At 33.8% G+C, this 142264-nt stretch overlaps 14 protein-coding genes, 3 long non-coding RNA genes and 2 pseudogenes across 23 annotated transcripts in view; 10 read left to right on the forward strand and 9 right to left on the reverse strand.

Annotated features, from left to right (window-relative positions):
* Window positions 1-9580: 9580 nt before the first annotated feature.
* Window positions 9581-13632, reverse strand: LOC130499233 (uncharacterized). Its single transcript, XM_056993289.1, has 11 exons — window positions 13271-13632; window positions 12450-12733; window positions 12162-12356; window positions 11646-11992; window positions 11139-11430; window positions 10891-11049; window positions 10436-10801; window positions 10281-10346; window positions 10146-10194; window positions 9896-10019; window positions 9581-9783 (listed from the first exon to the last, which is right to left on the reverse strand). The coding sequence occupies exons 1-11, from the start codon at window positions 13440-13442 to the stop codon at window positions 9705-9707; spliced, it is 2133 nt and encodes a 710-aa protein (XP_056849269.1). The 5' UTR covers window positions 13443-13632; the 3' UTR covers window positions 9581-9704.
* Window positions 13633-21498: 7866 nt separating this feature from the next.
* LOC130499120 (uncharacterized) lies at window positions 21499-25158 on the reverse strand. Its single transcript, XM_056993027.1, has 13 exons — window positions 24955-25158; window positions 24796-24876; window positions 24588-24702; window positions 24413-24497; window positions 24210-24336; window positions 23948-24144; window positions 23743-23794; window positions 23411-23629; window positions 23245-23326; window positions 22204-22254; window positions 21956-22072; window positions 21817-21885; window positions 21499-21557 (listed from the first exon to the last, which is right to left on the reverse strand). The coding sequence occupies exons 1-13, from the start codon at window positions 25156-25158 to the stop codon at window positions 21499-21501; spliced, it is 1458 nt and encodes a 485-aa protein (XP_056849007.1).
* Window positions 25159-33093: 7935 nt separating this feature from the next.
* Window positions 33094-35241, forward strand: LOC130499131 (putative E3 ubiquitin-protein ligase XBAT34). Its single transcript, XM_056993047.1, is given in 8 exon segments — window positions 33094-33277; window positions 33366-33491; window positions 33584-33675; window positions 33763-33844; window positions 34156-34165; window positions 34168-34323; window positions 34473-34558; window positions 34655-35241. Coding segments are annotated over 8 exon segments (987 nt in total). The 5' UTR covers window positions 33094-33175; the 3' UTR covers window positions 34988-35241.
* Window positions 35242-35527: 286 nt separating this feature from the next.
* LOC108848415 (phytochrome-associated serine/threonine-protein phosphatase 3) lies at window positions 35528-38619 on the reverse strand. Its single transcript, XM_018621777.2, has 10 exons — window positions 38394-38619; window positions 38032-38178; window positions 37874-37941; window positions 37684-37741; window positions 36973-37083; window positions 36808-36858; window positions 36546-36689; window positions 36362-36457; window positions 36207-36278; window positions 35528-35887 (listed from the first exon to the last, which is right to left on the reverse strand). Exons 1-10 carry the CDS (start codon window positions 38472-38474, stop codon window positions 35804-35806), a joined length of 912 nt encoding a protein of 303 aa, XP_018477279.1. The 5' UTR covers window positions 38475-38619; the 3' UTR covers window positions 35528-35803.
* Window positions 38620-44581: 5962 nt separating this feature from the next.
* Window positions 44582-45740, reverse strand: LOC130498540 (F-box protein DOR-like). The gene has a single exon (XM_056991986.1). It carries the CDS (start codon window positions 45536-45538, stop codon window positions 44696-44698), a length of 843 nt encoding a protein of 280 aa, XP_056847966.1. The 5' UTR covers window positions 45539-45740; the 3' UTR covers window positions 44582-44695.
* Window positions 45688-46821, forward strand: LOC130499121 (uncharacterized). The gene is made up of 5 exons (XM_056993028.1): window positions 45688-45711; window positions 45813-45943; window positions 46013-46113; window positions 46297-46363; window positions 46455-46821. Exons 1-5 carry the CDS (start codon window positions 45688-45690, stop codon window positions 46570-46572), a joined length of 441 nt encoding a protein of 146 aa, XP_056849008.1. The 3' UTR covers window positions 46573-46821.
* Window positions 46822-46834: 13 nt separating this feature from the next.
* LOC108807573 (uncharacterized) lies at window positions 46835-48082 on the forward strand. Its single transcript, XR_008937366.1, has 4 exons — window positions 46835-47040; window positions 47175-47233; window positions 47615-47759; window positions 47862-48082. It is a non-coding gene; the product is annotated as an uncharacterized LOC108807573 (long non-coding RNA).
* Window positions 48083-52246: 4164 nt separating this feature from the next.
* Window positions 52247-55816, forward strand: LOC108819174 (transcription initiation factor TFIID subunit 15). Of its 2 annotated transcripts, XM_018592169.2 has the most exons (8): window positions 52247-52379; window positions 52877-53029; window positions 53142-53482; window positions 53590-53781; window positions 54249-54332; window positions 54746-54827; window positions 54920-55043; window positions 55426-55816. In XM_018592169.2, the coding sequence occupies exons 2-8, from the start codon at window positions 52910-52912 to the stop codon at window positions 55629-55631; spliced, it is 1149 nt and encodes a 382-aa protein (XP_018447671.2). In that variant the 5' UTR covers window positions 52247-52379; window positions 52877-52909; the 3' UTR covers window positions 55632-55816. The 2 variants fall into 2 exon arrangements, with proteins under 2 accessions (XP_018447671.2, XP_018447672.2); XM_018592170.2 differs by lacking the exon at window positions 52247-52379 and having other exon boundaries at window positions 52887-53046.
* A 1226-nt stretch (window positions 55817-57042) lies between these two features.
* Window positions 57043-59673, forward strand: LOC130499256 (BTB/POZ domain-containing protein At1g50280-like). Its single transcript, XM_056993330.1, has 3 exons — window positions 57043-57201; window positions 57266-58441; window positions 59236-59673. The coding sequence occupies exons 1-3, from the start codon at window positions 57139-57141 to the stop codon at window positions 59584-59586; spliced, it is 1590 nt and encodes a 529-aa protein (XP_056849310.1). The 5' UTR covers window positions 57043-57138; the 3' UTR covers window positions 59587-59673.
* Window positions 59674-63402: 3729 nt separating this feature from the next.
* Window positions 63403-70552, reverse strand: LOC108822741 (serine/threonine-protein kinase TIO). Its single transcript, XM_018595898.2, has 23 exons — window positions 70367-70552; window positions 70017-70130; window positions 69857-69931; window positions 69685-69777; window positions 69531-69605; window positions 69343-69435; window positions 68974-69037; window positions 68810-68894; window positions 68584-68656; window positions 68449-68517; window positions 68265-68345; window positions 68037-68106; window positions 67801-67953; window positions 67463-67601; window positions 67135-67306; window positions 66932-67033; window positions 66358-66855; window positions 65099-66247; window positions 64629-64862; window positions 64354-64497; window positions 64188-64268; window positions 63911-64099; window positions 63403-63739 (listed from the first exon to the last, which is right to left on the reverse strand). Exons 2-23 carry the CDS (start codon window positions 70104-70106, stop codon window positions 63485-63487), a joined length of 3984 nt encoding a protein of 1327 aa, XP_018451400.2. The 5' UTR covers window positions 70107-70130; window positions 70367-70552; the 3' UTR covers window positions 63403-63484.
* Window positions 70553-73328: 2776 nt separating this feature from the next.
* On the forward strand, window positions 73329-74583 carry LOC130498409 (uncharacterized). The gene is made up of 4 exons (XR_008937304.1): window positions 73329-73611; window positions 73730-73783; window positions 73915-74020; window positions 74341-74583. It is a non-coding gene; the product is annotated as an uncharacterized LOC130498409 (long non-coding RNA).
* Window positions 74584-74738: 155 nt separating this feature from the next.
* Window positions 74739-76386, forward strand: LOC130499122 (GCN5-related N-acetyltransferase 4, chloroplastic-like; annotated as a pseudogene).
* A 218-nt stretch (window positions 76387-76604) lies between these two features.
* Window positions 76605-83339, forward strand: LOC108834052 (alanine--tRNA ligase-like; annotated as a pseudogene).
* Window positions 83340-84046: 707 nt separating this feature from the next.
* On the forward strand, window positions 84047-85250 carry LOC108834056 (defensin-like protein 182). Its single transcript, XM_018607422.2, has 3 exons — window positions 84047-84121; window positions 84360-84653; window positions 84775-85250. Exons 1-3 carry the CDS (start codon window positions 84064-84066, stop codon window positions 84822-84824), a joined length of 402 nt encoding a protein of 133 aa, XP_018462924.2. The 5' UTR covers window positions 84047-84063; the 3' UTR covers window positions 84825-85250.
* A 998-nt stretch (window positions 85251-86248) lies between these two features.
* Window positions 86249-90779, reverse strand: LOC130498401 (putative disease resistance protein At1g50180). Its single transcript, XM_056991735.1, is given in 4 exon segments — window positions 86249-88081; window positions 88158-88304; window positions 88384-88551; window positions 89718-90779. Coding segments are annotated over 4 exon segments (2763 nt in total). The 5' UTR covers window positions 90436-90779; the 3' UTR covers window positions 86249-86351.
* Window positions 90780-90911: 132 nt separating this feature from the next.
* Window positions 90912-92415, reverse strand: LOC130498400 (sirohydrochlorin ferrochelatase, chloroplastic-like). Its single transcript, XM_056991734.1, has 6 exons — window positions 92286-92415; window positions 91945-92195; window positions 91811-91872; window positions 91431-91541; window positions 91268-91360; window positions 90912-91144 (listed from the first exon to the last, which is right to left on the reverse strand). The coding sequence occupies exons 1-6, from the start codon at window positions 92348-92350 to the stop codon at window positions 91034-91036; spliced, it is 693 nt and encodes a 230-aa protein (XP_056847714.1). The 5' UTR covers window positions 92351-92415; the 3' UTR covers window positions 90912-91033.
* An 8957-nt stretch (window positions 92416-101372) lies between these two features.
* Window positions 101373-104621, reverse strand: LOC108831801 (receptor-like serine/threonine-protein kinase SD1-8). 5 transcript variants are annotated; one of them, XM_056991648.1, is made up of 7 exons: window positions 103254-104621; window positions 103007-103141; window positions 102726-102907; window positions 102436-102646; window positions 102113-102350; window positions 101868-102018; window positions 101373-101786 (listed from the first exon to the last, which is right to left on the reverse strand). In XM_056991648.1, exons 1-7 carry the CDS (start codon window positions 104554-104556, stop codon window positions 101466-101468), a joined length of 2541 nt encoding a protein of 846 aa, XP_056847628.1. In that variant the 5' UTR covers window positions 104557-104621; the 3' UTR covers window positions 101373-101465. The 5 variants fall into 5 exon arrangements, with proteins under 5 accessions (XP_056847628.1, XP_056847632.1, XP_056847629.1 ...); XM_056991649.1 differs by having other exon boundaries at window positions 101555-101786; window positions 101873-102018; XM_056991650.1 differs by lacking the exon at window positions 101373-101786 and having other exon boundaries at window positions 101878-102018; window positions 102113-102166; window positions 102229-102350.
* Window positions 104622-105101: 480 nt separating this feature from the next.
* LOC130498350 (uncharacterized) lies at window positions 105102-106353 on the reverse strand. The gene is made up of 3 exons (XR_008937245.1): window positions 106098-106353; window positions 105482-105979; window positions 105102-105386 (listed from the first exon to the last, which is right to left on the reverse strand). It is a non-coding gene; the product is annotated as an uncharacterized LOC130498350 (long non-coding RNA).
* Window positions 106354-141072: 34719 nt separating this feature from the next.
* The window catches only part of LOC108818667 (uncharacterized), an 8002-nt gene continuing 6810 nt past the window's right edge, over window positions 141073-142264 (forward strand). For both annotated transcript variants that reach the window (XM_056992646.1, XM_056992647.1), the window contains exons 1-4: window positions 141073-141251; window positions 141409-141948; window positions 142034-142158; window positions 142231-142264. The exon at window positions 142231-142264 is cut by the window's right edge and continues 61 nt beyond it. In XM_056992646.1, the coding sequence (XP_056848626.1) occupies window positions 141440-141948; window positions 142034-142158; window positions 142231-142264 (668 nt within the window). In that variant the 5' untranslated portion in view covers window positions 141073-141251; window positions 141409-141439. The remainder of the gene's footprint in view (window positions 141252-141408; window positions 141949-142033; window positions 142159-142230) is intronic.

Genomic DNA, 142264 nt, shown 5'->3' on the forward strand with positions numbered 1-142264 from the left:
ATTATTTTTCAAGGACCTTTTTGCAATTGTTGTGCACGTTTTTGCACTTGGAAAACCTAATGTTTAAGTACTATGTAGCCACCATTTTGGCAGATTATCTTATATACATTGGAATACACAAAACTCTCTCAAGAAAAGTTCTCTTTTGGATTTGATTGTTCTTGTGTTCTTGTGAGTTTCTCTTCTATTTCTCTATATGATTCATCTGAAATCCACCATGGGTTTAAGAGGAATCATGGAGATTAGTGAGTAATCCACTTTTGGATTCATGAATTAGGGAGATTTAGGGTGATTAGGTTAGTTTTAGGATGTGTTAGGTGTAAATCATACTTGTTCCTTGCATAGTAGAGTGATCTTAATGCATCATTTGAGTAGGCCACTCAAAGAGTGATCTCTAGGCATTTCCCACCCAAAAGGTGTTTGATGAAATGCATGAGTCAACTCTCCTAGGCTCTTAGTGTACTTTGCCAAAGATATTTGTTGTTAAAGATGCTAAGATAGCTAATAGACTTACCAAGACATTTGATGTTTGAGACATGTTAGCCAATGAGCATTCATCTAGACATAGAGCTTGCTTAGAATTGTGTATAGGCTTAAAGTTAATAGTTTGATTGATTCATTTGTCGTCCTTAGTTCGAAACTTGATCACCCAAGGTCTAAATCCCTATACCCATGAGTTCTCCTTTCCAATAGCTTAAGAGTATCATTTTACTGTTTTGCATTAGCTTTAATCATTAGTTTAGAATTCATCAAATCACTGGTTGCACTTAGATTAGGCAAATACTTGCATTCTCTCTGATTTTAAATCCCTCAGAACTGGTTCGACAACACACTTCCCTATACTCTCTCTCTCTCTCTCTCTCTCTCTCTCTCTCTCTCTCTCTCTCTCTCTCTCTCTCTCTCTCTCTCTCTCTCTCTCTCTCTCTCTCTCTCTCTCTCTCTCTCTCTCTCTCTCTCTCTCCTCTCTCTCTCTCTCATCGTAAATCTTTTTTTTTTTTGAAAATTATAAAAATGTAAACATTTTTTTAATTGACCGATTATCTTTTAATTACCACAATTTTGATTTATATGAGAATGTTTCCTAGTTTAATATTTTATTATGAATTTTTCTTGGGTGAATTACCAACTAATCATAGTTTACCAATTATTATACAGCTTTTTTAATGATAATAAATAAAATAATAATAATTTGTGTTAAGTTTTTAAAATGAATGAAAATATTAGTAGCTGGCAAAAGATGAATTTTTTTAACAATTTTAAAACCGTCACAAAAGATTAAATCATAAACACTAAACACTATACCCTAAACCCTTGACAAAGCTTAAACCCTTGGGTAAAAATCCAAACACTAAACCCTAAATTCTTGGATATACCCTAAACCCTTGGATAAATCCTAAACATTAAACTGTAAATCCTCGGGTATACCCAAAACACTAAATCTCTCTCTTTCTCTCTCCCTCTCATCGTAAACCTTTTTTTGAAAAATACAAAAATGTAAACATTCCTTTAACAGTAATTTGAATCCCAAGAGTATTTACTTCATGATTTTAAATGTAATTTACCATGTTTGTAAATTGTTAATTTGTTTATTAATAACTTACCTTATTTTCAATGCGGATTACTTGCGCAACTTGGTATCATATTTATTGTTGTGTTTAAATATGATTGCACGACAAGTTAGTATCAAATAATATATTCATACAATTTATTACATTCTTTTTAATGCTATATAGATGTTCTGAATTTAATGCGTTAACATAAATCATTCTTACTTATTACCAATCAATCTTGTGAATTAAATATGACAAATATATGTTACGTGATGTTGTAATCATCATTAATTGGTAATCATTAATGTGATAAATATGGACATATTTTTCATTCAAGGCAAATTGTGACAACTAAATAATAAACAAGTAATAATATAATTGTTAAATGATGATAATAATAATTATAAAGATGACCTTATTATATATTGAGATCTGAAAACAAAAAATAATCCAATAAAAAGATATAACTTAAAAAAACAATAACGAATACATTGACTAAATAATAACATGTCATTAGAACGAAAATTAGATAATTTCATCTCTTCCAACAGATTATTACTAAAACATGGACGTTATTACAATGCAATTGTGCTAAAAATTGTCATGAGCACAAGAAAAGAAAAAACTAAATGTGTTTTTTTTAAATAAATAATAATGAATAACGCGGATAGTGACAAAAACCATTGCAACATAAGTAAGTTTTCAATAATCAAAAAAAATCCCAAGCTAGATATGATAAGACAAATCCATTTTTATCATAGTAAGAATGCGGAAGTAAGACAAAGCCATAACAATAGGAAATAAATCTTTTTAAAAATCTTCGAGAGCACCCCCCCCCTTGATTTTCTTGTGGGAATGTCTCTTGTTGAGAGAGTGTTAATCCTCAAGGCTATTGTCATGATCTTTTTAGCTTTTTCTTTTAGACAAGGGAGTTCCTGAAAAATCTAGAACCAGAGAAAATATCACGTGAGCACTGTAACATCAGGATCTGCAAAAGAAAGAGTTCATCTCATTAGTATGCTATTGTAACTATAAAATGTAAGCAAACACTAATGTGTAATACATGTTTAGGAGGCAAAGCAGAAAATATTAATTTTTCATAATAAACATTTAAATTGAATAAAGAAAGTAAATAAATCTACAATATCATAAGCTGATTTGAATTAAATATGATACCCCATTGTGCAAAAATAACAGATTCTCAATAAATATCAATAAATGTGATTAAAACTTTCGCAAGAATTATTCAAATAAATAAGGTAAATTACATTTATAATAGATTCATAAGAGATCATATTAATTACACAAGAAAAGAATTAATAATCGATGCATGTTCTATCAAAAATGTGCAGATATGTGTTCCCGACTTTCCCTTACTCCGTTTAGTTTTGTTTAATTATAAAGTGAAATCGAGAAGAAGAAAGAGAAGGAGATGAGAAAAAGAGATGGCGTAGGATAGATTTTTAGAAAAAGAAAAAATTTAAAAAATAAATCAGCCAATCAAATTATAATATAGTTGATATAGAACTATATAGTTTATGATGACAAAAAAAGATGACAAAAAGAACTATATAGTTTATATATATGATTTATAAGATATACATTTTATAATATGATAAATTGTATAAAATCATATTTGAGTACAAAGTTGATAATATGTATAAAAAATTATACTAACTTTTATAATAAAATATTGATTAAAGATTTTGTTCTTTAATGTATAAGCAAATAATTATTTGAAAAACATAGAGAAAGTAACAAAGCATGAAACTTACATTGTAGTTTACGTGTTTTGACTAAATAATAACATGTCATTAGAACGAAAATTAGATAATTTCATCTCTCCCAACAGATTATTACTAAACATGGACGTTATTACAATGCAATTGTTTTTTAAATTAATTCTGATAAACTTTTTCTTTGGTTGCATAATATATCTTGTGATAGTTTTTCCCAAGTAGCATTCCAAACGTTTTCTGGATTTGTGATACTATGTGTTAGCAATAGGACACAAAACAACTTGCGTAGATCCTTTGCTGATGCCCAATAACATGCTTCTTTAATAGTTTCAATATTTTCTTCATCATCGTCCTTCCGGATAACAGAAGAAGTTATCTTTTTCTAAAAAACGTCATTAGATTAAGTTTTGATGAAAATAAGCAACCTAAAATGTAGACCATAAGAAAATGTAAGATATATATATAACAGTGTTGATATGATTGCACGACAAGTTAGTATCAAAAAAAAAATATTCATACAATTTATTACATTCTTTTTATTGCTATGTAGATGTTCTGAATTTAATGCGTTAACATAAATCATTATTACTTATTACCAATCAATTTTGTGAATTAAATATGACGAATATATGTTACGTGATGTTGTAATCGTCATTAATTGGTAATCATTAATGTGATAAATATGGACATTTTTTCATTCAAGACAAATTGTGACAACTAAATAATAAACAAGTAATAATATAATTGTTAAATGATGATAATAATAATTATAAAATGACCTTATTATATATTGAGATCTGAAAACAAAAAATAATCCAATAAAAAAATATAACTAAAAAAAACAATAAAGAATACATTGACTAAATAATAACATGTCATTAGAACGAAAATTAGATAATTTCATCTCTCCCAACAGATTATTACTAAAACATGGGCGTTATTACAATGCAAATGTTTTAAAAATTGTCATGAACACAAGAAAAGAAAAGACTAAATGTGTTTTTCTTTGAAATAAATAATAATGAATAACGCGGATAACGACAAAAACCATTGCAACATAAGTAAGTTTTCAATTAATGTGATTCCACATTGCGCAAGAATAAATAGAGTTATTAAATCTACAATATCATAAACTGATTTGAATTAAATATTAGTCTTCTTGCGTAAGTTAAATTTATTTAAAATAAGGCAACAAGATTAAAAACGACTTTGAAAATTTAAAAGTCAAATTACTGTGATACCCCATTATTCAAAAATAATAGATTCTCAATAAATATAAATAAATGTGATTAAAACTTTCGCAAGAATTATTCAAATAAATAAAAAAACTTACATTTATAATAGATTCATAAGAGATCATATTAATTGCGCAAGAAAAGAATTAATAATCGATGCATGTTCTATCAAAAATGTGCAGATATGTGAATATATATGAATTTATAAGATATACATTTTTAATATGATAAATTGTATTTAATCATATTTGAATACAAAGTTGATAATATGTATAAAAAGTTATACTAACTTTTATAATAAAATATTGATTAAAGATTTTGTTCTTTAATGTATAAGCAAATAATTATTTGAAAAACATAGAGAAAGTAACAAAGCATGAAACTTACATTGTAGTTTACGTGTTTTGGATGATATGATCATTTAAGTACATATGGATCCTCATGAGGAAACATCATAATCGTTGGTCTGCGCATATATAAACTAAAATTGTAAATTAAAAAACCAATAGAAAAATACATATGAAAGCATTTTTCTCCTTCTAAGCTCTAACAAACAATCATTAAATAGAAAGACAATAACTATGAACATATTTAAAAAAGTAAGAATTAAAATTAAAATAAATCTACGATTAATCAAATCATATAGAGAGATAAAAAAATTTACCTGCATCGTGGTGAAATCGTTATAATAGGGTATCTGCATATAAACCAAAAGAAAAGTCAGCTCTAATGAAATATGTATTTATAAAAGCTTAATGATGTAAAATAACAAAAACAATATCAACATAAAAAAGTTCAGAATAAAAAGTCAGTGGCTTCGTTTCTTCTACTGTGAATGTATTATATATAGTAAATTGGTGGACGTTTCTCAATGATTTAACTTGCATGATAAGCTAAAATATCATAATATTTTAATTCTAAATTTGTAAAAAGGAAACTTATTAATACACGTATGTATTGTAATTCTTGCGCAAGTTATGATTAATGAGAGCAATTAATGTAACTTTCAAATTAAGTATTTATATATCATTAAGAATATAAATTTCTAATATTCTTGCGCACGTTTTGATTTATGAGATTAGAAATTAATGTAAATGGTCGACATTTATTAAAATTCTTGCGCAAGTTATGATTAATGAGATTAACAATTAACGCAAAGAATATTACTTGCACAAGTAATTGGTTAGACTAAAGTATGTAAATTAAATTACGTTTGATTAAAGGAAACATATTAAATTTGTAATGTTAAAAACGATTATGCATATTATATGATGCGAGACTTGCGCAAGTAATCAATGTAAATAAGGTATGTTGATAATAATAAGTTTCCTAATTAGATATAAAACGTATTATGCCATTAAGACATTTAATGATTAGTCAACATTTATTAAAATTGTTCTGCAATTTGTGATTAATGGTGAACATTTATTAAGATTCTAGCGTAAGAAATGATTAGTACGATTAACAATTAATGTGACTTTCCAATTAGAAGCTCGAGTAGAAAAATAAATCAAAAAGAAAAATACAAAAATTCGACCAATAGAATCGCTAGATTTTTCGTGAGAACCTCTGTGTGAGCGCCACGTGTCCAATGTACTTCTATTTTAATATATAGGAGGATTTTTTCTATAACAAGAGTATAATATGTGTTATATTTATAATAGATGAAATTAATTTAACAGCAACATATAGATGAAATTTAGTTCATTAGTATTATTTTTTTGAGAATTATGAAGATCTTAAATTTGGTTCAATACAGTAAGATCGAAAATCTCCTGCTCGTTCTCGGTAACATGGATCTGTTCTCTTAGCTCGACGGTTGTCATCGGAGATTAGTATTAATATACAGACCCGATCGATCTATTACAAAACGAAACACGAGGCCTGGCGAAGGGGTTAGGGTTTACGGAAGCGTCCTATAAGAATATGGAACCACTGGAACGTGATGGATCCAAACTTCCTTATATTTCTGTCTTCTTTTCTTTTTATTTTTCTTGTTTCCTTAATTCCACTTTTCGGCAAATTATAGTTCAATAAAATAATTCTCTCTTTTTATAACTTCTTTTTTCTATGATAATCTAGATTAATTACATCTCCGCAAAAGCTCTGTCCTTATTGGATGGATATAAACTCCCTCAAAACCACTGGTCCTCAAAAAACTTGTTTTACCTAAATCCAAAAAACTTGTTTTAGCTAAAAGTACAAAATAAGCAAATTATTTACTTTCAAAAAGAATCTTTAAATATTACTCAACTAATGATAAAAACTTTCCAATTTTAATTAGTCAAATACATTAAAATCTGACAATAACTAATATTATGAAACAAAAAAAAATCAGCTTAATTCTATTATGAAAAGCGAGAGTTCAAAATAAAATAAAATTACATAAACAAAATAAGTAATGTCTACAATTTTGCAGATATAAATATATTATGAAACTTTTTTTGTTAAACTACAATGTATTTTATTATAAAATTTGAATGTGATTTTAATTTTTCAAATATTACCTAAAATAGACTTTACATATTCAATCGTTTTAATTATATTATTACTTTTGAAAAACATAGATATAAATAATTAAAATATGCTATAAAACTTTGTTCAATAATAATAATGAAATTAGTTATATATGTTTTCAGTTTAAAAATAATAATTAAATTGATAAGGTTTAAAGTTTTTTGGGGGATGTTTAATTCAGAAATGAAGGTTTTCTAACATTTTTCTGTTTAAATGACTACGAGCCTCTTGATCATATTTTTCTCTTATATCTGGGTAAAATGGTAATTTTCACTAAATAAAATTCTAATTTAGATAGTACTAGGTGATTTTTTCGTGGTCATGCACAGATACAAATATTTATAAATTAAATATGTTGCAGTAGTTGATTATTATTTAATTTTAATTTTGAATTAATTTCTAATTTGTATGCATATTTAAACTAATAATATTATATTACTTTAATCAGACATATGATTTTAAATAAGTTATCATTTGGGTATATTGGATTAATTGCATCAATTTCTCTAAATTCAACTAATATTTTTTATTTTAATTATATGAAAATTATATGAAAATTATGATTAAATTTCTTATTTGCATTTATGTTGGTTGTTATTTTAGATTTCTAAATATATCTGAGGAAGATTATGTATAAATTAAAATATATTGTGCTTAGAATGAATTAAAAATAAACTAAAGTATTTGATTCTAAATTACAAAAACTAATTATATGTTGATTTTTAAAATAAAATATTAGAAAGTAAAACGATAATCAATAGGAAGTTATTTACATAAGTAACTAAAACAATTTTGGAAGCTCATGAGCACATATCAATATTTACAATAATTAAAATATTTATAAATTATAAATAATTTTATACCTTATATTTATTAAATGGTAAACTGAAATTTATTTTAAATAATCTAATAATTAAGAATTTAGATTTGCTTTGGTATTTTGATTATAGTTCTATTAACTTTGACAAAGATAAAACATAAAATTTAATATATATTTTTAATAATGATAATATATAATATATCTACTTTGTTAAATTATAGTGTTATGTTAATTTAAAATATTTTAATTATTTGATCAAAATTTAATTTTACTTTATTTTTAATATCTCTTTAAAATAAACAGTTTAATTTTTTGTGATTAGATTTTAGAAATCATATTATATAAGTAAAATATAATTTATAGATTACAAAATCACATTATATACAAATATATAATTTCATCTAAGAAAATATAGATATAAAGAAATATTTTATTACTTTTAAAATATATTTTATGTTATTTAAAATAGTTTTAAATGGAATATTTATATTTTGTGAAATTTCCTTTTTTTACTGAAAATCATATTATATAAACATATATTTTCTTTTTAAATTTGGTTTTTGAACTTTATAAATGTTTTTTTTTATTATATATGTTATTTGAAAAAATTTAAAAGGAAACTAAATAAAAATTTCAATAATAGTATTTAAATGTAAATTTTTTAATTCATTAAGAGTATCAGCGTAATCAACCATCATGAAAGTTAACGTGAACGCGACACATATGAAACTGACTTCTCAAATAATATTATAGAGATTGCCGAGGACAACCAATATGAAGATTACTATTTTACCAATAAGTAGATTTCGCTCTTTTGGATTTTGTAGGAACTCCATGGACAGAGAAAGAAACATTATCAAAACATCTCACTTTAGTTTCAGGTTGCAAGAGGTAAGTAAACTCTTCTTTTACTACGTGTTATTAGGTCGGCTGTCAAATAAACTTTAGTATCATCTACTTGTTTAAATTTCATGTAATCCAATAATTTGTAAGTTTTATAAAATTTAAATTTAATAGTTTAACTTCTAAAATTAAAAAAAAAATCAAGAACTTCAAAAAGGTTCTGCCATTGGACCATGACAATTTTAATTACATTACAAGGAGTTCTAAACTTCACAAATTACAAAATTTACAATTAAACTGATCATTTCATGGGTTCTGATCATTGGAGATCGCCTGAAAACCCAAAAAAAAACTATTAAACATTAGAAGAAGGGGATTGAATTTTTTTTTGGAACAAATATATTAATTACCACAAACAAAGTTAGGTAGCAGCCATAAAATCTTCAACCTCCAACAAACAGAGTTTTGCTAGACAGCTCGAGAATATCAGCCACAAGAAGAAGGGGATTGAATATTATTCATTTTTAACTATAGAAATAGGCAGTTAAAACTAGAATTTACAAACCAATACATAATAAAAATGGATAACCAAAGGGAAATGTTAAGAATTATGATTATCCAATTGTCCATTAACAGGACACTGTTTAGTCAACAATGTTATCATCATCTTAACACTTGTCTATAATTACTTAACCTTCTCTGGACTATAAATAGACGTGAGATTAAGCAGAAAAGGTGTACTGTAAATAACAAGAAAAGTCATTACCAGAGTTTCCTTCTCTTACCTTTTTGCTTCGTTAGTTAATTTTCATATAAAGAAAAACACTATAGCATAAATATTTATACTACTCCTCGCCTTATAGTTACAACAGGGAATATTTTTAACATGGTCTTTCTCTTTATTAGCAAACGCATAAAATGTGTCTAGAAGGGATCAGGGCATAAACAAAACACCAAATAAAAGAAGATAAACTATTAAAGGCTTTCTTGCGAGTACTACTCACACAGAAACAGGAATCATGTCCAAAACTTTCATCATGAAAGTAAACGTAAATGCATCTTCCTGAAGCTTCTCAAATCTGCACCTCAGTATCAAAAACATGGGTTAATCACATACCAAAAACCAACTTTCGTCCAGTACAAAAGGTTACGTGTTTGTAATGTTGAGAGACAAATTGGCCACGTTCATACCTCCCAGATTTGGAGAAATGTCCAGCGCCAAGGTCACATTTGAACAAAAGCAAGTTGTTGTCAGTCTTCATTTCTCTCAGTTTCGCCACGAACTTGGCAGGTTCAGAGTACATCACCCTTGGATCTGTTTGTCACAAAACAGTTTAAAAACCATATCAACAAGTCATAATAAACTATCGACCAAGCCTGTTTTAACCGTACTCAGAAGCAAGTTTGAGTCCAAACTGTATAAAGACAAATTAGTGCGTACCATTTAACCCAGCGGTTACAAGAACATTTGGATAATTCTGCGCTGTAACCTGTTATATTGGAATAAATGCATCATCACAGAGACCTTCTTGTCATGTATTGCAGATAATACCAAAAAGAGACAATATATACTCACATTGTCAACAGGGGAATACGATTTCATATAGAAGTAATATTCTTCCTTCCTAGGGTCACCCCACTCCTACAATGATAGAAACCAACCATAACACATGCAAGTAAGAAACTATGTTAATCCATGTTATAAGGCACTGAAGAAACATCAAACCCCACCTCCCATTCTGATGTCGTAAGCGGAATAGTTGGGTCCAGAATTGTTGTCAAAGCGTCTACAAAAGGAACACCAGCGACAACCACCTTGAACAAGTCAGGCCTCATGTTAAGAACCGCACCCATCAGCAAACCACCAGCACTTCTTCCTTCCACACACAGTTTTTCCTTTGAACAGTACTTAAGTTCTATTAAAGACTCAGCACAAGCGATAAAATCAGTGAACGTGTTTTTCTTTTTCAGCAGCTTCCCGTTCTCGTACCACTGTCTCCCCATTTCACCACCTCCACGAACATGTGCAATTACGTAGACAAAACCACGGTCTAACAAGGATAACCTTGATGTCTTGAAATACGGATCCACAGAATTCTGTAACGATAAAGAGTAATTTATAGATTAGCAAAATAAAAATAAATAAAAAAAGTGAAAGGACTATCAAAGCCTCAGCTAAAAAGTACCTCATATGAACCATATCCATACAGCAGACAAGGATCAGACCCATCTAGCTTTGCAAGCTTTTTGTTATACACAATAGACATTGGAATTTGAGTTCCGTCAGCTGCACTGACCCATTTCCTTTCTGTAACATAGTTTGACGCATCAAAACCTCCCAATACCTGCAAATAATAATAAATATAAGGCAGCTTATATACGAAAAAACAGAAATTGTAAGTAAAAGCCAAAAATAAAAAAGTGGTTTACTTACTGTATCAATCTTCTTGATAACAGAAGTGCCACTATCCATGTCATAGTCATACACAGAAGGAGGTGTCTTCAACGAGCTGTAGCAGAACCTCAAAACACTGGAGGAAAATTCAGACTCTGTTGAGTTCACTTTATAGACCGGATCAACAAAGCTAACACTACGACCAGCTTGGAGACCGTTCAGAGGATGTTCTTCAGCGGGAAGCCTATAAACCGTTATCTTCTGTAGTCCCTGTTCACGCTCGAATACTGCTAGATGATCTCTAAAGAGCTGAATTTCCTGAATCTTTACACTGTTTATATCGAAAATAGAGTATAATTATTATTACCTATATGAAACAAAGGAGACCTTAAATTTAAGTGAATAATGGAATAGTAAACCACAATTAGCAATTGGAAAAAAAAATCCAACCATGCATGCATATAAGCCAAAGAATATAAATGAGACTAATAATTAATTGCACTGGACACTGAGGGAGGTAAACAGATTCTAACAAGAAGTTTTTACCTTTCTCTATGTGGAATCAGAACTGTTGTCTTAGATGGGTCATCAACTGAGCAGGAGACCAGTTCTGAGTTGTAGTATTCAGTGCTCCTTCTCTGTATGAAAAAGTGGTTCCCTCGATGACTTACAGATGAATCAATGCCGTCCACACGAGGTGTCAGCACCCTGAGTCCATCCTGAGGCTTGGAGACGTCAAGCGAGAAGACAAATCTTGTGGTTTTGCTTTCGGATGCAACAAATATATACTTATGGCTCTCAGAGGCGTGAAGATCAAGGGAAAACATATCATCCTTCTCGTGGTAAAGACATACATCACTGCTTTGTTCTGTCCCCAACTTATGTAACCAAACCTGTCACAAAGAAAATACGAAAATGACAAATCCACAGAGATTGACTGCTGAACATAGTAAATGAAACAATTGCGTCATAATTATGATAAAACAGGTCTTAAACTAATAAAAATAGTTGATTAATCGAAATTTAATTGCTACCTATGGTAAAAAGAAAAAAGAAAAAAACCTTGTCAGGTCGCAGGATTTCATCCATAGTTACGTAGACCAAAGCATCATTACCAGCCCACTGAAGATAACAAGTTACTCCTTTTAGAGGTTGCCCTAATGGTGTCAGAGCCTCAGAGTGGATGACATGAACTGTATATATCTCATCACCTTTTGTGTCCTCTGCATACGCCACCAACTTATGATCAGGACTAACCTGTATACAGAATCAAGAAATGAAAACATCAAGTTAAACAAAAAAAGCAGGATTGAAACAGAACTTCTGAGAGGGATAGCTAAAAGTTCAAACCTTGAAGGTACCAATTCTGTAGTAGCCATGCTCTTGGGCCTTGACATTCTCATCCAATATGATATGCTCAGGAGGAGCATCAGGACCAGTAGGCATAGTATCATACACAGAAGGCTCAGCTTTGTTGTCAGTGATCAAACGCCTACAGTGCTGAACATATTCCTTTCCTTGAAGATTCTTCTTGTAATAGTAGTAAGGACCCTTACGTAGAGGTGCAGATATGTCATCTTCTTTGATCCTTCCTCTTATTTCAGCAAACAGCTGGTTCTCAAATTGCTTAGTCCCTGAAAAACAGATATTCCACAGTCAACACTAGGCATGAACATTAACCTAACCAAAAAAAAATGAAACCAGACTAAAATATTCTCAAATACCCGAACGGTTTCTTTATAAACAGAAACGAATAGATACCAAAAATACAATATAAAATTTGTTTATATGATTTAACTATATCAAATTGAAAAATTACCATTTTCTATGAAAGTAAATACCAAATCTATAGAAAGTAGAGAATAATTACTTGGAGGCAGTCCATGGATAAACTAGTATGCAAATACACCGAATGCTAATGTTATAATGTTCAAGATACATAGACGTTCGAAGTTTGTCTACTTACCACATAACCACAAAATCCAGGAGAAAATAATGTTAATATTATATAAAAAAAAAAGCAAATTACGAGATATTTTGATCCGGATTATATGACTATTTGATATTTTAATCAATAATCTGATTCTCAAATTGCTTAGTTCCTGAAACAGCTTCCACAGTGATTACATGAACAGAGAGATTAAACCCTAATGACTAAGAAGCTCACTCACCAGACATGACGGTATCAGTGTATTCGTTTTCTTCACGTAGGTAAGAAAGCATGTCGGGGTTGCAACGAGAGTCGTCACGGAGCCAGTAGTAATTATCAACCCTAACGTCACCGAACATCTGCATCACATGCTCCACCTTTTTTGCCACTGGAGGTGATCTCACTTCCGCCATGTCTCACGCTACGAGGATGAAGCTCGGATTTTCAGGGAGTGTGACGTGGGAGGAAGAGAGAGGAGCGGAGAAAGTGGGGTGGAGTCAAAAGGAAACGTGGTGAGTTATATAGTGAGCGCAAAGACGCGCGGCGAGTTATTGGTAGATATGCTCCAAATACGGTTAGACTAGATTCTAGAATTCTAATCCTTTCATTATTTTGAACAAAAACAAAAGACGACTTGTTAGTAGATATACCCAAATACGGTTACACTAGATTCTAGAATGTGAATCAATCCTTTCTTTATTTTGAACAAAACCAAACAATTCGAAAACAATGGCTGTTAGTTAGGATTTCGAACTTGATCCTATCTGAATCTAATTTGTCTTCTAATCGGAAAATATTTTGTCGTTAAGATATGGTTTTAGAATTTGGTTGTAGAGATTTTAGGTGTGGATTGTTTTCTTATTTCTAGATTTTCTGGTTTTTATTTTTTTGATTTTGCAGTATATTAAGTTTTTTCTTTTGAAAAAAACATAATTGGTGATTTTAGAATTTAGTTTCTAAATGTTGCATTTTGATTATAAAATTAATATAAAGAAAGATGTTATTAATAATAAAAATATTTATCCTGAAAAAATAATAAAAGATACTATCATTGAAACATACAAAAACTTATTTAATAAAATTATTTTAAATAAAAACTACAATAAAAATAATTTATCTCGAATTAAAAATGCAGAAATTTGATGTTAAATTTATTTTATATAATGTGTATGAGTTTTCATCTGAATCTGAGTCTTCAGTTGATACATTATCATTGTATATTTCAAATCAAAATCAACATCTCCTAAAATTGATAACCTTATAAAATTATGTAGTGTTATTGTTAATGCAACAGTCCTTTATTTAATATGTATACTAGATTTTGATCCGCCCTTCAAGGGTGAGTTTACTTTTTTGTTTTAAGTCTTTGAACAATTTTAATTTTATGTTTGTGTGATTTCAATCATATGTGTGTTTAATGTGAATTTAGTTTAATATAATTTGTGCTAATTACATTACATATGTCAAATTGCATAACTATGCATATGTGAGATATACACATCTAATGTTTTGCACATGTATATACAACATAATTAGTAAATTTGCTAAGTAAAAAATATATTGTCGACAAAAAAAAAGATAAGTAAAGAATATACACGTTATAAAATAGTTTTGAATTTACCAATACGTAAGCATGAATAAAATCGAAGTAGGAGATACATAAGGAGTTTAATAACAAAGAAATTGAAAAACCCCTAAAGATAAAACAGTAGTACAAATAAAAAGAGCATTATAAGCATCTTCAAAGGTAGGATACAAAACTCCATTAACAGTTCGTAAATCTGTATAGCTGGTCGATGTTTTGTTCTTGTTTGAAAGAAAATGCAGATAAAACAATTCACTTGTATTGGAGTTATTTTCATGCTTACTAATTGTTTTCTCTTTGTTCATACTATTAATTTCCATCCAATCTTGATATTGCGAAGTTTGATTTGCCATATTTGTTGAGACATACCCAAAATCATCATCTTCATATGTAGCTTCTTTGTCACTTTTTCATATTTTTTTCTCTCCATCTATAGCAAATATGATTAAAGAAAATTTGAAAACCTGACATTTGAATACCAATATTTATTGAAGAAAAAAATTATAACTTTCTCATTAACAATTAGAAAATCTGACATTTGAATACTAGTAGTTATTGATGACTGAAGACAAATGAATATAATAGATTTTAAATGTTAAAGTATTATGTGGTTTTAGAATACTCGGAAGAGAGTAGATTAATTTATAGAAGATGAAGAAAATAGGTAAAAATTTAGAAAAAGGTAGCTTAAAACTTGAATGAGAAAAATTAGGAAATTATTAGTTTATATTTAGACTCCAGAAAAAACGAGATAGCAAAAGAAAAATTTAAAACCAACTATTTTCTATAATAATCTGTCGATAAATATTTATACATGTAATTATATGTTTTCTGTTAAGTTATAATGATTTGATTTTATATTAAGATGATTTATAATGGGTTTGTAAATTTTGGTTCAATATTTTCTGTAAAAACCCAGATTAAACCCATGTAAATATAACATACCCAAGGTCCAATTTGAAACATATTCCGACCACAAACACGTTACATAGAAAATCAATCTTTTACAAAGATTCAGCTGAAAAAAAATTGTCGTTCTCTCTCCCTCTCTCTATTACCACCTACGATCTTGTCTCTTTATTCATCAATCTGTAATAAGTAAAAAATTTAAACATATTCCGACCACCGACAATCTTGTCTCTTTATTCTCAGATCTCGTTTCAGGTACATGTAATTTTTTATAATAGATTCATCATCAGAATTATATTTTGTTGCATGTAATCTTATTATGTGATGAATCCTCTGTTTCTTCCGATGATCTTAGTGAAGCTGATTTTAATCGACAAAACCAAAGTGTTGATCTTTCCTCCATTGAAAACGAAGATGTACTCACTGAACTCGTATTTGTGTGTATATCATCACCAAGCGATTTAACTCCTACATCTGAAAAGCCTCTCTTCTGATATGTAAGAAATAAATTAAAGAATAAATTAAAGATTAATTTTTTATATACTCTGATTCGAAAAAGCTATTTATGGAATCTTAAGGATGAGTATATTTTTATGTGATAAAAAAGCTGTCAAAAACTGATATTTTTTTCACAGAAACGCGTTGAAGACTGTGGTAGCAGACATGAGTGGCTCTATTCGATTGAAACCAGAGAAGTTGAAATCTACTTGGCTCCTGTCAAAATCCCAGGTAATCTGTTCCTTGCTAAATATACAACTTGTTAATTTTTTTTTAATTATTGAAATCTAATGATATTAGTCTTCCACTAAATGAATCTGACAACATGTTTTTTAAATACATGAAGTATTTTCTCAGGTTCTGACAGTAATCAGCTAGAATCCATTCTTATCTGGAGACCAGATGCTACAAATCTACAGCATCTGGTAAGAATCCGAACATGGCTTTTTCTTAAATGTGAACCAATAACCATTCTCTTGATGTCGCATGCATTTTTCGTTTTGAGATTAAATTTTGTATTACTTGTAGGATTTCATTATAATTAATATCATGCTAGAGTAGCCAATGACTGAAACAATTAAGAAGGATAAAATCATCTAAATAGTCTCTGTTGCAATGTTGTAATCTAATTGAACTCTTGTATTTGTTCTGTAGAACTTAATGACAAAAAGGAGCAACTGGAGAGAAATAAAAAAGATCTGCATTAGAAAGATAAGTAATATAAATGATAGTACTGAATACAGTTCATAAACAACTTTGACAAATTCTTATTGAATGATTGTTTTGTTCTGTATGCACTTGTTATTATATGATAAGAAGAAAGATGAAAACAGAAACCAAACAAAGGATAACAGACCCACTTCGAAGTACAATCAGAAACAACATCAATCATTGGAATAACATGTAAGTCACTAAACAAAAATTATAGAGTTTAGCAATTAGGAATGAAACAGAAGCTTAGTTGCCAGGACTGGAATATCACATGATTAGTTAGGAATGGAAGTGGAATATTGTTTGCTGGTTTGTTATCTTCTTTGCTGTATGTTGAATGTTGTTCACTTGATTGTCTAATATGTGCTTGTATTTAGGTTAATAAAGACAATGTCGTTTGCTTGCACGTTTGTGTAATTCATTTGCTTGTATGAATTAATTAGAGAGACAAAGTAGAACTTCCAACAATTGCAAATTAACTACATTGTTTGAAAATAAGTGAAATAAGTTCAAATCTCTAAAAAACACAGCAAATTAAACAATTAAATTAGAGATTCTGAAAGATCTCTTTGAAAACAACATTCTTTGTCTCACGCTTAGGTTTTCCTTGATCATCAACAACCAAAATCTTCAATCCCTTCTTTGATGTAACACTGGAAACAGCCACATATAGTTGCCCATGAGAAAAGACAACTCTTGGTAGATACAAACCAACATGAGATAGTGATTGATCTTGACTCTAGTTAATGGTAATTGCAAAAGCCACTGCAATAGGCAGTTGCCTCCTCCTCATCTTGAAAGGCAATTTCTTATCAGAAGGTGTAATAGAAAGTCTAGGAATGTCCACAGTTTTTCCCACCTTTTCTCATGTGATGACTTTCGCCTTTACCATTAAATCATCCATCTCTGTAATCTGAAGTCTGGTGCCATTCATTAAGCCGTTTGTATGGTCGATATTTCGTAGCAACATCACCGGACATCCGACTTTCAAGCGAATACTTTGATTAGGCAGACCAGAAATCTTGATGTGTTTAAGAAATCGGGAGTTAGAGCCTGGTCATTACGCAAAAATCTATCAGAAGCATCAATTGAGTCAGAGCTTAAGTAAATTATTTCTTCTCCTGCATGTTACAAACCCCAAAAATTAAATAATATTCAAAACGATTTCAATAGCCAAAAAATAACTTGTCCAAATTAATAGTATAACCTGGTAGTTTATCCAACATATGCTGGTTAATCCTATTGACATCTTCATTGGTGGGACATAGAATTGTTCTTTTTTGGAAAAACTTAGGCTCTCTATTCTGTTGTAAGGAAACAACATCCCCATACACTGCTTTGCTAATTGATTCAATTGGATCATCTGCATCATTAATAAGAAACTCCTCTGAGATACTGATTACAACTTTTCCATCATTATATCCTCCTAGCTTTCCATCTCCAACATCTAGAATCCACTCTGAAAATTCCTTTAATTCCTTAGCTTCCTCAACAGACAGATTTTCAGAAAGTAGCCTCATATTCTTGGTTAGCTTCATGACCTTGACATGCTTCCATAAATATGATGCATTAAGAGACTCCATTACAATTTTTGGTCGTCCACCACGATGTATAACATGCAATATCTGTCTGAAATCGCCTCCAAACACAACAACCTTTCCACCAAAAGGCCTGCTGTCCTTGTTCCCCAAAATGTATTTCATACTCCTGTCCAAAGACTCAAAACAGTGTATGCTCATCATTGGTGCTTCATCCCATATGATTAGAGAAGGATCTTTCACCAAATTAGTGTGATCACTTCCTGGAATAAGTGTGCAAGTAGAAAACTCATCTGGGTTTATTGGTATTCCAAACCTTGAATGAGCTGTCCTTCCTCCTTGTAGCAACAGAAAAGCTATCCCACTTGATGCAGTGTTCAAGCAAAATTTCTCCCCTGCATCGAATAGCTGCAAACAACAATCGCCATAGGAAGGTCTTACCAGTTCCTCCAAATCCATAAACAAAGAAGACACCTCCATTTTCATTTACGACAGCATCAACAATCTCTCCATATATATTCCTTTGCTCCTCTGTTAGTTTACCAACGTCTCGGTCATGCTCCGCTTGCAGCTTCTCCCTATCGTAACTCAACTCATCTACAATCAACACATTCTCATTCCCAACAATATATGGAGCTGGCTTGGGCATAGATTCCCACTGCTCTAAAGTAAATCCATTGCTCTTTAAAATCTTTTCAATCTCAAGAAGAGCAAACTGTTTTTTTCTTCATCACTTAAGCAAAGATCTACAAAAAAATATATGGATGAATTATAAAATATTTTCTCAGTGTGATATCGTAGTTCCAAAAAGAATTATATTATACCTGGTCTGTTTAGTTGCTTTCTCCGTTTATACTTAATATTATCACATAGAACCTCCCATGTATTGTTCCAAACAACCTCTGGCGCAGATAAAGTACCAAACATCAGAATGATAACAAATGTGTGACGCAAATGTGCAGCTGTTTCAGTGAAACTCGTCCGCGAAATGTTATCAATAAACTATTTATCGTCCATTAAGCCTCTTGCAAAACACGCCGTCTTAAATGAAGTATACTCAACATTGTTACAGGTTCGAACCTCCTCAAAATTCCTTGGACTTCTAACAATGTTTAGTAGAACACGCAAATAGAAAGCTTCTTCAATCTTTCTTGGGGCATAATTGATCCTACCAATACTGAATCCCCTCTGTCTGTCATGAACTTCCTTTCCTTCTTATTCCAAGTGAACATTGTTGGAATTTCTGCTAAAGTTAGTTTTCTGGCAACAGCACTAACCTTGTCCAATTCAAACGAACCAGTGAACATAGTATTTTCAATAAGCTTGCGGTTGGTGATTGTTTCATAAGTGTCATCATCTTTGAAAATAATAATCTGCTTCCCTGGTAGGTGAAACTGCATTCGCTCAACGGGTACTGATCGATAGTGAATAGGGAAATTTAAAGTCCCCCATGCCTCTTCATAAGTAGAAACATATTTAAGAAAATAATAATCAAAATTAGTGAAATAAAACTGATCTTGTTGAGGTTATAAAATAAAGCTGAAAAAGATGATAATGAATTTTACCTGCAGTTGAAAAAAAATTTATCTCATTTTTTTTTCAACTTTAGTTCCATCTTTCACGCCCTTTTGTTTTACTCTTCCTTTTTCTGATGGCTCAACAGCAACAGTGCAACGATCCTGACCTTTGTTTATATACTTGAATAAGTATTTAATAGAACCAGTCTGATTACACCATTCCACATTAATATGAGCTCGATAACGAACATATAATTTCTTGTTATACGGTATCACATATCTGTTGTCGCATTTGAAGCAATTTTTCTCAACAAAGCAACCAGGCTGTTCACACCTTCTATAAACAGGAAATCCTTCTCTGTTCACAGAAGTTTCCTCCACAAAATCTTTAGAATAAAGCTTTGAACATTTACCATTTTCCATGCATGGCGAGTTCATGTTAACTGCCCCACAAGGACCATGAATCATCATATCCTTTACCACTTCAAACAACTCTGGTTCATTGTCTTTATCTGGTATTTCTGCTGAGATGATCCTGTCAATGTCCTCCGGTTTAGGAAGTTTAGATTTGGGATGCATGAACAGCAGAATATGAGCATGTGGCAGACCACGTTTCTGAAATTCAACCTTGTACATTGCTGCATTATAAACAGAGAACGACATTAGTAACCACAGTTTATACCATAATATATCAGACAAAAATTAAAACAAAAAACTCACATGCGACAACCCTTTCAAGTAGCCTATCAAGTTTAATCTTAAAAACTCTGCATAGGATGTCTGGTCTGTCATCAGGACTGAGCTTGCGTGGTTGAACATACTTCGTGATTTCAGTCCATTTAGGGTTGCATGTGAAAGTTATAAACAGATCGGGAAATCCATAATATTTGCATATCGCCATTGCATCCAGATATAAATTCTTCATGTATCTTGGCCCTCCAACGAACGTGGCTGGTAGCAAAAAGCAGCTCCCTTGCTCAGACATATCTGTATTCCCATTGATTTCAGACTACTGAATAGAATCAAAGTTGTCTGATCTAAGTTTTTTCTGGTTCATCCTCAAATAGCTCAACCGATTTTCTTCAATGGTTGTATAAGCATCGACCAAAAATTGTTGGAATAGCCTTTTAGAGTGCAGATGTGTATGAGATTCCCCATCCATTTCCTGAATTCGATATGCATACCACTGTCTCAAAGAGATATTTTTCCTCTTCAGTTTAGCTGAAGCATCTGTAACTCCTTTTTGTATTTCCTGCATCACAAAATAGAAGTTCAACAGTTTTAGAATCATTAGATCAATAAAAATAAATCCTTAGTAAATCAGAAAATACTCTATAATAGAAGTTCGTTTTTCAATTTCGGTTTCTGTGTCAACAATATAGAGTTGAGAAAACTTGGGTTCTTCTCCAGCCGGTGGCTTTAAACTACCCATTAAATGATAGTTTTATCCTTGAAGTTGAAACATCTTTGGTCCACGTCCTTGAGGGACACATCTATCCACTTTACCCCCAAGAGATGTAAAAGAAAAGACCATATTAAACTGCCTTATATTTTCTCGAAAATAGTTGCTGAACTCATCATCACCATGTAGCAATCTTTTCAAAATCTCTGGTGATTCCTTAAGTAATGGCAACTGAACTTGACCTTGTCCACAACACAAAGAAAGTTTTGGTTTCTTGGACTTCTTTTTCTTTTCAATATGTTCACCAAATCACATTTTCCCACCACAGTAGTCACATTTGTGAGTAGGATCACCCTCATCTATGTACTCTGTAACAAATTCGTAAACTCAGATGATCAGAAACTTTAAAAGGTTTTATTATTTTATAAATTTCGGCAAAAAATTCAAATATACATGTAGTCTTTAGTGTAGGCATTGAAGGTGTAGTAGATGAGGATGGACCGCCTTGGAACATGTTTCTAAATATATCAGCCATTGTCAAAATCATCTCTTTTTGTTCATCTGGTATAGGACTTGGAATCGGTGGTAATCCTTCAATGTTATCATATGTTTGTTCATATGAATCACCATCTTCACTACTAACATCATAGCTCTGATCACTGTAGTAACTCTGATTACTATAATCTTCACCTTCCTCTGAAAAAGGTTAATTAAATTTAGACACATGAATTAATAGAATATATAAGGATAATATAATTATACATACCAGAGAAATTGTGGATAACAGATGATTGAAAGTCATCTTCTTCTTCTGACTCGTTGTGTTGAGGCGTGTACCACTCCATTGCATTAGGTTGCTTGACGTTGTCTGACTTGGAGAAGGCTGGTAAAAGATCCATAGGTTGAATGTTATAATCACCACCTCACCATCGCAAAAATATATAAAACAATGTTAGTTGTTAAATCTACAATTTTACATAGTTCACAAATATTTTTAAAAATCCAGCCAGTTACCAGTAGCTCGAAATCCCTTAGAACACTGAGGCTGATTTCCTTTAACATTGTCTGTAGGTGAAAAAGCATAATATACAGATTATATTAATAATTTCGATTCACTGACTAATCAATCACGAAAACAGTATTATATTGATCATAATAATGGGTAAAGAAAAAGAACCATAGTATGGATTCGCTGAACTGAAAGCAGTCGATGGATGAGTAAAATCCTGGGTAATCCAGAACTTGGTAGTGTTGAATTTAGATTCGTAACATCTCTCAACACTGATGTAAAGCCAATATCAGTTATTGTTTGATCAGACGATTTTAGAATTCGATGGAGAAAGAAATATAGGTTGATGATTTGTTTTTCTCTTCCTTGCATTCTCATCATGTTATTCATGTTTGATTGTGTAGGTAACTGTGTGTAGAGAAGTTAGTTTTTCATGGGTTGGATATTGGAAACCATCGTTGTTCTGTGTGTGTAGAGAAGTTAGTTTTCCATGTGTGTAGAGAAGTTAGTTTTAATGATGTCGTTTATGATTGGATAATAAATAAACTATAAATTGTTTTAGTTTTCTACATATCAGTTGATAATTAATATGAAAGTATGTGGATATTAATAATTATATGACAATTTCGTGTAGATTGAAACAATTCAATGTTTAAAAAAATATCTTCCTAAAACCATTTATATAAGTTAAGTGCCTATTATAAATCAACAATTTAAATTCAGGTAGATTGAAACAAAGTATGATTAATGTAATGTGAGCAGGTTTCTTTGAGTAATAATCATAAATCTTAAGCACTTAATTGAAAGTAAAACTAACATTAGGGAACAACATTAGTCTTAATTACAAATCAAAGTTGAAATAACATAAACAATTGTGCAAATAAGCACTTAACTGAAAGAAAAACTAACATAAAGAAAACAACAAAACCAACATGGAACACGTAGTTAGCCACTTTTTTCGTGTTTGACTCCTTTTTGCTGGTCTTTTCTTTCTTCACAAATACTGGTGCACAGCTTCTTTATTGTAGAACTTATGTCAGACTCACTTTTATTGGATTCTTTGCGTTTAGATGATGGAGTTACCACAGTGTCGTCCACTGCTTGACTTTCCATTAGTAAAATCAAACCCTGTAGAAAACATTTGATCATCAATTTGCTGCAGTCATATAGATTAAGCTAATCATTTACAAATATAAAAATACTAAACCATACCTGTGAAGAACTTAAATTATTAGTTTCTACGTCAGACAAGGTCAATGATTGACTGGTGCTACCAGCAGTGAGTAGCATACTCAGATCTTTCCACATCTTACCAACTCTATACATCCCACCCTTGCTACTAACATTGGCACTCTCAATGTAAACTCCAAACATGAAAGTCTTTCCAATCAAAGAAGTAATAGCCTCAAGAAAAGACTCAGCATCTTTTAGCTGTAATATTCAATATATGTTAAAGATACAAATATATTATATTACTATAATAATGAATCCACGTTTTTGCAGGCATAGTGTTCATCAACGAAGTTAAGGAAAAAAAGAAGCACCTCTTCTAAGGAACCGTTGAGCAAGTGGGAAGCAGATTCAGGAACAACTCCGCTTGCAATCCAATCAAGTAGCATTAGGTAAGCTTATCTAGAACCATCTTTCACCATGACATGAATCCTGAACCTGTTATACATATTTAAAATTAGTATCTTAGGAAATTTTCATTGTCTGATAACAACATAAATCAACTAATAAATAACTTACTTAGGTAAGACTTGTGTGACCTTATCATCGCACTTTTCACACCACCACATATGAGTTACAACCTCATTCTCTGCCACAATTTTAATTGTTCTTGAAATCTTGGAGGCCTTTTTGTGGTAAACTTTGCATCCAAAATAGTACCAACCCCAATCCTTGTCAATAGCATAGATTGTAGCAATGATTCTGCATTTCTCAATCTAGATTGAAAATCAAAAACGTTAGTCTTTTAACAATGGATACTGTAAGAATATATAACTCAAACCTCAGTTGATTGACGTAGCTCTGCTATGTCTCTAGTTGGGTATTGCATCCAAGGGTCGCGTCTAATCTCCCTCTCAAGTTTATCTTGATCGGATTCAACCAATGTCAAAGCATTGGATTCAACATCCCTCTTAAATGTGAACCAACTTAGTTTTTTTTAATTAATAGAACAATCCTATATAAATTATATAAAAATCAGAATACCTTTTGAAAAAAGCTTCAGTCTCCATTATTGGCGGGTTGAAAAAGACTTGAGAAGCATCATATGAGTTTGAAATTTGAATCTCATCTGATATTAAAAATTGTAACATAAATGTGAGTAATAACAAAATTGTATAAATATAGAATGTTATGCTATGATAATGGATAATATGATTACTTCTATAGGTGCCAATTTTCACAAAACGTAAGAGGCATATAACAGAATCTTCACCAGCTGCGTCACAGTTAGCTTTACTGTTTTCAACAACTTTCCCCACAGGCAGCAAGTAATCCTACGGCCACTATAAAAAATATATGTCAAACTATTAATGATAGTGATAAAATAAAAAATATCAACGGTTTAACTTACACAAGATCTATCAAACTGAACTCAATTTTCTTTCTTGGTTATCCCAAGCACTGAATTGTCTGTAGAGCTCCCAAATCAGACACTTCTCCAATAACATCTGCAAGTTGAAAAAATAAAGATAAAACCATAAAGTTCAGGTTGAAAATAAAAATATAACATGAAAATTTAACGCTACAGGTATACCAGTTAAGATGTTTGTATCTTCCACTCCATTCTCAATAGTTTGGAAATCCACCAAACTCAAAAAGATGCTGTCTTTTTGGATTGCTAATGGAGTGATATCAGTGGCATAAATGAAATTGATCTTGTATTGGTGATTAGTAGGTCTGAAGGAAACACCAAGGTTAGTGATGAAGAAATTTTCGATGTTTTTCCACATTCCAACAGAAAGCACATTTGGAAGTTTCCTTGTCAACTTATCAAGGTAAGTCTTCTTACAGGAGGCATTAATTTTTGTTCCCTTAAAAATAAGCAAAGCCATACAATTTCAGATAGTAATTTAGTATAATATCAAGAGAAAAAAAATAGTAGATAGGTTTGATAAGATGTGAGACTTACATGTGCATCAGACAAAACGATTTTTAATGATTCTCCTGAAAGTTTTGTGTATTGCTTCTAGGTATGGAGAACCTTAACTTGTACACGACAATCTGTCATGAATGGTTTGAGGTCGGCCAAAGCAGTGAATTCCATGATCAGAGGTATTTGTGTAGCGATAAAGTTTGTGACTTTTTGATTTTAGGAAGTGTGATGGAAACAAGGCTGTATAAAATATTTATATAACCACAGGCTGTTGATGGAAACGACAAAATTTAGTTAAGATAAAATCCAAAAAAAAATTGTAACCATATAGGAGTTGTGCATGTATTTCGGGATAGTGGGTTATGGAAAATCGAAATGCAAATCAGAAATAGATTATTTGATTACTCGAATTTGAAATAAAAATTAGTAGGATAAATTTGGTGTTGTGAAAATAGTAGTTATTATATTCGTGGTGCTTAAAAATAGGAGATTAGTGGTTATGGTAGTGCTTTGTTATTTAAATATGACTTATTTAAAATAATTGCCATCTTCATAGTCCTTAAAAGTAGGTTATTTAAATTGCTTTGTTATTTAAACTGATGAAACTGTTTTGTTTTTTAAATGTCATGTAAATTGGTTATATAAGCAGTTTTCGAATATAATTGGTTCCTTTTGGTTAGTCCTAAAAAATAGAAATTTAGTGGTTACATAATGCTCATATAGCTTCCGTTTTAGTTATTTTAATTTTCTGATCAATGTAATATAATAACAACATTAGTTATATAAATTACAAAAAAGTTCTGACCCGAGTGGATGCCTCCCCACACCAGTCCCCTAAATTTGGGTTCGAGTAGCTCCCAGCGGTTTTTCATTTTATTTTGTTTTATTTTTCATTAATGGCATAAACGTGAATTTTGGTATCTTCTTCCTCAGTTTAATAAGGTTTCAACGAAAAGAGTTCTACCAGTCTCCATTGCTTTTCTTATAAAATCCATTGATTGTTATGTGTTTTTGTTGATTTCTGTGCTTAAATCTTGCGGATTTGACTCATAGTACCGGATTTTAACTTCTAAAACCCAATAAAAACAAAAATTGATGAGTTCGATTTAGAGAAACAGCCATGGTTGATTTTCTGGGTTTTATTTGTTACATCTTTTTTGGTTGTAAGTAATTTTGAATCTCTTACATGGTTTATACATCTATATTTGCAGTTGATTGATAAACGTTTAAAAACTAAAAAAGGTTGTTGCAAAAGCCATTTAGAGTCTGAGAAATTATATGTTTTTGACGTAAATAAAGATAGAGAAGTAACAGCTTGTATGAACTGATATGCAGAAAGAAAGAAAAACTAAATATATTATTGAAATATTGAACTGCTTTGTTGTTTAGATGTCGTAATATATAAATTTAGATTATAGGTTAAGTAGTTATATTAATATGCTGTATATAAGCAGTTAAACATTGCTTCCGTGTTTTTTTTTAAATTAGACCCAACTAATATCAGTTGGTCATACTTCAACTTTAATAGTATTGATTGTATCTCGGCTTTTTTACTAAAACTCGCTATTTTCCATTTCACACACTAAAATTCTTTTTAATAATCAAATCGTTTTCAAACTTTTTATCTTGGCTTGTTCATAATTTTTTGTTAGTTCATGTAGGTTTCATTTGTTACGAAGTCTTATGAAATCTTTGTTGTTCCTTGTTTACATGCTGAAGATGAACTACATGAAGTTTTTCCATAGACATGTTTGGAACTATGATTGTAGGAAGTGTTTTTTCTTTGTTGCTCGCAGACCCATCGGAATTATTTTCTAGATTCATAGTTGTATTCATTTTTGGTAACCGTCTCAAAATCGGTATTCTTATCCACTCTGGAACTTGGATAATAACCATCATCGGTCTAAACTTGTTTGTTTCAGAAAATTAGATCTAATTCGTCGATATCAGTGAAGGATGTGCCAGGAGCTAGGGGTGGGGATTTTACCCGATACCTGAACCCGTATTCAAACTCGATCCGAAAAACCCAAACCAAAATTCGAACTGAAATAGCAAAATACCCGAACAGGTATTGATTTAGGAGAGATTGGATATCTAAACCCGAACGGGTAATATCCGAACCCGAATAAATGTCCAAAGGTAACTGAACATATGTATACCGACCCTTAAATTTCTAGTTTACATCTTTCATTTTATTTAAAATATTTATATTGATGTTACACATACTTAGAGATCATATAAAATACATATAATTACGGAGAAAATGATTTGACATTCACTTACAATGTATGTCAATCTTTTATTTCATGTATTAACGAAAGTTACATCCAAATTCTTAAAACAATAGCCAAATTTCTATATATTTTTGAAATGTTACCTCATAATCTATTCATCATTCAAGCTATTAAAAATAAAAAAAATCAGTTAATCGAAAGCTAAGCTTTTAAATATTAAAAACTTAAAAAATAAATAATTTTTTTTCAAAATATAAATATCCGAACTCGACCCGAAATAATCGAACCCGAACCATAAATAACCGAACCCGACCCGGAGTACTGAGATACCTGTACGGGTTCTATGCCCATATACCGAAATACCCAAAAATCCAAAATATCCGATCCGAACCGAACGGGTAACCAAACGCCCACCCCTAGCTGTATCTTTCATTTCAAACCACGGGTCACTGCTCTCAACTACGGAAAGTAAGATTTCTCTCGATTTTAGGAAATTTGGTGATGATGATCAATAGGGCTGGGTGCAAGGCGAGTACTTGTTATTTTGCGTGTACTTGAGACTTGACTTGCCTTGTACGAGTAATAAAATTTTTGACTTGTACTTGACTTGTTAAAAATGAGTACTTGTTATTCCGAGTACTTGATCAAAAATGAATTACTTGCAAGTTACTTGCTTTGCTCTATTACTTACTATTTATGAGTGTTTATGAACTATTTACGAGTTTTCGGAATATTTAAGAACTACTTACTAAATAATACTCTACTAGAAATAGACATGAAAGTTTGTTTTGCCTATTCTACTTAAAATAACATGTGAATTACTTTAAATGAAATATTTGTTTATATTATAGAGAAGTAAATAAAAATGTCTTCTTTAAACAAGTAACTAGTAAAAACAAGTCATATAACTAAATTTTTACTTACTTGACTAGATGACGTCGAGTAGGGGTGGGCATTTTACCCGATATCTGAAGCCGCACCCGAACCCGATCCGAAAAACCCGAACAGAAATCCGAACCGAAATAACAAAATACCCGAACGGGTATTGATTTAGGAGAGATTGGATATCCGAACCCGAACGGGTAATATCCAAACCCGAATGGATATCCGAAGATAACCGAACATATATATACTTACCCTTATATTTCTAGTTTTCATCTTTCATTTTATTTAAAATATTTATATTGATGTAACACATATTTTAAAATTATATAATATACAATATATTGATGTCACACATACTTTAAAATTATATAATATACATATAATTACGAAGAAAAATGATTTGATATTCACTTAAAATGAATATCAAGCTTTTTGTTTCATGTATTAACAAAAGTTACATCCAAATTCTAAAAATAGTCAAATGAATGTCTATTTATTTTTGAAATTTACCTCCAAATCTATTAATAATTCAATCTATTAAAAAAAAGTCAGTTAATCGAAAACTAAATTTTTAAAAATAAGAACCTTAAAACATGAAAAATTTATTTTTTCCTTCAAAATCTAAATATCTGAACCCGACCCAAAATAACCGAACCCGAACTAAAAATACCCGAACCCGACCCGAAGTTCAGAAATACCCAAACAGGTATCATACTCCTATACAAAATACCCGAAAATCCGAAATACCCGACCCGAACCCGAACGGGTATCCGAACGCCCACCCCATTGTCGAGTATTTAAAACTCAATACGGATAAGAAATAAGTAACAAGTATAAGAAGAGTAATAAGTATTTATGTCCAATCCTAAATGAAAGTAAATGAAAAGACAAATATGAACAAGTTATTAATAGATCATGTAACAAATAGCAAGTAATGGAGCAAGTAACGGGGCATAACGAATCAAGTACTAAAAATAATAATGATACTTGATACTTAACTTGGACAAGTAATGAAAATTGTCGACTTGCTACTTGCCTGACAACACCGAGTACTTGATTTTAAGGCAGGTACGAATCAAGCAACGAGTTAAGACGAGTAATGATGCCCAGCCCTCGATCAATGGATTAATACTAATCTTTTTATAGGTGAAATTCACTGATTAGAAGATGGATAAGATTCATTGAATTCGAGATTGTGGTCATAGTGGAGCGTAAGAGTTAAGCTTGGGTTAATGATGTCGAATTAATGTGACTTGTAACGTTTCAGAGGTAGGTGAAGCATTGCGACTAATACTTCATGAATAGTCCGACAGGAAGGTTACTGACCCATAGACAATCTCAGAACCGCCATTGATGGTAGATAGAAACGGAGGTAGATTCGATGAACCCTAAAATTGTTAGACAGGGAGATTTGGGCCGAGAAATCAGCAACTATCTGTATCAGTATTTTAATCGAAGCCAATAGAAGCCCACACCAGAGAAAATGAAATTCATGCCTTGAACACATGTAGAGCTGTCAAATGGTCCGTCCATAGCCCAATTGGATTGTCCAATTGAACCATTTCAGTTATGGGCAATATTGGGTGATTTATATTGGACAATGGTCCAAAAAATGCCCAAGACCAATAGAGACCATGTTCAATGGGCATGCCCATGGCCACCCATTATTATTTATCAACTTTTTTTTTTATTTTGAAAATACATTTTTTCTTCAAAATTACAAAATTATGTTTTTCTGCCAAAACAGAAAATTACGTTTTCCCGCTAAAACAAAAAAAATAACATTTTTGGCAAAACCGAGAAATCATGTTCTCCCCACCCCCACCCCCCAAACCAAAAAATAACATTTTCTACCAAAACCGAGAAATCAAGTTTTTCCGTCAAAACCAAAAATGACATTTTCTGCCAAAACCAGGAAATCACGTTTTCCGCCGAAACCGAGAATTCATGTTTTCCCGCTAAAATCGAGAAATCGCATTTTTCCACTAAAACCAAAAAAATCATGTTGTCCCGCCAAAAAACGAGAAATCGCGTTTTCCCGCCAAAACGGAGAAATTGCGTTTTTCCACCAAAACGGAGAAATCATGTTTTTCCAAAATTGAAAGATCACATTTTTCCGCCAAAACCGAGAAATCATGTTTTTCCGCCAAAACTGAAAAAATCATATTTTCCGCCAAAATTGAGTTATTGTGTTTCCCGCCAAAAATAAAAATATGATGTTTTAGTGCCAAAATCAAGAAATCATATTTTCTCGTCAAAACTAAGAAATTATTTTTTATGCCAAAACCGAATATTATGTTTTTCATGTCAAAACCGTAAAATGACAGTTTCCCTTAAAAACTGTAAAATTGCGTTTTCTCGTCAAACCATAAATTTACGTTTTCCGCTAGAACCGTAAATTATGTTTTTCTATTAAATTGCAAAGTTTTGATTTTTCGTTAAAATTATGTTTTTTCAATAAATTGTAAAACTATATCTTTAGAAGGTCTATCGACATCCATTGTCCATTTGGTCTTTGCCCAGTTAGATCATAGACCAATTGGTTTTTTTTCCAATTGTACTATTTATTAATTGGGTGCGTCCATTGCCTACCCAAACTAAATTGGACTGGTCTAACATATTGGCGGTCTGCCTAATTGACACCTCTAAACACGCGTCAGCACGGCATCTCTCAACTTTACGTGCTGGTATCCGATGTGACAGCCTAGAAGTGAATAATATATATATATATATATATATATATATATATATATATATTACTGATGATGAAGAAAGGTTTACTAGAGTTGACAGTAGTGATAGTGATTCGAGTGATAAAGAAGCGAATGATAAAGAAGTAATATAATTATTTTCTATTAATGCTAATTATTTGGATTCAAATGGATCAAAAAATATAAGTATATAACTATTGAACTTAAAGGACATTTCAGCATTTAATCCATTTTTTTTTTGTTTAACACTGTTTTTATTAGGATAAAAAAGGACTACAACTCAAAGTAAATGCGCATATGGCACACAGTACTAAAATTAGAGAAGAAGAACTGAAGACGAAACATAAATAATGAAAAACGCCAGTAGGCATTCATACAACCATCCTCAATAGAAGGGTAGAAAAATATCCAGAGTCTCACAAACCATCCTCATAGAGGGGTAGAAGAGATCCCAGAGTCTCACAAACCTAAGAGTCGAGACAGAACAGAGAATGCTCGATAGACCCGTTAGATAACCAAGCTGTGACATCTTAAATGAAGATGATTCCTGATATGAGAGGGCCAACGCAGAACTCCCACAGCTACATATGATTGAAATCAATGACCTTTAGTAGCAAAAGATTAGCTGCATTATTCCTTACTTCCAAGACATGACTAATCACCACTCTTAGAAAGAACTAAAACTAAACAAACCGACAACAACACATCATGATGAATGTCGAGCAAGGAGAACGAGAACTGAAGCAGATATACGCTCCAGACGGAGCATTCTCCAAAAACAAGCGGATAGAAGAGAAGCTACTCCAATACCGAGAAAACCAACACACTTTCCACATCAGAACCACCACGAATGGACCCAAAACTTACAGAAACAGGATCGAAACAGAACCATCTGCTCGAATAGAGACACATACGGAAGCCGGAGAAGAACACAATTCTTAAACTCCATAAACATCCGTTGCTCTACACCGCCAGATCTGTATGAGGGCCACCGGGTCTGAATACCGTCAAGCTTCACCCAGAGAACGACATTCATGGCAGAGAAACAACCAAAACACATAAAAATCAACATAAGCCACACCATAAACCCAACCGGAGAAATAGAAAAGCTTCTTCCTCTAAAGCAGGAGAACAGCAAAAAGGATTAAAGCAGGCGAACAAGGATAACTGAGATTGAGAGAAGCCTCTCCAGACGACGGCGAGGAGCGCCGAACGCCGGAGAAGCAAGGATCTGTCAAGAAAGTTCGACGGCGGCTGATAGATTTGGGAGAGAAAAAATTAGGTTTTTGTCGACCAACAATATATTTTATTGAAAGCATATGGGATTTAATCCATTTTTATTTGCTAGAAACAAGTTTTCACCAAATTTGTGAATTATAAAGGCTTAGTTACTCTGACCATTCAACTCCAAGTGGTTTGGACTTCTCAGCACTTCTTTGCTAAGAAGTCCTAATATTTTGGCTTTACTTATCTGTGGCCCAAGTCAACTTTAGAAATTGTCGGACACTTCTTTGCTAAGTAGTCATGATATTTCCACCAACCTTCTTAGCTATCTTCTTTTTTTACTTAAAAAAACATATATGTTTTTGACTACTTATGTTTCTTTCTTTTGATACTTTTATACATACAAAGTGCAAAGAAATATAAACAATGAATTTTAGTAAAAGTACCGAATTTTAGTATCAGAACTAAAAAAATATTTGCCTATACAGACTTAAACATCGATATTTGACTAAATTAAAAGTCAAATTCGTTACTTTCTCGGACACTTCATCGTTTAGATTAAAAAAAATCAGCAATGATAAGAGAAAATCATTTAATTTTAGTGAGGAAAGTCCTTTTTATTTTCTTAGTAGTTTCCTTGTATATATATTTTTAGTGAGGAAAGTCCTTTTTATTTTCTTAGTAGTTTCCTTCTATATATATCTTTCTCTTTCTTAAAGAATTTCTATATATATCCCTATTTTCTTTGTTTAATCATCTTTGATTTAATTGTTTCCAAAAAAAAGAAATCATCTTTGATTTAACCAAATTCTTTAGTAAAATGGGGCAACAACAGCTTAACGACGAGGTGCTATTTCAGCAAGTGAATCACAACGATGTCAAATGTATCGAATCCCTTTGCCATGAAGAAGCAGGACTCGAGGTTTTTCTTCTTTCTAGTCCCATCTTCTCATCTTTTATAATTGTAAGATTTCGTTTTCATCAGTTGTAACAGTGCGTTTTGGATGTAGTGGGCTGATAAAGAAGGAAGAACGCCATTAATCTTAGCTTGTGCAGAAGCAGAGCTATATGATGTAGCAGAAACTCTTAAGGTTGCTAGGGCTAAAGGTTACAGCGATACTGTACGCGCAATCGAGGTATGCTATTAACACCTATTTCTATAATAAACGAATAAACAGCATTAAACGTTTTCATGATTTAATAAGCTTTAAACTGTTTGATTGTGCAGAGTCGCATCTGCTTGTTCTGTGGCTGGATGCGTGAACTTCATGGCCCCAGCTTTCTGGAATTATGTTCTCCTCATCTTCTTTCAAGAAAAGTGTGAGTATCCTTCTTTTTATTTTGTTTCTTGTCTTTCTTACTGTTGCACATGAATATGAATATGCTTTAGGACTTGTGTTTTTGCAGATGGGTAGTTATCTTACCAACTGGTTCTCGAAACCTTTCAGAGCCTTCGAAGTTGGAGTTAGTTGTGTATGCTAGTCTTCAGGTACTAAATATAATCCTTACTCTTAAGAAAATAGGATTTGTTTCCAAATTTTGATATTACTATACTTATGAAACTGTTTTTTTAGTAAAGGCTTTCAAATTAAAAACATAAACGATTACATGATAGACTAAAAAGTCTTATAATGAGATAAAGTTTGCATGAAACATACTTCGCGATAGGTTAAATCTCGAACCTAAGAGGCCGCTTAGGCCAAGATTAGAAAAACCAATAGTAAAATGTAAGAAAGTAGCTAATGAGAAGATCCACAACCCATTATACTCATGAAACCGTTATGATGTGTATATAACTAGGATGCACAACCATGATGGTGATGCCTTTGTGGAAAGCAAACTTGGAGGAGCCGAAATCAGATCAGTCTGATGCTTCAGTGATGATTGTTTGTAACTCCTCAAGGCTCAAAAAGCAGAGAAGAAGGGGATACATTTCTCACGCTAGGCGTTGGGCTCAAGTCGATAGGCGTAAGCGTTTATAGTTATTATTCTCTATTCTTGCTTTAAAAAATATTTAGTAACCATAGAAAGCTATTCTTCTTTTACTTGATGCTTCAACCATTAATTGAAAACATTATTTATATTTTTTTTTTGTTTTAACCTCAACTTTTTTTTAGAAATGCAACTTAAGCTGGCAGCAGCAACCAAGGGCGACATAAAACAGCTCAACTGGTTTTGTGAGGCATGTAAAGGAAGTCCACAGGTATGTTTTGCCATAATCATACAATTTAGGAAGTCAAGATATTTCCTACTTGTGTGTCTCTCTGACTCATTTGATAATAATTGGAAATTCATACAGCCAATGGATCCTCCAATGTTTCTGAAAACAGCTGAAAATATCATTTCCAATGAGCTTACGCCATCAGTTCCTCTACCGAGAGCCGTAACAGTGCAAACAGAAGACGGTTCTGTTCACTATCCATCATTCTCGTGTGCAGACTATGAGAGTAAAGGAAGTAGTGGTGGAGGATCTGGAGTGTGTGTGATTTGTGTGGATGCGTCATCGGAAGCAGCATGTGTGCCATGCGGACATGTCGCTGGATGCGTTTCTTGCTTGAAAGAGATCAAAAACAAGAAATGTCCTATATGTCGTGCCAGCATTGATCAGGTCATTAAGTTATATCATGTTTGAACAGAAAAAAAAAAAGAAGACAAAATGGATCATTATCTCCTTTATGCCTCGAAGATCCTCACCATTTATGTCCGCACCGGCTTTGTTCACGACTCAGTTATCAATTGTCTGTCTTTTTTTTTTTTGTTTCTTCCAATTTTGTCTTTGGTTTTGTTAGTCTTGGGCTTTTATTATGTCTGCGTTTATTATGTCTGAACGACTTGTTTTTGTTTTAATTTTATTTAAGAAATATAATTTTTATATTTGTGTGTTTGTATAATCCTATTTCTGCATGATATGAATTTAATAGAATATATAATTTTATGTAACTATAAGTTATATTTGGAGTTATAATCATATTTCGTCTTTTTTTAGTTAACTTTGACATTCAAAAAAAAACATACCCGACCCAAATCCAGCACTATTACTAGTTTATACATTTCGTTGGTGAATTTTTTTTTTTTTTTTTTTCGTTGGTGAATATTTATTACTGAACTTTGACTGCTTCATGATTTAATCAATCCAGTAATAACCGAAACTTAACCGAACAAAACAAAGAAGAGATGAAAAGAATGGTCTTACATACAGAACACATGTATAACAACGTCTAGAGTCAGAGATCAAAGTTTAAAAAAAACTGCATAAAAACCACTAGAATTGCTAAAGTGACGATCAATCCCACAAGAAAATGTGTCTGTTTCCAAAAGAAGGCGTAAAAACAATGGAAGTGTAAGCACAACATCAGAAGATATACCTTGCAAGAACATAAGCCAACGGTAATGGCGCTAACTTCGTCAGAACAATATGAGACTAATAACGTAGGACCATCACTATCCATTACAGGAAGTAAGGAACACCTGTTCTTGGCCCTCTCATTTGATTGTTCTCTTCTGTCTCCGTGAAGAACTTCACATCCCTTTCCTGGTAACAAATCATAACCGTCCTCAGATCATAAACACTTTCTACAAACAAGTCTACAGAAGAACACAAGGAGAACTTTCCATATATAAATGACTAAAACATAGTTCTAAGTCTATCTTACAAGAGCTATTTGTCTAACTTCCCATAAACAAGAAGTCTGTTCATGTTTGGGTTAGAGAGACGAGTACCAAAAGGAGCAGCTTAATAGATACAAAAGGATTAAGTAAACTGAAACCCCTCTTGTTTAGAAGATAAGTGTAAGAACACGAAACACGAGATAATGGGAAATCAGTAGGAAAAGAGGAAACGAATGACTTGCCATGTTGTCATTGAAGCTCAACATAGAAGCCACATTCCCACAGCGGTAGCAGTAGTTAGGAGCAGACCACACCTTTACACACAAAAAAAATAAAGAGCAGAAACATCACAGACCAGATTATTATACTTCGAATCATAAGAAGGCACCATACTTACGGTTACAAGGCCTTTGTCTTGGAACATGTACTTGAGACCTTCTTGTACAAGCTGATGTGCGCGACACACTAGTTCAAGATTGTTTATATGGTTAAACTGCACAAGATGCAAAACCAAAGGTAAAGAAGTCTTTCATAAACAGATTTATTCAATTTTTCAAACAGCAACAAAAAAACAACCATACCTCAGTGGTAACCCTGGACCCGAAAAGCCAACCAGCCCCACGTGGACTTACAGCCCATGTTTCAATGTCTTCAGGATCACTCCACATAAGATCACAGAATGGTCCTTCATGCGGGATTTCGCAATTTCGATCAATCAATCTTATCTACAGGACACAATAAGATCTGAAGTGAGTGAATGAGATTTAATAAAATCATTAATAAAGCTATCAGGTGAGTGAAAACAAGAATACAATTAATTAAAAAAAGAAGGCACTTTTTAACCTGGTCGATTGTCCGCACATCAGGTGAAAGGCCACCATGAACACATAGAACCTACATGGAGGAAGCAATATTTTTAAATATAAATATACAACTTAAGCATTCATACAACTCTAAGAGAAAATACATGATCATAAAAATGTCAAAGATCATGAGGAAAACACTTACGGTGCCATCGATAATAGCTGAGAGAGTGAGATAGTCAAACACATCCGTGCAGTATCTCCAAGCATTAGCATTACCATACTTCCTTTGGCATTCGTCATAGAAACCGTACACCTAACAGATACAATTTAAGACAACAACTTTATCAAAAGAAAGTGTAGCAAGAAAATTAAACAAGAACAATTTAGAACAGCGAGCAGAAAGAAAGCATACAAAACACCATCATTTCATATTTACAGACTGGTTGTCTTGGATTATATGATTACAAACTTCCTTGTTCACTAATGTAAGAATATTTTGTATCATACGGATACTAGAATGCACATTTAATTTGTAACAGGAGGTAACACTCCTCAGCTTAATCATATTGAAGATTTATCAGGAGTGTGTTCAAAATAAAAAAATATCATACAATCTTTTTCCTTTACAGTGGATGATAAAAAAAAATTATATGATATTGCGTAGGGAGAGAGATACATCAAGAACTTCCAAGAAGAAAACTCATGAGTGCCAAGGATAGATCATGTCACCAAGTAAAGAACGAACTCTATGTACTCAGAGTCACAGAAAGGCATCTTAGTTAACATACATGTCTACGTCTGGCACGGTATAGCACTTTGCGGAAGAAAACTAAAACTACGTTTCTACTATGAACAGTGTGAAGAGGAGCATTGCAACAATATACATCAATCAAAGAGAAAAAAAAAAGCATACCTGAGTAAGCTGTCTGCTTTCATGATTTCCACGCAAAAGTGTGATATGGGCTGGATATCTACATAACGAAATACAAGAGAAAGATCGGTTTCACAGCTTAAAGAACATTCTCAAGAGAAGTATGATATACAAAGCGAAACAGACGAAACGCATATGGAAATCAATTTTTTTTTTTTTTAAAAGAGCAAACCTTGCTTTGAGAAGCAAAAGAATAGTGAAAACTTCAAGACTGTTGTAACCTCTGTCAACGAAATCTCCCTGAGAAAAAGCAAACAGAAACCTAAGCTCACAACATCATATTAATAGATAGTGTCCAAAAGACAAGAAGAAGAACAAGTAGTCCATTACCATAAAAATGTAATTAGTGTCTGGAACATGGCCTCCGGTCTGGAAAAGCTTCATGAGGTCATGAAACTGGCCATGGATATCACCACAGACGGTGACAGGACTGTTGACAGGTTGCACATTAGACTCCTCAATCAGAATCTCTTTCACCTGTAATAAACGTTACTTAATGTATCTCAGCAAATCATTGACATGAAAAATCAACCGTTGAGAAGTCTATAACAGAAGACCTATAATGTTATTATCCCTATTGGAGTCAATAAAGCCTATCTTGAAAATAATAATCCCTAAGAATCTATAGACAAGACCAGAAGATTCGAAGTAAAGTTCCACAAAGATAGACTCAATCGAAGAAGAAGGCGTACGTATTCGCAGAGAAGGTGAAGCTCGTCTTCGGAGAGATGTTGGGCGTCTTTGACCTTGGATATCCATTGATCTAAATCCATTGATTTTAGCGCGTCTTGGTCTCTTCGGATTTAGATCTCTCTATCTATTATTCTACCACACCATTGCTCTCTCCGCTTCGTTTAGGGTTGCGACTAAAGGAAGGAACCAAAAGAAACAAACAAATGTCTGACCCAAACCCAATTTGGTATTCAAACTCGGATCCGTCTCTTAATCTTATTAACCAACCTTTTTTTTTTTGGCAACTCACCAAACATCACTTATTTGGCATCACATTAATTATCATTTTTAATTTCTCACCCTTATACTCATTATTGTTAGTTTAATTACTAGGAAAATTTGTTGAAGAATTTCTTTTTTTTGTTTAACAAAAATGGCATGTGTGCCATTCACATATTTGCTAACTGATTTATGTTTCGCGATGATAATATTATACGAAAAGTACTCCCTCTCTTTCAAATTGTATGTAATTTTGGCTAAAATTACCAATATTAAGAAAGTAATTATTTGTTAAAAAGTATCATTTACTTTATAGCATCAGCCAATTATAAAACAGTCTACATAATTTAATTGGTCATACACTATCCCAATCCTACAAATACATGAAAACAAATGGAAAATCAGAATGAAATGAAAAGTTTGAAAACAATGGTGACAAAGAAAGAAAGGAAAAAGTTTGATCCTTTCTTGCTCTCAAAGACAGATCTTTTCGTCTTCTTTGAAGAGAGAGTGTGGGTTGTTTTCTGCCACCACCAACTTGTTAGGCTCCATGATCTTGAATGAATGACTTCAAAGGTCTAATGTGTATGCTTCATTTTCCACCATCGATATGTCGGTAAACTCGGGGTTATCACTTGCTTGTGTAAACGATGTCTGACCTACAAACTGTGGAACATTTACGCCAACATCACTGAAATACAACAACACTAAAAGTTTTAGTTCAAAGTTATAACACATCTCCAAGAAAACATTGAAACTTGAAAGGAAAGCACTTACATTTGAACATTTGATCTCAACTGTCTTCCTCTTTCCAGCTTTGATAGATATTGATCTTCATTTGAGATATCCTCAGCATCGAAACTCAATCCACCAAACATAATAGGAATTTGGTTCGGCTAACATACCTGATTAAAATGGAATTAGAAATTTTGCTTGGAAACTAAACTAAACAACATTATCACAACAAAATTATCAGAATCAGACTTACTTTATCAACGTTTCCACTGATTCTGATGTTCGAGCCAACACAACTTCCCTCTTGGATCTAAGAAACATATGAATTCCGCTCATTTGGTAGTGTACATACTCCATCCAAGAACAATTAATGAACAGCTGAAACCACAAAATTGTATTAAATTCCTTGCACAAAATGATATAACCTGAGATGAACAGAATATTCTAAAGAGTTTTACATGTGTTGTTGTGAAGTTGAGATAGCTTTTCTGAGACAGCTTCAGCTCTTCTTTAGTGAGCTCTGTCACAAAATTCAAATCTTTTGTCATTAATCCATGCTCATTATGGACGTTAAAGATGTAAAGGAAACTAGAATCTCCACCTAGTCTCCTCAAGGTCATCTCCATGAAATAAATCTTGCTCTTGAGGAAACCAGACACCTTACTCTCCAACTCAGCCATATCATCAGAAATGTTCTTGGGAAAGTCATTGTAGACATTATCATACACGACTGCATGCTTCTCCATCTTGTTTCCCAGTCAACCATTAGAATCCAAAAGATTATGCACCAAAGGCATCAATGCTACATGATACTTCCTCTCTGAGACCGTTGGTTTTTTTATAACTTTCGTCTCAAGTGCCTGAGGCTGTGCCGTTTGAGGCTGAGACTGATGTGCAGGAAGCTGTTGAAGCACTGGCGTCTGAACAATTTGTATATCTAAGCATAATGATGGCACCTAGGCAATAATGTAATCAAAACGTAATCAAATACAACAAATACTATTTGAGTGGGAATGTGGGATATATACATGTTTCTGAACTCTAAGTATTTCTAAAAGAAACAACTATATATGTGTAATAACAAGAAAAAAATAATCCAAACATTTTTAGTGCGTTTATGTGGTTTTCACCCTCTTCCTCTACTGTTATATATATCTACATCTACTCCTATTCTCCCTTTAATGGTTTTCTTTTATCATAAAATATGAATTTTGTTTCAAGGTCTTAAAGTCCATCTCGGTTTTGGATATCTTTCTCCAGATCCTAGATATCATTGAGTCTATGCTTAAGTTTCTAGGATCTAAAATTACAAAATGTTTCTACTTTCATTGAGGTGTTTTATGTGTCCAAGAATTTCTTTTATGCATTGATTTTCCATATATAGAAAATAAACGAACACTTCTAAACTTATTTTTCATTTGGTAAAAGAACAAATTTCATAATAGTAATAATTTTTAAGCTATCCCCAGTACCAAATGCATCTTCCTTACCATAAAGGTTTACTAAAGTTGTGGAGAAACACGATAACCCAACCATTTAGTTTTTCATGTTTCTCCACAACTTTAGTAAAACTACATGGTAGGCAAAATGCATTTGGTACTCGCGATAGCTTAACTGTTATTGCTATTATAAAATTTGTTCTTTTACCAAATGAGAAAATCAAATTTAGAAGTTTTTTAGATTATTCTATATGGTATTGCTTTTCTTTAAATAGTTTCCAAAGGGTCTCTCTCACATTCCCTTGAAAGAAAATGTCTGTGGGAAACCTGCTGAAAAAGATAATATTGAATCACAAAATTGATCTCGATCTATACTAATTGAGAGCGGATTCCATGGAGAATTATGGAGATTGTCTTTGAATGCTAGTTAATTTTACATATGAATTAGGTATTAAATAGTATTTAAATCTAAAGTTCACTGATAATTGATTATTAAACAAAAGTTTTGGATATTACTAAAATATCTTATTTTTATATATGAATTAGGTATTAAATAGTATTTATATCTAAAGCAGATAATTGATTATAGACCTAATATTAATTTTAAATAAATATATTTGATAAAATTGTCATAAGTGATTTAGAAACTCTAATAAAATGATTTTGTAGGCCAGAATAAAAAATGTTTTAAATAGTTTCAAAATATTTATAAATGATATATAAATCTCGTGTGATTTAAAAACATAAAATTTCTAATAATGCCTTATATACAAATCTAATATTTATATATAAGAATATACAACCATTATATTTATTTCTATAAAATATATTAAAAATTAATAATTATACATAAATAATTTATAAAAGAAAGTTGATGAAACATTATATATTATTTCTATAATTATGCAATTAGTTACCATAAATTATTAATTGGTTCTAGAGTTTCTTTTTATTTTTAGATTTGATTAAAATAAAAATTTAAAAAAGTAACAACCAATCAAATTATAACAACCAATCAAATTAGTTAAAAAAACAACCAATCAAATTATAACAATTTCTTAAAACTTCATCTATCAGCGATATGTCAGCAAAAATCAGTAAAGTGACTTTTCAATTAATATATAGGATGATAGTATAAAAGATAAAAAAAATTTGTTTAAATATCTTAACCTACATTGACATATTTTTTTGAACGACCTTTCATTTACATATTGATTGATATTTGGTCATGTTACTTCTGAGTCTTGACGATTATAATTTATAGACGTCAAGAAAATAAAAATCATGGTAGAAAACATTTTTAGTCCACAAAGAATGAGAAAATAAAAATAATATTTCATATAAAATATTGAGGTTGAATGGTAATAGCAGATTAAGCAGTACATGAGAACCGAATTAAGAGGGATAAAAATTACATATTGCAGTACGGTTTAACTACCGTTTGTTGTATGAAATGAACACATAACGCAGAGATACATATAGTATATTTATATTTTACTAACAAAAAAATCAATGACACCAATATAAATAAAAAAAAACTATGAAATCTAATATGCCATTACTGAGATTTTACAACCAATATCTTATTTAATTCTTTTAAAATTATAATTGCCTAATTGTTTTAAACAAAACTAATTTAAGTTTTGTTATTTAAAATAAAAATACAAAAATCAATATCAAATTTGTACTATTAGATCATTATTATATAATTTTATAAATAATATAACAATCAATATTTAAAAAAAAATACAAAATAAACAAAAAAAATTAGTAGTCTTGAGAGAGTTTTTTTTATATGAATTATGTAAAGTAATGAATTAATAAGCTATATGTGAATGGTAACATGTATAATAGGTGATATAGGTGTGGAAATCATATAATATATTTATATTTTACAAATTAAAAATATGTGATACTAAAATAAATTACAAGATTAAATTTACAATTATTTAATGAATATTTTATTATAATCATTTAAATTTATACTAATTAAATATTAGTATAACTAATCTTGTTGATTAAATAATAAACATTTAAATTTAAATTTCTGTATATTATTATTATATGAACAAAATATTAGTGGTTACATATGGGTTTAATGTATCTTTAATAATTAAACTTTGTTTTCAATAATTTTGTTTGCAGCAGTATCTAAACCACACTTTATTTCTTGGAAATACTCACAGGTAAACAACAACCTTTCTTCGTTTCAAAATCGCCCATTTCTCGGTTTCTATGTAGTTCTAATGAACTTTTCATTAACTTTGCGTCTCTGTTCCTTGCAACCTTGAGCAGGCTAAGATGTGTGGATGGTTTAGGAAGCTGCAGCCTGCATGTTTGGGATGGATTTTGATAAGAACTACTAGCAAGAGTAGCCGGAGAGTAAATAATTTGAAAGGTGAGAGGTCAACATAGAAAAAAGCTCTTACCTTTCTTAATGGATTAAGCGAATGAAGTTGACACAGAGTGCTTGCTTATTTTTAACATTGTGTATATCATGTTAGATTTTGCATAAGACTGAGTACATGTTCTATATCATAGTATAAATATCTTCCTTCTCTTCTGTTCCTTTTTGTGTGTGATTTTAATAAAGCAAATCAGACTAATATCTCTGAATCAGACATCTACTAGATTATTCTTGAGATGCCTATCAATCCAATTCATTTGTAAAACACAGAAAAAATCAGAGATGTCATTTCTATCATCCAATTAATTTAGCCTTTTGCTAGTTCTTTCGTTTCTCCAAGATGATTTGCCATATTATATTTCACAGTATGATCCAGGTGTGACATACCGCTTATGAAAATACGATTCAGAGTGGATTTTACTTGGAAGATATATAACAGTTTATAAAGCAAAAAGCTTAACTTAGAACCCATATTGATGTCTGCAAAAAGTTTTTAAAAAGTAATGGAAAATATCCACAAAAGTGAAATCACCATCACAACAAAGGAAGACATCTAATAATATAAAAACAGTAATAACATGATGGAGCTAACCGAGAAACTAGAGGCAGGCTCTGTTACAAAAACCTCAATCTCTAAAGTCCCAGTTAAACATATCACATAAGCTTCACGTCCTCTACATGGTTGTATAATAACATAAACATCACTGAACTTTAACATAGAACTGAAATCAAACTCAACTTAAAACCATATCCATAAGAAAGAGTAGAAAAGGTAAAACCTAAAGCCAAACTAGCTATATTACAAAACTCTAAGCTTTAAAATCCTAGTTAAAACACTTCCAGAAACTTCACGTCCTCAACCATTGACCAAAGTAAAGACTTAGAAAGGCAACAGATTATTTTCAAAGATGAAAACACCATCACAAGAAAACAAACAGAAAAAAAGAAACGGAAATTTGTCATACAATAAGATATGGACGGTGTTAAGAGCCCATGTTCCCGTGATGATGACGATTTGACAGCAACTTAGAGGCAGACTAGCTTTACACAAGTCGAAACTCTTAGTTAAACACTTGCATAAGTGTCACGTCCTCTACATGGTCTAGAAAAATGTAAATTTTTTCACTGCCCTTCAATCCTTGGATTTCAACTCTTGTGAACGTACTCCTTTCAATATTGTAGTAGAACAAGCAGAAGGATAAGTATCTATCTCCTGGCCTTTAGACAATTTCATTAGAGCGAGTCACTCCAACAAACCGTAAATAGGTACGATCAAACGTTCTTCCACAGAGGAGGCAATATATATATATATATATATATATATATATATATATATATATATGCTCACACCATTCTTCTCTTTCGATATCTTCAAGAACCCACAACTCCAAACTTGTACTTCCTTCAGAAACAGATCCATGCCCTTGAGAGGAAAGGAAACCTAACTTACCATTGTAGTTTGTCAGAGTTCCAAACCCCCGCTCGGTTTTTGCATGCGTGTAATCAGGCGGAACTTCTCAGACCGAACATCAAAGCAAGCTAGCATAGTCTCTGCAGTGCTATTCCTAGCTGGATAATACAAGACACCATTGATGCATATGTCTTGTTCCGGCGCAGGAGCGTGTGGTATGCAACATTTGATTTTTCTCCACAGCAAGTTTCCAGTTCCTAATGTCAGAACCTGATGCTCTCGATACAACACTCCATCTCCAGTACAACCCGCCGAGGTCATGCACAGTACCTTAAACTGTTTATCAATAGGATCATACCCGAACAAATTCCTTACACCAACCCTTTGCGTCGTTACTTTGGGTAAAGTCAAAGATTCTCCAGTGCTGGGATTGCATATCACATGCACCGTTTCTTTCCTTCTTTTCACGACCCGCTTAGTTATAACACATACAAGGCCATGGACGGGAAGGCCAGGAATTTCGAAGGAAACGTCGTAGGGATATGTCATGTGATAGTTTGCAGTTACAGGAGAAGAGCTTACGTCTGGGTTTTGGAGCTGAGGTGATGAAAAGAACGACAACCCGTCATTGTGATCCTGGCAGGCGAGCAATACCTGCGGGCGAGCCCAAGATCGGGTCAAGAATAGCTCTGTGAAACATGGACGGAGAATCATGGACGCCCATAGCTTTGATACGCAGCGAGATATGGCTATGGACTTGGCTGGTAATCTCGAGAGTACTTCGAAGATGAGATCAATTGGGAGAGGTTCCTCCATTGAGTGGTTGGATCGGGTAATGCTTCGTGTGATGATGATGCGCCAATCCTCCCGTACATTTCTCCGCCGTGCTTTCATGGTGGTCTAAAACCCTAGTTTCCTTTGATTAACTACCACCTCCAACGGGGATTCATGAGGGATCCTTGGCACAAAAACTTAGATAAATGATATTAAAATAAAAATATACAATTTGCCTCTGTCAAGGATTGATCCTTAGACCACCTGCAATGGGGTATGATAACGAGTCCTTGGCGTTCAATCATATGTCAAAATGAATTGAATAATATTAAAAGAGTTACTGTAGGTAAGGATTGGTCCGTAAATAAGGCATTTAAGGACTCAATCCTTATAGACGTGGCATGTTGTCATTGGCTCTCTATCTCTCTCTCGTCTTCTCCGCTATCTCTCTCTTGTCTTCTCCGCTCTGTTAATTTTCTCAGGAAAGTGTAGATTGAAATTCTGGTATCTGAATCATGAAGTTCGGTGAGTCTTCTTCTCCATCATCCTGATTTGCAATCTGATAAATCCGTCGTAACAACGTTTCTTTCCTAGAGCTGGCGTCACCGTTGAAGAAGTCCGTTCCGCTTCCCCTGTTTCTGATCCTCCTCCTCTCTATCCTCCCGTGTTAACCACCCCCATCTCGTTACCCACTCGTAAGTCTCGTCTCCGTTCTATATATCCTGATTCTTAAAGTGATCGACTACACACGCTACTTCCTCTAGCCGTTGACTTTGATCCTTTAAAATGTGAAAGTTTCATCCTTTTTGATGATCCTTTGCTCTGTTTATCGTTCTATATATTCCAAGACTCTGACTTTCTTGTTTGGCGTTTCACAGCGGAAGCTATTGGCTACCCGAGTGCACAGCAGGTCATGAGCTTCAAAGGTAAGCCCACTGACAAAAGGTTCGTACTTTCAATATCATTGCTCTTGTTAGGATGCAAAGATTTCTACTTTCAATCATATATATGTTGAAATTATCTGCACTTCTTTCAGGCAGTTGCTTGATGAGATTGAGATAAGAGAGCTGCGCATTGATCACATCGACCACCGTTGCTGTTGGGGAAGCCGTCCTGCTCGCACATGGAAGATCCGTGCTGTCGTCTGCTCGTAACAACGTTTCTTTCCCCGGATAATATGGTTGCTACGAAGCTCTTTGCGGAGAAGTCATGGCTGGATCAAGGAGTTGAATGAGAGCAATGATGATTGCATCACAAAATGATTGGTAGACTTGAATGGTGTTTTGGTTGTCGTGTTGAGGCTTTTGTTGATGATTTAGATTGTTGTAGTATGGTAGTTGAAAGCATGAATACGTCAGTGGTCCATATGTAAGTAGACTTACTCTTGTGCTCTGTATATTACGTTGGAGTTGTTTAGATATCCTTGTTCATGTATCTTTTTAATCCTTGAGCTTCATCATTTCCTCTATTAACATTTACAGTACTTGTGTTGAACAGGAAGGTAATTTGAAGTACACTCTATATGGTGTGTTAGTTCATTATGGTAGAGTATTGATTCTGGTCACTACTACTGCTTTGTTCGCACTTCAAGTGGCATATGGTATTCCCTTGATGATAACAAGGTAAGCAGCAGTGTTCTACGGATTTTCCGTTGCTTAATTTTGTTTGATAACTGTTCTTAGTTTATTTCTATACATAGTCCCTTCTTTGTTTAACTTGGCTAGTAGTAAATTTCTCTTTGGCTTTGTTACTGTAGGTTATCCAAGCTAGTGAGAAGACTGTGTTCAACCGGAAAGCGTATAAGTTGATTCGAGAGTAATGCACTTTTTTTCTCAGATCAATTTTAATGTATTTGAGATGTGAATTTTAACCAAAAAAAAAAAATTTCCTAAAGACTCCTAAAATGAATCCACCATTGGACTGCTTATTTTGCTAAGAATTCTTACCTATTCAAAAAAAAAAAAAAAACTAAATTAGCCTCTAAGGACTCCACAATGGAATCCACCATTGTGGATGCTCTTATATAAGTGGTTTAAGGATTAAATCCTTAAGAACGTGGCAAGGTGTGATTGGTTCCCGTGTGGGTGGTGTGGGTTGTTTTTTGCCTCTCTTCTTCCTTTCTTTTCTCCGATAAAAAAATTATGCGTTTTGTTCTGATTGCTTCATGATTAATGGGATTGATAAATTGATTGCCAGACTAGTCTCGGAGCTTCGTTGGTGGTTGCTCGGTCTAGACGAATTCCGACGACCCTAAAGTGCTTCGCTTCCACCGCCAATTCCGAACTTCTCCGTTCCCAGCTCGATCGTCTTCACGCGGAGGCAGAGTCCACTCGTGCCAAAGGTCTCACCTTTATTTCCTTCTTAATTGGAATGAGCAACTGTGTGATTGATTGATGTCAAAGTTTGTTACTTTTCTTTTCTTTCTTTTGTTGTTTGTGTCCAGCAAATAGTAATAGGTTGAGACTTTTGAGATTATCCGAGGCTGCTGAGAATCTACGGAGACAAGCATATGTTCATGTTCAGACAGAGAAAGAGAACGATGCAAGAGAGTTGCTTCTCCAGAGAGCTTGAGAAGGTGGTGGATTTTTTAGTTTCTCGTTTGTAATTGGCCATGAATGCTTGAGAAGGTGGTAGATTGGGAAGATCAATCGCGCTAATTTTGAATTGTTCATTTCATTGGGAGTTATCTGGAGTTTATGGATTTGAAATCAATTTGGTACCGAAACGAGGATCTTGAGGTTTATGGTGTTATGTGGCGTAGAAATTATCAGAAAAAAATCAAGTAATCTGGAACTTCTCAACTTGTTTGTGTAACAATGGCTGGTCTCTGAGAGTTGTTAGGAGTTTGAATTTGAGATCACCTGTCCTGAGTATAGAGTGGAGGTTTCTCACTGTCTAGAAATCCATCTTTAAATTTTATAAAACCCCCTTTGTTCCCATAAGATTATGTCTGTGGAAGCAGCAGCTTTTGATGCCTACTTTAAGGCTGTTTTACAGTGTTTAGAAATAGCAGATAGTGCATCGTACTTCATGATTGTTCAGGGTACTTTTGTATTGCAAGACAACAAGTTCAGATGGCTATCTCGTGTCTCAATTGACCCTTCGTCTGAGATGGTAACCGAAGATCCGTCTACTCCAGGGGAAAGCAAAGCAGCACAAGCGGTGGGCATGTACAGGACGATTCACTTTCTTTATTGAGTAACTAGGTGATCCGCGTAGTTAAATTATTGAGAATTCGGCAAAAAAAAAAATCGTAAATAAAATCAAGTAGACACTGGGTTCGAACCCACACCCACGTTGTTTAGATCAAATGGCAAAGTACTTTACCACTGGGCTAGTGGCTCAATCAGATAAGTTACTATCACATTTAATATTATTTGGTATTAATTAAATATAAAAAATTATCTAAAAACTTAAAAAAATCTTTAAAATTTCTAAAAATTGAAAAAATAATTCCAAAAAGAGAAAATTGTTTTTTCGGATTATAAAAAAGTTGAAAAAAAAAATTCGAAAAAATATTCCAAAAAATTATAAAATATTTCGAATCTGAAAACATATAATCAGAAAATATATAAAAAAAATTAGTTTTTATATACTAATTTTGGATTATACTAAATTTTTTTTATATATTTTCTGATTATATGTTTTCAGATTCGAAATTTTTTATCCTTTTTTGAATTTTTTTTTGGAGCTATTTTTTCAATTTTTCTTTTTATAATTTGAAAAATGAAAAATTTCTTTTTGGCATTTTTTATAAAAAAATAAAGAAAATTATTTTTAATAGATTCTGATTATTTTCATTTTTATAACTTTTTTCATATTTTTGGATTATTTTTATTTTTCGATTTTTTAATCTGAAAAATGAAATTTGTTTTTTGGATTTTTTTTAAAATAAAAATTTTGGAAGATTTTTAAAATTTCTTTATTTTTATATTTTTGGAATTTTAAAGACTTTTTAAATTTTTAGAGAATTTTTTTATATTCAAAATTAGTACCAAATAAAAGTAAATGTGTTAGTACATAAATTGAATGTACCACTAGCCTAGTTGTAAAATACTTTGCATTTGATCCGAACAACTTGAGTTCGAAACCTGGTCAACGCTGTGCTAATTATTTGATATTTTTTATTTTTTATTTAGTATTTATATACTAAATTCTGACCTGTACTCCATGTTCAAAAACGCGGAGAACGCGGCCGAGTTCTCGGCGTGGAGGCGCTTGGCGGTTACTTGCCGTTTCGTTTAGGCTCTGTGCGCTCAAAAACTCGGAGCCGACAAAAAAAGAGATTTTTTTTTTCACTTCTCGGGATTAAAATCAATGGTTATGCTATATATCCATCAGATTTTGATATAAACACTAGTTAGAACAAGAAATTTGATGAAAAAAGGGAAGAAAACTGAAAGACGGCAGGTTAGGGTACGCAGAGATTTTAATTTCAGGGGAAGAAGACATGGGTAATTAAGTCATTATGCTTGATTATTAAATAAAAAAAAGTGACTTTTGCCCACGCTGTAAATCGAACCCATTAACTTAGGGAAGTCAAACAGACTTATACCACTAGGCCATGAGGCTAACTGATGTTATTTGTACATAATAATATGTATAATTACTTAAATATATTAAATTTATTAAAAACTAATCCCCGATTAATCCACGATTAATCTTCGATTTTTTGGCTACTCGCTAGGCGGACACCGAGCGCCCGACTCGCGCCTAGCGCAATTTCGAACATGGCCTGTACTCAAAAGAGCGGGTATATTTTTTTGTTTAAATTTAGTTTTCATATTTGTGTTTTCTTTGTGATTATATTCGTATGTTTCTTTGTAATCATATTTGTGTGTAAATCTTAATCGAAATATATTTTATTAAATAATGGCAATTTAAAATTTGATCCGATATACGTTCGGTTAGGGATATATTGCAGGTCGAATCCGGCCCACCGACCCGCCAACCCGCTGGTTCCACATACTGTGGTTTGAGTTAACAATTCAAAATTTGGATAACAAAATGGGTCTTTCTTAGAATCAAAGTTCAAATATAAAAAAAAAACTGAATGAATAATGTATGTGATAATAGTTAATTTTTATTCAAAATATCCAATAGTCTAATTTCTCCCACAAAATGGGTATGGTATAAATGAAAGAGAAATTTCTTTAGATAGTCTTTTAGTTTATTTTTACAAAAATAGCATCTCAAAGAAAAAAAGACTAAAATTTTTGTATTGAAGGATAAATATACATTTATAATCATTGGGTTAACTAATCTAAGAGTTAGGGTATAGAATAAAGAGATGTGGTTTTAAGAATGTATTCAATTTCTTAAAAATTAAAATAATTATTAAATTTTCAAAATGAAAAGAAATTATTTTAATCATTTTATATTTTGAAAACTATTTTTGTGATAAAAGTTTAAAATGTGGTATCTGAGAGAATTACTCCAAGTGAAACGTAAGAAAACTGAAGTTTATATATAAAAAATGGGAAAATCGCATAAAAAACCCTCAAAGTGTCACTTACTAGCACTTTAAACCTTGAAGTTTTTTCACTAACACTTTTAACCTTCAAAGTGACATTTGTATCATAAAAACCTCCAAAGCAATAAGTTGACCGGTTCAACAGGTAATTTTTCAAGAAATAATTATTTAATTAATAAAATAAACAAAAAAATAAATAAAAACTCCAAAATAAATAAAAATCGAATTTTTAATAAGATATAAGAAAATGAAAAAAAAATAAAAAATATATTTTTTAGAAAATTAAATAAATATTTTTAAAAATAATTAATTTTCTTAAAATATTAATAAAATAAAAATAACTAAAAAATTAATAATAAATAAGATTAAATTTAAATAGAGAATAACTAAATAAAAAGTTCACAAATTTTTAAAAATATGGAAAATATAAAATTCAAAATTCATTAGTGACGATGATGATTTCTCACATAACCATTAACAATGAAGATAATTGTCATATCTCCAATGATAGTTTCCAACATCATCATTGAAAATGATAAAAAAAAAAACTTTTTCAAACTTTTGAATTTTAATTTTTTTTTTAAATCTATGATTTTTTTAGTTTTCTGTTTTTTTTTTTAATTTGATCTCATTTATTTTTGAATTTTAATTTTCTAAATATTAATTAATTTTATAAATTATATTTAGATTTCTAAATTATATTTAGAAAATAAAAATTCAAAAATAAATGAGATCAAATTAAAAAACAGAAAAATAAAATTCATATATTTCAGAAAAATGAAAATTCAAAAGTTTAAAAAAGTTTTTTTTTGTTATTTTCAACGATGATGTTGGAAACTATCATTGGATTTATGACAATTATCGTCATTGTTAATTGTTATGTGAGAAACCATCATCGTCACTAATGAATTTTGAATTTTCTATTTTCCATATTTTAAAAAATTTGTGAACTTTTTATTTAGTTATTATCTATTTAAATTTAATCTTATTTATTATTAATTTTTAGTTATTTTATTTTATTAATATTTTAGAAAATTATTTATTTAATTTTCTAAAAAAAATTATTTTTATTTTATTTTTTTCATTTTCTTAAATTTTATTAAAAGTTTCGATTTTTATTTATTTTGGAGTTTTTATTTATTTATTTTGTTTATTTTATTAATTAAATAATTATTTTTGAAAAAATTACCTGCTGAACTGGTCACCTTATTGTTTTGGAGGTTTTTTTATGATACAAATGTTAGTGGAAAAACTTCAAGGTTTAAAATGTTAGCAAGTGACACTTTGAGGATTTTTTATTCGATTTTCTCTATAAAAAGTAAATAAATTGAATGTTTTTTCTCGGCGAAAGTATATGTAAATATATATATTTGTAAATTTATTTAAAAATAAATTGCAAATAACCACCAAACAATCTAGGTCACCACCCCCTCCAAAGAGTTTATTCGCGAGATCTCTGACTAGACTGCAAACCCTAATCCGTCGCCGGTAAGATTCCCTCTCCGTTCTTCTCTTTTTTTTTTTTAATTTCCCTCGTCTTCTTTAGTCCTTCTCTCGTTGTCTCGTGTTTCGTTATTTCTGAATCCAAAAATCGGTCTCTCCTCTTTTTGATCTCAGATGTTTTTTTTTTTCCTTCGTTCTTCACTGTTAATCTATTCCCACGGCTCATCGTTGACTGCTTAGGTATCGAAATTAGCTTCACGCGTTTTACAAGTTTCGTATCGTATCGATCTCCGTCTTGACTGCCTGCCTGTTAATATGATTATAACGCTTCTCAGTGTTGATTAGGTCTATATCTGTGTATTCTATATGTACGCTCTTGTATTTGGTTTAATCATCTACAGATTCGTTTAGATGAAATTGGATTAAGATGGCTGCGTCTGTTACTATAATTATGATTATAACGCTTCTCAGTGTTGATTAGGTCTATATCTGTGTTTCTGTATAGTACGCTTGTGATGAACAAATGGTTTTATCATCTACAGATTCGTGACGGCGTCTCGTTATTGGATTTAAAGATGGCTGGATATTCAACGAAAGGAGCTCCTACGAATGGATCAGTCTACGTTTCTAACCTTCCACTAGGCACTGACGAGAATATGTTGGCTGAATATTTTGGGACCATTGGGTTACTAAAGGTATGGTATTAAGCCAGGTACTCTAATGGTTTTGCTTCTATTTCTTTTTGACGTTATTGAATTCTTTTTATCCACAAGATGTCTAACTTTTTTACCGTTTTGTTTTATATAGAGAGACAAACGAACTGGTACTCCCAAGGTGTGGCTGTACCGAGACAAAGAGACTGATGAGCCCAAAGGAGATGCTACTGTTACCTATGAAGACCCGCACGCTGCTTTGGCTGCTGTTGATTGGTTCAATAACAAAGACTTCCATGGAAGCGTCATTGGAGTTTTTATGGCGGAGTCGAAGAGCAAAAGTGGAGGAGACCATCCGAGTGAGTCTTTCGGGTTCGATGGAGGTGCTGCTAACAAGGAAACAGATGGAGGAGGTGCTGGAAGGGGGAGAGGTCAGGGTGATTCTTCCGCCAAGCCATGGCAGCAAGACGGGGACTGGATGTGCCCAAATACAAGGTCTGTGACATCGGTGAGGAGCTTCATCTATCTATCCAATTGGTTTTGCAGCTTTGTATATTGGGAGTTTTTAGCTGTAGTGTTCTTATGTTCTTCTATTGTGGCAGTTGCACAAATGTGAATTTTGCGTTCCGTGGGGTTTGTAACCGTTGCGGAACTGCCAGACCAGCTGGTGCATCTGGTGGCAGCATGGGGGCTGGTGGTCGTGGAAGGGGCCGAGGTGGAGGTGCTGATGGTGGCCCACCGGGGAAGGGTGCTTCTACTGGTCTTTTTGGTCCAAATGATTGGTCTTGTCCAATGTAAGTAATCTGATTAGGTCTGAAATAGTAGTTGGTTCACTTTCACATGATAACGAGCTACTAATACTTGTTAAAAATACGGTAGCAATAGAAAGTTTACATTATAATGAGCGTATGGAAAGATTTGTATGTGGATGTTTTTGATTAACCCTTCACTTAGAAATGATGTGGCACTGAAACTGGCCCTAAGAATGTGTGAAGCCACCATGTTGATTCTAATCTCGCAAATTGTCTTCAGAGAGTTGTCAAACTGAAAAATTGGGTTGTAGACTTGTAGTTTTGATCCAGTATCCCGAGTTTTTCTTAGATTCTTATAAATTAGAGATTGTAAGTTAAATGGAATTTTATTTTTCTACTAGTTTAACTAAGAGGCTGCTCTTATTGGTGGCTATATATCCTCTAGTTCCGGTCTTTATTGTTTATTACTTTGGTCTGTAATCCTTTTGTTCTGATATTTTAATAATCAGGTGCGGTAATGTCAACTGGGCTAAGCGTTTAAAATGTAACGTCTGCAACACCAATAAACCTGGTCAGAATGAAGGTGGTGTGAGGTATGACTCAGTGTCAATGATAAGCTTTCCTTTTTATTGTTCTTTTGCAATGTTGAACTGAGGATTGATATTTTAAATGATTATTTTTTTTCCGGTGAATTTAGGATACATTTATAGATTTTGTGTTCGATACTAGTAGTTTTGTTGTCACTTGTCAGCAGGGAATTTTTATTCTTCTTTAGAGATGGCCTAATAGATAATTGTAAAAAATAGGACAAGATATTCTCTTCTGCAATTTGACTGAGTGCTTCCTTTGCCACTGTGTTCAGTATGAAGAATGCTGCAGACGCATCAACATATGTTTTGGCAATTGATGTATCTCACTTGAAATATTTATAGTAGCAAAATAGAGTTACTAAAGGGTTTTAGCTTGACGGGCCTGTTGTGCTTATTCATTTATTCTTACTATATAGGGGAGGCCGTGGTGGTGGTTACAAGGAATTGGATGAACAAGAATTAGAGGAAACAAAGAGACGCAGGCGTGAGGCCGAACAAGTAAAATATTCTTTCACTGAAGCGTTCTCTGTGTTTGTGAGGTTTTTTTTTTGTTTGGTATACCGTTTAACTTTATGTCATAAAAATTTCAGGATGATGGTGAAATGTATGATGAGTTTGGAAATCTAAAGAAGAAGTACCGCGTTAAAACACACCAAGCTGACGCCAGACCTGCTGTTGCTGCTGGTCGTGCTGGGTGGGAAGTCGAGGAACTAGGTAATTTCTGTTTTAACTTCAACTCAGAGAACTCCTCTGTCAGAATAGAACCTTTCCGATATGATAAAAACTAGTTGTCCCGATAGATACCTACTTCTGTAGTAAAAATAGACACTTCGTTTGATTTTGCACATTAAGCTCAAGGCTATATGCTCATACTGCCAAATCCTTGAGGAGCTCCAATGATATGATTCTTGTATTACTTGGTGTTTCTCTTAAGAGCTTTCTTCTTTTAACTGAATGCATTAAAAAAGAAGGCGACAAAGATGAAAGGTTATACTAAGTTCGCCCAACAGTGTAAAAAAATGTTTGATTGCTGCTTTCCACAAAAAAAATGTCATGATCCAATGTGTTTATTCGGTGTATATCTATTGTGTGACAGGTGTTGATAGAGATGGAAGAGAGAGAAGCAGAGACAGGCAAAGAGACCGTGGGGATAAGCATAGAGATCATCATCATCACTACGATAAGGATAGACGCAGGAGCAGAAGCAGAAGCCGAGAGAGGGAAAGAGGCAAGGAGCGTGACTATGACCGTGACAGGGACAGAGACAGAGACTATGGTCGTGGAAGCAGGTACCGTAACTGAGAGATTGCTCACAAACTGTTAGAGTTTATTTATCTTTTCCAATGTTTCATCCACTTTCTTTCTACAATATTTGGCAACACACAAGTTCTTTGGCCTTTTTCTTTTAATTGTGTGAAGTAAAAGTCTCGTGGAACTTTAACGGTCTACTTATATGTTCAGAGAATTATCCTTTGTCTTTTGTGTTATTTTGGTTGTGCCTTTGGTATTTTCTTTTTTGTTTCTTTTTTATTTTTGAAACTTTTTGATTCTTCTTGTTTTATTGCCAATGATTTTCATCGCTGTATAATTGTGTAGCGAAACGAGCTAAAAAAGATAGAATATGGAGATTTTTGTGGATAATACTTTCTCACATATCTCAAAATAGGATAAGAATAAAATTGGGATTTTGGTAATACATGGTCGCATTTGGAAATACGATGAAAAATGCTCGCAGTGGACTCGCACATATACTAGGAGAAAGAAAAACACCATTTTAGTAAGGACCACTCACATTCACATGCATTTTTGACAAAAGGAAATTTCAACAAAGAAAATGCCATAATAATTGTTAAAAAGTAAACGACGAAAATCAAATGTTGTCCAATCTTTAGTGAAGTTATCTGCACAATTTCAAAAAGTAATTAATAATAGTCCGCAAAGCGAGAAAATTTGTAGCAGACCTCTCCAAAACCATGTCGCATTTGTATTATGATACTTTGATCTGTTCTCAGCACAAAATATAAAGTTAGATCTTGACTCCCAACCATTGTTTGATCGATCTCACAATAAGTCTTGACTGACGTTTCCACTGTACAAATGGCATTTTCAGTTGTATCTGGTCCCATCTCTTAGATAGGTAACTAGATATCCTAATCTGGACAATTATTTTACAATTATGAGATATAATGTATCTAATTTGTTTTTTCCCCTAAAATTATAATATATAATTAGTGCAATTTCGAAAGTCCACGCGCGATGTTGTGGACTTTGAATTTGAATTTCTGTAAAATTTTGAACTGAACACAAACTTATAAGAATACCGCAATATTTAGACAATAGCTTAGTACCATGAAAATTTGTGCAATTGGATAAAGTTATATTAGTTTTTTAGAAAGTCAATCATTCTCAAAGAAATGAGAATCAAATTCAATAGCATTCTTTTAAAAACAACAAAACAATACAAACAAAAACAATCAATTTTATTGAAATTTGAGATAATTTGAAAATTTTATGTGGTTTTCTATAATATTTTGTATAAAACTATACTAGTTCAACATAAACTTTTGTCTTACTTCCGTCTAATTTCTATTTAAATTATTTTGTTAGTAAGTATTTTATTTTATTGTTGTAAATAAAGACAAATAAAACACTATGCATATCTCATTTCCATGTGGCCACTATAATTATTGCTCTATAAATTCCAAAAACACACACAAAAATAAAACAGCGGAAGAATCAGAAAACAGCTTACAAACTAGTCACAAGACTCATTAGGCTTTCATACTCTGATGCAAAAAAATCCCGAGAAATGTCTCTCTTCTACGATCTTCAAATCTGTATCAATGGAGATCACACATTCTTCCTCAATCAGGTAAAACCTAAACCGAATCTTGATTATGCTCTGTTTCTTATTTCTACTGTATGCTCTGTTTTAGGATGTGATCTCAAAGTACTCTGGAAGCTTAAGGAAGCTGATAAAACAGAGCAAGAAGAAGAGAAACAAGAAGAGTAAATCTTCAGAGATCATCGCTATCGAGATCGATGGGTTTCCAGGTGGACCAGATGGGTTTGAGCTGGTTTCAAGGTTCTGTTACAGCAACGGAGGAATCTCGATCGATGTCTCAAACGTCTCGACTCTGTACTGCTGCTCTGTTTTTCTAGGCATGACGGAAAAGCTCTGTTTCTCTAACCTCTTGCTCCAAACAGAGTCTTTTCTCGAAGAAGTGTTCTACGGTTCTTGGAACGACATCGTTTCAAGCCTCAAGAGCTGCGAGCAAGTGTTCCTCCACGCAGATTCGTACGGTCTCGTCGATAAACTCATTTTCGCAGCTTTGACCAGAATCTCTCGGAGTTCAGAAGCGTTCTCTTCTTCTTCACTGTCTTCTTCTTCGCCTTCTTCGGCTAAGAACACGCCTGAATCAGACAAAAGGTTAACTTCTCAGACTGTTTCTTGCGGAAGAAGCAACGAGTGGTGGTTCAATGATATGTCAAGTCTCTCCCCAATGATCATCTTGAAGTTAAAAAGGATCATTGGAGCTTACAAAACCAATGTGAAAAGCTTGGTCATGACTAAGTTTCTTCTCCATTATCTCAAGACAAGACTCCAAACCAAATCAAGAAATATAGAGCTTATGAGGAACAAGCTTGAGTACTCTGATTTAGCTGATACAGCGGTTACAGGAGTGGTTTTGGCTGGTAAAACCGTGTTTTCTTGCAGGAAACTCTTCTGGGTTCTTCGGGTTTTATCCAGTTTTAGTCTAAGTAGAGAGTCAAAAACCGGTTTAGAAACCCTAATTGGAGAAATGTTGGATCAAGCAACACTTGATGATCTTCTGATACCTGCAGCTGGAGGAAGCAGAGAGAGTGGGTTCTACAATGTTGTTCTTGTGATAAGATTGCTAAAAGTGTTTGTGAGGAACAGAGAAGAAGGAGAAGAAGAAGAAGAATCAAAGATGAAAGAAGTTGGGAGATTGATTGATAAGTATTTAAGAGAGATATCTCCAGATCAGAATTTGAAAGTATCCAAGTTCCTTGGTGTTGCAGAGAGTTTGCCAGATTCTGCTAGAGGTTGCTTTGATGGAGTTTACAGAGCCATTGACATCTATCTACAGGTCAGTACTTATTTTCTTGAATTTTCTTTTTACCTGATCAACATTTTTCTTGCATCTCTTCACCAACTAATTGATGGTGCAAAAAATTAAAAAGTTTTTAATACAAGTGAGACAAATAAAGAGGGAATAAGTTGTTTTTCTTTAAAATTTGTATTGGACATACAGAAGATGACAAGTGACAGATAGATTTTGAATACATTTTTCTATTAAACAGATTTTTGGTTTCTTGTATTCATCAAGAGATTCAAACAGAGCTAAACTATTCTTTTAATCATCATAAAGATTTGAAGGTTGTGATGATGTGTATACCATTTATACACTGAGAGTATATTTTATATTTAAGACTTGGAGTCATCTTCAGTTTCTTCACTGTCTTGTTGCTGCCGTGGGGTTCCTGTCAGATTACCTCACAAGGATACAAGTTTCTTCTGTATTCTTGTCTGTCTGGTCCTTTTACTATTTTTTAAAACAATACTATTAATAACACTATACTAAAAACTCAAAACTATAGTTCTTTTTGGGTATAGTACTATCAAATATCAAATATTGCCACTGGAAACACTAACAAGCATTCATATTTATTTTATATTAGTAACTGATAATTTCCATTTTATTAAACCAAATATGAAATTTAAAGAAACAAATGATATTTCAGTTTTATATTTGATCATTTTTCCTAGAGACTTTCAATATTATTTACATCAAAATAAAATCCTTTTTAAAAAAGAAATACATTTGTGGTGACATTATATAATAAGTCCTTTCTAATGTTTTGTTACTTTGTTGTTGTACAGTCTCATCCTAATCTAACACCAGAAGATCGAACAAAGATATGTCGATGTCTCAATTACAAGAAACTGACACTGGAGACCTGCAGACAGCTCGCCAGAAACCCTAAGATCCCTCCAGATGTTGCCATTCAAGCACTCAAGTCCAGATGTGACGATCAAAAACAGAGAACTCCAATTCCAGAGGTGAAACTTGTAAACAAGAGTACGTGTCGTAGTCGTAGACACTCACAAGACAAGAAGCCTGTAATGTTGCACCATAAAGGCTTTGCGATATCAGAGAAATTAGCCGAGGAGCTGAAGACTAAAGAAGTATATAACTGGAAGGTTATAGATAGTTTCAGAGAACAGCTATGAGGTGAAATTGTAATCTCATTTTGCGTCCCAGTGTTGTACAGAGTCTTGTACAAATAATCGGTTTCAGCAATATTTTTTAGTACCAAATTGACTAGCTCTCAGGCTGCATTTGCAGGTCAGGATAGTCACTTCAACTACGAGTTGGGCATTTGGCTCAGACCAAAATAAACCGAACCGATCAAACTGAGAATTTTTAGTTTCCAATTTCACATTTGGTTTAGATAAAATTCAATAGATTCTGTTCAGGTCGTCAAATATCAACCAAACAAAACTGAATAAATAAACTGAAATTAAGGCCGAACTATACCAAATTTTATCAGAACAATTTGTGTTCCGCCGAATAAACCGAGATATAAAACGATTTTGGTTTAATTAGGAACACAAAACATAACTAAAAACCAAACCAAATAATCTGAATTTCAAACCAAACCACAATATATTTAGTGATACCCTCTCGAAAATGAGAAAACCCTAAAAAACCGAATGTTCAATTCTACTCGGTGCTTTTAAAATTGGAACGAAAAATAAATCATAAAATTTTTGGATCACAGTTCAATATAGTTTCACCAGACGAAACCTAATTCGATAATATGGTTTAATATATTTTTAATATATAAATTTAAAAGTAACTAGATTCTGACCCGCCTTTCAGAGGGCAGGTATATTTTTTGTTGAAAAAATTAATTTTATGTCATGAATATTTTTATCCTTGATAAATTATATTTTGTTAAGAATTTATGAAATTATCTAAAATTATTGTATGAATTATTTTTGTTATTTTAAATATGACCAAAATTTTGAAGACTCCAAATAATTCTGATCCGTATTATGATTTTTGTTTATTAACCTGCTGTTAAACTTGTGAATTATTTCACAGTGATTTTATTTTTAGTATTTTAATTTAAATAAAAAGTTTAATATTTTTAAACTATTGTTTTTTGTCATAGACCCGTTATGTATTGATAAAATCTGTTTTGTGTATTTTAAAAAGTTTATATGATTTTTTAATTTAAATGAAACTATTTTTTTAAATATTTGAGAACATTCGGGTCTTCAGAATCTAGATTCTGACCCATCCTTTCAAAAAGACATGCATATTTTTTTGTTTAATTTTTTCTAGATATTTAACAGCAATCATATACGACCTACAAAATATATCCTAAGAAAGATTGTAAACAGTAATTAACTAAATCTTAATCAAAATCTATTTGATTTACTGTAGAAATAATAGTAATTTAAAGTTGGCCGGCATACACTCGTTTCTTTATAATTATAAATCCATTTTTTGTAATCATATTTATCTATTCAGAATAGGTCTAGGCATCCGGTCCTCGGATCAGGTTTTATTGGGTCTGCATCCTTCGGTTCCTGAAAATTTAGATCCATATAGATATCTATAGTTTTTCAGGTCTGCTCGGCCTGGATCTTGTCGAACTCTTGTCGGTTCAGGTATATAATTCTAATATCCGTAAAACACTCGTAATTTCAGTTTTATTTCGGATTCGGGTTGATTTGGGTATATAGGACCCGAAAAAGACCTGACATATCCAAATTGAATTTGAAAACTCAAAAAGTACCTGTAAATCCTAAAAATACCTGGAGAAAATATATCTGAAACTTACCCAAAATCAGATCCGAAAATCCGAAAGGTATCTCAAATTTTACCCGAACACCCAAATTATATTTTTTTGGAAATCTAAAATTTACCCGAAACCTGAAATTATACCTAAAAACCTGAACCCGAAACTTAAAAAAATATCTGAAATATCCAAAATACACACAATCATCCAAATTTACCTAATATATAATAATTTTTGAGTATTTCAAATACCTGATTGGGTCTCTTGTAGGACGTAGATCCAAACCGAGACTCGTGGATCCCCATAAAAAAGATCCAATAAATATTTTAGCATAGACTCGGATCTGAACCTGTATTTTCGGATCCGTTCTAGTTTGGTTCTTCGGGTCCGGTAAAATGTTAGACCTATATTAGATCTTGATCTGTGCTTGAAGCGCATATATAGTGTTGTTTTGTATTTTTTTCTGTAAATATGTCTGAAATTAATTATTACTATTTTATTATTAACTTTCTAATCATAAATTTATGAATACAAATTGAAGATTTATTTTAAAATTTAAATATACTAATTTTTTAGTTTATTAAAAATATTGCAATACAAACTATAAATAATATACATATATATATATATATATATATATATACATACAGTTATGCTAAATTATAACACATACCATAAAACCATAATTTTATATAAGAATTGTAATACCATATTTTTAGTAAAATAGTCTAAACTGGCCTAACTATATAATCCTAACAACCGTTAGTTACTTTATAAAGTTAAAGTTACATATGTATGCAGTTAGTACATACGTATGCAGTTATCGGCAGGGTTGGTTCCCGATTAATGTGGGGAAAAGGAGGTGGTTATGTTGATATATAAAATGTAAAAATAGAGAAATAATCAAAGGTAAGCATCGTGGATTCAGATAGATGGACATAACCTGATATTAATTGGTCATGCTGAAGAATTAATAGAATAGATGTTAACAAATATGATACAAATTAAAATATAAATAAAATTTTAACATAAAAATATTATAAATATAAATTAGCTTCTTCTTTTTTTCCGTCAAAGTTATTAATTAAGGGATTAAGCCCAGAAGTCCAAAGCTCAAAAAGAGCATACAAAAGCCCATAAAGCAGGCAACATAAAGAAATTTTTAATGGGCCATAACCCGCAAAGCCCAAACAAGAACGAAAACCCTAGACTGAAGACACACTTCGAAACACCCGTCTACCCCCTCAACCGCCGCAGGACACGTGTCGCACTCTCATCGCATGGAGCTACACGACGCACGGCCACCGCGCCTTCATCACTTCGAGTTAACTCTGGAGGCAATCCCCGTCATTTCACCGGGAGACGTCCAAACCCACCATACCCATCGTCGATTCCAGCGTTTTTTTTCAAGCGGAGAGCATCACCGGAAAACCGTCCAGAGATCTCATCCGGAAGAATCGCCGGAATCGCCATCTTCATCACCTTGGCTTCTTTCACCAGAGAGCGTCACCGACACCGTCGGGATCTCATCCCCAAGCGAAACCCTTACACAGCTAGAGCCACCAATCGGACAGTCTGAGTGGCCAAGATACCAGATCTACCGTCAAAGCGCCAAAACCTAACGACGTCGCCTAAAACCAACCGCTTACCTCAATATAGATGGTACAACGACGGAAACAGAGCCGACTGCCCACCGAAGAGAAGATGCGACGCCGTAAACTAGATAAACCGCAAAGAAAAACAAGAAAAACAAAACGGAGAAGAAAGCAAGAAAACCTGACCGACGGTGGCTATGGGAACTCACGTCGTCGGCCGGTGACAAGAAACGTGACTGCGAGCTCTAGAGAGTTCTAGAGCGAAGTCAGAGCTTCTCTCTCTTAAGGGTTCTTTTTTCAACCAGGTCTCCAAAAATTAGCTTTATATTTATGTAGATGATTTTTTAAAATAGTTTTAGTGCTTTTTATCGGTTTAATAACTTTGAAATACAATCCAACTACGTGATTTTGGTTCATGGTCTAACCAGATGCTATTACTTATTAGACCCAGTTCACTTATATATCTGGTTCTTGGTCAAAACCAATCCAACTATTGATGATTGATCCAGTTTGAAAAACACTAGTTCTACAGTTCTACTTCAAATGTTTGTAATTTATTATTTCTAATCTTAACTTAATATTTTTTGGATCGTTCTTAGTTGATGCGATCTTGGTTTACGATCGTTTGCGCATTTTTCATCGATTTCAAACGTAATAACAATACTGCAAAGTAGTGAAACAGTGATGTGACATAATGGATTTACAGGGACGTCTCGTTTCTTCTTAAGAACCACCACCACCAACTTTGGCGACAATAACTGAAGCGTAGTGAGCAATATTAGTCTCAGGGGAATGTTTAAGCCTCGCGATGACCGGGAACAACTCCGATGACTTCACGAACTGTCTGCAAATCTGGTGGTTCGAACACATTTTAGCCAGCGAGAAGAGTGCTATCTTCAGTGGTGACTCAGTTGCTGTCTCTTTCTTGCTTGGGTTCAGGGCAGTAGCCGAGCAGTCCGCGACCAACTTCAGTAATGTCTGCATCACGAAAACCCCCACAACATAAGCAAAATTAGACATCAGTTTCTTGCCTGAGGAGAATATATGAACACAAAAATCTCCTTGAACTTAATATGAAATAACGTTTAGATGGAGACGAAATCATTAAAATTCGTGATTGACTTGACACGGATGTAGTAGATACTTAACCTGTAAAGCTCCTTTAGAGACTATATCTTCACAAAGCTTGTTGGAGTTTCGGACAAGGTTGCTCAATGCACCAGCAGCGTTCGCTTTCGTCTTGTCTTCTTCGGCTGAGGTCAAAACATTTGCTAGCTGCGTTATAGATCGTCTTAGTTCTTCGTATAGCTTGTCACTATGGTAAGCAGCGTTCCCAATCTACAAAAATAAAATTTCAAGGACCTCTTTCAAAAATTTGATCAAAATATTATGTGAAATGTTTGTTAGTTTATAGATATGAGTTTACAGCAAAGCAGGCGAATTTCTGTGTTCGTTTGTCAGGATCAGCGCATCGATCAATGAGGAGACCGATGATTTGATGTTCCGCCTACAAGATAATAAACACGCAGACAATGTAAGAAGGAACACTCTGTTTTCAAAACATTAAGATAGCTCAAAGTGTAGTTACTTACGAGAGAACTATAGAAATATTCATTGTGTCTGCACATGTTACCAAGAGCGCTACAAGCTTTTGCGCGTATATTTGGATCCGGATGAGTCAGAAACTCCTTTAGAGGCTGCAAAACAGAAGCCTCACCGACGTATTTGTAGAAAGCCTACAGGGTTGTTGACAATACCAACAAGTTAGATAGGAGCGTTTGTAATTTAACTATCCTATGTGTTGTGTCTAAGCAAATACTAGAATGCATATGTGTTTATTTCGGTTTTATGAATTTATAAACATTACCTTATCCATCCTCGATAGATCAGATATGATCATCAGAACATCAAGTATGACTTCTCTTGGACTTGAATTGTTGAGTAATTTTTTCATTCTGTTAGGATCCAACAGACCTTTGCTAACCAGCTCTACCGCAAGACGTGGACGGCCCACCATTTTGGCAAGAAAAGCAACAGGCCTTACTAAATCTTTTAGGTCCAAGTGTTCCAAGCAACGAAGAATTAAACTGGGCACTCCCACCTGAAAGTTCAATCCAAAAGAGATTAACCAAACAGAATACTGAGTGAAGAAGTGAAACCGAACTACTAGTCACAGTTACTATTTACAAAAATTACTAATTGATGCACGTCCTCCATTCCATAGACATAATAAGCGTGTGTCAAACTTATGCTCTATTACGTGATTTCAGCTCATGAATCATGAAGAAGCAAATAAAAATGTATATATAATCAAAGAAACAGAATCGAATAACTAACCTCCACGAGGACTTTTATGTATTTATCCATATCCTCTTCTATAGCTTTTAGCAGATCTCTATCTTCGATGCACACTCTCACGCCAGGAGAGCCCACGTTGAGAATGAATCCACTATTCACAGAAGCTGTTGCAGATAACGGACCTGGTTGACTTTGTAGAGCAACAAAAGGAAACGCAAGCAGATCAATTATCACATTTATCGTCTCTCTGGCTCCATCTTTTCCTCCCCCTGGACCTCCCCAGCTCTTTACTAGCTTGATATGAGCATCAGACATTAAATAAGAAACCAGTTTCATGTTTTCGGTCTTCAATAGAACTTGACGGAAAGTTAAAGTGCCGCCCGAAAGACAGTGGCAAATAGACGAAACTGCCCATATAACGCCCATAGGAGACAAGCCAATCCGATTGGGAGTGTTCTTGATGTCATCTGGCGAAGCATTTGAAAGTCTGCCAGCTAACAGATTCATAAGAAGCAATGGTGTACCACTAGCAATAAGCTGCTGAACTGTTAAAGGTCCTCCCCACTTCAATCTGGATTCTAATAAACCAATGCATCCATCTAGAAGTCCATGCCATTTGGTAAGATTAGGCTTGGCAGAAGGAGATATGACTTCACCTTCATTACTTGGCATCGGCCTTAGATGATAACACAGCTTAGTAGCTCGAGGAATCAGAGGCACTGCCATCTCAGAGACAGAAGATTCCGCAGAAGATCCTTTTTCAAGAGAGAGGATAGATGCAAGAGCAAGCATAGCTGATGCAGAGTGATTCTGAAGGGAGGCTTCGATTTTGTCCTCTGAGGCAATATGATTGGCTATGGCAGAAAGACGATGTAGATGCTTCTTTGGAGAAGTTGTCAGCATCAACAAAGCAGAATTTCTCCCACTTACATTCAAACATTGGGCAACTGTTGCCAACAGAAGGCATGAATGGAACACCAGATTGTTTAGTCTGCCCTTGATGTTATTTGTTTCTCCGGTTTGTTGGTCCTTGATCGCTGATGTTGCATAAGATAGTATAGAAAATATTTCTGAAATAACAGTACCATCCTCTCCACCACTGACTACGGTAGCAATAGGCAGTGAACTGGGAAGACCACAAAGCACGCTAGGCATAAGTCCGTTGTGAAGGCAGCATCTTGACAAAAGCTGATGCATCACAGGAGTTTCCAGTTAAGTTTCAAGAAGGGAAAAAGAAACAAGCTATGAAATTTGTAAGTCTACGAAACCAAATAAGGAGGGGAGCATCGCATGATCACCTGGATTGCAGAAATCAATGGAGCCTCCGTTCGTTGGTGGAGGCAATGGCTGACAGCAATTTGCACATGCTTTGATCGGAGATATGTTCTTGTCACTGTATCGACAAGTTTCTCAGATAACGGACCCCACTCACAGTTCCTTTGGTCAAGCTGAGAGAGACGATGGCTCTGCAAGGCATCGAGAGGAAATATGTAGGCATTGTCATTCTTGAAGAATGTTTCTGAAGCATCTATGAGAATCCATATTGCTCTACAAGCTTCGCAGGCTGCTGCTAACATCTGTGAAGAGCCAGAAGCTAAACTCGATCCAGACGAAGCCAAACATAGACACAAATGATCAACTATGCGGGACATGTTAGCATGCTCCAAAATCTGTTGCGAAGTAGAATCAGGAGTTGAAGTCTTTAGATTTTCTGCAACTCGAGACAACATCGTTCCGATGCAACAACACGCCTCATATAAAATTCTACCAGTTCCCTCTTCTTCCCATCCGACAACCTACATAGACATAAAGTAATAAATAAGTACAGTTGGTTTGTTCTCAAAAGAACCTCTGCACCAAAAGAAAGGTCACCTGTACGAAAATTTCCACTAATTTGGTCCAGTGCCTGATGTAGGAACTATGTATGCTACTGCCTTCAATATGTCCTACCAAGTTTTTAGTGACTGAAAGACTCTGATAAAGAAACAAGGAAGGTTACAAATCATCTATGACTGTTCAATAAAGTAGAAAATCTAATCAAACACATGGAAGAAGTTTTGCTCAAGAGAATTCACCTTTGGTATTATGTTGTTGAACTCGGATGATTTCATCCCAACAAGAGCGTCAGTAAAATCTAGCAGTGCACATGTTATTTTGTCAGTCAGTCCAACCGAAACTATGGCGCGAGCTGCAACCAGATTAGAAATGATCCTGAGGGACTGAACAGAACAAGCAACATCTTTATCCCTGCACACCCATGAAGACAATGCGAATATCATAAATTTACAACATATTACTGGAAGAGAGTAAAAGATCATAAGACCATTTGAAACTTTGTTTTACGTAGAATACCTATTTATGTTTTATTATGATCCGGTAGGTTAAAAGAACAACACAAATTACCTTTTAAACAGTTGCGTGGATTTTGAACATCTTTCCAGTGACAGCAAAAGAACATCCACTGCTTTATCATCTTCACCAATAACTTTTGCACCTTTAGCAGTGCGGGATGTATTTTCCAGTTTGTCTAATGTTGCATCACCTGAAACGAGAAAAACAACACAGGCATGTTAGATATTCCGGAAGAAGGTTAAAGTCTATGAAAGCCAAGTTACAAAAAAAAAAAAGATTAAAGTCCTTTCACATATATCATGAACTGGGTTTATATTTAATATGTGCCGAAAGTAAAATCTATAAAAAAAAGTAGGATGAAGAGATTTACAAATAAAATCTCTCGTTACCTGCACTTTTGATATCCTCTTGGGTTGGGAATCCGAGAAAGTCCTCAGGAGATGGAGAAAGTACTTCGACAGCAGTCTTCATATCTGACTGAACGTCAGCTAGAGTTCCTGGAGGAGAGGCGTCTTTAACCGGGGTCGCATTTTCACATTTTTCTGTGTCACATTAACACTACAAAATTAATAAAGGAGAAAAATAATTAAGAGATGATTTAACCACAGACTGAAGTTAGTCAAACCGTTTCTCTGTTGCCCTCCATTTCCTTGTCTCCAAGTTGCCTTATGGTCAACTACTGCTGTATGCATTTCCTGAATACGAGTTCCAAAATATTCTTAGTGAGCTATTATTCCAACAATCTTTTTCAATTTACAAATCGTTTTATTGAATGAAAAGGACAATTTCAACAAAATTCTGTGTACATAAGACACAAGCTGCAAACTGTAAGTCATCAATAGTAGATTGTTACCCTGGCTTCCGCTTCCTCTAGTGATTCTTTAACGAAGGGGTGCTGAAGAAGAGCAGGCCAGGTTAATCGACTTTGGGGCACCTGTTTTGCAATGTACAATATACAAACGTTTTAGCCCTTTCCAAGATAAGTCTGACGAATATCAATACATGGTAAAAATAGCTTGGAACAATAGAAACTTCACCTTGTTGAGCAATCCCTTCAAAAAGCTTTTGAAATTATAACTCATTTCATCAGGATATTTGACGGGATCCTTTAAGATTCACTAAAATGTTAGCTCAAACATTTAGCATAGAAGATGGACAAGAATATTATATACCTTAACAATGTGACGGATGAGAGCGTACACAGAATTAGTGTAGAAGGGAGGTTGACCGACATATAATTCATACCTAATGTATCACAAGCGACTATTTAGAACCATCCCAAGTGTGGTATTATGTACATAACGCAAAAATGAAAAACTATGAAAGAAAAGCCATCAAAATCATCACATTAATATGTGCAGTGGAAGTGGGACAAGTAAAATGAGTTTCTCCACTTACAATATAACACCAAGAGACCACAGGTCAGCGGTATGATTGTATGGCTGTTCTCTCACAAGCTCCGGCGCCATGTACAATGGAGTGCCTGAAGTAAACAAGGCACGACTTATTGAGTTATCTATTCGTTCATAGCCATAGGCCTTATGAAAATAAAAGATGTTAACCTTTTATAGATCGCAAAACTACAGTGTTGGCAGACATAGCTCGAGCGAAACCAAAATCACATAGCTGAAAAATTCAAAGGGTAGACAGTTAAAAAGTATGCCTACGAAAATTGATATAGAAGAAAAGAACATAACAAGCTGCATTGGAATGTATAATAAAAGCTACTTTTGTTGCTACTTGTAATTAGCTAAGTATATGAGATTTCAGGCTATCCGTTTCCTCTTCTTGTAGTGCAAATTTACATAATAAACTTACTTTTCTTCAACAAGCATTAGACTGAAAGTTCTAAGGGTCATATATTATTTTCAAGAGGTAGAAGAAACTTGTATAAAAACATGCTGGAAGCAGAAAAAGGAAGGTTAGATTACCTTAACCACTGACCCAGGACCAATAAGAATGTTTTGTGGCTTCATGTCACGGTGGATAATACGGTTCGAATGCAAGTAATGCAATGCTTTCACCTGGGGGTTTGAGAAGTTTGGACATTGGTCTTATTAAATCACAAAAGAAGGAATTTAAATGTAGTAACAAGAGCCAAATTGGCAAAATGCGTTACCAGCTGCTTAGCGATTGCTTGAACTTGCTCTTCCGGAAGGCACTTGTCATCTTCAAGAACCTCAAACAGTTCACCCTATGAAAGGTGTTCCATCATGATTAGTATATTTATTTACAATTCTTTAAGAAGCCACAGGGAGGAGGAGAAGATTTACTTGGGCAAACTCAGTGACAACACAGAACTCTCGTGCGTTTTCAAAGGAGTCGAGCATTTCAATAATGTTCTCATGCTTGAGCTTCCGCAATATCTGAAAATTACACATTAAAAAAGTATGGTTATTATATTAGGGAACACCACGTGGATGCGAAGCGTGGAAGTTTCTAAACCTCGATTTCTTGTCTTAGACTATGTATATCTTTGTCACTCTTCCCTTGTTTCATGATGAACTTCATCGCCACCGTCTGATTTAAATAAAATTCATCAAAGTAAGATTTGTAATCAATCAATACAGATTAAACGAACGAACAAGATCATTTAGCAATATACCTGGCCGGTATACTTTCGTCTTCCTTTGTAGACTCTCCCGAACGAGCCTTCACCAACGAGCTCAATCACATGATAATCCTCAACGCCCATACTTGAGCACGATTGTCTTTTAATCTGCCGTATAAAGCAGCAACGTATTAGCTTTCTTTAATGCAAACAAAAATTGAGAGTCTAGGTCTAGTTCAATCAGAAAGCTTCGAAAGGATCTTTTGCGTTCCGATTTAGCTAACAATCGCGAATTAACTAAGCTAGAAGTAGAGATCTTAAATATGATTGGCGAAAATATCAGAATAATCGGGGGAATCGAAGATTTTAAAGCGAAGTAGAGGCGGATATAGAACCGACCGTACCTCGCGAAGATGCGTAGAGTAGAGGAAGGCGTGGCCGGCGGAGATTGAAGAAGAAGTTGAGACGCTACCGATGCAGAACGGCTGTGAAACGAAGAAGAGAGATCCGTTGGATCGATGTTTAGAGAGAGAGAGAGAGAGAGTGTTTGGGATTTTCTCGGAAACTTTTGAAATTCAAAAAGAGGGAAGAAGATATCTCAGACTATAAAAAAACCATAACTCACTTTTTCTGCTTTATTAATATTTTTTTGAACGGACATGAAACAAATGAAAAAAAAAAGTACAAACCCAAAATGGTTTTAGTTAAGATGGGCCGGGCCTAGTACATCAACTAAGAACCTTCAAAGTGGAAACTCAAATTAGTACCAGTCCTCCGAAGAAAATTTGTTGGAGTTGAGTTTTTTTTTTCTTTTTTTTTTTTTTTACAAGCAAATGCTCACAGTTAAGTTTACAAAAAGCATTAGTATCCGTTATTATAAGTTTTATATTCGTTGTTATCCAATCATCATTTATCACATAAGCATTTACAAAAATATTTACAAGATGTTTATGCTCTACAAATATTTCTTGTTCAATGCTCTCGTGGTAGAACATTTGCAATTAGAATATATATAAATTTAAAAATAATTATAGATGATTAATTTATTTATATTTAATAATATAAAAATTATGTTTGTAATAATATAAGTTGATTTTTTTTAAAGAACAATATTTCACCTTTGAATATAATATAATATAATTTATATAATCACACATATCATTAATTATTTTTAATAACAAAACATAACATGATATATATTTATATTATATATTATAAAATAAACATATCTATATTATTTAGATTAAGTTATATCTCATATTTTAATTTTTATGATAAATTATATATGAATCATTTACTGTTCTACCAATAAATAAATAATGATAATTTATATATAAATTATATATAATTTATTTATTTTATTTAGTAATATCAAAAAATATTTTTATATCCAGAAGTAAATTTTATATATTTTAAAATAATTTTAAATTTTCTTTAAATAATAATATTTCACATTTAAAATTTAATGTAAGTTATATAATCAAACAAGATTCATTATTATGAATAACAAATATATTATAGTTTAATATATATATTATCTTAAATAAATATATTATTTTCTAAATTTTATGATAATTTTAAAATTGCATATTACTAATATTCTACTAAACACTTTATTAAAAACTTTAATGAAAGCATACTGCTACTGCTTTAGTATCTGTCGTACCAATCGAAACCTAGTAACTTAACTTTTTAGTATATAGAGAAACTTCTAAGTATCATATAAGCAAGGAAATTAAAGAAACTATCTTTAAATAATCTAATGTACAATTAGTGACCAAAATACTTTTAATGAAATATCTTGAAATAATTTTTAGTTTAGTGTTTTTTTTTTGTAAATCACATTTTAACTAAATTTTAGTTATGTATTGTACTTTGTTTTTTATACTATATTTTTTATTTTCAGCCAATTGGATATTAAGATAGTGATTCAACATTTACGATAATGATACTTTCATTACGAAATTTCAGTAATAATATTTCATAAATAAGGAAAAAGAAAATAATATTTGTGTGTAATTTATCTAGTTTTAGAATGGTCCTCCGCGTTTTTATCACTTCATATATTGTATTGTCAAACATAAAAAGACGTATGTTAAAAATATGTGATTTTTCTGTTCCACCCATTTCTGGAACAATTCGTTCGCCGTTCCTTCTTTCGCATGATCCAAACATTTGGTCGGTTGTTCACAGGATTCCCAAAGCCCTCATTTGACCGCTAAAATTGGGATCTTTCTTCTCTGCGACTTGAATTATGTGTGTCTGTCAGAAGTTCTCCTCCTCCTGTAAGAGTACATCCTCATGCAAGAGTACATGAAATGGAAACATCTCCATTAGTTTATATATATATATATAACTTAAGAGAGATTGAAAAGTATTGTACTACGCATGCACTATGTATTTTCACAAATGAATAAATTGAATAAGATTATGCAGTGTTGAAGTTTTATGAAGAAGTATAAAATAACTTTTTGTTTCTAAAACTAGTTTTTTCTTAGTTTTAGAAAATCTATTTGTTCAATCATGTTTTCCACAAATCACATAATTGACAAAATGAAGTAAGGTGAAATTTTTTGATGGTTCTCCACATTTTTTTTATCATGTCATACATTTTTATTGTTAAGTCTTACGTTAATACATTTTTAAAATTTTATATTATTGAATGGCTAACATTAACTCAACAACTCCATAACATATTACTTAACAACCTCGTAAAGAGTTTAATATTCTCTAATAAAAACTTAATCTAGTCACTTGCTGCAAAAAAAAACAGAATGTTTAAGCAAAAAAAAAGTTAAATATTCTCTAGTTGGAAATAAAATCATCAAACTATGTTATTTTTAGACTAAGGGTAGTTCATGAAATTTCTGTTAAATATGATAAAGTTAATCCAATCACTTGTTACCTGATATGTTGTTCTTGAATGTTTCTACAACTGATTAATGATACATAACATAATTACTGAATCAAAAATAATAAAAACTTTTTTTCATAATTTTACACCTTATAGGTAACATTTTCAATGGTGAAACCATTTCCCAATTTAACTTTCCAAATATTTTACCGCAAGAGAATCAAAACATATTTACTTCAAATAATTTACTTTTACTGTTTGACCTTAAAATAATACTAAGGGCATCCGCAACGCTGGATGGTAAGGCATTTCTTAGCTCTAATTCTTAGACAAACTGATTAAAAAAAATATAATATTCGTGTAACTTAAGAATCAATCCTTAATTAAGAATATTAAGAGCATCATTAACCGGGGCGCTTAACCAAAGTGCTTAGATTAATTTTGATTAAAAAAATAAGAAAATGAAGTTTAAAGAGAAAAGTCGACGCTTAATTAAGCCACAGAAACAACGACGCTTAGGGACACGCGTCATAACGACGATGTCTCTCTCTCTCTCATCTCTTTCTCTCTTTCGTATTCTTTCTCTCATCTCTATCGCTCTCACCAAAGGAAGAAGACGAAGGAGATCGATTTCGAAGGGGGTAGGTGTGTGAGAGGACAGAGAGGGGGATCGATAAGGCGGCAGCCGATGGGGAGCTAAGAGTATTCATCGTCTCTGGCGATAACATCGGCTCTCGTCTTATGTTCTCCCTCAAAAAGCTCTCTCCTTTACTCCTCTGTTTCCATAGTTGGAGGGTAAGCATCTGGGATTGAAGGAAACTGAAATCTCGTATATTTACTTCTAACAAAATTGTTTTTTTATACTGTAAGATTAGTGATGTGAAAATTTGTTTTTTTTTTGTTTCCCATGGAGGATTTGGCTGTAATGGGTTTGTGGGAGCTTTTGCCGCATCTTTATAAGTTCCGTGTGAGATGTTAAACTAAACTATAAGTTCCATGGAGGATTTGTCTGTAATGGATTTTGCTGTAATGGGTTTGTGGGAGCTTTTGCCGCATCTTTTGATTCTTTTATTTACTTCTCTGGTTTTGAGATTGCAGGTGAAGTTGAAGGAGACTATTGATGCTGCAGCTATGTTTAAGCCACACGTTGTTGTGACTGTTGATTGAAAGGGCTTCTCTTTTCGTCTACTTAAAGAGTTGAGAGGTAAACAACACTAAATTATTCTTTTTACGCTTGTAAGAGAGAATCAACGAGGTTTAAGCGAACACGGTCTGTTCAATAATGCTTTGCAATGAATTGTCTCTCTTATCATATCAGTATTAGAAAAACACGATTTGTTGAATTTTAACAAGTTTTACTCATGGTAAGCTTAATCCGACCGTAGTCTCTAGTATAATGCCCTTGTTGAAATCAAAATAATCAGCTTATTGTAAACATGATAATTAAAATATGTAATAACATGTGACTGTTCTCGTTTTCTTCGTCTCAAGTTTTTTCAAAACTGATTCATCTTCGTGTTTCAGGGCAAGACAGAATTAAAGAATGGAGCATTGGGAGTTTTCTTGTGTCACGGAGTGGAGGAAGTCTTGTAGTTTTCTGTCTTGTTGTCTTGTAGCATTGGGAGTAAACTAATAGTTTTCTGTCGTGGAGGAAGTCTTGTAGTTTCCAGTCACGTTTGATCACACACATATTCTCTCATTCTCAACCAACTGAGATCATCTTGTTTAAACATGTTTTTCATAAAATGTTTAATTCTTTTTTAAGAACTCTAAACTAAGCGACTTGCATTGGAGGTGGTAAATTTTAAAATCTCTTAGCTATGTCTCTTAACTCACTTTACTACTTAAAAACTATTAAAAAAATAGCTAAGCCACTCTAATAAGAGCTTTGGGATAATGATGCTCTAAGGACTAAGTCCTTAATGTGTTGGCAGCGTCTGATTGGTGAGGCGGAAGGTTGTGTTAAAAAAAAATCATTCAGGCTGGCGATGAAAAAAAAATCTGTATGGTGAAACGAAGGCGATCCCGACTCTTCTCCAGACTCCTCCGGCGTCTGCTTCCTCAACTCCCCAAAGCCCCAAATCGGAATCCGCCATTCTTCTCCCGACTCCTCCCTCTCTTTCAAGAGATTAATTCCCATCGCCACCCTCTCCACCTCTTCTCCCACCCTCGGTCTCGCCGATACGTTCACTCAGCTCAAAAAACAAGGCAAAGTAAGTTCCTGTCTGAAATCCCAATCCTAGTGATAGCATATGGTAATGATGAGCCTTGGCTATTATTCACCGTTAGGCTTTGAGAATCAGTTGTAGAGAAATCTAAGATTTAAGATTCAGTTCTTAAACCATTGAAAGTAGAGACAACTTTGTGATGTTAACTGCTTCATTGCTTTGATTCATCAGGGGGATGATAAAGTTGTTACCTTTATGTGTTTTAGTCAAAAAAAATACTTAAATTTTAACCATTCAATTAGAGGACTGGGTGATGTTACTGATGTTTTGATTCATCAGTGGATGATAAAGTTGTTCTCTTTATAGATATGTTTGTATGGTTTTTTTTTTATTAGGACTAAAGGCTTGAGTTTTGATGAGAGACAAGACATGTTTTGGTTCATCAAAGTTGTTTCTCTTTGTGTGTGTGCGTGTTTTTGTATCTAGGAGTATGCAAGGCAAGTCAAATTGCTGATCTTTTCCCAGCGGTTTCACCTGAGATCGTTGTAAGGGAAGCGAGGTTAGAGGACTGCTGGGAAATGGCAGAGACTCACTGCTGATAATGGGGTTCTCTGTTCCACCAGGGTGCCAGAGGGTCTGTTTAGTCGCTATGATAGGTAGCTCGGCAGATGAACCCATCTGCATCGGTAGCCAAGATTTCAAGATTGGTGCTTTTGATGCAAAGATTAGTCTTAACAAAGGCGCTATGTAGCTGGGATATTAACTGTTGATACCGTCACTGATTATCTTCCAAGGAAAGGACCTCTCTGTCAGAGAAGGTTTGTTTGCTTTCTCTTCTCATATGCCTCTCTGTTCTTGAAGACTAAGGACTATTTGTTTTTTTTTTTTTGGTTTCAGGACGGGGATTGCTTACATATCAAACGTGGCGGTACGAGAGAGTTTCAGGCGCAAGGGGATAGCAAAGAGACTCGTATGGAAAGCAGAGGCTTTACCTCAAAGTGGTCTGTTACTTACCCTTTGGGTGGGGGCTGAGGATCTGCATTGGTCAGAACTTCTCTATGCTGGAGACAAAGATGGCAATGTCATTGATTCTACAAAAGTTCTCCTTTGAGCTCTCTCCTTCTTATGTTCATGCGCCTCAGATGGTCATGATCACTCGTCCTCAATTCAGAGCCCATCTCATCCTCCACAAGCTCTGATTATTTACTGTACTGGTGATGTCATCAAGAATAAAATGTTTTATGGATGCAAAGATGGTACTTGTATATTATTTACTTGAACGTTACTTGACTATTTGTAACTTTGCTGCTCAAAGCTATCAGTTGATGTTATGTTGCCATCATCAAGTTTACGAAGTGTAGAACAACATTTTGAATGGAACACTCTCTTTCAAGAAATTAAATTGTGTTGTTGACTTTATTATCTTTTTGGTGTTCATATAAAAATTCCAAAGTTCTAGGAAAATTATGCATGGATATACACATATATACACATAAAAATTCCAAAGTTCTAAAATCCAATTCAAAAAAAAAAAAAAATTCTAAGAACTCCATGATGAATAACACCATCGAAGATACAGTTATGATTAGAATCCTCAACTATTTAATAAAAAAAAAAAAACAATATTCTAATCCTAAGGACTCCAATGGTGTTACCCACCATTGGAGGTGCTCTAACGGCTCCCATAATATAGGAATAGGATGAGAGGAGAGAGACAAGGGAATGAGATTAAGCAACGCCGTTTTTCATTTCATATCCTCAACCAAACCTCCCTCTAGGGTTTACTCTTCCAATCTCCGTTGCCATTTCCTCACGAACTTCCGCATCTCCTCCTCTTCCGTCGCCGTCATGCCTGGTTCCGATCCATCAGAGATTCAGTGGCCAGCTAGGAGAGTCAGAGACACTTTTTTCGATTTATTCAAGGGGAAATGTCACAAGTTCTGGCCGTCCAGCCCCGTCGTTCCCCACAATGATCCTACTCTTTTCTTCGCTAACGCCGGTACCAAACTCCGATCGCCAATTCGACGAGATTGGAATAGTTAGCTGTGGGATTCAGATTCTATTGAATCAGTATAGGATACTGATTGTATAGCATCGCGATGCATTGATTCTCGATTGTCAGTTGATCGTAATTGATGAGACTTTGTAGGTTGGGAGGTTCATATACTGCTGACTCTTAGCTTTCTTGATATGTCTATTGAATTAGGTTAGTCTCGTAGCGGACACTGCTTGTGGAGTTAAGTTGAGTGGTTTATTCATTGTTCTTGAAGCTTTGGGAGATTTTTATGTACTGGCGATAACTAGAACAAGGAATGACACTGAAAGTTCTCTGTTTTTTTTCTGTTCAAGGAATGAACCAGTACAAACCGATATTTTTGGGGACAGCTGACCCAAATACGGAGCTCAGCAAGCTAACCAGGGCGTGTAACACACAGAAGTGTATTCGAGCTGGTGGGAAGCATAATTATCTAGATGATGTGGGGAAAGATACTTACCATCACACCTTCTTTGAAATGCTTGGTAACTGGTCATTCGGTGATTATTTCAAGAAGGAAGCCATTGAATGGGCTTGGGAGCTTTTAACTAAGGTAACTAGAACAACTGGTATCTTGTTTTGTTATACTCTAGCGTTTAAAGAGTACATCGTCTCTTCCCGCACGTTAGGACATGTATCAACTGGTGTCTTGTTTCTCCTGCGGTTGTACGTCACAGTTTTGTGAAGTGTTTATTTTCTTTTTATTTAGGGTCCTTGTAACAGTATGTCATAGTTTTGTTAAGTGATTCCTCTATTTTCATTTGAGTGATTGAATTTATGCCTCAGGTTTATGGGCTATCAACGGACAGAATTTATGCTACCTATTTTGGCGGTGATGAGAAAGCTGGCCTCCAACCTGATAATGAGGCTCGAGATATATGGTTAAAGTTTCTTCCACCTGGACGTGTGCTACCTGTCGGTTGCAAGGTATGTTTGCTTAACTACTCTTATAAAGAAAATGATTTGATTAAATAAATATGAATAACTTTTCATTTCTTTTTAACCTTTAGATGAACATCAAAACATACATTTTGTTTAATTTAGGTGATTAGAACTTTTAAGAGAAGTCAAAATAATTTTCAGTGGATTCGTGTATTGAAGATAAATAACATTTAATCTGTGATCTATTTTTTCCCTCGCTACTTCCTGATTCTCACTTCCTAAGGTTTATTCAGAACTACGAATGTTTTATTGTATGTTAATGATAACTACTGTCAAGCTTAAGCTTGAATACATTTTTGTGGGAGGAATACGCTATCAAGTTTTGGTGGTTCACAGGCTCCAAAAGCGAGTTTTATGATTTCCAGTAACCTTTATGCCAAATGTAAAACTAAAAAATTTCTATTGCTATCGTTCTTTCATTTAACTTTTAGTGTAACAGTAGGACAACTTTTGGGAAATGGGAGACACAGGTCCGTGTGGACCTTGTACTGAGATACATTATGATCGTGTTGGTAAGATCCAACTTGTTTGGAAATATGGAATCATGTTTTTATTCAGGTACCAGCCCAATTTTCCCTATTTGTAATTTAGTTCCATTTTAACTCTTTGTCTAGGTATCCTAGTTTTTTCTTCAATGAATTTATATATTATGTACTGGAAGTTTATATAACCCCCTTAGTCGCATTGTTCTGGTTTCTTTAGCTTGCTATTATACTCAATTGTTTTTTCTAACGAGGCCTGTTATGTATCATTTCAAAATAGTTTCAACAGAGAAAGTGACGGTTCTCTAAAACCTCTGCCTGCTAAGCATGTCGATTACCGGAATGGGGTTTGAGAGATTAACTTCTGTTCTTCAGAACAAAATGAGCAACTACGATACAGATGTGTTCATGACTATCTTTGATGATATCCAAAAGGTAATTTGTGTAACCTTCTGTTGAAGTTTTATGACATTCTATTCATAAATCGAGTTACTATTTTGTAGCTCCTCTTAGGGATGTTTTTCTTGTCTTATCTAGTACTATCATCGTTTTAGTTTATCTATTGTCAAGTGGATTATGGTTCTTGGTAATTTTAGGACGATCTTTACCTATCTGATGTATGAGAGGTTACAGGTATTCACCTTTTATGTGACACTGTCAATTGTTTTCAATGTTTCTGATTTAGTGAATTGGGGTATAAATATAATGATCGAGGTGTCATAAAATGGATACGTGGAGATGTTTTTCTTGTTAGTTGTGTAGTTTTTCATGTATTTTCTGACAGAGAATAAAATAGAGTTCGGATTGGTACAATATGCTCATACTTTACGTGTTAATTTTATTTCACCCGGAATCTATTAGAGTATTCCTAAGGTTTTATTATTTCTTGTAATTTAACAAATACAATATGCCATACACTCTCTTGTAGGTAATGAGGGCCGCAAGTACGCTCTGCGACGTATTCTTCGTCGAGCAGTTCGTTACGGAAAGGAGATCCTAAAAGCAGATGAAGGATTTTTCAATGGGTAGGTAGGAAACTACGGTCAACTGTCATTGCATGCCTTGTGTCAATATTATTTCTTTTGCTGCTAGATCATGTTTCTTTTATTCTTGCCTCTGCAAATACAACATATGTTTATGCGCCTGAGCTTTGTATGTGTTTGATACGAATCAGTTTGCTCTTTTCACCTACAGACTTGCCAGTTCTGTTATTCGAGTGATGGGTGATACCTTTACGGAGTTGAAGGAACATGAGCAAAAAATCACTGAGATAATAAAGGAAGAGGAAGCAAGCTTTTGCAAGACCTTGGCAAAGGTGAGAGCTGGCTCACCAAGTCGCAGCTTAATATTAGTGACACCTTTTTGTATATATTGTTTCCAATTTTGCCACCATTCTGTTTAAATTATGTTGGTTGGAGTTGGACATAGTTCAGCATACCATAATCTATAGGGAGCCATCTTCTGAAAGATGAATTGCTTTGACATGTTTGTCCTTATATTGTCATTGTTATATAGGTGAGTATATGAACAGTTAGATTATTCTATTTATTTTCGCGTCAGGGAATTGAGAAATTTTGGAAAGCAGGACATGCAGTTCAGGGGAATACACTGAGTGGAGAGGTACATATCTACCTTTGTTATGATGTATATTAGATGTTGCAGTATTTTCATATGTGATATTTGAATTTCCACTCAACTTACTGTCTTTTCTTCTCTTTGTAGGATGCTTTTGTCTTATGGGATACTTTTGGTTTCCCAATAGATTTAACTCAGGTACTTAGATCATTCGTATTTATTTCTGTAAGTTTTTTGCGTCAACTTTTTAACTTTTATTACCGGGCTTCAGTTGATGGCCAAAGAGAAAGAGGATTGCTGGTTGATGTTGATGGCTTCAACAAAGATGGTCGAGGCGAAGGAAAGATCGAGAAGTGCCCAGATAAGGTGCTTCAACTTATTATTTTTACTTTCTTAAAGAGTGTTTGGTGCCAATCTTCCGTGGGACTATAGATGAAGTCTAAATTGACATGATCTATTAACTTGCCCTGTAATGTCAATTTTTCTTAGCAAGCTGGTGGCACCATCGTAATGGATGCTGATGCTACATCAACATTGCACAAAACTGATGTGTTAGCAACATATGATTCTTCTAAATACATTTGGTTCCAGGTTTGTCCTACTTATTCCAGAGTTGTTTATTATGTTAACGTAAATAGAAAGGAGTTAGGGCACAAATTTTTAATTGATCTTTGCTTAAAGTAAGCTTTTATTGAGCAATGATCCTACCTCATTTTGCTACAGGATCACGAGAGTGAAGTAAAGGCGATCTACACGGGCTCTGCTTTCCTGGAAAGTTCAGCTGCTGGCGAGAAAGTTTCTATGCTGAGCAGGGTGGTCAGGTAACCCGTTACATTTGATATGTAATTTAGTGTGCTAATTGGTTCATTTCGGATCATATGACTGGTGGCATGATTGCAGTCTTCATTATGTTTATCTTGGATATGTAGACCTATCATATCAGAGTTGCATAGTTTGACTTTACGTATTGGTTAGCATATAACATGAATAGTTATTTTCGGTTTTGAAAACCATCCTTCATAAAGTCTAGCTTTTGACACAATCCCTAATCCTTATATTATATAAATTGAGTGCCCCTTACATTTTGCTGTGGCCATAGATTTTCGACACGGGACTTATTGAGGGTTCGTTCGGTGCATTCAACGTATGCAATGTTCAAATATTTGGAGGCTTTGTTCTTCATATTGGTTATCTCTCTAAAGAAACTGGAGAGCTATCTGTGGGAGATAAAGTGACTTGCAAGGTACGCTCTGCATCAATACAATTTTGTCTCATTCAGCGTATTTTGTAACACCTAATTTGTTTCCATATCTGTTTTCAATGTGTGTAGGTTGACTATGAGAGACGTAAAATCATTGCTCCTAATCATACTTGTACACATATGCTGAATTTTGCCCTGAAGGTATCGTTTTCTACTATTTTAAGTTACCTAAACGGTATTTTTTAATTGATCTCAAAAGATTCATGTGCCATGAATTCAAGAAGTTCTCGGGGATCATATTGATCAGAAGGGATCAATAGTTCTTCCTGAAAAAACTGCGATTTGATTTCTCCCATGGTATGTTCTTAAACAAGTCGTTTTCATTTTGATATGGATTCTCTTTCATAATTGTCTATTGGGTTCCATAATTTCGAATAGGCAAGCCGGTTGATCCTGAAGATTTGAGAAAGATTGAATCTATAGTGAATAAGCAGATCAAGGATGAATTGGATGTATTTTCCAAGGAATCGGTGCTTTCTGAAGCCAAGCGAATCAAAGGTCTTAGAGGAGTGTTTGGAGAAGTAAGCTGTACACCAGTTCTCGTACATTGCGTTTTTAGTTTGGTTTATATGAATTGTTAAAGCATTTTCTCTTACTTTATTTAGGTCTACCATGTTCCTGTCAGAGTGGGGTCAATTGGGAGACAGGTCGAGGACCTCTTGGCTGATCCTGAAAATGATGAATGGTCATCCCTTTCTTCTGAGTTTTGTGGAGGTTTGTTTCCTTGGACGTTGGCTATTTGGACCTAAAGATTATTTTTCTGATAGAGTATTGAGTAATGAATATTGTATTACTTGTTAGGAACCCACATAACAAACACCCGCGATGCCAAATCGTTTGCTCTCCTAACGGAGGAGGGAATTGCTAAAGGTATTCGTAGGATAACTGCTGTGACTACTGAATGTGCTTTTGATGCATTGAACGAGGCGTCCTCACTTGAAAAAGATGTTGAGGGTTCATCCAAAGCGGAGGGGAGTGCCCTGGAAAAGGTTCTCTCTCTCATCCCTTCACAATTTAAAATCATTACCTGCTCTATTCATGTCAACGTTAATGTTTTCATTTTTGCATCTTCACAGATACTCGCTGCTTTGAAAAGATGGGCAGACTCACCAACTATCCCAGCAGCCAAAAGAGCAGATATAAAGGCCAAGATTGCTCTGCTTCAGGTAAGCTCTTATTAATCTCTTCAAGGAGCAACTTTGTTCCGCCATCTACTTTTGTTAGATTCCCGCTTAGTTCAATTTTCTTCTTTACATTACACAATGAAGCAAGGAAAGCTCAAAAGAAAATAGCTGAGCAAAACCTGAAAAAATCTGTAAAAGTAGCCACAGGGGCAGCAGAGTCTGCTTCATCAGATGGGAAGACATTCTGCATTATCCAGCTCGATGTAGGTCTTGATGCAGCAGCCGTGCGAGAGGCTGTTTCGAAAGTCTTGGAATAGAAGGTAAATCTCAATTTCCTTAAGCATAACTTTTAGTAATATTATTGAAAAAGTTATAATAAAGGGTTTGTTGGTGATTCGTCTTACAGGGAATGTCGATAATGGTGTTCAGCACAGATGAAACGACCAACAAGGAGGTTGTGTGTGAAGGAGTTCCAGACAGATCTGACAAGTTCAAGCAATTAGACGTCACTGAGTGGCTGACAACAGCATTGGGTCCTCTAAAAGGGAGATGCGGAAAAGGGAAGAGCGGTCTCGCATCTGGACAGGTATGTGTCTGGGTTTGGAGATCATGTGCTAATAATGGATCTCAATCTAGTTCCTCTGGAGAAAAAAATATATGGATGTAGGTTGACTCTTGGCATGTTGTTTTGGTTTCAGGGAACGGATGCTTCTCAAGTGAAGGCAGCTTTGGATCTGGCTGCATCGTTTGCATCAATGAAACTCAACTGATTGGTCTAGAAATTATATAAATCTGCGTGTGCAGAACAACCACTTCTCATTTGATATCATTTATACCATTTACGATCTATTTACCGTCTCAGTTCTTGTGACTTTGTGGTGATTACTTCAGTCAAAGTTAGCACAATTGGTGGTATTCTATTCCCCTTTTGAGTCACTCCGATTTCTTTGTTTTAATGGTTAGCTTTCAGAAAAAGTTTATAGACTTGATGGATATAGATTTAAATGAGATTTTAGAATGGTTTAGCTAAAATTACATTAAATCTTTCACTTCTCCTAAAATGATTTTTTAACACTTAAAATCACTTCAAATTTTCTATTCAATATATACTTGTTATTGTTTTAATTTGAAATTTTTGACTGGTTATTAGTTTGATAATATTATTTCAATTCGTCGGTTTAAGTGACCATCTCCTAAGAGCAAAATACTATTTATTTTACTTTTATTTTATTGTTACTTTTCTGTGTTATATTCAAATTATTATTTTTTATTGTGGGTGAATTAGTTTCAGATCAATTTAGCAATTTACATCGGTTTGAATTTTTTTAAAGACGAGTTACCGTCAATTTTAACCTTTTTGGTATAATTCACATTCGCACTATTGAGCGAGTGAGCGCCAAGGAAGTATTAATTCTTCTTAGATGGTGTATATTTTTAAAGCATCACTTTTCCTTATTTTTCCTCTTATTAAATCAACAATTAAAGCCGAATATATCATTGAAAGATATAATCGCGTATTAGAGAGATTTATGGTATTACTGACATAATTAATATACATATTAGGATTCTCTCTATTGATTGTGAATCTAAATAAACGTAGTATATATACTTTGCCTTTGTTAATGGAATAGCACAACACATCTCCCTCATTCTATAAGAAATGGAGAGGTCAATTTCATATGTATTATTCGTCACCTTCTTTGTCATGTCTACGCTAGGTATATTACATCTTCTAGTTTTCGTGTTTTTGGGTATAGTATACCTTCTACAGTTTTAAAACTTCTCACTATGATTCAGTTAACATTTTTTATTTAATACATTACACGCTTTTAACTGCCAACAACTTTGCCTTGATTGTATATTTTGTTCTTGTAATGTATATGATTCTTGAACATTGTCAAAAACACAAGTCATTTTATACAAATATTTATGTTTTCTCTGTATTTTTTATTACAGTTATGACTGAGGGACAAGGGAATTTGTGCAGAGATGGTCTAGGCACTTGTGAAAACTGTGACCAGAAATGTAAAACTAAGCACGGACCATCAAGCCAAAGCAACTGCGACCATAGTGTTGGAGTGGCACTATGCACGTGCTTTTACCAATGTACTCCTCCGAAACCTTCGCCGCCGCCGACACGGCACACTTGCAACAATGGAACTACTCTATGCACTGAGTGTTCGGACAATTGCTGTGACACAAACTGCGCAAAGTCGAATAACGGTGGACATCGAATTGGTAATTCCATAGGTATTACACTAATACTCATCTTTGTTTGTGTCAGTACCCTTGCTAGAATTGATTAATTTAGAATCAATATTTATTATGTTTCCTTCATTAATTTTGTTGTCTTGGATGATTCTTTTTGAAGCCTTTCCCGTATTCTTGTTGCTTGCGTTCGGCTGCTTGGGAAGTTTATGATGATGGTTATGCCGTGCCGTGCCGTGCCAGAGGAGAAATTTCAGCTCTCTTATGTCTGTTTGGATTTGGTGACTTGGAAACTTTCACCAAATTTCTACAAATGTGTTTCCTTGTTTTTTTATTCCTTTTTGCCAAGTAAACATAAATTAGGCTTTTGTAAACCCTAAAATTTTCATTTATGATATTGACAGTTTAGCAACAAAAAATGGTCATGCCGTGTCTAAATGTTTTTATTAATTGATATTGCAATTTGACTGGTTGTAATAGTTGGTGAAGGTAATCTTGTTTACAGTTTTAGTTGAAGTAAGGTTGTAAAGGCACCGGTTCATATCCGGCTAATAGCTCCAGTTTTTATCCGACTTAGTCACCTAAAAGCTTGTCCGAGTCTTGTTTTGTGATTGTTCCATCCTAGTTTAGGATGATTTATTGTAATGGATCTTGTTCTTTGGATATTTAAATTAAAACTCAGATGACAAAAAAGAAAGTTTTATTGTCTTCTTCCAAAATATAAGAAATTTTAAAAATATGCATTAGATTCTTTTAAAGACTTAATTTTTTTTGTATGTCAATGAATGAGGAGAACAACGAAGTCCATTTTCATTCCTAAAAGTTTACAACAATTATAAAGAAAGATAGAACAAAAAATATTTTTTTTTCACAAAATTTGGGAAGAACTAATAAGTAACAAAGATTTCATTATTCTTTCATAACTTTACTTTTCGTTCTTATTGTTTTTAGTGGTCTTAGTTAAAACCAAATGATTGTCTTCACTAGTAATAAGGAAATTAGAAAAGTCATTATTTAGAAAAAGAGAAAATCATTGATATGCAATGTCCATTGGGGGGGATTAAAAGATTTGGCCATTTAGCAAAACGATAATGAATTGACTTTGTCGCCAGTATTTTCTCGGACAAAACATTTGTTTTGTTTGTATGACTCAATATATCCATACTATAATTTGTGTAATTTTTCCGATAAGAATCCTTATGTTAGAAATTAGAACGGTTTAAATCATTGTTGCCTTTAGTGAATTATAACATAATTTATTTATCATTCCGTTATATATAATCCATTTTATTTTATATAATTTTAAAAAATTCTAGATCAACGACACAATATTAGTTTCCCCATTGTCACAAGTAATGCTTATTATCTGAAAATAGGTTTATCTAAACGTCTACAATTGTATATATGACAATGTAATACATACATAAAGTGATTTTCATAGATAATATTTAATGATTTTTTGAGATAAAAAAGATGTTCAGTTTGGAATCTGTAAAACAATGTTGTACCTTCAAAAGCTTTCTTTCATGAATTGGATATCTCTTCAAGAGATCTGATTATATTCAAATTAATAATTCTTTTGAGATGTTATCCCTTATAAATACGCATGAGTATATGATTGGTCTTATAATATTAACACTCTTTTCTTAATTCTATTAAATAATTAGAGTTTAATTATTAATGCATAAAATCATGAAAAGTTAAATGAAACTAAAACATCAGTAATGAAGAAACACATATTTAAACGTCACAGTACTCAAAAACAACACAAGGCACATGTTGAATCTTGTAGAAATCTTCACCACCAGATGCCAACTTATCTTTGAACGCCTTTGTCATGTTCCCAATCTCTACTTCTTGTAGTTTCTTCAAGAATCTAATTCCTTCAGGAACCGACTTCAGTTTCTTACAACACTTCAGCTCCAAAGAAACAAGACACATCATGGCACCATCTTCTACAACCCATTCTTCTAGATTCTCAAGCTGTGACAACGTCAAAGAACGCAGCTGAGGGAAACCATTTACAGAACAATGAAGTTTACTACCTACAAAAGATCCTTCAAACAGTTGAAGAATCTTCAAGTTTGGAAGCTTCTCAAGAACCAAAAGAGGATCATCCACTAATCGGCATTGCCACAACCGCAAGGCACCGAGATCAGAGGAGAAGCTCTGTTCCCCAGGTAGCTTTTCTAGTTGAAGGAACAGTTCCAGCTCAGAGAGATTAGCAAAGGCAGAAACCAACTGTGTTATATCAACTGGTGGAGGCATAGGTTCGCAGGGAACGTTAATCGTCAAGCCACGGAGACGTTTCAAAACTCTACTTAAAGAAGAAACAACCTCAAAGTCTGTGTTCTGAGAAGAAAGATTGATAGACAATCTTCTAAGACTTGTCATTACCAGTAGATCCCTTGGATTGTATTGCCCAACAGGGAAGTCCCAGAGCTGTTGCAGGTTCCTTAGAGTACTCAAGTCCAGCTTCGTTCTTGGATCAAGTTCTGAAGGCATGCACAGATGTCTCAGCCTCCGTAGCTTCCATATCACATCTGGTATATACAGTTTCCCCTTCACGAACAAATCTAGAGTGATCATCAACGTTAAGTTTCCAATACGTGATGTTAGTTCCTTAACATTTGTCAATCTCAAACTAAAGTTTCTCAAATGGATGAGATCTCCTACATCATCTGGCAACTTCCCTCCTTTGATTTGAGCTCCCTCAAGGTCTAAAACTCTAAGGAGTTTCATCTTTCTAAAGGAGACCTTACCAAGAAGCTCCCATTGACTTCCTTGATTTTTCATCAAATACACAAGAGATCTTATGCAGTTCACTTGAGAAAGTCTCTCCATCCTGTGTTCCTCTGCACCACCATGCAACTGTACAGAGATTCTGCGAGATGTGTTGGTCAAAAGAGACGGGAAAGCTTCATCTTGTTGCCTTGAATCAATAACTTGCACAAAGCTTTCTTGTTCTGCTTTCTGTAAACAAACCTCCCTCATTAGATCATGCATACGACATGTCATAACTTCCGAGGTGACAATGTCTCTTTTTCCAACCATCACAATGCTTCTCTTCACTAACTCTTCAAGGTAATCTTGCCCTACATCCTCTACTGTCATCCCAGCTTCCACAGGCATAACCATTCCCTCTGCGATCCAGTAACTAACCAATGTTCCCACATGGACCTCAAAATCTTCAGGATAATGAGCAAAGTATAGGAAACACTGCTTTAGATGAGGAGGCAAGTCCTCATAACTCAAAGACAAAACATCTGCAACCATCATACTCTTACTTCCATTGCAACTACCTCCACTTGAAACATATGTTTTGATGTTTTCTTGCACTCTCTGCCATTGGTTCGATGTGTTTTTCATCGCCAAAAGTCATCCTAGAACTGTAATAGCTAGAGGTAAACCTCCACACCTTATGGCCATCTGCTTCCCAATCTCCTCCAGTTTCTTGACCAACACTGGTTCTAAAACATGGTAAATACAAGTCTGAATATTGTAAAATATGGTAGAGTATGCTGAAGTAGAATTAGATTGTATTACCTAAATCATCTCGTCCCTGTAGTGAAATTTTCTCCAACAGCTCCCAACTCTCTTCATGTGTTAGCAATCTCGGCTCATGGAGTACACCTCTTGGATCAGCATACAAAGCAACCTCCTTGTTCCTTGTGGTGAGTATTACGTTGCTTCCTGCAGTGTTGTGAAAAAGACTTTTACTTAATCATGCTCTGAAGTGACAAGGATTCACATTTGATCATCAGCATGTTACCTGTTTCATGTGGAAAGACGTGTTTCAAACCATCCCAAGCATCAGTGCCCCATATATCATCAAGCACAATGAGGCATTTATTCCTTTTCAAGAACCGATGCAACTCCTCTCCAAGCTGTTCATCTCTCAAGCCAAGTATCCTCTGGTTCTCATCTTTATAGCTAAGGTGATAAGTGACTATGGTTAGATAGATTAGGATATTTGACAATTAGAGTTTGATAGTTTTCTATTTAATAATTGGTTTTAAGTTTTCTAATTTATGTTAGCTTTCTATATTCTAAAAGTTGTATCCCTATATAAGGGTTTCTTATTATTAATAATAGGGAGGCTTCCAAGAATTAACTTAATCTCTAAGAGAAATTAGGTTAAGAGGAAGTAAGCTTTTTGGTTCATATCAATTTGGTATCAGAGCCGAACGATTCGATGGGAGAGGAAACAAATGTTATGGAGCAACTTGCTATTATGATGGCAAAGATCGAAAACATGGGGAGTGAGTTGAAGAGTGATTTGAGATCCCTAACAGAAAGAGTGAATGCTTTGGAATCACAGCCTTCATCTCCTAAAGCTCAAGATATTAAGAAGAAGGGGGTTCTTCAAGATCATTCACCGGCTATCAAATTTTCAACAGAAGAGCTATCCGAAGTTGAGAACTTTAGTAGGAGCAAGGGAGGAAAAGCACAACTTGGTGAGATAAGGGAGATTGCAAAGAGTATTCAAGCAACGTTGAAGGAGCTAGAGAGGAAGAAAAAAGAAGAAGCCATGTTAGCTATGGAAACTTTCGCTGCTGTGCATGAGGAAGCACCCGTGCAAACCAACGCAACAGTAGAGAAAGTTCATGAGAAGAATATGGAGGAACCTCGAAAGGATCATGTGATGATCACTCTGAAATCAGACATGTCGTTGAAGGTAATTTCAGAACAAGAAAACCCTAACCATAAGGAAAATAACGACATGGTTGGGAGAGGCATACATGAAGTTATGAAGTTCTACAAAGAAAAAGAGATTAGTATAACTTGTGGGAAGATACATGAAATCTGTCATATGCATATGAAGAGTTGGAGCTTGAGGGCAAGCTCCGAGTCGAAGAGGGATGTAATGATAAGTGACTATGGTTAGATAGATTAGGATATTTGACAATTAGAGTTTGATAGTTTTCTATTTAATAATTGGTTTTAAGTTTTCTAATTTATGTTAGGGCTTTCTATATTCTAAAAGTTGTATCCCTATATAAGGGTTTCTTATTATTAATAATAGGGAGGCTTCCAAGAATTAACTTAATCTCTAAGAGAAATTAGGTTAAGAGGAAGTAAGCTTTTTGGTTCATATCATAAGGCTCAAAAGAATCTCTTGCCAAACATGCCTCCGTCTAAACTCTTGAGAAACATATACCCATGCAAACCTATCGAAATGACGCCTCACTACACAGTGATGGAAGACCTGTTTGGCTAGAGTTGTCTTCCCCAAACCACCCATTCCGCAGATGGACATGACCTTTAAATTCTCACCACCGGAGACTAAATCATTCACTAACTTCTCAAGACTCTGCTCTAACCCAACAAGATTGTGCTCAACAGCATATGGAAAGGACTGCCTCTGCTCTCTTAAACTATTGAACAAACAACTCAAACTTTCTCCGTCCATAGCTTCTTTTATACCATAGTCTCGCATGCTTGCTGCTATCTTAGAAAGCCTGGAGGTGATCTCTTTAATCTCTGAGCCAACACTATGAAGTGAAACCGTCTCTCTCAAGATGCAAGCAACCCTCCTAAACACCTTTTTGATTCCTTTTCCTTTCTTTGATTCTGCCTTGAGGAAAAATGCTTCTAGGACATCCTCTGCATCATAGGCAGCTTCTCTAATCTCTGCAATCCAATTACGCACTCTCTCGCTTTTACTCTGCTTCTCATCTGCATCTTTCAAGAAGCACCTCAAACGCTTGAGTTCGTCTTGCAGCTGCTTCACCTGGTCGCCTATACCAAACAAGAACAACGGTTCTTCAAGGAGAAACTCTCCTAGCTTCTGCACTGTCACAGAAACAATAGCTTCTGCCATTTGCCTGTTTCTTGATTCACAACTTTGACTCTCCCATTCTCTACTCCCTACACTATAAAGAGTCAACAATGAACTATCATGGCACAAGATTCCAGATCAACTCACTCATAAAACTATTTTGTCCCTTTCTGATTTTCAACTCCTAGCACCATGTGAACATAATTCTCTGGTACTGCTACCAAACCACTTCTTGAAATGTTCTTTTGTATTGGCCCATAAACCACCACATCCACATATTCATACATCACTTCGGTGGGAGACTTTCAAAAGTCTTCCTGTCTCCTACAACCATACATTTCATTTTCTTTCTCACCTTTAATTACAGATGCTACAGTAATAAAACTGGAGTTCTCTACCGCATATGATTAATCTAAGAAGTTTACTCGGAAACTTTTGCTGAAAGAAATTTGAGAGATTACACTTAACAGATCTCTTATTATGATTGTTGTGTTTTCAATTGGTGTGAAACAAGAACGTGTAATAACTGATGAGTAGGATCTATGAACAATAATATAACATGCCTCCTTGTTTTTATTCTTCCTCATCCGAAAGGTTAGAGAAAACCAGCAGATATACAAAAACGTTCTTACATTTGAGCCTAAGAACTATTGTAGAGCTTGCACTTGTTTGTTCCAGCACAGACGAGACATTCGTCTGCATCACCTTCAACATGACTCAGACAATGTTGGATTCTGTCGTTCACAACATCCTGCGGAAAGAAACATAAGCAGGTTTCTAAAATTTCAGTAGCCAAAAGAGAACATAGAGGTTCAAAAGTGTTGACTCGTTTTAAGTAGCAAGACTGGTAGAAAAACATGTTTTAAGTTCTTACAATGAGGAGATTATGGAGACCGAGAGGTGCAGTAATGAGGTATGAGATGTCAGAGAACTCCTTTGCAGCATCAGCCGTCAAAGCAGGAATGTCCTTTAATCAAACAAACAAGGTTATTAGTGTACAATCTCCAGTAAGTAGACCAACTAAAAGCTTGACATACCTGATGCCAATGTCTTCCAGGAAAGAGAAAAAATGGGCTAACAACTACACGTTTGGCTCCTTGTTGTACACACAAACTGAAGGCACTTTTTATAGATGGCTCAGCCAATTCCTAGTGTAAAAAGTAAGAAATCAGAATATAGAAAGTAAACCAAAATGAATATCAAAGTAGTCGATTCAACCATAAGTCTAAAACATAACCATGAAACTACAAACAGACTGTATCAAATTCATAAGAATGCAACTCTAGTGGTTCGAACAAGTCAATTCATTCAGGTAATCTATTAGAAATGGAGTGAACTTAATTGAATTTTTTCAGGGCATTTTAAAGGAACATGAGATGACACAGCAAGGTGGTAATAAAGAAAAAAAAAACAGTACCATATGAGCAGGCTCAACAATAGGGTAGCCAGTGTTGTCTTTGAACATCTTTACAAACTCCTCTGAAATTCAAGAAACAACCAACCATCAGAGAACGAGAAGGGGAGAAAAGGAGCTTAGAAGAGGAGTGTTACCAAGCATGAGATTAGATTCACGGCGACGAGAACCGTGATCCACGATTATTATCCCATCAGCATCACCAATCCCACTTCTGAGCAGCTCACCATCCTCGAAGCTCGCCAAAGATGGCGATCCTCTTCTTCTTCTTACTCGTTGGGATTGAAAGTTGTCAACTTTCAAGGAACATGGCAAAGCCCACGACCGATTCGTCCTAGTAATCTCACAAGAAGAAGAAGATGGAACACGAGCATCCGCTCTCAGATTGCTGGAAAATAAAAAGAGGAGAAAACTTCAGAGGAAAGCAAAAAAACAAAAAGAGAAGAAAAAGGACATAAGGGGTAAATGATAAAAGAACCGTTGAGAGAAGATTCTGTGAGAGGAGAGGTTCATCAAGAAGTGAGATTGAGTCGCTGCTGCCATTCTGCTCTGATTGTCACAACTTTGTCGGGGACTGACTGGACTCGATTTTCTCGCTTTATTGTATTGTTCGCATAAAATCCTCAAGAAAACTCTAAATAAATGGGCCGTTCGTGAGCCTTTAATAGGCCTTCCAAGATTAATTTCTATAGACAACATTAATACGACACAAAGGTTTCTGCAAAGATCTAAATGAGGGAAAAAGGGAAGCATTTTCCGAGATCTAATCTATTTATCCTTTTATATATTAAAGAGAAATTCTCTCAAATAATAATAAAATAATTTTTTTCATCAAAACAAATAGAAAAATAAGTAAAATAAATTTCATTGAAGAGATAAATTTCTTTTTATATATTTACTTTATAGATATTTAAATATATATATATATATATATATACTTAAATAAAAATAAAAATATATTAAAAATTGTGAATAATGCGTTTTTAAATTTGAAATTTTTATCTTTTATTTTCTTGAATTTTTTCAAGATTTTATTTTGTCTAAACCATATATATGTGTATATATATATATATATTTTATATATATATGTTTTCTAAACCATTTCATATGATAATACTATTTGTTTTAAATATTTCTATAGCAGATGAATCATAACAACTTCGAAAGCCAAAAAATTGACAAGGTAATGGACTGAGTTGTGTAAGATTTCAGATGCAAAATTTCTCGACAAGTGTGATGGAAAAAATTTCTAGATTTAGTACTTTATTTGTCATATTTGAAGTTGAATAAGTACATTTGTGAAGATGAACCAGTTAATCATGTTGGTTCGTCATAATTGAAAGTGAAGATACACTGATTCATGGTGATTATATATGTAAAGGAGTCGATATTAGACCGACTAATCGATCTCTTTTATGCATTATACTCTCAGAAAAAAAACTTTTAAGGCGTTGTGGTAGAAGAATCACAAAAAGATGTGATGATGCGTCAACATTTTTCCACTGCTAAATTCTTACATTTTCAAATTGTGGACTCTAAACCTATTGTTCAACAAATTAAACAATTTCTCTCAATCTGATGAAATTTCACTTCAGAGGGTATTTATCTTTGTAATACTTTTATTGTAAATTGTTTGATTGAGAAGCTTCATGCGAGTTGGGTGAATCTCAAGACTTATTTGAGGTGTATTCGAAGTAAGTTAACTTCATTGAATGATATACTCAGCAGGATAAAGTTTGATGATCTAAAAAAGAACTTCATAGAAAATTAATTGTGTTCCTTTCGACATGAGAAGTTAAAAGCCAATACAAACACACAGTAAACAGGCGCTACTGATAAAAAACTAAGAAATGAATTTGTCACAAATGTGGAAAAATTACAATGTTTAAAACTATTTAAAATTCTTTTATGCGTTTTCAGTTTGTTGCTATTCCTTTTTATTTCCAATTAAGCTTTGATTATTTAATAATAATTCTTTTTTTTTGAAATTATAGTTTAATATTGATATAAGCTAATTAATAACATCAATCATATCAAAAAATATTTAGATCGACACGAAATGTTTGTTGACCCTTTAAATGGCTTTAAATATCAAGAGTAAATGAGGATACATTGTTATTTTTTAAATGTGAACTTCATTATATATATGGACTCAGTTTATATTGACCGTAAACTTTCATACACTTCTCTGTTTAATATTCTTCTTGAGGCAATTTTGTTTTAGGAAATCTCCAACACAATCTATATTTTATTCCGAAATGGAGTAGTGAAAGGAGTGATGAACAAAAATAATATTACCATATTTATAGAGTAAACCTTTTTATTTTTGTTAATTACTCTGTTTACACTCCATTTTGGAGTAAAATAGGGAGTGAGTTGGAGATGTTCTTATGATATAAAAAATAACATCTATACTATTAAAGTAGAATACCTAATAGGATTCTACCCTTAGATTTTTAAGTTATTTACAAGTCTATGCCATTATCTTTTTATTTTAATTTAAGAAATATGGAAATAAGTATTAACTATCAATCAAATATCAATATTTACTTTATATGAATACATATAACCAATTAATCAAAAAGAAAAAAAACGCTCCTGTAGCGATTAGGAAGGCGACGTTCACAAAGACCTAATGATGCTCAACTGCTCAAGATTTTCTTTTCTGGGTGATTTACTTTACGAACTATGGGACGGGTTCCTCTTGCGGTCATGGAAAGTGTGATTTTTTAGTGGTCACTTATGCGGGGTTATTGGGGAAGATCGAGGTTCTAGATGTACCATCTATTGCGATTTGGAGATCTGTGCTTATACAGGAGGATTTCATGGATGAAAGAGGAAAGTGGAGAATTATGAAGGTGAAGAGGAAGCTGAACGAAGATTGCTTCGATACACTTTCGCGTCTGTGTTTTTGATGGTCAAGTTTTTGATAGTTGGGAAAGGAATGGTGCAGGATACAAAGCTCAAAGATATTTTTGGAGGAGTGCAGTGGTTACAAGAGATTTTGGAGAGATTCAATCGAATCCGTTCAGTGCGAAGCTTATTCGGGAAGTACAAAGAATTTCTGGAAACTTTGTGATTAGTTCTCAATTAATAAAATCCATGAGACTTTGAGTCCTGTCCTCGATCAGTTATGATGAGCTTTGTTTTTTCAGTTTGTGGTTCAAGGTTATCTTTGACTTATATATTCATAGTTTATTTGAATAAGATGTTATGGCTGGCTTTTCAAGTTAGGGAGGTACAATTTCCTGTTCTTCATTTACTAGGTTCAAATCGTTTTCAAAGTTTTTATATATTTATATTATGTATTGGCGGTGATACTAACAGAGCTACTGAAAGTACGTTAGGAAAACATTCAGAGTTCATTACTGATAATTTTTTTTATCAAGATACACGTTTAATTGCTAAAAGTCATAAAGGTTGGGTTTGTTTAGCACAGAATCAAATATCCATGAGCATTAGCGTTTGCATCTGGCTATTTTTGGGAAAGAATGATCGAGATGTTACAATGTATCAGGATTGTACTCTGGTTAAACACAAGATGGTGTTTTAGTGCTTCCATATAAACTTATTAATCTATAAAATTATTTACCTTTTACAATATGAATGCTTTTATACATTTCCTTTGTTTAAAATGGAACACATGTTTCAGTTTATATACTCTTTTCAAAAACAAAACCTGTGACCTATTATTGATAAGAGTTTTGACAATATGATTGCTATACAATTGGCATTCCTTGATACTGATATTATTCAATTATATAGTAGCTATAATATATTTCTCATATAAAATATAGAGGTTCCCATAACATTTATATAACATTTACTTAACATTTTAATATCGTGTTAATAGTATAGTTTAACTGGAAAACTAAAAAAATCAGTTTACTTTTAACTCTTTTTGTTTAGATTTGAAGGAAACCAACAATTATTTGGTCACATGCTAGATATTCTCGCCTTACAAATATTAAAAAGTGATGACAAAAAATGTTAAAAATAATTTAAACAACAATATGTAACTTAAATAAATTCAAGAACTGAATATATATTACTGCATATTTCATATCCAATTTCATATATCAAATGAAATATATTATCACATTAATTTGATAAGATATCTCGGTCATAGCTAAAAATTATTTTGGGTAAAAATCTATATAAAGAATAAAATTACAAATCGGATAAATTATCCCGCTATTAATTATTTAAAAGCATTTATTAAATGAAACCTCAAAATAAAATCAAGTTGAAATAAAAAATGATTAAATCAACAAAATCATAATACGGGTCTGAATTATCTCAACTTCTTAAAAAATAGTTTCATTTAAAATAAAAACTAAATCACATAAACTAAATTTAATAAAATTATAGAAAATGTTTTGAAATGCACAAATGAATTTTTAATACAAAGAGTGTTGAAGATATAAAATATTTTATTTAAATTAAAAAATCAGTATAAAATAAGTTTAACTTCTGGTTAGATAAATAAAATCATATTACGAGTTAGAATTATTTAGAGTCTTCTAAAATTTAGTCATATATAAAATAATAAAAATAAGTCATATAAATTTAAGATAAACTTCATAAAAAATTAAAATATATAATTTATCAAAAATCATAATTTTTATTACGTAAAATAATTTTTCCAACAAAAAATATACCCGCCCTTTTTAAGGGCGGGTCAAAATCTAGTTACTCTATTTATAGAGTGAAAATTTTTAAAATGATGTTAACATTTGATGAGGTTATTCGTACATTCATCTCTTTGAATACTTAGTTGTTATTCATGAACTCCAACATGTTTGATTTTTACAATTTCATATTTTATTCTTCGTAATGAATGATTATGTATTTGTAAAAGTCAAACTGCATGGGGTTATATAGTAGTATATTTATAAACTAGCTTAAGGGGGATGTATTCAATCTAGCATTTGATGTGATTTGATTTTTAATAGAGTTTTAGATGATTTTAATAAGTTACAGAGATTTAGGTGATTTTTGTTAAACTACTCTAGAATATCACCTAAAACAATGAGATTTGAGTTTTATTTTTTTAACTAAGAAACTCCACTCAAACACCCTAAAATCACCTCAAAACTTTAAAATCCCACAACTTAAAATATTTTCAATAACAGTAGATTTCAGAGTACTTTACGAAATGTCAAGTTCAATAACAGTGGATTTTAAATGAGTTTTTAAAATTCATGTTTGAATAACAGTGGATTTGTCATTTTAATACAAATCACCTGAAACTCTCAGTTGAATACACTCTCCTAAATGATTTATTACTTTTAGTGAATAGTATATTTTTCAGTCTAAACATTTGTTGTTTGTTTTTATGTGAATCGTAACCAATGGAAAGTTACGACCTTCCGTTATTTACTGAAAGGGTATGAATATTTATAGCAATATATATATATATGCTTTCGACGCAATGAGTAAGCACACATTCCTAATTTTCTATTTTATTATCCTCTAACGTTTTAATTCTCCCTACTTATAAGAATATATGTTCATGAACAATTTACATCAATGGAGAAACAACTGGAGAATCATTGTCAAGGTTTGGAAAATGTGGTATGCCGATGATTGGCAACTTAAGAAAGGAATGAAGTTCCTTCTATCCGATGAAAAGGTTAGTTACTTCAAAAATATGTTACTGAATCATTTATAAATACTAACAATTTAAAAAAAAAACATTTCTAGCGTTACAAAATTGTTGCATCCGTCTCTAATCTTTATTTATCTTACTTTGATAGGGTTTTAGAAGAGTCAAAATGGATTGAACTCTCAAGTTTTACTGTTAACAATGTTCAGTGGAGGGTTTAAAAGTATCATATTTGCTGCTAGTACTTGTGTTGAATTTATATATCCAGAAGAGACACCCGAAATATATCTCATTCGTAAAACAATGAGTTAAATAGGGGATTAATTCATCCCCAGTTTCATTCGGTTAGAACTCTATCCTTTTAATATTTTTATGTAATTTTACTATGTTACAATAGAATAAAATGGTATCATAATTATTCTTCAATTTCATATTATACATATTAGTTTCTCTTATATCTGTTGAAAATCTAGAGTGGAGATTTAACCAAAACATTGGAACTGAATATCTCAAAACTGTTAGTTTTATATCTTTATCTTTAACTGATATCAAGTAAGTGTAAATTTTAATTACTATATTTTTATGATATCGCTTATGATTCCTATTTTTTTTTTTTTTTTGCAATCCTTAATTTAGTGTCAATCCAATCAGTTGTGTTACATATGGAACAATGACATAATATGTGAATACGTTTTGCTCATCTTATGCGGATGACATATTCATTATGCTCTATGATTATGGAAGATTGAAGTTCTAGACGATTAGATAAATATAAATCATATGTTTATTCTAATATTTATTTAATAGTATGATTCAATGGTCCATATTTGTATACAATATATAGGGAGATATGGTCAGATTATAAACATTCTCGAATTCTCAGAGATAATGTTCAATCCATTAATTGAATCAATTACTATGTTTGAAACAATGTTGGTAAGTATATTCAATTTATATATATAATGATTTTCACAATATATGTTTACATTTTCTTTTTTTGTTTGACAGAATCAAAGAAAAGCAAAAGAAAACAATTTGAGATTTTATTAGCTACACTCTATGTGTTTTATTCCAATTTAGTTTTGCTACATTTACCCTTATTTATTTATTTTTAGAATATTTATTTATCATCATTTTAAAAGTTCAAAATAATCAATAGATTTTCTTTTGAAGTTATAAAAATTGAAATAATATTGTAAAAATATAGTATCATTCTAACTAATATATTAATACAACAATTTCATCAGGTTAATTAACAATTTCATTTTACCAGTTTAAATATTTTTACTAAAACAAACAAAATTCAAATTTATTAGAATTCATATATTCAAACTAAAAGATAAAATATATATTAATAATTATTAAATATAACACAATTAAAAATTATTTTTATAAAAATGAGATTTTAAATATAATTTAAATACATCAAATTTAGATAGTTAAACCAAATAAAAACTACAAAATACCTATTGAAGTTAAAATATAAAATAATAATATCTGACATAAATTATTATTTTAATAAAATATTATATTAATTTCTGCGTATGGCGGAAGAAAACTCATAGTTTTACTTTAAATTAAGACTTTGATGCTTTCTTTTTGTTAAGCAGGTATCTTTTTCCTTTTTATTTAGGTTATAATATCTTGTAATCTACATAATAACTTTTTATGATTAATAAAGACTAGATGATAATCCGCGCCATGCGCGGAGTGAGTTTTTTAAAATATGTTGTATTGAAATATTACAATTAGAATGCATCTTGTTATCAAGATTTTTTACATTTGATTTGGGGTGGACATTCGGATACCATTTGGTTCAGTTTAGTTTGGTTCGGTTCAGTTATATTTTGATTTTTTGTGAGTTCGATCCGGTTCGGATCTGCGGGTTCGGTTTGGATTTGGACTCAGATAACTCATTTTATTTTTAAAAAAATAAAATTCGTATATACTTTAAATTTCTCAAAATATAAAAATAAAAAATTATTTATAACATATAAATGTGTATAATGCAAGCTAAAATACTTAAACTTAACATAAAATTTGGTTAGCTTCAATATTCGGATAAGAAATCAATAGATATTTGAAGTATTGGTATTTTGAATATCATTTAACTATTTTAATCATGTATTTTTAACTATTTATAAATATTTTCAAGTATTTTGGACAACTTAATAACATTTTATATATTTTTAATATTCTTTTAGATATTAAATTCTAAAAAAAATTAATATATTTAAGTATATAAATCTGGTTTCGATATATTCGATATCAATAGACTTTGATGCTTTCTTTTTGTTAAGCAGGTATCTTTTTCCTTTTTATTTAGGTTATAATATCTTGTAATCTACATAATAACTTTTTATGATTAATAAAGACTAGATGATAATCCGCGCCATGCGCGGAGTGAGTTTTTTAAAATATGTTGTATTGAAATATTACAATTAGAATGCATCTTGTTATCAAGATTTTTTACATTTGATTTGGGGTGGACATTCGGATACCATTTGGTTCAGTTTAGTTTGGTTCGGTTCAGTTATATTTCGATTTTTTGTGAGTTCGATCCGGTTCGGATCTGCGGGTTCGGTTTGGATTTGGACTCAGATAACTCATTTTATTTTTAAAAAAATAAAATTCGTATATACTTTAAATTTCTCAAAATATAAAAATAAAAAAATTATTTATAACATATAAATGTGTATAATGCAAGCTAAAATACTTAAACTTAACATAAAATTTGGTTAGCTTCAATATTCGGATAAGAAATCAATAGATATTTGAAGTATTGGTATTTTGAATATCATTTAACTATTTTAATCATGTATTTTTAACTATTTGTAAATATTTTCAAGTATTTTGGACAACTTAATAACATTTTATATATTTTTAATATTCTTTTAGATATTAAATTCTAAAAAAAATTAATATATTTAAGTATATAAATCTGGTTTCGATATATTCGATATCCGAAATATTTTGTTTCGGATCATGTTCTGTTCTAAAAAATATCATCTTAATAACATCTTACAATTTTTGGTAATTTATAGACGTTTTAAAAAGTTCAAAATATAACATATATGAAAAATCTATTTTTTAAAATATGTTTAAGTGATTTTTTTATAATATTAATTAAAATAAAATGTAGAGGATACAATTTTTTTTATCAAATATTTTTGATTTGTAATCATTAATTATCATATATACGTTAATCATATTAGGTAATTTCGTAGCTTTTATTTAAGGAAATAAACTTACGTAGTTTTTATTTAAGGAAATAATTTAAGACTATTAATTAATATGATAATTAGTTTAATAAAAAGTATAATATATATTTATATGGACCAACATTTTTTTTCTAAAGATTTCTGAGAATCATCCTAGTGATGACACGTGGTTACAAAACATGTTGTAATGTTCCAAGGATTAATATATAGGGGATTCAACTTCTAATAATTAACTTCAATCTCTAAAAGCGTATAGAATAGCTACTTCTCTTTTTCTTTTCTTCAAGGGTTAACATGTCACTGGTTACGAAATCACAATCCACTCTAATCATGAGAGCATCATGTTGATTTCCTCGACTGAAACAGCCTACAGTCTTCTAAAGTTTCCTCCATTATTTTATTACCTAAATAGGCTTTTATAAACGTCTGATAAAAATGTTCTTAGTAATTATTATAAATAGAATCTTGGTGAAAAAAGAAAAAAAAATATTCTGACAACAAGCTGCCATTTAAGCAATTTTGGTCATATTCATCTACTTGTTTTAGAGAATTTCTCTAGAGCGAAATAGTTCAGTCTATGCTAGCTCACGATCAAGTTGGATATTATATATATAAACTGGAATATAAAAATGCAACTTGTTGTTTTAATAGTTCGAATTCAAAATCCAAATTCTGCGAATCATGTAGTAAAAATCTTCGTCAGAATTAAATTGCTAGAGCTACTTATCGAATCATGTGGTAGAACTTTGAATTGAGACTAGTACATAGAAAATAATATGTACACAAACAGACTGGCATGGTAACTTTCACATTTTTTTAGCTTTCAGATTTATCGAGCGTCAATTACCGAGAGGGTGATTTGGTTAACTGTCCATTCATCGTCGCCATGTTTACTTGACTGAGTCTCAAGAGGACTTTTGCCAACGCAAAAGGCTGGTTGTTTAGGCTGAGGAATAGCTGTAGTTTCACTTCCAAGCATCACCATTACAGAAGACATCGCTGGTCTATCTTCAGCACGTTCTTGAACACACAAGAGACCAATCTGTATACATCTTAATATTTCATGTCTCTGCAACGTTGATGATGAATGATCTATGATGATCGGATCTATGATCTCTAGCCATTTTTCTTCCTTCCAATTCCTCCACACCTGGAAATAATGATGGAATATTTTGTATTAATAATATTAGGATTGTGGAACAAGATCGAATTCAAGAGGTTCTCAGCTTACACAACCAAGGAGACTAAGGTCACCAGTTGAGTTGTAAAATCCTGTGCTCCTCTTGCCACTTATAATTTCAAGAAGCAAGACCCCAAAGCTGAAAACATCCGACTTAATAGAGAATATCCCATTCATTGCATACTCTGGAGACATATAGCCGCTGCAAAATCAATATTAAACTCATATAATCAGGTTTTATTTTTAGTTTGGATATAAGAAAAAACTCTTTGTTGTTTTGGAGAATGATTTCTTACTAAGTTCCGACCACCTTCCTCGTATTAGCTTCTATCTCGTCCTGTCCAAACATCCTTGCCATCCCAAAGTCTGAGATCTTTGGAATCATATATTTATCAAGCAAGACATTACTTACTTTCAAGTCTCTATGGATAATCCTAAGGCGTGAATCTTGGTGAAGATATAGAAGTCCTCTAGCAATGCCTTTGGTAATATCAAATCTCATTTGCCAATTTAGGTTAGAGCATCGGTTTTTGTCTACAAATCAACCACAACAGAAAACGTGTTAACTTATTCCCAAGACTTTGGATTGTTAGAGCATAAGCTGTTCTGAGTCACTAACCAAAGAGATGAGAATCCAGGCTTAGATTCTCCAAGTACTCATAGATCAATATCTTCTCGTCCCCATCTACGCAACAACCAAGAAGCCGGACGAGGTTTATGTGCTGAAGCCTTGCAATTACTCTAACCTCATTCTTGAACTCATCCACCCCTTGTAAAGACATTTTGGATAGTCTCTTTACCGCAATTTCTTTTCCGTTAAGTAACTTCCCCTATTACCATACATTTGATTATACAGTGAAACCTTGTCCAAAGCTGTATAGTTTTGTAGTTCTGGATATTTTTTTATACCTTGTAAACAATACCGAAACCACCTTGTCCAAGCTTGTTGTAGTCAGAAAAATTGTTTGTTGCCATGGCAATGGTTTCAAAATCCATCAATTGAAGCTCTAGATCCTCTGTTTTCATTTCTCTAGATGTATATATCTTGCTTGATATCACCACTTCATTCACGAGCGAATCTTGGCTTTCCCCTTGATCAATTGTTCCATTCAGACACAGAAAAACAATCAAGACATATGTTATCAAAACATACAGGTAAAATTAAAGGAAGCAAAAAGCTATCGACTTACCAATAGGTGTTTCAGTTGCTATTAATCTTTTCTGCTTCCTTTTCCAGAAGCAGAAGATGATTAAACTTAAAAGAAAAAAAATGCTCACCCCAATACTCAAACCTATGATTTTTCTGTTTCTGCCCCTCCTGTCCTCTGCATATATTTTCTTCTTTTTTGTATTGGATCATACTAATCTGGAGATTTATATAAGCAAATACAATTTCGGCTCAGAGACCTTTATTCAATAAGAAAAAAAAACACTAACCGAGATCAGCAGCGGCTAGTCTAACGTAGAGATCCTGACCACCATTTGCATGGTTTCGTACGTCCAAAATCTCTCCGGTCCAAACCACACAACCCGACCCGCCATTACGAATATCCGAACTAGCAAACGCTGTACAATTACAATCTTTCAAACACCTCTCTTCGCATTCTTTCAACCCAATACGTCTGTCCACATTCGTCGCCTTAGTATCCGGCAGTTTCATCTTCTTCAACCGAACAAACCCATCTCCGCCGTTACAGCTCAGCCTCGTCTTCCTTACGCAACCATCCGAATCATCTCTCAACCCCGGGACTTGCTCATTCCTCGGTTCAAACCCTTTTATACAATTACAACTCGGTGAAGTTGACGAATCGCAGTAACCATAACTTCCACACTGTTTGTAGTTATCGCATTGGTCCTTTGGTGAGTACCATAACTGGTCCCAAGTCTTGGCTGTCTCAAGCCAAGTTAGTCTTTCAAACAAACCCGTGGAGCTTAGTAATATTCTCGAATAAATGTTGGTTTTAGTGACCAGGTATGAGTAGGTCACTTCCTCGTTACTCGCTGTGAAGTTGTAAACTAGGTAATCGGTTGGTTTCGTCTCCGGTACGTCGCTTCCGAACCTGATCCCGTTCCACGGACCGCTCCTGTACATTATCAACTCTTTGTTGCATACGTAAAACTCAGGGAACCCGTTGGTTTTGAGCTTAGTTGAGAAATCTCCGCTCGATGGATCGTCTGGGGCTTTCCAGGATCTCAAGAATCTGTTGAGTCCGGTTCTGTTATCCCAGCCCAGTTTCATCTCCGGAAGTAGTGTGTCTGTCGGAAAATCAAAACTCTGCCACAAGAACCCATCTGCTGGATCGTTACTGTTCAAGTCTCTGAGAACAAAGTTACCGTTATCAAGAAGCTCTGCCGATCTCACGTGTCCTTTGGTCAGATTGGTCGACCATACAGGTGTATCGGATTGGTCGAATATGGCGAGATTATTGTCGAAGATTCTGAGAGTTCCGTGGGGACTAGAAAGAGGATTGTCTCTGTTCGCAACCCATACGTAAGTTCTTCGGGAGATTTTCTTGTACCAGATTCCGAGATACCAACGAGAAGAAGTTGAGGGGAGATTGAAGAAACCTAGCTCGAAGATTTCTCCAGAGGATGTAATGGTTTTGTTGCTTGAGATGGTAAGAGATTCTGTAGCCGACAAAGTTTTGGCAGAGATAGAGAAAGCTTGAAACACAATTAAGGCAAAGAAGATGAACATGATGAAGGTGTAAGCATGGTGGTAGTTTGATATACTTCTCATCTCGCTCTCTTTTTCTCTCTCGTGTTTTTTTTTTTTGTTTTCTCGTATTTCTTGACAATATTTCGTCTGACAGCAAGTGTACGAGTCAAGATTTATTTCTTACAATATTATTACTTGAGAGTTGCCAAGACCTTTCCAACTGCTTTTTAGTTTTTTTATGCAACTATTTAGGCTACTTGAGCCACTTTTCGATTATTTATAAAAATTGTCAGAGTTGATTAATACAAAATAAGAAAATCGTTTGTGGTTGGTGTGGAGTGGTTTGGTTCCCTCCCTGCATTTCTCAACAATCTAATCAAGATCTAGTCTGTTCGTCGAGCTTCTATCTAAGGCCGTTTCAAGTTGTGTTTCTCCTACGTAATAGTATTCGGAAGAAGGGTTAAGGAACGTGCATGTTCTGTTTTGCCAGGTTATAAGAGCATCATTACTGGTTGTCCCAAAATTTGAGTCCTTAAATATTTTATTATTACTTTGTACATAAGAAATTTTGGTAAGGACAATCATAAAATAGAGATTATTGGTAGGACTTTATAAGTTTCTCAAAAGCTTATTCATTGAAAAACAGAGCATGGCTCTTTATATAGTCACTTACAAACGACAGAAGCAAAGCTAACTCTTAAGAAATTGGAACAAGATAAACTTATTCAAAAGTTCAGAACCAAACACACCTCTATATGGATCCGGGTTTAATGCGTGGTGAGTTCCAGTCTTCAAGCAACAAAAGAACAAAAACAAATGTCAAAACACAGATCAACATTGTGTCTCATCATAGTTCAAGAAAAAAACGCCAATTCATTTGCCTCCGTCCCTGAGTTTGTGAAGAACACCACCTATTCCAATAAACCAAACCTCATAAAGCAATCAAATTTGGTTCATAAAACACACAACACAAGAAAAACAGAACATGCAGTGGTTCTGGTAGTACCTTGAGATCACCAGAGAGTTTGGTCACGATGTTTGCAACCTGTAACTGTGTCTTGCAATGAACCAAGAGATGACTGCATTACTTAAGAACAATGCATAACCCGATGTACTTCTTCTGCTATCCAAATCCCCTGCATAATCACTGTCTGAAAATGCTTCAAGTTTGTTGCTCCCATTCCTCTTGTAATGAACTCCGAGATCCACCGTTCCTTTCACATATCGAAGGACTCTTTTCACTGCTCCTAGATGAATTAGCGTGGGGCTTTCCATAAACCTGATGATCATCCCCAACACAAACATCAAATCAGGTCTTGTGGCTGCTATGTACATCAAACAGCCCACCATCTGCCAATAAAGATTTGCATCAGCCTTCCCAGAAGAGTCTTCCTTCGTTAGTTTTGTCCCTGGGACAATAGGATTTCTTACTGAATTGCAATCTTCATGGCTGCTTTGAACTCTTCAATCACGCTTGCCTTAGTTCCTGTCACAATCATATCATCTACATACAATGATACGATGACCAGATTACCTTCTTTGTCTGTTTTGACGAACAAGAATCTCAAATAAAGAAAAAATTGATTTATTTTCCTCAAGAAACGAGAAAATAAAAATCACACCTTTGTCTGAAAATCTGCTTGATTAGAAGCAGCTTTGTAGGAACCATCCAAGAGCTGCTTGAAGGAAGGTTTGAAGGACAGAGACTTATCGATCCAGACGCCATTAGCCGCCGAGAGTTTAGGGCCACCGTTAGCGCTGCCGTCGGCGAGGACGGCGGAGACGATATCGGAGGAGAAGGTGTTGAGATGATCGATGGAAGGGAAGTTGAGGAAAGAGTTGTGAGGCGAGAAAATGTGTTTACCCTACCACGCTTCTTTCTCCACTCGCCACCTGTCACGAAGGACCAAATGAAAAAAGTTCTTAGTTTAGGACAAAACACAAATATTTCTTAGTATTTTCAGCCTTTTTCATTTTCTTTTGGGCCGAAAAACACTAAGGACTGGGTCTAAGGACACCAGTAAAGATGCTCTAAAGCTTAGGAATCTTGGATAATATATATAAACTAGGTAGTAATCTGCACCACGCAGAGTGAAATAACTGATTAGATTATTTATTTTAAGTTGTAATAAAAGATATGTCGTATACTTGTTAAGGGATGAAAATTCAAATATCTGCTCGGATTTAGTTGATATACTCGGATTTCAGATTTTGATTTTTAGAGTTAGAAATTTAAATATGACTCGGATATTTATAATTTTTTTTGTTTGAATGTGGTTTGGATTTGGTTCGAAGCATTACATGTTCAGTTAAGGTTCGAGTTTGAGTACTTTTTTTTTTGTCATCGACTTTACAGACTCAAGAGGACTCTGTAAATCAAACTGGTAACTCCGCATCCATATGCACGACAAAGGTCGGTTGATTCCTAGCACATCTGGCGAGGCTGTCGGCCTTTTGATTCTTCGTGCGAGATACGTAAATAATATCTGAACTATGAAAGTTTCTTTTCAAAGTCTCGATATCTGCTAAATAGGTTGCAAAAGCAGGCCATTCTTCTGGTTCCGAAACCATCTTCACCAATTGAGAACGATCTGTCGCAAATGTAACCCTGTACTGCCTCAGATTCCGCATACACTCAATTGCCCAAATTAATGCTTCTATCTCTGAGTGAAGAGGAGATAGAAAAGCTCTGACATTCCGTGCTCCCATAAGTCCATTATACCCTTCAAGGGTACTATACCATCCCTGTCCCGAGAACATATCCTTATCCTTCCAAGATCCATCAATAAAGCACCACCGTCCTGGAATAGACGGTAGATCCGAGTTCTGTTGTCCTATTACTGGTGTAGGGATAATTTGTGCCTCTTTCCAAAGCCTTGACTCTGTTTGCGCTAGTTTAAAGTGTCCAAAGGTTCAACATCCAAATTGCTAAAAACTTTGTTATTCTTTCCCTTCCAAATATACCATAATATCCATGCAAACTGATGGCCCTCTAGTTTCGGAAAAACTCTCCAGAATAAATAATCCATATTAGTAAAAATAGATTATGTGAGGAAGAAAGAGTGATTTGATGGGATCTGGGATAGTGCCCAAACCTGACGCGCTGGAGGACATTCAAAAAATACATGATTTATTGATTCCTCTGGAGCACCACATCTATCACAATATAAGTCCCCTGATAATCCTCGTGAGTGTAAATTCTTTCTCACCGAAATGCAGCCTGAGACTATTTGCCATAAGAAGTGCTTAATTTTTGGTGGGCAGCGAATTTTTCAGCAATGTGCCTTAAGGGAATCCACTGTAAGACCAAAAATTGGTAAAGCCTTGCCCTTATCCGGATAAACCCATTCGACCTGATATCCAGATTTTACTGAATATTTTCCGTTCTGAGTAAAACGTCATCCATCCCTGTCTATACTATGAAACCTACTCAATGGTATGCTTTCAATAATACTTACATCCCTGGGATCCACCAAGGCCCTGATTGCCTGTGAGTTCCAGATACGCAGATCTGGATCAATAAGTTGATCTACCGTAAGATCGGGGTGACTGAGAAAAAATCCGTAAGTTGATCTGGATCAATAAGTTTGGGTACCTTTTAATTATGTAATTTAAAAAAAAAATCCAAATATACTTAATCCTCAAAGTCCAAAAATAAAATAATATAAAATATAAAAATTTAATTAATATACTAAATACTTAAATTTACATAAAAATAGTTTAATTTAAATATTTGGAGAAAATATATATTTTCAGTATTTTGAACATATTTTATTATCTTAGTTATTTTAATATTAATTAATATCTAATAGATATAAAATTTGAAAGAACTAATATATAATTGTGTTTTAGATATTTTTGGTATCCAAAATATTTTAATTTGGATTGATATCAGATCTGATTATCCAGATATTAAACTTTAGATCCATTTGAGTACTTTATATGTTTTAATTTTTGTTTAGTATTACTTTCAAATCAAGTTCGGTTCGGTTCTTTGGATCCAAATATTTTATTCAGACTTATTTTCTTCTACTATTATTAAAAAAATAAAGAAATGTAAAACTAATATGTTGGGCTTATTTTACATACATAATTATTGGATCACACTTTAAGAATACCAATAAAATGGTTGGACGTGGTGTCAATAGTGTTGGGCAAGATGTAGTTTATAACCAATAATGTGAACTTTTATAAAAATATTTGGTAAATATAATAAAACACAATATAATCGGTGAAATGGGTTCGAGTTACGTCGAAAATAATGTGATTTCTTCACTTGATACATGAATTCTGTTTTTCAATCGATTTCGCGGATTTTTCTTTTCTAAAGCTTTTCTGATTTCTGATTTTTTCAACAACCTGATTATGTTTCTAATTTTTGGGTTGATATGAAAATTCTCTAAAGAAAAACAGTATTTTGCTAAACTAAGATCTAACTTTGTGACTTCACCTAAATTTTCTTAATTCATAACCAATATAATTATTTGTTTCTTTTGTATGAATAAACCTCAACCATGGCTAAGTTCGGCAAAATACATAATTTTCAATTTCTAAAAATATTCTCATTCTGCTATTTTAGTTGATATGAATTTTAATTATTTTGTAGTTTATTTTTTTCAACAATGATATTATTTAGTACTTGTCTGAAGAGAACTTGAATTCACTAATACAAAATTAATAATACGAAAACTAAAAAAAAGTTAATTAAAAAATATTAGTGTGTGAACACATTAAATTATATGCGATAAAATTAAGAAATTAGTGTGTGAAAAACATTAATTACTAAATAAATGTGAGACTAACACATAAGCATTTTTGTGCCAATGTATGTGAACACATTTTTGCAAATACTTCTCTTTTAATATATAAGGGATTTTAATAAATTCTATATTTTTAAAAAAATTTAGTCATGTTAAACTGGTAAAAATCAATTTGTTAATTTACTTAATAAACTAATAAATATAAATAAAATTTGAATAAGTTTTTAAAAAAAAATTGAATAAGTTAACTATCACCACTGTTAAGTATTAGAGCGAAGGCTCAAGCAATCAAGTGAAGCCCATCAACCCATTCATATAGGGTTTCTATCACGATTTGATACTATACATTTGTGTAATAACTATTGTGTATAGTCTCTGTAGACAACTAGGGTTGGTTGTCCATAATATAATTGCATCCTCCTTGAAACCTTTTCATATTATGAATATGATTCAAATTTATCTTGATCTTCCAACCAATCTAAAGCTTTCTTGTTCTATTTATTTCTCGCATATTAATAAAGATTTAATAAGCTATTTTAGTTTCATCTTTATGTTCTATCCATGAAGCTCATTGGAGAAAACATACTTTTGTTTTGAGATTGCCTACAATAAGAACTGTTTCTAAACGTGTTTGATCATTTTTGATTCACTTTCTCTTAACTTATTTTCGTTAAACAAAAAAAAAAAAAACTTATTTTCGTACTTTTAACCAAGACATCACCTTATACTGTAGCATGAAGCTGATTCCCTTTCAAAATAATGAGAAAGACAAGTCTGTCATTGAATATAATTGAAAAATGAAGCTTTAATTCCTGTAACTGTAATGTAAATCATCTTAACAGAATTAAATCATTTGATATATATTTTTCCAATGCTTTGTGATATTCACTTTGATATTGTAACTATCCGATATATTGATGAATTATTCTGATGAGAACAATGACAGTTGTTTTTCTACGAAGAAAGTACATGATTATTTTTCGATAGATGATTTTGTGAAAGTTTAGGAATCTTGGATAATATATATAAATGTCAGTGTTTAAAACATATATATATATATATATATTATATATATATATATATATATATATATATATATATATATCTTTAGTAAATTTTAGATTTTTATTTTATTTTAGTCAAAGTATGTTAAACTGGTAAAAGATAATTTGTTAATTTATTTATTAAACTAATAAATATAAATAAAATTTTAAGAAGTTAACTATCACCAGTGTAAATATCAGAGCGAAGGCTCAAGCAATCAAGTGAAGCTCATTAACCCATTCATTTGATACTATTCGTTTGTGTAATAGCTATTGTGTATAGTCTGTAGACAACTTTGGTTGGTTGTCTAAAAGATAATTGCATCCTCCTTGAAACATTTTCATGAATATTATTCAAAAATTATCTTGATCTTCCAAACAATCTAAAGCTTTCTTCTTCTCTTTATTTCTTGCAAACTAATAATGATCTAATAAGCTAGTTTAATTTCATCTTTGTTATGTACCAGATTGTGATCGACATAACCGGACCGACCAGGACCGTACCGACCGCAGAAGATAATACTTATCGACTGTTGTACTTATCCACTTAGGATAAACACGACCTGATGTATATATATATGTAAGATCCCTGGTCGAGATTAATAAGAAAAAACACGTTTCCCCACTTAGTTTCGTAACACATTATCAGCACGATACGTTCTCTAAAACCCGAACTACCCAAAACCACCAAAAAACCCTAAAAACGGCGCATCTTAAAAATGATCTATCTCTCGAACCGTAAGGATCCAGATGACGAGGAACATATCAAATCGAAGCTCTCGACGAAACGAATCCAACGCCGTAAACATCGTGTCAATCCGATCTCAGACGCTCCCTCACGCTCTGTTTCAATACGCGCCGCCAGTAACCCTAAAAACCCTAATTTTGGCGCAACTTCAAATCGATCGATCTCTTCAACCCTGAAAAACCAGACGACGAGTAATATATAAAATTGAAGCTCTTGACGAGACGAATGCAAAGCCGTCGACCTCGCCTCTATCTGACTCCGGACGCGCCCTCACGCTCTATTCTAAGACGCGCCGTCGAGTGACCTAAAACCCTGAAATTCTAAAACTCATCCGACGACTTCAAACCGTTCGCTCTCTCAAACCGTAAGGATCCAGACGACGTGTAATATATCAAATTGAAGCTCTTGACGTGAAAAATCCATCGCCGCAAACCTCGTATCAATCCGATCTCAAACGCGCTCTCAAGCTCCATTCCAACCCGCGCCGTCAACTACCCTAAAACCCTAATCAAAAGCCTAAACCGCAGCCTCTCTCTATACTTTGTTACTTTCTGCGATTTGCTTCATCTATTATACTAACTTGTTTTGATTTGTTTTTGATTAAGGTTTCTAAAGATACAAGAGGTTTTTGCTCAACCTAAGACACGCGACCAGCTCCTGATCCGTTCCGGTCATGCAGTTCGCGATCCGACTTGTTCCAGCTCTCGGTGGTCCAAATCTACACTTCAAAGTTTTAAAAAGGTAAACTTTGAAACCCTAAAAGAACTCATAATCGAACATGGTTGATTGATAAAAGAATGACCATTAAAATTTTGCAAAACCCCAAATCAAACCCTAGCAAAGATTAATAGGTCCAAACCCTTCCATGAGTAAATCGAAACTCTTAAACCAAAAGTTCGATATGAGATTGTTTTACAATTAAAATCAAAACCACAATGGTTTCTGAATCTCAAAACCCCCTTGATCTGAATGATCAAATCGAATCCTTAAACCTAGAAATCGATCAATCCCCTAAAACATAAACAAGACGGTTTTCATCCAAAAACATCTATTTTTTTTATGATTCCGACTTGAATATTGATCTGATTGTCTAGTTTGAATTTTTTTTAAAGTTGTTCTTGATGTTTAGAACTGCTTTGGATTGAGAATTACACAAACCCTATTTTTTTTATGAAATCCGATTGCAAATAGGTGTTATCGATTGAAATTGTTAAATTTTAGTCTACTTGCTAAATGATTTCCCTGATCAATGTCGAAATTGACTTGAGCCATTAGGGATTGATATAAAAAAATTATAGAAATTTTCTAGATTGCTAGATTGAAAGAAAAATCGGATTGCATTGCATAAATTTAAAGGTTGAAAGAAACCAAAGCTGCATTGCTATATTAACTAAAATAAATCGGATTAGATTATATAATTTAGAGGTTGAAAGAAACCAAATCACATTGCATAAATAAAAGGTTGAAAGAAACCAAAATGCATTGTTTGAATCTGATTATAAGTCAAATAATAAGACTCTAAAATCTATATTTTCAGATGTCGAATTTGGATTATCCAGCCCTTAATCTCTCTGGAGATAATTATTTAAAATGGGCCATGAACATTGCAAGTGTCCTGAAGATAAGAGGACGTGACAGATGTATCATCAAAGACGAGTATGCAACTGAAAATGAAAAATATGGGGCATTAACAATTATTCGCCAACATCTCACTGAGGATCTCAGAGATCAGTATCTAAATATTGAGAACCCTCTAGACCTTTGGACAGAGTTAAAATCCAGATATACAATAGTGTTATTACCAAAGGCTAGGTATGAGTGGATAAATCTCAGATTTCGGGACTTTAAGTCCATAGATGAATATAACTCAGCTCTAATCAAAATCGTTCCTAAATTGAAACTATGTGGTGAAGAGGTAACAGAGGAAGATTTACTGGAAAAGACATTCCTCACAGCTGATCCAAGGGATCTATTGTTACAATATACATACAGAAAAAAAAAAAAAGGTTTCACCACTTATACGAATTTGATCTCATATCTATTACAAGCTGAGAAGAATAATGATATACTAAAGCAAAACCAGTGAGATGAGACTTCCTGAAGCCAATAAGGCTGGAGAGAATAAGGATGAATCCAAAGAAGCCACGTCCAGAATAATAAAAGGAGTGGCCGACATATACATTGCTTAAGAATCGAGATTTCGACATTCTGATTTTATGTTTTGATTTGTTTGTCATTTACGATTTTTTTATATAATAAGAGTTGTTTTAGTTTTATATTATCATGTTTGACTTGCTTGATAATTTCTTGATTGATAAATGACAAATGAAAATTTAAAAATGAGTATAGTAATTAAAATTATCCGACCAAAGGCATTGCCTAAAGGGGGCATGAATTATTCACCCAAATAAAAGACCCATTTAAGTTATAAAATTTTGAAAATGAATGGTTTCCACATTGAACCAATGGGCAAAGAAAATAAAAGTTCCTTCAAGATTATAAATAAAAATAGCCCACGGCATAGAAATGGTCGAGACTGTACTCCCGACTGATCTAAACTATGCTAAAAGATCAGTATGATAAAGGCAAAAGGCCTAGGTAACCAGATAGGTTGACCACGAAAATTTATACACTTTATGGCATGACTGGACTAGCCATCTAGGTCTTTAAAATTGATGCAAAGATTGATATCGGAAAAAGGCACAAAAGGTTATCCCATAGAATCTCACGTTGTGTAACATGTACACAAGGGAAACTCAATAGGCTATAATGTTCCAAGCATCTAAAAGATTTATAGCATGTTCATGAGGGGAAGAAATGACACTTCCGTGGTCCATGAAAAACACTAAAAATCCGAGTGACATGGTCTATGACCATGATAGAACTTGGCCGAATTCTTTGTGATACAAAGATCACTAGCTAATGCTTGGGAACACATGGATTTACATGTAATAAAAATATGCATCAAGCCATATAAAGTGAGCATAGATATTCCCATCTAAGAATGATAAAGGGTCATGATCCAGACATAGACCATCCTAAGAGATTATGTTTAGACCACCACAACAATATGTGCCGTCTAGGATGAAACCTCATAAGAAGATGAGATAAAATTGGGAATATATGTTGGATATGAGAATGTCTTCCTCCCACGATTTTATAAGAGACCTTGAGCCAAAATATGGGTGATCAGATTAAGGCCAGGTTTACGGATTACATGATGAATCCGACTATCCAACATCAGGGGGAGAAAGAAATAAGCTGGTACAAGTATAAAGAGAAATGGAATGGTATTAACCATCCTTGTCTTGGCAAGATCCTCGGACCAGAGAATATGATTTAAGACGTCCAAAGAAAGATCATACAAAGCTAGCTAAAATAATGCCAGACAGATTAGACCCGAAAAGAAAAAAAAAAGAATGACTAAGTCATACCAGCTTAAGCACCACGAAATTAATGTCCTATAAGAGACATAATCAAGTTGCTATAGAGTCTAAAGATAGACCAATATGTTCCATAAGATAAGGAACCTCGGAAATGAAAAGAAAGGTGCATAGAAATGACATATCCGAGGTCATAAGGGAAACCAGACCAGACATTGAGATAAGGCTGCGCAGCTAACATCTAAGGTACCAGACCATGTAGTTTGGGACGCCAAACTGCAAGGTAAATAAAGGTTCTTAGTAAGAATGAAATCTCTAATCGATTAGTTCATGTCTGGAACACAATGGAACACTATAAAAGAAGTGTCGACACATAAAAGATAAAGATGCATAAGGAAATAGCACTTGAGTTTAAAAGATATAAGCGAGGATCAGAACCCACGAGAATACAAGAATGCATTCATAGACTAAAGGAAACCGTGGGGGTTCAAAGAAAGATTCAAAGAATCTATAAAAGAGATGGGTGTATTGGCCATATATAGAAACACCATCTGATAAGATAAAACCAGTGAAAAATAGGTCATGTGTGGGAAAGGAAAAGAAATCGTGAGACATGGACTAAGGTGTTCATATTCCTATTTAAAGTATTCAAGGAATGGCTTGATTACACAAGGATACTCACAGAGACCAAAGGAACATATTATAAGGAGATATACTCCTATGTGGTGGATGCTACTACAAATTCGAAAAGGTCTGGATATAAGTAAGAAAGAAATGTAGTAAGTAGCATATTGATCACTGGATAAAGAAATGATAAAAGTATCAAAAAGATGAGAAAAGAAATTTTCATAGAATAGTTTTGTTCCTAAGCTATTCATGGACTGAAAACAAAGCAGCTGCAAGTGATATGAAAGACTAAGAAAATACTTAGTACAATCAGTCCATAGATCCTTATAGAGGATATTATAATTCCTTGTGTTTATGTTTATATCAAACCAACCTAAAGAGAGGTTCAATGGTTCAATGATTTCAATGATACAAGTTATCGATTGATTTTGGACAGAGTATGATGGGACTAGAAATCATAGCCATGTATGAGTTGAGATCAGCACGCCACAATTAGATGGTGTAATGTGAGATGGTCGCAGGAGAAGGCAAAGAGAACCATTAATTCTCATGCCAAAGACCATCCGGCTCCATACTTCCCAATCGTCCATAAGAATAACCAAAAGTAGTGTGGTGAATTGGTTCAGGCAAATTATAAACCATTGCTGCACAATTAGCCAAATAAATCCGAGTGTATACTTGTGAATTGATTGATGTATCATCATGAACCGACCAGATCGACCAGATCGACCAAGATCGACCAGCATATGTAATGCAGCTAATGGAAAGATCGACCAGCATATGGTAGTATCATAAAACGTGTGGTCAAGTACCAAATGAAGTATATGAGACTAATGAATGTCTATACATCAGTAAAGAAAGAAAGGAACCAATCATCATAAGAGTGGTCGAGGTTTATGGTCCGACCAAGTTCCACCAAAGTATAAGGTGGACCACTCCATATAATTGCAGTATCATATCCGGACCATATCTTTATATCAGGCTGCAATACCTTAGCCATATATGAGTATATTGGCGTGTGATGACAAGGTCTATGACTTAACATGTATGTTTTCGAAAACATAGCATTGTCTGTGACAAAATGAAAGAAGTCATGAGACATCATCTAGAGATAGTGACCAGAAGAATGTCTGAGTCAATAATAAAATGAAAGTATCCACGGTATGGCAAAGCCATGAGACTAGAGGAACTGTGGGACATGAGAGGACCTGCAAAAAAGATTTAATCGCAGGATAGAGGTACATCCAAGTACTGGTCGAGTACTATCCGAGTACTGATTGAGCATCATCCATCCGACCAGAACATGGAGACATTGTCGAGTGGTCAGCATCAAAGGAGCACGTCTTGACCATGTCCAAATGAAGTTCCAGAAGGTCAGCGAAATTACAAAGTATTACAAGAAGCTCATCGACCAGATAGGAATGCATCGTCCAAAGATCTTCAGTGATGCATTCATCAGAGGGAGTTCATGTGTTGTACTATTTTTCCTGTCCATGGTTTCCCATTTTGCCACATTGGTTTTGGGGTTTTCCAGGAGAGGTTTTAATGAGGCAACATTAAGCATGCAACGAACCAGTACCGGATGTGTCGATCAAGGGGGAGTGTTATGTACCAGATTGTGATCGACATAACCGGACCGACCAGGACCGTACCGACCGCAGAAGATAATACTTATCGACTGTTGTACTTATCCACTTAGGATAAACACGACCTGATGTATATATATATGTAAGATCCCTGGTCGAGATTAATAAGAAAAAACACGTTTCCCCACTTAGTTTCGTAACAATCTTTATGTTTTATCAACGGGCCCAACCCTGATAGGAAGCTGTAGAAGCATGGGTTTTTAGCCCTCAAAATATATATAAAATTTTCGGCCATTTTATTGTTAGTATTTTGTTAGTCCAGTGCTCTGTTTGAAAATACGCTAGGCGCTAGTCGGACGGCAACTTCGGACCTAGCGAGTTATCAAAAAATCGGGGATTAAGCGGGATTTATGCTGGACCTAGTTTTTAAATATTTTTTTTATTTTATTTAATATTTAAAATTAAATTTATAATGTAAATATTCATTATAATGTGATAATTTATGTATACTGAAATTTTTATCAATAATTAACTTTAATAGTTATATGTAGGGCAATATTAATTTATGTATCTATACATTATATTGTGATAATTTCTTTATAGGAATTAGGTTTTGTACTTTTATTATATGTATATGCCGATATATCATTAATTATTGCAATGAGAAAATAAAGAATGTGATGTCTCCTAGTGGTTCAGATCATTTAAGTAACGCTGAGCAACCTCACTTCGACTCCCAACTGTGTATATTATTTATTTTCGCATTATAACTCTTAGAGCATTTTTATAAGCATATTTCAATGCATCTTAGAACATTATAATTAAAGGAAAAAATTGAATAAATGATGAGAGATGTATATTTTGGATTCTACACAAGAAGCATTTTGGCTAGGTTTTCCCATTTATCTTACTACTAATTATTATTAAACTTTACATCTTACATTATTTTATTATTTTTTTATACCTAAGATATATCCTTCCACTTATACCATTAAAGATGCTCTTAAAAGCCAAAGTCCCACATCCGTTAACATAAAGAAAAGAGAGTGAGATGTTACTCTATATATAAGTCTGCTACGTGCGTTGTAAATGTAAAGGTATTGGGCTTTCTATAAGCCCAAAAATACCAATATTAGTATAAATTTTGGGCTGCCTAATCGATTGGTGGGCCGATTAATCGGTTAATTGGGCCGATTAGTGTGATTTCGGACCGATTAATTTGTTCCCGATTTTTTGCCCGATTTGGGTGAAATCGTAGCGGATGGAGTACGAGTTGTGATTATCCGGGTGCCTTGGGCGGCTAGGTGCCCGCGTTTTTGAACAGAGGTCCAGTGATATTACTAGTGAAGTATGAACTAAGTACCCAAAGTTCATATGTCATTACCAGCCTTTTTTAAAATAAGTTCTCATCATTAGAAAGTAAGGACCGCTACTGTCTATCAATAAAGCTCATTTGAGCAAATATACTCTTGTTTTGAGTTTGCCTACATTAATAACTGATTCTACGTTTGTTGATTATTTTTAATTCACTTTTTTTTTAATTTAGGTCTCGATTGGTACAATTGATAAAAAATCAGTAGCAATATGTTGTATAAACAGTATGCTGTAAAAGTTATAGAGAAATTGCAGTCGATATACAAAGTTAACCGCGTATTTTGTGAGGATGGAATTTGCCTTTTTACGCTGACGTGTTTTTACATAATGGCACCACTACCCCTATCATCCTATATCGAAGTCTATTTTTTTTTCTTATTACTACGGTTTCCAATTCCTTTCGTTAACTTGCGAAGAGAGAGAAACCATTGTTCATTCTTGCAAGCAAGAGACAGGAGTCTCGAAAACATCAACGCTCTCTCTCTCTCTTTATTTCGAACCCTTCGTTTTCTCCGAAGAACCGTCTAAATCTAACCTTTTCAATCTCTTTGTTTCCTTCGTTAAATCCATTGCCATCGAAGCTTCTTTCCAACTGTTTTTTCGTAAAATCCAGACGATACGGCAGTGTAATCCCTAGAATCTAGTGTTCAAGTATTCAAAATCACCGGATTCACTGGTAACTCCGGTCACACCGATTGCTTACTTGTTTGATTCGTAAGCGACTTTCCCCATGCTCTATCGTCATTCTATTCGATTTTTAGTTTTCCCCACTCATATTTTTTGATCTTATATCTATATTGTCATACGACGTTGCAGAATTATGGCGTTACAGCCGCGAATGTTCAGAGCCGGTGAGAACCAGTTGGGGTGAGGGTAACTCCATACCACAAACCTGGAGGTCTCAGGCTCATTTTAGACACTCTCGATGAATCCGAATTAAATATGATAAAGAGTTCTTCATTTGGGAAGTTCATAGAGCTAGCAGATCAGTCACCATACTCCGGCAGAGTAGGTAGTTACATGTTGTCTAGGCAGCTTAAAGTCCGCAAGAAGTACGAGACGTGGTTTGTATTCGCGGAGAGCCCTATTAGATTCTCGCTAAGAGAATTTGCTATCGTCACAGGACTGCCATGCGGTAAATACCCGAGCCCTCCACCGAAAGATATGGAAAAACTCATAAACGAGCAGCCTTACTACAATTCACTCTTCGGAATGCTCAAAGAAGTCAGTGTATCTTCAGTTATCAAGATGCTCAAACGCAAGACCCTGGCCACATCGGAGACCAGGATAAAGTACGCTCTACTCGCTATTCTTGCATCTGTGATCCTGCCAACCACTCACACAGCCAAAATATCCGTAGAGCATGCAGAGAGGATTAGGAACCTTGATGAGTTTTTCGCGTACCCGTGGGGTCGTCTATCCTTCGAGATGCTTATCAGCAGCATTAAAGAGAAAGACGAGCTAACCTTGACACAGAGCACAATCGCCCTCCCAGGTTATGTGCAGGCGATCCAGATGGTTATGATGAAAGCAGTCCCTGCCCTTACAGAAGTGGTTCGTCAAGACTCAGATGAAAAAGAAGATTTCCAACACACACCACCTAGGAACAGTATCAAGCCAGCTCACGCACGGACTTTGGACACCGCGAAGGATGTGAGTTGATCGTAGTCGTACTTCCCTTTTTAAGTTGCCGGATAAGTTTATAGGTAGACAGTCATTTTTTCGCAATCGTATACATGCCCTGGATTAGCAACCGCATAAGCATTTAGGTAGCTGGCTAAGATAAACATATAACTATTGTAGCTTGTATCCATGTTGCCGGACACTACACTCGTTAGATTGTCATCTGTAGAAATAGCCGTCAGTCATTTCCTCCTTGGACGCCACACCCAATTCATAAACCGGCACATATGTCTTAGACGTGGCTTTGTATTTTGTATTAGTAACCGTTTAATAAATTAGTTAGCTCGTTAAGACTACCAACTTATACAGATAACCGGCTAATCTAGACCATGTTTCACACTTTTTTTAAAAAAATGCTCAGGTTTCTGTGTCTCAAATCATTCCGGACGATCTAGGACTCGAGGTTGACGAAGCAGAACTTTGTTTCTTTGAAGACGAAGAAGATGGAAGGGTAGATAAGCTGGTCAGTTTAATCAATGAAGGCAGTGGTTTCAGGAACGAAAACTTTGAAGATGGAGCTTCGAAAGAAGACTTAGCGCGCAGGCGTGCAGCTGCAGAGGCCGCAGCTTCAGCAAAGAAGGAAAAAAAGAAAGATTGTCAGTGAAACAACCAGCAATGCCCGCGACGCCCCCGCAAGTGCTGTCGCATTCGACCATGACAAGTTTAAAGCCGATATCATCAGGTTGGAAGCCAAGGTGGATGGCCTACGCGATTCTTTCGACCAGACGCAAGATCTCTTGAAGAAACATATGTTGGAGAGCTCCGAGCAGTTCATTGTTGTGCAGCGTTGCTACCAAAAGATTCTCGACGCAATAGCCCCACCACCGAACAATACAAACCACACATCATCCGATGGCAACCACCCAAACACGTCCATGGGGACCTGTCTTCATTGCACACCAGCAGACACGCAGACCCGCCTTCATAGCACACCAGTAGACACGCAGACCCGCCTTCATAGGACACACGCAGACCCGTCTGATCTTATCAACTCTGTCGTAGCCAATGTCCAAGAGTCATACGGGGAGGACAACACCAAGGTACTACCCGCTACGCCTACTAAATCCTATCCTTTTTTATGCGTAAACTCATTACAGTCCTCTGAGCCACGCTCGTTCAGACGCAGGATGATTATGGGGAGCATGTCCGTAGTGTCAACGAAGTCCTCAACAACTCCCACCCACAAATGACCCATGTCACCACCAATAATGAAGATGATGACGGCACAAAAACCCCATCTGAAGAAGTCTCTCAGGTAAGCGGGAAACAGTAAATGCACTGATCATATAAAAACCGGCTAATCAAAACGATAGACGAACTTCCTGCCAAATATCCGTCTACTTACCCAAAAAGATAGCCGGTAAACATGTCAATTTCTTTTTTTTTTATGGTCACACAAAAACTTTTGTTCAATCAGGATGCCCATGTGGAGGTTGCCGTCAACTGCAATGAAGACCACACCCAGGACACCCCAGATGAAGAAGATGAGGACGCCTCTTGCCCGATGGAAGAAGACCCGATAGTAAGTTTAGACACACTATCTGATAAATACACGTATAACATATAGTTTTTGTCGCTTAATAGCACGTGTTGTCAACGCATGGAACAGCAAATCAATCTTCAAACCAGGACGCTCAGGTGGAGGAGGTCGCTAACTGCAACGAGGCACTCAAGAACAAGACCCCAGCCGAACAAGATGAGGGCGGCTCTACCTCGATGGAAGAAGACCCGCCAGTAAGCTAGCTACATTTTGTTCTAAATATCCGTTCCACATACACTTTTTATTGTTATAATTCAACCACACTTCTCTGACCACGTGTTTGTTACAGCAGGCAGCAACTAATCAATCTACAAATCCGGACTATCATGTAGAGGACGTCGTTACCGGCGACGAAGACCTCGATGACAACGCCACCACTGAACAAGGCGCCAACGAGTCTACCGAGATAGAAGGAGAACCCCAAGTAAGCGATACATAGTTTCTGCTAGGGAATAGCCGCCTAACAAACTAGTTGTCCGCCATTTTACAATGTTAGCCAGATACTGTACAATGCTTTGTTTGTGTGTTATTGCAGCCATCCTTTTCCCTCGGATTGACTCAAGAAGACCAGGGAGATGAAGACCAAACCAGCCAGCCTGCTGATGCAAATACCGAGAACCACACAGACGTGCTCGGAGAACTCCCGGTCATCAATCCAGACACCCAGACGGATGTACCGATCCTCATCAGGAAAAGCAGTCGTGTAAAGACAGCGTCGAAGCTACTGACTGGTGTATACCAGTGCGACAAGCTAACACTAAATCTCAGCAGGCAGCCAGGCACCAATGTTTTCAACCACGATGACAACATAGACTACCCTTCGAAGTTTAGCAAGCTCGTTGATTCTCTGAAGACTAACCAGTAAGCATACCCAAACCCTTTGAATTTTTAAACTGAGATCGCATTAATAGCCGGGAAACTCCTCAGATTTCCGGCCACCCGGTGATCTTTTAAGATTTTTATAGGGGGTTACGTAGTAGTTCGATGTAACTGAAGCTTATATATATGTTCTCCTACCACAGGTCGATTACAGTGAGCGCCCCCCCCAATACCCGCAAAAGACCTGCTTAACATTCACTGGAGGCACATGCCCGTCTCAGCGAAGGTATATTTGGCACACTACCAATTCTGAGTTGTACAACAAACCATCTTAAGATATCTCATATCTCTGTTTGCAGATGTTCGATGCACTGATGCATTACGTTCGGACTGCAACAAAACCACAGTCACCGTCGCAACTAACCCATCTGTTTCTAGACACCAAGTTTGTCTCCATCCTATCCAAGAACTATACAAGATTTCTAAAGTCGTCATCGAAGGGAGATTTTGCGTTCACTCCAAATCTGATGGAAATATTAGGCAACGTTGCTCCACCAGTAGCTGAGGTAGAGCGCATATACTTCCCGTTTAATCTTGATCATACACACTGGGTCGGGGTATGCGTCGATTGCACGTCTTGGAAGCTCATTGTTCTCGACTGCAACACCCCGCGCAGAAGCGACCCCCTGATGGCAAAAGAGATGAAACCAACCTCGCAGATGTTCCCCTATCTCCTGAGGCAGGCTGGTCGAATTCTGAATTTCGAAGGAGTCAAACCATTGGTGGTTGAAAGGCCTAGAACAGTTCCTCAAAACCCAATAGCGTAGACTCTGGTATCACAGCAGCTTTGCTCATGCACGGGCACGCTTTCGGTGGGCTAGAGGCATGCAAATATCTGAACGCAGATGTTATGGGGCGAGAGGCGCAAAGGCTTGCTGTCATGATCTATGAGGAAAACGCTGGTCCGATATGAGTAGCCGGTCCTCACACCTTGTTATCCATCTACCTATATCTATCAACTCATCTTGTCTTTTAATGTCTTAAAACTTTTGTAACCTCTCCGATACATTTCATTTAGCCATCGTGCTAATGGAGATGACGATACCATTAGTGGTGTCTTACGTTTCGTTTTATGCTTTGTTGGTTGTCATTTCATTTTCTTTACTCATTCAGATCCCAAAACAACTTAAAATATCTTCGATGATAATATTGACCCTTTTATATAAGGCTCATAGTAACCCAAACCTCTACACGTATCTTTTACCTTTACAATCACTTGTTTTATCTACAGTCTACATCATATTAGCCGGTTACCACCAGCAAACCCAATAGGTTAGCCGGTCGTATTTTTTTTTTCTTACCTTATTTGGTTTTGTTTTCTAAACCGAACATATGCGATTTTCGGTTCTTTGGTCCAGTTTTTAATGTGCTAATCGATTATCGGTTTTTTGGCTATAAAGTCAAAGTTAGATAGAGTCCTCGTTTTTATCGATTCACCAACACCATCTTCCAGATCTACCTCGTCGCAGCCATGGAAGACACAGGTTCTTCATCATCTACGGCCCGCCGTAAAAATCACAAGAAATCATGTCACTGTGGTATCAAGTCTTCTATCAAGAAGTCATGGACCGATAAAAACCCGGGCATATTGTTTTTTGGATGTGATCGTTACCAGGTTGGTTTTTTGTTATGTTGGGTTAGTTATAACTATCCTCTCACCCCTCTCTGCAAATCCCCACGTGCTAGTGTGTTTTGTCATTTGTTTACGCCAGGATAACGGATGCAATTTCTTCGAATGGTACGATGAAGGTGAAGTCACGGGGTGGCCAAGGAGGTCTCTCCTCGAGGCACGTGATGAGCTCAGACAGAAGGACAGGGAGATTAGACGGCTAACGGACCAAGTAGCATCGCTTGAAGGTGAGCTCAATCAGCGCCCACCCCAAGATGCACAGCCAAAAGCCCCTTATCTCAGCTGGAAGCACTTCATTTTCAGATGTCTTCGTCCGAATTAGTATAAGTTCTCAGCAAGGCAAACCCCTGAATATTTTTCTGGGTGTGTATTTACCCTTATCGATGTTAACAATGTACGCAGCAAGCTATAATTGTTGTGTGTAAAATAAGTTAGCCAGTTTCTCATTTTCGCAAACTTCTGTATGCAATTATCTTCGTCATCGTAAGTTGGTAGCCAGCTATTTTCAAAATCTACCTTTGCTAAAGCTTCGTATTTGTTTGTTTGCCGGATTTTCCTATAATAGTTGGTCCCAATATAATAAAATGGTATTACCGGCTAGCGAACCGAAATGTTAGCCAGTTATTTTTTTAGCAATCTTCTTTTATGCAATTAACTTATGTATACAAAGTAGCCAGCTATTTTAAAATCTACTTTTATAATATCTTTTGCATTTTTCGGTAGCCGGCTATTTTTTGATTACAGATGTTTTCAATGTAACAAACCGATATAACCGGCTACAACACCAATAGGTGCTAATCACCAACTCCAGTATCTGGCTAACCGTACTTCCAAGTAGTTAGCCATACTTTAAAATAACCGGCTACAACACCAGTAGGTGCTAATCACCAACTCTAGTGTCTGCTTAGCCGTACTTCCAATTAGTTAGCCATACTTTAAAATAGCCTAACACAATCATGAAGAGGATTTGCTTTATTTATGATTACAGTACGGATCCACACATTTCCCCACTAACACTACCTTGGGTTTAAACACTTATTTTCAAAACAAACGACACCACAACACAAAACAAAAGACATCACAACACCGAAAAGGAAACTAGCATGTGTTCTTTAAACCCAAAGCAACCACCATCGTTTCATACATCTCCCACCGCACAGCAAATCCCCTCATCCACAACGAACTCATATCATATTGCTTCTTTGCAAGTAGCACGGTTATGTCCCATGCCCTTGCACCTGCTGCAATACCTCCGACCCCTCTTTTTAATCTGCATGAACATAGAAAAGTGTTAAAACCGTTAAATTGAAGAAGCAAATATTAATAGGCGTTACTTTACAAGACATTACCCGCATTTCGCCACGCGAAAAGAACCTCTTCTTCCTTGGCCTACCAGGAGGCCGACGCGTGGCCGGTGGATTCAGACAGAGAGCGGCTACTTCAGCAGATAGCTGGTAACTGCTGTCCAACTCAACAGGTGGTAGTATATGGCTTGCGTAGGCACTTTTCAGGTAATTCATGGTGTAGGTCTCATCAACTAGTCCGGCAACTTTAACGTTTGCCTTCAAAGCAGCCGCAATTGCGTGGGTACATGGGATTCCGAGCTTCTGAAACTCCATACACGAGCATGACCGATCGTCAGCACACCCTGGATTGATTGACCTAATCTCATTGAACGTAGTGTAAAACTCCCCCATTCTAAACGCTCTTGCTGCTTTTGTTAGGAGGTAGCCCAGCTGTCTTTGCTTGAAGATTGTTCGAATGTTCCTTTTCAGATGCAAGATACACGCACAATGACCAGCAGTAGGATAAACCTGTTTCAGGATACCAAGTTAGACGAGTAGCTAATGTAACGGTTTGACCAAGTAAAATATTATCCAGATTATTATTTAATTAGACGGTCAATAATAATATTAACCAGTAAAGCACCACACTTCTTTTTACCTTGCTCAAGCCTTGATAAATGGATGCATGTCTATCGGAGACAAACACAACCTCATTCTCATCAGGCACAAACGATGACAACTTCTCAAAAAACCACTGCCAAGAACGGTCGTTTTCGCTGTCGACTATAGCAAAAGCCAATGGGTATATCTGATAGTTCCCATCATGTGCGGAAGCGGTTAAGAGACACCCCGCATATTTTCCTCGTAAATGTGTACCATCTAGAACCACCACCTTACGCATGTACTCAAAGCCTTTCACACATGCACCCAGCGCGAGAAACAAATACTTGAAACGGTGACCCTCTCCTTCAATGTTCTTCGTTTCTAGATGGGCAATTGTCCCCGGTTTAGCTTCAATTAGCCTCTGTAGATAACTCGGGAGGTTCCGGTACGACGCTCCGCATGATCCTTTGGCGAAGTCGACCGCCGCTTCACGCGAATGCCAAGCCTTCCAGTATGAAATGTTCACGGCATGGTCCCCACGCATCACTTGCCTAATCTCCCTTGGTCGTGGGCCAATCCCAGTCCCACTAAACTGCTGTCTCAGCATCTCTCCAATTACGCTCGAGGTGGCCTGTTTCTGGTATCCGGCACGTTCATCGACACTACAACTGTGTCCTCCTCTAACCTTACGGACTTCATACATGCATGAACCCTTGACAAGAACCGCATAAACACGCCATACACAAGATCTCCCACAACACTCGAGCACCATAACAGACGGGGAAGACTTTGCACAACGGTAGACAAACTTGTTCTTGATGGCATACAAGGCCATATGCTGTTTGAACTCGTCCCGCGTAGCAAAATTCTGTCCCACGTAAAGCTCTTTATCACAAGCCCCGACAACCTCTACACCCACCAAATCACATCAAAATCAGGTTAGAAGAAGTCATAAGTAATGTTTGAAAAAAATAGCGGAAGAACTACAATTTATCAACGATTACATATGATAACACACTTTAGCCGCACACCTTCCTTTGTTAGCATGCTATTATGTAACCTAGCCAGACAACACACTACTTTATTTATTTTATTCTTTTTTGTGGAAAGGAGGCTAGAAGACAAAATAGGCACCATAATTTTTTCCAGTTAACTATTCATCAAATCCATAAATAAATGGGCAAACTTCAAATCCGTCCAACAAAATAATTAACACAGCCAAAAATTTAATAAACCGGCTAACACTAAAACAATGCCGAATGCACAGATAACCTAGGAATCTGTCAATTTGTCCAACAAAACAATTAGCCAAACAGGTCTTTTACATAGCCGGTTAATTGAACTCATTATAAAAGGTACACCAGATTAATTATTCTTCTAAAACGACATAATTAGACTTCGCAAACTTGCAATCCGTCCAACAAAATACATAACCGTAGGGAAAACATCATAACCGGTTAACATGAAAAACACGGCGAATGCATACATCACCTAGGATTTTGACATCACGCCCAACACAAAACGTAGCCGAACAGAACCTTACATAGCCGGTAATCATCCCACACAGAGAAAAATGTTTCTTATACCGATCCAAAATACTAAAATATTAGCCGTTAGATAAAAGCTAATAGTGGCTTAATATATCACACACATCGATCATGAAAGTTATGATTAAAACCCACCATCATCCCCGCTGCCATCGGAAGTTGTGTTACGACTGGCCTTCTCCTTTTCCACTTGTTTTGGCTCGCTGACACATCCAATCACTAGCCCCACGCTTGGACTTGGAACCACAATCGGTACGGTTGGAGGGGATATTGGTGCTGGAAGTGGCCCCTTGGATGTCTCACCAACTTCGACCAATTTGCTAGTACCTTCGCCCCCAGAGGCTGCCAAACAAAGTAGTACACCTTCTTTAGATTATATTAAAATGAAAATTAACATCAAATCCAAAACAAAAACAAAACAAATGATTGTGTTACCCAAGAACTTCTCAAAGGCATCGATCAGCTCATTTCCTGTGTCGTGGACCTTGGTAGTGTCGTTGTTCCCTTTTGCATGAGGCGCAACGGGTTCCTTTTCCGGTGCGACAGCAGGCAAGACCAAATTCACACACGATGCAGTTGACGAAGCATCATCGTCAGCCTCATTCCCCGCTCCATCCCCTCGCATTCCTCCCCCTGCATGATCCGGTGCCATTCCCTCAACCATAACAGGGTCTCCTTCCATTAACCCATCCCAGAACTCCATCGGCGCCTCCATAGTCCTTCTGCCGACCAGCGGGTATTCAACCCCAACCACTGCTGGAGCCACGGGGTGTTGCACAGGAACTTGTGTCAGAGGCAAAGCACTGTCTGACTGCATATCCGTTTGCGAAGGCTCGCCTCTCCCACCTGAAACGGCAAGGCAAAAAGAAAAGTAAGAACTAACATAACCGTTTAAAACCACATTTAGATGGCTATTTTTAACAATAGATAGCTGTCTAATATTAAAGTATGTCGTCTACGTTGCATGTTAGCCGTCTTCAATGATAGTTAAGTGTTTAAGTTTCCAAAAAGAGTTTAAAAAAGGTTCACCTCCTTGTGTCCCCAATGCGGTTGCATTAGTAGCAACATTGTCTTCAACCATTGTGTCGTCCTCATCCTCTATCATTATTATTTCCCGTGCAATGGCTTCATATCAGCGATCGGCTTCTTCCTGGATAGAGTCGGCTAGGTTAATCTCAAGGTTAACTCGATGGAGCACCATCAGTTCAGGTTCGTCAAACACGTCCTCCATGATATCCATGCTGCATGTTATCCATCGTCCAGCCACAAGCCCTGGAAAACATCCCGAGAAAATGTCGTTTTAGATGCTTGAGAAAATGTCGTTTTAGATGCTTCAATATATATATAAATATATAACCAAAAACGCATGTAGAATAAGTATTGACTATGCACTTACTGTCAAACCCTCGCCTTGCATGTCCGTCCTGACTCCCGTCTACCACAAAACGTCTACGGCCAACGACGAAGCTGTCGCGACGGTTGAAATGGAACCTCGCAACACTGTCAGGCCCGATGGTAACAACAAGTATAAGCTCAGTGAACCACTCCCTCACACTCATCATAACAGGTATGTCCGATGTTGTTGTCACACTTATCGGAACCGACCTTCTTCCTAGTGGACCCAGAATCCAAGACGGAAACTGGTAAGACAGCGTAACAGGTGTTCTTTCGCCCAGAACGTATCTCATCCTAACCATCTCCATCAGGGTCTCGTAAGTCTCATTGTCTTTTATCAGCGCCCCAAAACCGAAATCAGTTGGATCGGGATGGAAAATCCAGGCTCCAGTGTCTTCTTTGTTCCATTCACCACGCCATATCCTGACGAGCTTACCCGCCTGAAAAACATAGACATATCTATTAGAGTAGAAACACAGACATTTTAATGCTATATATGATCACATGCAATAATGTGGGGAAAGAATGTCGGAATAGTAACGAATCGAAGCTTTAAATGAAATCGTTTTGTGAAAGAGACTACAAAACAAATGATAATGAATGTATGTCGGAAAGAAATAGACAAGCCAGGAACCACATGCATCCATTAATGAACAATGTGGGTAAAGAAAACAACAGTGCAGACATCATAAATGATAGAATTTTCCTAACCATTTTTGTTTCTTTGATCGCAAAAGACAAGTGAGAAGCTAAAGTAACATTAAAGACGATATCTCCGTTCAGGTGGTAAGAGTGATAGTTTAGTCTGTGATCTCTTCACCTACCTTAGCGCCGTTTATATAGAAAGTAACACACACAAAATACATATAGCCCGTGTGTATTTGCAAAAAGTTTTATTTTTTTAGGTGATATCATTGGTCAGATTGAACGGCAGTAGAAACTACATGGCGTCGTTCATATAAGCTATATTTGTTTTGCCTTTTTTTCTCATCATTACTTTGCATGTAATGATTACAAAACTTTCGAACTTCCTACGTAAAAGAGAGAGAGAGTGTGCGATAGGGGTACCAATGTATTTTCGACTACATAAAAAATGGGCCTCACGGTTGGGCCTTCTGTTTTTCCATATCTGCAAATATTGCCACCAGACTGGATTTAGTGTGCAAATGCTTCAAAGTTATATATATTCTCATTAAAGTTTTTATTAAAATGATTGGTAAAACAGTAGCAATATATAAATTTAAAAATTATCATAAAAGTTAATATATAACATATTTATTTTAAAATAATAAACAGTAAATAATAAAATATATTAATAATATGTTTCCTATTAAAAATAATGAATCTTATTTGATTATATAAATTAGTGTAAATTTCAAATTTGAAATATTATTATTTAAAAATAAATAAATGTAAATTTATTTACGGAAATAAATTTATTTAAGAATATAAATTTATTTTAGATATAAAAATGATTTTTGATATTATTAAATAAAATAAATTGATGATATAATTTATTTATAAATTATAATTATTTATTTATAAATTATAATTATTTATTTATTGGTAGAACAGTAAATGATTCATATAATATTATCATAAAAATTAATATTTGACATATAATTTATTTATTTCTAAATTATATATAAATGTTTATTGAATAATATATAATATTTAATATATAATATATATTATGTTTATTTTTATTAAAAATAATGAATGATATGTGTAATCATAGAAATTATATTATATTTTTAAATGTGAAATATGGTTCTTTTTAAAATTTTAAACAATTTAATACAAAAGTATAAATTTATTTTTAAAGTATAAATTTATTTTTGATTATAAAAATATTTTACTATTTTATATATTTAATTGTAAATACTCTACCAAAAGCTCCTTATGTGAGCATTGAACAACGAAAATCTGAAGAGCATTAGCATCTTATAAATTGTTTTCTAAATAATTTGTGACAAAAGTTGATTGAACAATAACAAGCATAATTTTTATGCTAATGTTCTGCCAATCAAATTCTTATTTTTGTTCTTTTTAAACAAGACATCACCTTCTAGATTGAACAATAACAAGCACGGAATCTGATTGTTCAAGACTTTTACTGTTGAGACTTTAGTCTGTTACCACTTTAGAAACTGTGACTTAAAAAAAAGTTAAAGACATGGTTTTATGGCTTTAGAAAAAACGGTCTCATTAAGCGTAAAAACAAAGAAAATGGACTGTGAATATTTTTAGAAAGACTTTGGAGACTTTAATGGCTTCAGATAGGGCTGGGCAAAAAATCCGAACCCGAAAAACCAAACCGAACCCGATCCGAAAAAGTAGCATCGAACCCGAACCGAAATTGATTAAATATCCGAACGGGTTCAAAATTTCGGTATTTAAAGAACCGAAATCGAATCCAATCCGAACCGAAGTATTGTGGGTACCCGAATGTATCCGAAATAAATTTATATACTTAAATATATACATTATTTTTATATATAATGTATATTAAAAATATTAAAAATATATAAGATACCTTTAAGTTTTCCAAAATACTCGAAAATATATGCAAATAGTCAAAAGTAAATGTTTAAATAGCTAAAATATACTGAAAACACCAAAAATAGTTAAATATCTATTAATTATTTATCCAAATATTCAAAGAAAATCAATTTATATGTTAAATTAAGATATTTTGACATATATGTTATGAAAATTTATATGTAATATATTATCTCTCTTATAGATTTTGAAAATTTAAAGTATATAATGGATTTTGAAAATTTAAAAACATTTTAAATGGGTTATCCGAACCCGAACCGAACCCGCAAAGATTCGAACCGAACCCGAACCAAAATTTAGAAATATCCGAATGGGGCTGAAATCTTTAACCCCGAAAACCCGAAACCCGAATAGACTGAACCGAAACCCGAATGGGTACCCGAACGCCCAGCCCTAGCTTCAGAAGTCAGAAAACGTGATTGGTAAAAATATGGCTTTGAGGACTTTTAATTTAATTCAAAGTCTTCAAAGCTCTTAAAGTCCATTTGCCAATCGGATTGGTTCCCTTTCAAAATAATGAGAAAAGATAAATCCGTCATTGTATATCTAATCTATTAAAACTGAAGTACAAATTAGAATTAATCCTTAGTTTTCCTAAATAATTACAAGTCTATGCCACTAGATTTTTTATCATTTAATTATATTTCTAAACTATCCAAATTTAATTACCTTAATTTAAACTGATTTGTTTTAACAGATTTTTCGTCTAATGTATCAAAATTATTTAAACTAAGATTATGGAATCTTACCAAATATCTGAACTGATATTTTTTAAACGTGATTGTAAGAATCTTTTTTAACCAAATATTCTAAGAATAATCTTCCATATCCTCCTATACATTAAAAGAGAAGTCACTTTAGTGATTTTTGCTTAGGTGGCATTCATAGAGAGCTTCTAGGATTAATTCTCTTAATCTTATTGGTTGAATTTTTGATAATTTCTTTTTCATTTATTTTTATAATCGACCAAACATTACCAAATTTGAATCCATATAATTAATACGGTCTTATTAATATAGTATATTTGATCGACACAAACATTACCAAATTTGAATCCATATAATTAATACGGTCTTAACAATGACATACTTTATGGACAAGGCATTCATATTAGAAATTTGGAAAGCTTCTCAAATATAGAAATTATAGAAAGATTAATAATATTTTATTTCTTACTTTTAATATTTATAAACTATAAAATATAATGAACGAAATTTTATATAAAATAATTATAATAGTTTTATACTCTACTTAATGAATTGTATTCGAATATAATTATATAATAATGATTTTAAATATTAAAAAATCCAAAAATGTTTATTAACATTATTTTTAAATTATTTATTGTTGTTTAAAGAATAAATTTATCAGAATTTTAAAATAATTTACAGAATGTTATAAATTATTTATAAAAAATAAATTTACTATATATTGATTGAGAAGTCACATAAGTGATTTTTATTACGTGTCGATCATAAATGAACTCTTAATTATTATAATTTTATTGGCCGATTATTTTTAATTTTATTTATTATAATCCTTCTATATATTAAAAGAAAGTACATTTGCCAGCTGGCACTCTCACAGCCTTTCTCATAAGAATTCTATCGATTCTATTGGTTGATTTTTTAGAATTTCTTTTTGATTTATTTTTTCCATCGACACTACTAAAAAGGGAAGCCCTCTAAATACTTACCTTATTTTGTAATTTCGATATATCATTTAATTCATCGATCCCACTATAATAGAAAAGTACCATTGAATACTAATTGCAAGGAAAAATAATAATTTAATGACCAATTAACATCACTTTTCAAATGACTTACATAATATTATTTATAACTATTTATGGTAACTAATTGTCGAAAGTATGATATAAAGCCATTTTATTAATTCAAATAAATATTTTAGATTCCAAATGGTTTACATAATATTATTAATAACTATTTATGGTAACTAATTGTTGAAAATATGGTATATAAAGTCATTTTATCAATTCAAATAAATATTTTGGTTTATTATTTTATGTAGTCTATAGATATATAAGAATATAAAGTCATTTTATGAAATCAAATAATTTATTTTAATTCATTGATCCCCCTATAAAAGGAAAGTAACATTGAATACTAATTGAAAAGGAAAAAATAATTTAATCCCCCTATTAACATTACTCGCGCAAAAATATTAGTTAATACATGTAATAATTAGTTTCCTTATTACAAATGGGAAGAATTCTGTTGATCTTATTGATTGATTTTTTAGAATTTATTTTTTGATTTATTTTAATCATCGACACTACTAAAAACGAAATCACTTTAATACTTAAATTTTGTGTTTTCTCGAATTAAAGAACATCTTTTTGCGATCATTTCTCTGTTTAACTCATTAAATACTCACTAAATATTTTAGATCTGAGAGAAACAAAATTAATTGACAAGATATTTTCTCTACTAAAATCATGCATTTAAAACTTAATATTTATGGCGAGACTTGCAACCAAAATTTTTGTGCAATCTATTCACGAGATATTCTCCTTTAGCTTTATCAACAAGATATTCCAAAAATAATATTACGTTATAAATATAAGATTTATTGAGAATTTATTAAAAAATTCTACTTCTTAGCTTATCATCTAAGCTAAATCAATGAGAAACGTCCACCAATTTACTATAAATAAGACATCCACAGTAGAAGAAACGAAATCATTGAACTTTGTATTCTAAACTTTTAATGTTAATAATGTTCTGAATTTTTTTTTCTTCTTATTTTAGAACATTAAGCTTTTATATTTCATGAGAGCTGATTTTTCTTTTGGTTTATATGCAGATACCCTATTATGATGATTTATCCACTGAAGCTATATATCGATTTGATTGTACACCTCTTTGATATATCATTTCGATAACATCTTTGTTCCTCAATCTGGTAAAAAAAATTTACTCAATTTGATAACATCTCTCAGTTATATCATTTCAATAGCATCTTTTTGTGTTGCGAATACTTTTTTTTATTAGTAGAATTATATTATTGTTTAGAATTATAAGCTTATATATACACATATTGTTTTTTGGTTTGCTGATTGTGATTTTGTTTTATATTTTTTCAGAGATGATTTGACGGAAGTGTTCATATTTCAGACCTCTAAGAGTTCATCATTCCGGTCTTGCAAAAGATGTGCGCTTAGAATGGTATTTTCTCTATTGTACATCAAAATTGGATAATCACATTATATTTTTAAAATATTAGTAGGATGGTATTTTCTCTACTGAAATAATATCTTATTTCCTAATCTCATGCTTTAATATTTAAACTGTAAGGGTAAGATTTTTTAATTAAATCATTAGTGTAAACTATTCCCGATATATTCTCTTTTTTATTTTTAAAATGTAATTTTAATAACAACTAGAGCTTGACCCGTGCGTCCACACGGGTTGTTATTTTCATTTTTATATAAATGAATATTATTTAAATGTTTATTGGTTTATATTTTAAATATTTATCATATTTTAAATATTTTATAAATACAACAAAGAAAATAGTGAGCCGTGCCCGCTACTACACTTTTGACAAAATATTGACCTATTGATATGTTTGAATAATATTTCTTTTAACATGAAATTATTTTTCAAATGTAATAAAAATTTTAAATATTTTGATCAAATATGTATAATACGGTGAGATTTAGATACATTAGAAAAAATATTTGGTTATAAACATTAAACATTGTTATACAAAGATATTTAAATTTTCTTGTTGAAAATAATTTATAGTAACTGAAATGATTAAACGTATATGTTAGAAATTTTTGAAATATATATAATCTTAAGTGAGATTAAATTATATTAAAAATAATATTCACTTACAAATATTTCATATTGTTCTATAAGTTGTTTAAAGATATTTAAATCTTAGCATATATAAATTTTACTGTTCAAAATAATTAATGGTAAGTTAAACATATATTTTAGGAATATTCATAATATTGTTTAATATCTAATTTAAACTTGATTTTTGTTCAAAATAATTAATGGTAACATTATCCAAGTTTTATATAGTTAAAATCGATATTAAATTTGAATATCCCTAAAAATTAGTTAATTGGTTTAAGGAAATATATTAAATACGAAAATTAATTTAAGTTTGATTTAGGAAATAGTTTAATAAATAGGAAAAAAATGATTCCTTAAAGATAGATTCATTTAATTACTTCAGTGGCATGTCATTGTAAACAAGTTGGAAAACTTAGGGATATTTTATATTTGTACTTATGTTTTAATAATATAGATATATTCCATAAATAATCCTAACTTATAGGTAGATAAATTTTAAAGTTAATTTGAGAACATTCTGGTACATAGCTTATTGTGAAAGTTAGATATTTTAGTAAAGTCTAGCATTTTACTTACCTTTTGTGTTTTCTCGATTCAAAGAACATCTTTTTGAGACCCTTTTTGTGTTTAATTCATTAAATACCCACTAAATATTTTAGATGTCAGAGAAACGAAATTAATTGACAAAATATTTTCTCTCCAAAAATCATGCATTTAAAACTTAATATTTATGGTGAGACTTGTCAACCAAAATTCTGGTGCAATCTATTCACGAGATATTCTCCTTTAGCTTTATCAACAAGATATTCCAAAAATAAAATTACCTTATAAGTATAAGATTTATTGAGAATTTATTAAAGAATATTTTAAATAAATCTAACTTGCGCAAGAAGACTAATATTTAATTCAAATCAGCTTATGATATTGTAGATTTAATAACTTTCTTTATTAAATTTAAATATTTATTATGAAAAATTAATATTTTCTGCTTTTCCTTCTAAACATGTATTATACTTTATAATTGCTTATTATTTATAGTTACAATAGCATACTAATGAGATGAACATTTTCTTTTGCAGGTCCTGATGTTGCAGTCATTAGGTGATATTTCCTCTGGTTCTTTGATTTTTCAGGAACTCCTTTGTCTAAAAGAAAAAGCCAAGAAGATCATGACAGTAGTCTTGAAGATCAACACTATGTCATTTAACAATTATATTATTTCTTATTTATTATTTAGTTCTCACAAATTACCTTGAATGAAAAATATGTCCATATTTATCACATTAATGATGATTGCAACATCACGTAACATATATTCATCATACTTAATTCAAAAGATTGATTGGTAATAATTAAAAATGATTTATGTTAACACATTAAATTCAAAAAATCTATATAGCAATAAAAAATGTAATGAATTGTACGAATATAATATTTGATACTAACTTATCGTGCAACCATATCAACACTGTTGTATATACATATATATATATCTTACATTTTCTTATGGTCTACATTTTAAGTTGCTTATTATTTTCAAAACTTAATCTAATGACGTTTTTTAGAAAAAATATAACTTCTTCTGTTATCCGGAAGGACGATGATGAAGAAAATATTGAAACTATTAAAGAAGCATGTTATTGGGCATCAGCAAAAAAAGATCTACGCAAGTTGTTTTGTGTCCTATTGCTAACACATAGTATCACAAATCCAGAAAACGTTTGCAATTGCTACTTGGGAAAAACTATCACAAGATATATTATGCAACCAAAGAAAAGGTACGGATAAACCAAGTTAGCTCATGTTTTTATCAAAATAAAATGTTAGTAGATCAAATTAATTTTTACATGTTCTTTCAGGCTTGTGTTTATCAGAAGATCAAATTAAGAGTTTATCTTTGGAGGAGATTGAATCAATCATGCGTTTGAACGGAAGCTCATTGACGTTGTTTAAGTTTTGAAACGTGTTATCAATAGTATATTCTTCTATTGGTTAAGCTGTGGCTTTTGTTAGATTTTCTATTAATTAAATTTTTTGTTTTACTTTTGTGGAATTCGCGATATTGTAATGATATAAATCAATAATAAAGATATTTTTCTCACTATTAATAGGTGAGAGAGAGAGAGAGGCAGAGAGAGGGAGAGGGAGGGAGAGAGGAGGGATGGCGGAGGGAGGAGGGAGGAGGGAGGAGGGAGGATGAGAGGGGAGAGAGGGAGAGAAGGGGGAGAGAGGGAGAGAGGGGAGAGAGAGGGGAGAGAGAGAGAGAGAGAGAGAGAGAGAGAGAGAGAGAGAGAGAGAGAGAGAGAGAGAGAGAGAGAGAGAGAGAGAGAGAGAGAGAGAGAGAGAGAGAGAGAGAGAGAGAGAGAGAGAGAGAGAGAGAGAGAGAGAGAGAGAGAGAGAGAGAGTAGTGTTTACGGTATATCCAAAAAAATATTGTATAAAAATATTGTATAATATCGAATTATTTTATATTGTACAATTGCTAACAAAATTTGACAATTTTTTGCAGGTTTCTATGGATTTTTTTAATTCATAATTGTTCTTCTTATTTTATATTACTTATGGATTATATTTAAAAATTTTATCACATTTTATTTTCAGGTTTCTATGGGATTGTGATATCTATGAGATTTTTATCACATTTTTTTAATACATCACTATTTCCTGTATATTTTTCTTACATTTGTTTTTTTTTATTAGTTAACTTTTATTAAAAACATACTAATAATGTTGATATCTTTTTTACTTTAGTTAACATTCATTTGTTTTATTCTTATATACTTTTGTGACTTTTTAAGTTTTTGTTTCAGTTTTATATTGAATTTAGTTCACATAGTTTATGTGTACATAATTTATGTTTTAAAACATAATTTTTCTTTTAAAAAATTAAGCGACAAAGAGCCTAATTAAACCGATCCAAAAAAAACAAACCGAACCGAATATAAACTAAACTGGACATAAAGCACACCGAACTAGACTAAATATGGTTTACTTCAGTTGAAAAAAATATTAAAATCGAACTAAACAAACCAACCGAACTGAAAAAGTAACAAATTCCACCCCTACTGCCTTGGAGATTTGCGCAAATCATGTCTCAGCATTGAAACTCTCACTTGTTCTACCTTCTCTTACATTTGAACTCAATCGATATTATACAATATTTTTATACCCGCACAGGGTGCGGGTCGGTCACCTAGTTCTCATTGTTCACTAAATCATTTTCCAATATATTAAGCAAAAAAATACATGTTAAATATTCAGTAAATATTAATTTGTTTTCCTAAATTAAATTTGATTTAAATACACTTTATTTACTTTTCCATTAAATCAATGTCAAAAATATATATTTTTATCAGCTTAAAAAATACTTTTTATTGGACAAAAAATTAATGGAAATTATAATATCAACTCTTTATTTAACAAATCTGAACGAGAAAGTATCACCAAATTTAAACCGAAACTGGATAAATATCCAAACGGATTTATATTATTCAAATTTATATGTTATATTATTTTTATTTTTAGATTTAGGAAAATTTAAAGTATATATAAATTTTGAAAATTTAAAATAATTTAAACGGGTTATCCAAACCTGTAAAGATCTGAATCAAACCGGGACCAAAATTTATAAACAACCGAATACAACTGGAATCTTTAAACTCAAAAAGGTCAAATCCGAATAGATTTTAATCAAATTCGAGTGAGTATCCAAATATCAACATTAGTCAATGTAAAACGTAAATACATCATTTAGTATAAAAAAAATTAAAATAGAAAATTAGTATCCGTGCGGGCGCACGGGTCAAGATCTAGTATATAATTAAAAAGCAAGCTTTGATTTCTATAACCATCTTAATAGAATTAACTCATTCAATATATTTTTCACGATGCTTTATGATATTCACTTTGATTTTGTAACTATCCGATAGCTGAGTTTTTCTGATGAGAATAATGAAAGTTTTTTTTTTTTAACTCGAAAAAAGTTGAGATACATGGTATCGATAAGAAACGAAAGACAAAGAATATAAACCAAACAAAATAAAACAAAGACGTAAACAGAACCTAAAACTCATGTATGTCCACAAGTCTATTCTTTCCACTTTTCCAGAAGAATTCGATATCAATGGAGCTGAGTTAAAGAACAAATGTCTTGAGCAGTCCCAACCCTGAAGGGAATATCACCAAGCCATACTAGAACCAGCAACATCAGAAACAATCGAGAGATCAAATCTACACCAACTCCAGCAGCTGCTATCCATGTGAAACTTGCATGACCAGAAACCACCACTAAAACTAAGATAAAAGGATAAAAGATCTTGAAACGCTACTTGGGAAAACGTCAAAGAAGACCACCAGTTTTACACGCGGACACTCGCAAGGCAGCCAAGTGACCTACAGAATAAATACTGCCCACCTCCTCGCAAGAGAAAAACTGAAGGTCAAGTTAACTGATTCGTCTAGAAACCATCTCCCAAAACCACAAAGGTCCAAGATAAGATCTAGTAGATACCTTCACAGCGAACATAAATCACAAAGACGAATCCAAAAAGCCAACTTAGGATGCGACGAAGTGACTGAAACAACAAGAACCAAACAAAAGCAGTATTCCCACGACTTCAAACTAATACTAATTCACCACACAAGAACATAAGTTCCGGTGATCGAGATGCTAGAAAAACCATCCTTTCCAGAGACACAAAGCCAGCGATAGAGATGTTAGAGGAACCATCTCTTCCCGGAGACAGAAAGCCGGCGGTAAAGAGCTTTGAGAGCCTTTTTCCCGGAGTCTTAACCGCTCCCGGTGGCGGTGAGAACCACCAACTACCGGAGCAAGAGAGAGAAAACCGACGGCTGCTCTTCTAACTAGGGTTTGAAATTTATCTGTTCTGTTCTGGATAATGAAAGTTGTTTATCTACAAAGAAAAAATCTAATCTATTAAAAATAAAATACAAATAAAAAATAACCTTAACATTTCCTTAATATTTACATTTGAATGCCACTAACCTTAATTCCCTTAAATGCTGCCGTTTCTAATATAACTTCACCAATTCTCCTAAATTTTAGCTAACTAATATTAATCCAAACTATAAACGTATGAAATGATGTCGTTTCAAATTATTGGGTAATAATTTTATATAATATTAATTGGAATCTTCCTTTAGCTTGATTTATGCTTTTTTCCAAATGGAAAACTTGTAAGGACTTGTATCTTAATAGCTTCTGGACGTGGCCATGATCTTCTAGTCTTCCTGAATTACTCCTTGATCTCACTAAAAGATAATATGGCCGTTGGTATTGAGCAAAGATCAGCATACACTCCTCTAAAGCATTTAGTGTAGATGCTGCCAAATAAGAAAGGTTGGTGCAAATGAGGATCCTCCTGATCTCCTGAGTGCTGGTGCAGCTGAGGACGTCTTGGATGTCTTCTGGATGGTTAATATGATCTCCTGGTTTACACAGATAAGTTTGATTTGGACCAAATCAAATTGGTTGGCAACTTTCCCAAATTAATGTCGGTTTGACCGGTTTTGGGAAATTGATTGTATCTTGGTATTTCCTGAACTAATTCGCCTGATTCTGAACTCTCTGGATAGATAATAAATATCTCTTGAAGCCCATGATTGATTCTGGAAAGGGCTGCTTCATGGTTAGGCTGAAATCATCTTCTAAAGTCTGGTGTTTGCAGATGGACTGGCTGGAGAACCTCCGGTTTGTAAAATTCATAACTTCTTCCTCCGTGAAGTTTTTCTTGTAATTCTAAGCCTCAGTGACTCCTTGATGAGTTGGCCTTCTAGGAAAATTGGATTCATGACAAAAGATCTTCTGGTTGTTGAGATATTCGCCTGGAACTGGACATATGTCGCTGGTATCTCTAAAGTGGCCTGTTTGAACGGTTTGGTGAGACTCTGGTCGAATCATGGATTTCGTGACCACAACAACCCGGGTGGGCGCCCGGGTCCAACTCTAACTCTTTAACATGATTATTTTTTGATGATGATCTAGATTATTTTAAAATAGTGGTTTATTTATATAGGCTTTAAATGGGCATATTTTCTCAAGCCCATATGGAAATGAAAAAGGAAAATGGCAAAAAGAATATTTAACACGGTCGGAAACTTTCAGTTCCGGAACCTAAACAAGTTCGGTCTCTCTCTCTCTCTCTAGCGAATTTGTCTCTGGTTCTCTCCAATTAACGCCGCACATCCTCTTCCTCTTCCTCCAACCCTCTGATTTCAATCTATTTATAAGATGGAATGAGCATAAATCGATTTTGTCAAATATCTATTATTTCAAGACAGGTACGAACCCATGAGGACACACTACTTGTTTGTTTGTGCCTTAACCAAAGTTAGGTTTCGTATTACATTGGAAACTTTTGAGATTTCGAAGTTTTGGAAAGTGGATTCATGAATTCGAAAGAACTATTCTTTATGTTGTTATTGTTTTGTTTTGCAGTGATTTTGGGAACTGAGGAGAGTAGCTAACGATGTATTCAAGGTTAATTAGAAGGAACCAGAGACTAAGTTGTTTTGTATTGAAGCAAGACAGATGCTTAGCTAAGCCACCGACTCGTGACTTCACCGGTTCGCCATCTTACAGATTTGCAAATACACTAACGAATCATTTCACAAGAAAGTGTTTCCCTATTGCCTCTGCAAACTCTTTGAGTCTCTCTCAATACAGCCAGTTGCGTCGTCGGTTTAGCTCTGAAGGCGATGGAAGGAATGCTACTGGTGGTGAGGAGAACCTGAGTAAAGAAAAGACTGGGAAAGAGAAGAGCGTTCTTGGAGGAGGAGTTAACCGTTTTGATTCTCACGCTCAGCTTGGAAAACAGGACCAGATAGATTGGCTCAACAACGAGAAGCTTGCGAGTGAGAGCAAAAAAGAATCACCTTTCCTTAATAAACGAGAGAGGTTGAAGAATGAGTTCTCGCGGAGGATTCAACCTTGGGAAACTATACAGCTCTCCTTTGAGTCCTTTCCTTACTACCTCCAGTAATAATAATCAAATCTGTTATTATCCTTTTTTTTTCTCTTCTCTTAGTCATTTTTATGCTAATATTATTATTTTTCCCTCCAGCGAGCATTCAAAAGATACTCTAGTAGAGTGTGTTAGCTCACATATGAAACAAAGGAACGTGGCGTCCACGTATGGTGCTCGTTTAGATTCTTCAAGTGGGAGAATATTGCTCCAGAGTGTTCCAGGTTCGAGCAGTGTTTGATGTCTTGTTTTTTTTGGTTATATCAAAGTATCGAACAATGATTTTGTTTATACAGGTACTGAGCTGTACCGTGAGAGGTTGGTAAGAGC

The sequence above is a fragment of the Raphanus sativus genome, chromosome 8 (assembly GCF_000801105.2).
Source record: "Raphanus sativus cultivar WK10039 chromosome 8, ASM80110v3, whole genome shotgun sequence".
Taxonomy (NCBI): domain Eukaryota; kingdom Viridiplantae; phylum Streptophyta; class Magnoliopsida; order Brassicales; family Brassicaceae; genus Raphanus; species Raphanus sativus.

What these genes read in the sequence shown, in the direction of transcription:
- LOC108831801 (XM_056991648.1), bottom strand. Translation starts at nt 104,556, where the DNA reads ATGAGAAGTATATCAAACTACCACCATGCTTACACCTTCATCATGTTC. An exon ending in GTTTCGGTATTGTTTACAAG is followed by an intron (nt 102,647 to 102,725) that starts GTATAAAAAAAT and finishes GTATGGTAATAG; the next exon opens with GGGAAGTTACTTAACGGAAA. An exon ending in CCTGGATTCTCATCTCTTTG is followed by an intron (nt 102,351 to 102,435) that starts GTTAGTGACTCA and finishes GTTGATTTGTAG; the next exon opens with ACAAAAACCGATGCTCTAAC.
- LOC108848415 (XM_018621777.2), bottom strand. Translation starts at nt 38,474, where the DNA reads ATGGATTTAGATCAATGGATATCCAAGGTCAAAGACGCCCAACATCTC. An exon ending in AAAGCAGACAGCTTACTCAG is followed by an intron (nt 37,084 to 37,683) that starts GTATGCTTTTTT and finishes TGTATCTGTTAG; the next exon opens with GTGTACGGTTTCTATGACGA. An exon ending in GGTCCAGGGTTACCACTGAG is followed by an intron (nt 36,458 to 36,545) that starts GTATGGTTGTTT and finishes CATCTTGTGCAG; the next exon opens with TTTAACCATATAAACAATCT.
- LOC130498540 (XM_056991986.1), bottom strand. Translation starts at nt 45,538, where the DNA reads ATGAAAGCACGGCGGAGAAATGTACGGGAGGATTGGCGCATCATCATC.
- LOC108834056 (XM_018607422.2), top strand. Translation starts at nt 84,064, where the DNA reads ATGGAGAGGTCAATTTCATATGTATTATTCGTCACCTTCTTTGTCATG. An exon ending in CTTTGTCATGTCTACGCTAG is followed by an intron (nt 84,122 to 84,359) that starts GTATATTACATC and finishes TTTTTATTACAG; the next exon opens with TTATGACTGAGGGACAAGGG. An exon ending in TCGAATTGGTAATTCCATAG is followed by an intron (nt 84,654 to 84,774) that starts GTATTACACTAA and finishes TTCTTTTTGAAG; the next exon opens with CCTTTCCCGTATTCTTGTTG.
- LOC130498400 (XM_056991734.1), bottom strand. Translation starts at nt 92,350, where the DNA reads ATGGCAGCAGCGACTCAATCTCACTTCTTGATGAACCTCTCCTCTCAC. An exon ending in CACAGAATCTTCTCTCAACG is followed by an intron (nt 92,196 to 92,285) that starts GTTCTTTTATCA and finishes TTTATTTTCCAG; the next exon opens with CAATCTGAGAGCGGATGCTC. An exon ending in CTGGAAGACATTGGCATCAG is followed by an intron (nt 91,361 to 91,430) that starts GTATGTCAAGCT and finishes GTTTGATTAAAG; the next exon opens with GACATTCCTGCTTTGACGGC.
- LOC130499233 (XM_056993289.1), bottom strand. Translation starts at nt 13,442, where the DNA reads ATGGCGGAAGTGAGATCACCTCCAGTGGCAAAAAAGGTGGAGCATGTG. An exon ending in TTACGACATCAGAATGGGAG is followed by an intron (nt 10,347 to 10,435) that starts GTGGGGTTTGAT and finishes CTATCATTGTAG; the next exon opens with GAGTGGGGTGACCCTAGGAA. An exon ending in CGTATTCCCCTGTTGACAAT is followed by an intron (nt 10,195 to 10,280) that starts GTGAGTATATAT and finishes CCAATATAACAG; the next exon opens with GTTACAGCGCAGAATTATCC.
- LOC108822741 (XM_018595898.2), bottom strand. Translation starts at nt 70,106, where the DNA reads ATGGGCGTTGAGGATTATCATGTGATTGAGCTCGTTGGTGAAGGCTCG. An exon ending in AGAGGATATCAAAAGTGCAG is followed by an intron (nt 67,602 to 67,800) that starts GTAACGAGAGAT and finishes TTCTCGTTTCAG; the next exon opens with GTGATGCAACATTAGACAAA. An exon ending in TCCACGCAACTGTTTAAAAG is followed by an intron (nt 67,307 to 67,462) that starts GTAATTTGTGTT and finishes ATGGGTGTGCAG; the next exon opens with GGATAAAGATGTTGCTTGTT.
- LOC108819174 (XM_018592169.2), top strand. Translation starts at nt 52,910, where the DNA reads ATGGCTGGATATTCAACGAAAGGAGCTCCTACGAATGGATCAGTCTAC. An exon ending in TGGATGTGCCCAAATACAAG is followed by an intron (nt 53,483 to 53,589) that starts GTCTGTGACATC and finishes CTATTGTGGCAG; the next exon opens with TTGCACAAATGTGAATTTTG. An exon ending in CAGAATGAAGGTGGTGTGAG is followed by an intron (nt 54,333 to 54,745) that starts GTATGACTCAGT and finishes CTTACTATATAG; the next exon opens with GGGAGGCCGTGGTGGTGGTT.
- LOC130499121 (XM_056993028.1), top strand. Translation starts at nt 45,688, where the DNA reads ATGGGGTATGATAACGAGTCCTTG. An exon ending in TATCTGAATCATGAAGTTCG is followed by an intron (nt 45,944 to 46,012) that starts GTGAGTCTTCTT and finishes TTTCTTTCCTAG; the next exon opens with AGCTGGCGTCACCGTTGAAG. An exon ending in GGTAAGCCCACTGACAAAAG is followed by an intron (nt 46,364 to 46,454) that starts GTTCGTACTTTC and finishes CACTTCTTTCAG; the next exon opens with GCAGTTGCTTGATGAGATTG.
- LOC130499120 (XM_056993027.1), bottom strand. Translation starts at nt 25,158, where the DNA reads ATGTGGAAAAACATCGAAAATTTCTTCATCACTAACCTTGGTGTTTCC. An exon ending in ATAATTTAAGTTCTTCACAG is followed by an intron (nt 23,327 to 23,410) that starts GTATGGTTTAGT and finishes TGTTTTCTACAG; the next exon opens with GGTTTGATTTTACTAATGGA. An exon ending in TGTTATCCACAATTTCTCTG is followed by an intron (nt 21,886 to 21,955) that starts GTATGTATAATT and finishes AACCTTTTTCAG; the next exon opens with AGGAAGGTGAAGATTATAGT.
- LOC130499256 (XM_056993330.1), top strand. Translation starts at nt 57,139, where the DNA reads ATGTCTCTCTTCTACGATCTTCAAATCTGTATCAATGGAGATCACACA. An exon ending in ACACATTCTTCCTCAATCAG is followed by an intron (nt 57,202 to 57,265) that starts GTAAAACCTAAA and finishes GCTCTGTTTTAG; the next exon opens with GATGTGATCTCAAAGTACTC. An exon ending in CCATTGACATCTATCTACAG is followed by an intron (nt 58,442 to 59,235) that starts GTCAGTACTTAT and finishes GTTGTTGTACAG; the next exon opens with TCTCATCCTAATCTAACACC.